Consider the following 121,896-nt stretch of genomic DNA (forward strand, 5'->3'; position numbering starts at 1 on the left):
ATCAGGATTCTATTACTTGTCTGTAATAATTAAATCTTAAAGGGGATTTTTCGTGATATTTCCCAGCAATGTGTGCAACAGCTGTACTTTGAATGGACGGCGCACCCCGAGGCCACGCTGAGCCGAGGAACGGACCCGATCTCTCTCGTATAAGAACCGATTCCATGGAAACTGATGATAATTGTTGTTAATGCTTTTTAATGACACATCCTGCGGTGATTTGTGTCACACATGACATAACAAGGCTGATTCGATTGAAAATCATTTCCAGGTCACTCCCAGTTCCAGGAGGCTTGAGAACATGTCTGCGCAGGTTCTGGAGGTGAGGGTGGAGTGGGGGCGGGGGGGCTTTTAAAAACGAGGCCTCAGAAATGCATCCTGGGAGTTGCGTGACATTGGTTTTGCTGCAGCCTGAAACAGAAAAAAAAGATCTCTCTAATCCTCTAGAGGTTCAGATTAGTAGGACTCCTCTGCCTTTGTGGTTTTCTTTTTAAAGATCTGCCCCCCTGATAGCTCCTGCTTGTGTTTCTAATCCCGTCTGTGGGTCGTTTTCCCCGTGAGCAGGACGAGTGGAGGCATACACGCTCCATTTTATTTTCTCTTTCCAGATCTATTTTTGTGTTGTTTTTGTGTGCCACCTAAGAACAATCCTTCAGTTCTATTTCGGGGTGAGGCCGGGGGGCTTGTTAGAGCGGCTGCGGGCCGTTGCGTAAGTGTTTGATGACCTCTCACTTCTAAATTAAACGTGGATAAACACTCTGCGTCTGTTTGTCAAACCTGAGGCAAATTCACGCAGAGGCTGGATGATTGCATGCAATAAAGTGGGGTCAATGAGTGTGGTCATGTAATCTGGTGCCACTAGGGGTCACTAAGGCTTCACGTGGGGGTCGCGAAGCCTTTTTGATTTAAAGAGGTGCAAGAAAACTTAAAATAATACACAACAGGCCTATCTCTGGTTCTCTTCTGTGAATAAATCTAAATATAAAGTATTGTCTAATAGAACGATGGGCAAGTGTCAGGGTGAAGAAAATACGTCAAAAAAGAAGAATATTAAGTCTGTATAAGTGTTGAAAATGATAAAAATTTCATAATACAGACAGAGAATTGTATAAAAAGTTATTTTACACAAACTTCTTGCACTGTTTTGATTATAATAGGAATTATTTTGGGGTCGTCAGTGTAATAAATGATAGAAAAAGGTTCCCTTAAGGAAAAAAGGATGAGAACCACTCATGTAATCTGCTGAAGGATAAGTGTTGGTGGATTAGACAGACAGTGTGATACCGACATTAACACATTAACTCGGGGATGTAAAGTCTCGCCGCCGTTGGAGAAGGTGTGTTTGCGTTGGCGTCTGCATTGTGCATTGTACACTGTGTGGGCCGCTCAGCTGCAGACCTGTTTTTCCTGGGCAGAAATGTGCTTCCAGCAGGACACTTTGTGTGCACACTCCCATTCACGAGTGTTTGCTTTGCACGAGTTGCCAGAAGAACGCGGCCGTGGAGAAATACCTGGGATGCTCTCCATGCCGGAGCAGCGGAGGGAACACAGTCACATACTTACTCACGCAGTGTTTTCAGGTCACGAAGCAGCAGCGGCAGAAAATGATCGGCCTGCAGATGAACTGTTGGGAGGGGTTTTTTTGTTCAGTCCTTTAGCAGCTGTGCAGCTCCACCGTTCACATGGTGTGTGGTGATGATCGTAGGTAAGACGAGCTTCACGCGGCGCTCTGCTGTGCCCTTGGCCTGTTCTTGCTCGTCTCCTGTAAGTGGCATGTGCGCTTAACGGTGGCCAAACCGCAGCATGTGACAGCCTCCCCCTGTGTAATGTGAGAGGAGTTGTGGCCGGGGTGCCATTTGATTCAGATTGCTGGGTGTTTTAGATGCTCGCATACATAGAAAACAGTCGATAATAAACCTTTATTCACATTGTCTGTGTCTCTGTTTGTCCCCTCCAGAGGTCAAGGGTCAGCACTAAAACAGACCTGGTTCATACAGTTGAGTACAGTAAAGTTAACCTTGTACACTGTTTAAAGGTCCAGTGTGTAACATTCAGGAGGATCTATCATCATAAATGGAATATATTATTTATAGGTATGTTTTCATTAGTGTTTAATCACCTGAATGTAGGAATCTTTGTGTTTTCCTTACCTTAAAATTAGCTTTTATCTACAAATTCCACATTGTTTCTACAGTAGCCCAGAACGGATAAATCAAACACTGGCTCTATACTGCAAAAACTTCCCATCTAGAAACAAGCCACATATTCTTAAATATGATCAAAATGTCTCATATTGAGCCACAAAAGCTGCAATTTTTCGTAAAATTTGCATAAGAATCTACTGAAAGTCTGTAATGGACCTTAAAAAATAGAAAAAATGCGAAACAAACAAACAAAGTTGTGCTTTAAGATAAAAAAAGTGGACAATTATAACACTGTGTGTCACATTTTATCTTTATTTATGCATATTGCACTTGGATATATTGATATTTTGATAATACTGCGATTAATTGTCAACAGAAATCACAAATCAAATCAGTTTAGTTTCACTCCATATTGTGTAATCTCTCTCTGGGGTGGCAGAAATATACAGTGTGCTGATTTTATCACAAATAATCACATACCATAAAACTTTAATTAGAGGCAGGTCTCCTTTACAAGCCTGGTGGGGCTACAGGTTTTGACAAATAAACGCAGGTCTCAATTAAAGGCCTGGTCTGGATTTTATAGAAATTCTTTGGATTTATAAAAACTCTTAAAGCTTGAGCGAGTTTTAAGCTTCTTAGATCGCCTACACAAATATAAATGTTTAAACTTTTTTCTCCACAATTCAATCCTTCTGTTACTGTCACAGAAACCACGAGCACCAAAGTATCAAAGGTCAAATAAATGGTTTGTGATTAATCTGGTATTCAATAGAGGTAATATTCATACTGGTTTGATAATATTTCCCATCTTTTGTTCCAAATAAAAGCAGGTTGAGTTGATTTATGTGAATATTTTCTTGGAAAAATCCCCAAATGAAGATTTTTAAATGCAAACACTTACATTATTGTGGCACATTAGTAAAGAGTTGAATAGAAATAAAATATAATGATAATTTTTAATTGAACGTGTCTAAATTAATGAATTCAACACCAAACAGAATGTAAGTAAAGTCTTTTTTATAAAACACACAGTTACAAAGTGCTTCATAAACAAACAAATATAAACATATATATACACAATCATACATAAAACATATAAATATTAACATATAGATGAATAAACAAGAGGAAAAGAATAAGTTAAACTAAAATAAGTGAATAAAAGTGGAAAAATAAGACTCATTTTCCAGAACAAGGCTTGTCTACTTCCCAGGTCGTCAGATACAAACGCGAGCTGTGTTCAAAGTGAGCTGCAATCTGAAACTTCCCCACTAGATGCCACTAAATCCTATACACTGGCGACATACACACGGTCACATCTTATAAAAGATTACTGGCTAAGCTTAACCACGCCAGCTGACAGGCCAGCATCACCTCCTCATCTCTCTCCCTCTCTCTAACAGCATCCTCCTTTCAGCCTGGCGACCAGCTGCTCCGGAGACTCACGTTTACGAGTGTGTTTCACATTTCTGCAGCTACTGTGGGTCCAACATCTGTACAGGCTGTGTGAGGGTCACACGTCTCCAGCCCAGCCTGAACTTGCAGACTTACAGTACCACCAACACTTCATTTGGCGGGTCCCTACGCAGCGCAATTAGCCGAATTAAAATTGCCGCCCTGGCTCGCTGCCTTCCTTGACTGATTGTTGTAGCAGCAGTCGTCGAGGAGTTTGTTTTCCCGGAGAGGGTGCAGTGGTTTTTAATTTGGGGGTACCACACTGGCATTGTTTTGTTTTTCCTCGGATGGACACGCTGGCAGCCGGCTGGTTGCAGACAGTTCATGGATGTTGTTTCTGTGTGTGTTTCCTCTCTGTAGTTGCCCTACCTGCTGCTGAACGCCACAGGAACAGACCCGAAGACCCGCATGCACCCCGTGTTCTTCGGAGAAAGCATCGAGGTCAACCCCAAACCGGAGCAGGAAATCAAGTAAGAGAACGAGCAGTATCAGCCATTAGGGGTCGCCAAAGCTTCAGGGGGGTCGTAAGGCCTTCTTGATTTTAATGGGTATAAGAAAACTTAATAAATATACGCAGTAGGTCTATATCTCAGTATTTGGGTAATTTTTATGGAGGAATGTAAAGGAAATTGTCTAATAGACGAATGGCCAAGTGTCAGGGACACAAAAACACTGAATTATATAAAAAAAAGAAGATTATAAAGTCTGTATTATTGTTAAAAATGATTAAAAATACATAATATAGACAGAAATTTGTATAAAAAGTTCCCTAAACAGGAAATAATCTGCTCAAAATTCATCCAAATCACTCGTTTTACACAAACTTCCTGCCGTTACTGAGTTCACTGTTTGGGTTCATTATACAGTTTTTGATATAAAATGAAATAAGTATAAAAAATGTAACTTAGTCAGATTAATAAATGATAGAAAAAGGTTGGGAATCACTTCCCTATCTCACTCATCATTATTTCTCTCTTTCTGAATATAAACATTTAAATTTTGTTCATTGTCATCATTGTTATTGGTGATAATTATTAATATATATAAAAAATATAGATATTATTAATATAACTCCCTCCTAAAACACCCATTTTAACTGCAATAACCGCATTATGAAACCATCATTAATACATTTATTATGACTTTGTGTTTTTCATATATTTACATCACGTTCTGCACGTCATCTTTTGTAGTTTTTGTTTGTTTTACTTGTTTTCTTTGTGTATTTTCTTCCTGTTTATCATTAAATAAATACAAATTTAACATTCTAAATATCTAATGTCACCATTTAAATAAATGTGTGGTTGCAAGATATAATTCTGATTTATTGATTTAGATAAAAAACCCTTCTATGTTATTTTGATGAGTTGTGTTGATATAAATAAGGTGGAAAAACTAGTTGAAACAAGTAAATTTTTACGAGTAGCCTAATCACGCTACTAATTATTAAATAATTAAAAACACCTTTGATTGAAGAGGAATTCGCCGAACTTAATGTAGCACATTCGTTGAATCTAAATTAAAAACTATATAATAAAACAATAAAGGCGCAGTGTAGCTGCAATATGGAGCTCATTTGATCAATATTCTTGTCTCCACTGCCACCTAGTGGTCAACTTTAGATGTGTTTTCTAAAAAGATTCTCCTTTCCAGGTGCAACTCGCAGGTCAAGTACGACTCCGACAAGCATTACCGGGACCAGGTCTACTGCGCCCCCGTTCCCACGGCCACCTCCTTCAGCGAGACGGTGGTGGCGGTTCGGGACTGCACCTGGAGGAGCTACAAGTCGCAGGTGTACCTGGAGCCGCGGCAGAAGCCCATCAGCTATCGGAGCACCACCATCATCTACCCGAAGCACGCCAAGAACACTTACCGCACCACGCTCAACTACAACGCCGCGGGCTCCCGCCGCTGGTTCGTCTCCACGGTGCAGCTGGAGTCGAGCGAGGACACTAGTCCCTGTATCATCTACACCGAGGACCTGTAGGGGGAGGAGCTACTCGGTGATTGTGTCCGCGGAGGACGAGGGGAAAAAAAAACCCTGTTCATCTTTACTCGCCATGGAGGGAACTCTGGGAAGCCTTTAGTGATGTTTAGACTTTCTACTGATGCAGTCTTTAAGAAAAAGGGAGTCGGTCCTCTGGCAGTTTAAAGCTCCACTTCAATGGTTCAATGTCTTATTTAATGCAAGAGCTGACAAATTGGTGGCCCCGTTGCTCTGCTTCGGGTCGGACTGTAACCTCGGCGAAGGTTAACAGTCCATGTGTGCGTAGAGAAAACCCTGTCACACCAATGCAAAGCTTTCTCCTGATACGGCTTTATTGCACTTGTTTTCTATGTATATATATATAACAATATATATATATATATATATATATATATATATATCACAGTCCTCTCTGTGGGAATTTCAGTGCTGCATGTGAAAAAAATGGACCAAAGATATAGATTGTACTCTTTGTAGTAACTCCACACGCTGACAGGACCGGACGCTCGCTTTACTGTTCATTTACTGCGTTCAATCACCCAGAACGAAGAACCAAAGAATTAATGAGTCCGATCGAAAGACGGACGACGGCGCAGTAACGAAAGGGATATTTGAATACTTTGAGTTAAGATAAATAAGTTCTTGTTTGGAGGTGCAGAGCAAAACACTCAATTAATGAAGTTTCGGGGGGTAAAAAAAGAACCTTAATTGTTATTTATTAAGAGTTTAGAGAGTCATCAGGACAGTAGGACCACACCATGTACAGCTACAAGATGAACGTGTATGTTTATTATTAGACAATCGGGGGAAGTGTTACTGTAATGAAGTAGTCTACTTCTCTGTGGAAGTCAAACACAAACAGATAAAACTGTTTCCAACCTCACTCTGGACCCTCGGTGGGGCCGGCTATTCGTAAATTCGTAAAAGTTTATGCGTAAAGAAACTCGTTAGTTAGCTTTGAAATGCAGAAAGGAGGCAGCGTTATGTGGGAATTTAATCTGATAATATTAGCATGAAGTTCAGTAATCTGAGACGTTTTCTTCTATCTATCAATCAATCAATCCTCAACTGTGATTGGAGCTCAGAGCAAAAAGGGGTGGGGCTTAGGATAAGTTCCCTAAACACCTAACCCTAGACGTGGGGAACATAGGACCAACCAAACTCTACATAAGAGCTAATTCATGTGCAGCACCTTTAAATTTCAGGACGTGTAATAAACTTTATTGAACTTACGAATATCCGGCGAGCGTTTTCAGATATCAACAAATTATTATTGATCCATTTTTCTGATCCAAAGTAGCTCAAAAACATCAGATTTCCCTGTTGAAGATGTAAAATAGATTTCTTTTTTAATTGAGCGACTTCTTTTTGTGTCTGTCTTATATATAAATATATATATATTTAGATTATTTGAACCATGGCAAATATTGAAACTTCCGACTTTACCTCAAATTTTCTTAGGTATGAGTTTTATTTCATTGCAAAATGTGTATTCCCGACTTTCAGTTTCAGTCTTGAGCTTGCGGTCTTGTTAAGTTTTTGGTTTTTTTATAGTGTGAAATACCCTCCAGGTAATAAAAAGAGGTGGGAGCGACGACGGCACAAAGCTGAGGCGGTGCATCCGTACTGTAAGATGGGTACTGGGGGTTTTTTTAACGAGGGAACAGAAAGTTTATACAAAGAGCAAGAAGTCCGATCTGCTCTTTAAAAAAAGGGAATAATGACAGAAGAGGTGGATGAATTGTTCCTGGTAAGGTGACGGAGAGTTTCGCTACGTGTTGATGGTCTGTGAAATGTCAGAGAAAAAGTCGGCGCAGGGGGGGGAAGTCGAGTTCGATGGTTTTTATGTGAGATACGTTTTTTTGTGTTTCCTAACACTTGATTTTGTTACTGTAAAATATTTTCCTGTTGTATATGTGGCATCGAGGCACTTCATAATTCTTTATATTTTTGTACGTCAATCAGCGTTTCTGTTCTGATCAAAGGAAATAATTTAAAAAGATGTATATCCTAATTGAATAAAAAAAAGAAAAGCAATTCCCAAACCCTAATTCTGTTGTATCGAGTATGTTTGTTGTTTAATTTAAGACTTTTTAAGACCATTATTAAGGTAATTTAAGACTCATTTTACAGCCATACTGGCAACAAAGTACAAAGGATGTGAAGGAAATTTGGTTTTGGTTCAATGTCTGTTTTGTTTTGTAGTTTTTGCTGAATTAGAAATACAATTCCCAAAAAACACACTTTAAAGGTCGAGCGTGTAACATTAATATTCACATATAATTGAATTAGCTTATAATCACCTGAATATAGAAATCGTTGTGTTTTTGTTACCTTATAATGAACCTTTTATACCACCATGTTTCTACAGTAACCCAGAAGAGACAAACTAAACACCGGCTCTAGATAGGGGAGGTTATTGCACGTTTTGTGGCCACCGTAGTTTCTCCTCTGCACTTGGAAGCAGAGGGTGAAGCGAGGAAGTTGCAATCTGCCACTAATGCCACTAAATCCTTCACACTGACTAAAAAAATGTACTTTTGTCCCTTTACAACAACTTTATTGTCCAAAATGTGAAAATTTTAGACAAAATTTGAACGTATGGTGCAATTAACTGCTGCAAAGTCAGGAGCACCACTCTGTCTGTCCTGGTCCCGTGGTCGCGAGACCTTCTTGGTTTTAAAGTGTGCGAGAAAACTTCACTTCTGTGATGAAAAGTACATTTAAAGTAAATTAAATCTAATAGAACAAGTGCCTGAACCTGAATTTGTCTAAAAAATAGCACATTAAGTGTATGATTGTTAAAAATTATAAAAGAAAATACAAAATACAGACAGAGAATTGGATAAAAAGTTCCTAAACAGGAAATAAGCTGTTCAAAGTTCATCCAAATCAAGGAATCAAGGAAATGTGAAGTAAAAGTTTGTAGTTCCTTCATGTAAAACACACAGAAAAAGATCATTAAATTCATAGAATAACATAAAAACTAATTAAAATAAATCAATATTTACAGTTATTTATATGCACATATATATATAAAGAGGAAATATTATAAATCCTGCAGTGAATCTTTGGAATTTGCATCATAAAAAGTAAAATATGTCACTAAAACCACAGTCGACAGTTTACAAAATGATAGAAAAAGTTTTGTTTAAACTCCTGTCATTAAATCCGAAACTAAAAAGGTGTGAAAAAACAATAAAACTTATAAATCACAGGACTGAATATGAACTCTCAGCGGTGAGTTATGGATGTAAAGCAGCACAGAAGGAACAAAAATAAGTCCCCGCAACATAAATCAGGTTTTATCTTGAGTCCTCGGAGACGGTTTTACGCGCCCAAAAACAACCAATCGGCGAGTTGAGTTTACACGAAACCGTTTAACCGTCTCCATTCAGCACGATTCTGCCCAAAGACAGCAAACAGCGAGTCCAAGCAGCTTCCACATCATTACTTATAGGACTTTGTCATTTGTTGTAAATTGAGACTAATTCCAGTTTTAATTTCGTAACACCGACCCCCAACTACCGCCACCTTGAAGAGCTCATGGGAGTTACGTAAGGACGGGATCATAACAGACACAGTTTGACCTTCGTACGAGCTGAGCGACGGTACAGGAGATCACAGTGGCAGCTGAGCAGCACATTTATACAACAGCCACTGCTGAGTAACAGCAGCATTAACACCGCTGATCTATTCTATTTCTGCAGGTTCAATTTAAGGATTTATATTCATTATAAAGGCAATTTAACACCTATTTTATGTCCAAAATGGGTTAAAAAAAGCATGAAGCATATGAAGGGAAATCAGTATTGGCTCCATGTCTCGTTGGTTTTGGAGTTATTCCAGCATGATCAATACTAATATTTCCCCAAAACACATTCAGAATCAGGTTGTTTGCCAAGTAGAGTTCCATATATAAGGTTGCACGACAACAAACACAGTACAAGAGATGAATAAATCATTCTCCAGGACCTTTCCAGGAGTTTTTTTTGGACAATCCAGGACTGCTCTCACTCACAAATATAAGCTGTGGTTTCGGGGAAACTGACGACATTAATTTAGCTCATCACTTACAGTTCAAATCAAGTTTAATTTATAAAATCTTTACAGGAAATTAAACTTCTAGAAAGTTAAATCATTAATGTAACATCCCTGTGTATGTATATCAACAGCAACAAGAAACGTGATCATTGATAGGCTGTTTGTGTGGAGATATTTTAGACAATTGTTCCACTTTGCATCCAGTAACCCTTTTTTTTTTTAAATCCTACTAACAGAGTTTAAAACAAAAAACACACCTATGTGTACATAGACAATCTGAGTGAGGGGCTAAAATACAAACATTTCCAGGATATTTGTTCACTTTAATCAATTTCCAGGTGTTTCCATGACTTGAAAAACAGCCTCCATCGTATTTGAGACATTTTAGAACATTCATATTTTTGGATTCAAGACTTTAAGACATTGATATAATCTTATTTTGTTCAATTTATGAAGAATCTCCTCCAGGATTCAGTGTTTTCATCCTTTAAAAATATGCGTATACTGCCCCCTGGTGGTGCTCGACCTCCATTACTTAATGCACACACAGAAATAAGCGGACTCTGAGACCATGAATGGCAATAAGCTTTTTATTTAAACATTAAGGCAGTGTCTCTTTTTGTTTTTCATCTTTACACTGCTATCCACAAAGCTTGCTGGTGGGCATGTAGAATTTAAACCATGTGAATATTTCTTTTTTTTAATTTTTTTTTTCTCGTAATACCAACCTTGAAGCAAGCCACATAAATATTTACATCTCTTCAGTTTTATATACAATCCTTGCTATTATACAGTGGGTTATAATAAAAAAAAAAAAAAATCATTATGCACAAAATGGTTGAACAATGTACTGTTTATGTCGATCCCCCCCCCCGCGGACAGTGAACACATCAGCGATCAACTTATCTGAACGACTATTTTTGATTTTTTGTGACATGATTGAAAACGATAAACAAAAAAAAAAAAAAGAAAGAAGGATGCATGTTAAAATTCATTTTCAGTATACTTTTAAAAACATTAGTCCGTCATCGGTTTTAGGGAACAGCTGGATATGGCTTTAGTCTGTTTACCGTCACATTCTTTCAATTTCATCAGCGGATAAATGATACGTCCTCGCCCTCCCCCCCTCCCTCGATGACATTACAAACCCCTTCCCGTCAGTCGGACTACAAACATGGTTGAGCTTTCAGCGGGGGGGGGCATGGCGTGCTCGATGACCCGGAGGAGGGAGAGGAGGTAGTCCTATAACAGTCGTGTTGTGTGAGAGTCCGCAGTGACAGAACGAACCAGAGACCGGAGAGAGGTTACCCCCCCCCTCCGCAACTAAACGATGCTCGCCACGTCTGGGGGACAGAATCCGTTCCCCCGGTCGCACGAAGCCACGAGCCGGAAAGACCGGGGGGGGGGGGTGACCTTTAGAAATACTGCAGGAGAACGAGAGAACATGTCAACTAATGTTACATAAAACTAGCAGAGTGCTTCTGAACGCCGTTCCCCTCCACCCGCTACAAACACAGAGGGGGGGGGGTGCAATGAAGTACACTTGTATGTCGAAGGTCTCGTATCGGAGGTCTGACGCGGGCCCGTGGGGGGGGAACTGGTTTGGTGGTCTGGACAGTTAGAAAACTAAGGCTGTGATGGATTCTGAAGAAAAGAAAAATGCACACCGAACTTTTAGTTTGTTTTTTTTTTTAAAAAAGAGGACGTTTTCACTTTGTTTTTTGTTTGTTTTCAGATTTCCCTGCGTGGACAGTTTAAACCCTGTCATTGGGGGAGGGGTTGAAGGGGAGGGGGGGTGCTAAAAGAAAGGAATTGTGCGTCACTTGGTAACTTCAGTACTGTAGAATGTAAAATAAATGGCACTTAACACTAGGAATATCTCATAACTGTACAAAATCTGCCTCCTCTAACGCAGTGAAAGGTCAACAGCTCCTAGACGGGGTTCTAGTGGTCGCCGGCTGAGGCTGAGCCCGCCGTCGTGGACCAAAGGTTGGGGGGGTGGGTCATAGAAAGATGGCTTTTTGTTTTTGTTGTTGTTGTTGTTGTTGTCACCCCTTCGACGTGAGCGAACTCCGAGTGATGCTGAGGAGCTGAAGCAGCTTTGAGGTTTTGGGTCTGCGCCTGCTCGCGGCGGCCGTCGTCGCCCTCGTTCACTGAAACGTGATTGTCGCCGTGAGTGCGGGAAAGAATATCGGCGGCGAGACTAGAACAGATAAAAACTATACCTCCGCGGTGCTGTCTGTTATTCATTTCACTTGCCCTCACCCACCCACCCCCACCCACCCACCCCAGGACACGCAGATCCTTAAAAATGCCATCGTGAACAGACTGACGACTAAGTGCTTAATATCCAAAAACTGTTTCAACAAACACAGACATGGTTAATATAAAAACAGTGAGAAAGTGTCACTTGTTTCACCCCCGCCCCCCAGCCCCCCCAGACACCTGAAGTCAACAGGCCTTCGCCGTTCCTCAGGACCCTCCCTAATATATGACATCAGCAATGAACAGCATGTTTACCCTGTAAACCAATGATATGACCCTCCCCACAACCTCTGCTCCCCACACCCCCAGGACCCCCGGCTCCCCCAAAAAAAAAGATACATCATTGCAGATAATAGACGACAAATGACACCATCAAAAAGTTCACCATCAAAATGTACTAAAGGTCTCAGCTCACGTTCCAAACACAGGACTGGACTGAATTTAAAAAAAAAAAAAAAAAAAGAAAGGAGCGAAAGAAAAAGAACGAACAAGATGTCGACTCTCCTCCCCGTCCCCCTCGCACGTGTTCCTGTAGTGGTAGCAGCTGCACAGGCCGCCTGCACCTGGAGTTCACCGGGAAGAAACGTGAGAGGGTCCTCGCTGTGCTCTCAGGTCACAATCTGTCACTCAGAGCCGCCGCCACCGCCGCCGCCGCCGCCGCCGCCGCCAGGCTCCTGACCGAAACCTCCCTTCCACACAAGTGTCAGCACATTAGAGCGGTGCACCCCCAGAAAGGAGCAGGTCATTGTGTCTATATTGATAAGGCCAGTGAGGAAAAAGTAGTAAAAGGAAAAAAAAAAAAAAAAATGAACGAAAAAGAAGTGATTTGTCCTTTCGAGTAGTCCTGGAGTGAATGCATAACACGGTAAGTGCAAACACACACACACGCACACACACACACACACACACAAACGCACACACACACACACACGGAGCAGCAGCGGGGTTCCAGCTCGTCGCTGCGCGGCATCTCTGGCGTGTGAAACGGAGGATGCGACCCCTTGCTTGACGACCGATGGAGGAAATGCAGAGTGGAATGGTGCAGGTAGGTTCAGCAGGTGTGTGTGTGTGTGTGTGTGTGTGTGTGGCTGCAGCAGCACAGAGTTGGTGGACTGTTAGCTGTTCCTGTGGTTAACGAGGGTTGTGGTGTGTGTGTGTGTGTGGGGGGGGGGTCACTCGCTGTCAGAGAGGGTCTCGTACTGAGACATGAGCAGAGGTTTAGGCTCCTCCTCCCAGGACCGGCCCTGTCCGGGTCCCAAACCCGGGCCCTGGCCCCCCGGCTGGCCGGAGGACGGGGAGGGGGCGGACACCGTCCCGCTGGGGAACCGCATTATCAGCGGGTTACACGGGAAGGGAGTTGGAGTTGAACCTGCGGAGAGACAGAGGAGTTATTATCTGATCCTCCCCCCCCCCTTTAAACTCTGATATCAGCTCTTCCGTCTACATCAGTCTCATGTTTTAACACCTTTTAATTCGTCATCATGAAACTAAAGTAAAAACGTGCATCCTGTTCACTTATAAAACCTCCCGGGAGGAGGGACAAGGTGTTCTGTACCTGTGGAGGAAGGCCGGTCCTCCCAGACGCGGTTGGTAAGAGGAGTCCGTCTGTTGCAGTCTCCCTCGGAGTGGACTGAGGACACAGAGGACGGTCTCTCCCCCCCTGACTGGCCTGGTCCCGGAGATTTGGCCTTCCGTCCGTTAGAGCGCCCGCTGCTCTTTGAGGACTTCCCCCCACCTGCAAACAGAGGAGGCGGAGCTTAAACCTTTGTCCTGACCCAGCAAAAATTAGAATCCTGATTATTTCCCTCAATATTAAAGATCATTTTTATTAAACATGATTCCTCAAGGTTCACTCTCTTTATAGAATCATTTTCCAGGACTTTTCCAGGACATTTTCCAGGAATTCAGGACAGCACTTGCTCACAACCGTACCTTGTGAGAAGAAGTCCTCAGCGCGTCCGTCCACAGTCATACCGGAGACGCCGGAGCCCATCGGGTTAGCGGACTGAGAGCGTTCCTCGGACTGTTCGTCGTAATTGCCCATTAAGGCCTTTCTGATGATGGCCTCCAGGCCTATTGAGTTACCAGGTGTCTCTGGAGCCGGGTGGCTGCGGACATTCACGGGTCCTGTGAGAGGAAGGAGCGTTAGAGGAGGTAGTGCCATAGACTTCACTGCTCATTACGAGGTCCAACGCCTTCTGCAAACCACTGTCCACCAACGTAAAGCAAGCAAGGGTCCAGTAGAGTAGTTAACATGAGATCTTTCACAGGAGCTCAGATCCCACCTAACTCACACTGTGCAGTTTGTTCCTGCTCTACAGTGAAACAACTCATCGGTTACAGCCCATGTTGTTATGCTCAGAGGTCAATGGGTCATGGGACTGATTTATTTAGGGTTCACAGTCTTTTTAAGAAATCATTTTCCAGTTTTTCTTAGACAATACAGGACAACAGTTGCTCACAAAGGGAATCAGCCATAGGTGGTCATCTATGTTAGCCTGCTTTCTGAATTGACTACAGTTTTCCTCTATCTTTGATATAATAATAATAATAATAATAATAATTAAAGCTGCAAGCAGCGTTGGGCGGGACCTCGCACCCGGCGCTCGTCGGGGCGGGCCGCAAACGCGTCACGTGCGTTCGGGGTGCGCCGAGGCCACGCCACGTGCCGTCGTAACAAGCGCGGACCGCAACGCGAATCCGTCACGTAAATCAGCTCCAAATCAGCTCCGTATCGCCACGCAGCGCTTCCTTCCTGTTGCCAGTATGCTGTGCTTTCACTTTATCTGAATCTTGTCACGTAGACAAGTTCAGGGCGGGACTGTAATACGTAGGCTGATGTTATGAGGACGCGTTCAGGGCGAGACTGTTACAGAATATATGAAGTTTATTGGAAATTGGACATTGCACACTGAAGTTATGAGTACCGCTTAATGGAAAATCATCTGAATTCGACAAGGGGTCAGTGGCACGCAGTTTGACGTACAGCCACAAATAGCTCAATTCTTCATGTACACTTTGTTTTTATAAGACTGTCCAATTATGAAGTCGATTTGATAAGTCCCCTATTTATCTTGCAATTTAATAACTGACTTCCAGCGGTTTCCCACTATGCTCCACGAACAATACTCCCTAGGAAATATGGTTTTTAGATGTGGCTAGTGGGAGCGGAGGGGTGTTTGTGTTTCATCACTTTGAAAAAAAAGACCACAGAATTCAAAATGTCCAACTTTGACGAGACACCTGGGACACGCCCTTCAACGTACAGTCATAAATAGCACAACTTGTAATCAGCAAGATTATTCAAGAGTACTGTCAAGTTTTGAAGCAGATCTGATAAAGTCTCAAGGAGTTTGTTTGTTCAAATACAGGACCACGGGCTTCAAAATGGCCACCTTTGACGGCACGCCACGGACACGCCCTTCAACGTACAGTCACCAAATATAATGCGTTCATTCAGCCCCATGTTGTGACTGAACTGCCCAATTTTGAAGAAGATCCAATAGAATCTGTAGGAGGATATCATTCAAATAGAAGCCCTGAAATGCCAAAATGACATCACAGTGTGACATTTGTTCTAAATGGCCAACTTTGAGGGCACGCCACGGACATGCCCTGCAACGTACAGTCAGCACATATAATGCGTTCATTCAGCACCATGTTTTGACTGTACTGACCAATTTTGAAGCAGATTTGATAAATTCCCTAGGAGCAGTTAGTTCTAAAACAAGCCCAAAGAGTCAAAATGACCACAAAATGGCTGCCAAAAGTGCAAATTTTCAATGAAAATAGCCGACTTCCTGTGGGATTTGAGGTATGGGTCCAAGAGGCTTTTTGTACGCCCGGCACATTATACATGCCTATTGAGTTTCGTACATATCGGTGAAACGTGGCGCCGGGGCTGATGTTTTTTTAACCTGTAGGGGGCGCTACAAGCACGAGAAACCCGATTTTTGGTATGTCAGCTTCAGGCACCACTCTACACGTGCTCTGTGAATTTCATATTCATAACTATTACAGTATCCGCACAGTGATTTACCCTGCCACCAGAGTGCCACCTAGTGGCGTGATTTTTCCTTTTAGGGGAGCCTCAGGGAGCCATGGGGAAGCAGCGTACCAAGTTTCATCTTAATCACACATACCGTTGTAGAGCTATAAACTCCTTCATTTTAAAGAGCGCCACCTTGTGGTGATGACCTGAAATTGTGCACGATGCCTAAGGAAGACATGGGGAACTATGGACCCAAGGTTGGTGTAAATCAGACATACCAACGTGGAGAAATACCCCACTTCCTTTTTTGAAGAAAAATCAACAGGAAGTGCTAATTTTATAACTTCCTTATTTTTTAAAATATCACAATTCTTCAAATTACTTTTGTTGTCAGGACGGTCCACAGATGCTATGTGCAAAGTTTCGTGCGAATCGGACAAAGTGTGTAGGATGAACACCAAAAAGTGATTTATGGACATTTTGCGCTCTAAAAAAAAAAAAATCTAGGCGGAAGTGGGCGTGGCCTATATGGGGAGGTTCAGCTCCATTCACCGAACGCGTGGATATAAGGTTTTTGAATGTGAGACAAACTATGCGGGAGTTATTAGCCTTTCAAAATCGGCCGAAATAGCGCCACCTAGTGGCCTACCTACTGGCTGATCTGCATGTGACGCATGGAATCTCTAAGTTTAATGAGGCTTGACAAATCTGCCAAATAAAATTGAGAGTTCGTCAATGCACGGGGCTGAAAAACGCAGTTGAAGTTTACTAGAAATAATAATAATTAAAGCTGCAAGCAGCGTTGGGCGGGACCTCGCACCCGGCGCTCGTCGGGGCGCCGCAAACGCGTCACGTGCGGTCGGGGTGCGCCGAGGCCACGCACGTGCTGTCGTTACCAGCGCGTACCGCAACGCGAATACGTCACGTAAATCTGCTCCAAATCAGCTCCGTATCGCCACGCAGCGCTTCCTTCCTGGTGCCAGTATGCTGTTCTTTCACTTTATCTGAATCTTGTCACGTAGACAAGTTCAGGGCCGGACTGTAATACGTAGGCTGATGTTATGAGGACGTGTTCAGGGCGAGACTGTTACAGAATATATGAAGTTTATTGGAAATTGGACATTGCACACTGAAGTTACGAGTACCGCTTAATGGAAAATCATCAGAATTTGACAAGGGGTCAGTGGCACGCAGTTTGACGTACAGCCACAAATAGCTCAATTCTTCATGTACACTTTGTTTTTATAAGACTGCCCAATTTTGAAGTCGATTTGATAAGTCCCCTATTTATCTCGCAATTTAATAAGTGACTTCCAGCGGTTTCACACTATGCTCCACGAACAATACTCCCTAGGAAATATGGTTTGTAGATGTGGCTAGTGGGAGCGGAGGGGTGTTTGTGGTTCAACACTGAAAAAAAAGACCACAGAATTCAAAATGTGCAACTTTGACAAGACACCAGGGACAGGCCCTTCAACGTACAGTCATAAATAGCACAACTTGTAATCAGCAAGATTATTCAAGAGTACTGTCAAGTTTTGAAGCAGATCTGATAATGTCTCATGGAGTTTGTTTGTTCAAATACAGGACCACGGGCTTCAAAATGGCCAACTTTGACGGCAGGCCACGGACACGCCCTTCAACGTACAGTCAAAAAATTAAATGCGTTCATTCAGCACCATGTTGTGACTGTACTGCCCAATTTTGAAGAAGATCCGTTAGAACGTGTCAGAGGAAATCATTCAAATAGAAGCCCTGAAAGGCCAAAATGACATCACAGTGTGACATTTGTTCTAAATGGCCAACTTTGAGGGCACGCCACGGACACGCCCTTCAACGTACAGTCACAAAATATAATGCGTTCATTCAGCACCATGTTTTGACTGTACTGACCAATTTTGAAGCAGATCTGATAAATTCCCTAGGAGCAGTTAGTTCTAAAACAAGCCCAAAGAGTCAAAATGACCACAAAATGGCCGCCAAAAGTGCAAATTTTAAATGAAAATAGCCGACTTCCTGTGGGATTTGAGGTATGGGTCCAAGAGGCTTTTTGTACGCCCGGCACATTATACATGCCTATTGAGTTTCGTACATGTCGGTGAAACGTGGCGCCGGGGCTGATGTTTTTTATCCTGTAGGGCGCTACAAGCAGGACAAACAGGATTTTTGGTATGTGAGCTTCAGGCACCACTCTACACGTACCCTGTGAATTTCATATTCATAACTATTACAGTGATTTATCATGCCAAAAGAGCACCACCTAGTGGCGTATTTTTTTGTCCTTTTAAGTGAGCCTCAGGGAACCATGGGGAAGCAGCGTACCAAGTTTCATCTTAATCACGCATACCGTTGTAGAGCTATAAACTCCTTCATTTTAAAGAGCGCCACCTTGTGGTGATGACCTGAAATTGTGCACGATGCTTAAGGAAGACATGGGGAACTATGGACCCAAGGTTGGTGTAAATCGGACATACCAATGTGGAGAAATACCCCACTTCCTTTTTTGACGAAAAATCAACAGGAAGTGCTAATTGTATAACTTCCTTATGTTTTATAATATCAAAATTCTTCAAATTACTTTTGTTGTCAGGACGGTCCACAGATGAAACGTGCAAAGTTTCGTGCGCATCGGACAAAGTGTGTAGGAGATTCCCCGGAACAGACATTTATGGACATTTTGCGCTCTAGAAAAAAAAAAATCTAGGCGGAAGTGGGCGTGGCCTATATGGGGAGGTTCAGCTCAGTTCACCGAACGCGTGGATATAAGGTTTTTGAATGTGAGACAAACTATGCGGGAGTTATTAGCATAACGAAATTTGCCTACAAATAGCGCCACCTAGTGGCCTTCCTAGTGGCTGACCTGCATGTGACGCATAGAATCTCCAATTTAAATGAGGCTTGACAAATGTGCCAAATAAAATGCGAATATTTTAATCGTTAAGGGGGTGAAAAATGCGAGCAAAGCCGCTAAAAATAATAATAATAATAATAAACGAAGGAAAAACAATAGAGACCTTCCAGTTCATACTGGCTCGGTCCCTAATAAACATAGGAAAAACAATATGGACCTTCCAGTTCATACTGGCTCGGTCCCTAATAATAATAATAATAATAATCTTTATTTATCCCGCACTTTTCAGCACAAAGGATTAAAAACATTCCAGGTGGCAATAAGGCAAAATAAAATCAGAAATGAAATCACACAGAAATGAGGTAAAAAAGAATAAGAAAAGAATAAGAAGAAAACTACAATAGTAGTTTTAAACAATTAAAAGATACTAAATTAAAAGCATAAAATACCACTAATATATAGTAAAACCAACATCACCATTATAATAGATTAAACATGATGGAAAATGAAATGTTGTGCCAGCATAAATAAAGGATTTTATTTTTTCCAGGATATTTGGTCATTTTAATCCATTTCCAGGTGTTAATGTCCTGGTATCCCAGGAAGCGTGGGAACAAAGTTATATAACAACTCTTATTATAATATATCGTGAACTAAAGCGACAGTTGCAGAGTGTAAACTGTATTTCCTTCCATAAAGCCGCTGTCACAATGCTGCTCCTGCTATTGAGCGTCACTAAAACATCTCCAACAAACAGAAGGTGCGTCACAGGGACTCACTTTAAAGCACTTTAATAATGGATGAGGTTTAAAAAGATTACCTGCAGTTGTAGACGCCGGCATATTGAAGATCTCTGTTCCAGGCTGTCCGGCATCTGAAAGTGGGAACAGGGTTTCTTTTTAAAAGTCTCTTTATTAAATCACACGTGAGGTAAGGAAACTATTCTGAGTCGTGAACTCGGTGGCTGCGCTGAGGTCAGACTTACTGAAATCACCCTCGTTTCCCACCACCGTCATCTTCTTGATCATCTCCTGTTTCTTTGACTTCACAATGGCAGACGTGCTCTCGGTCAACTTGCTGAAGAAAGCCGGAGGCTGGGAGGTGTTGGGAGGAGAACGGGAGCCCATCCTGCAAGAAGGGAAAGGAGAGCCAGGAAGTGATATTAATATATTTAAAATGCATAAATTACTGAGTGTAGGTTGGATGTTTCAATGCAAAATGTGATTATCTGTAGACAATGTGCGGCGCTCCTACAATCTGTACAAGTGTGGGCTCTTAAGAAGAAAGTTCCTTCAATATTAACCCTGAAACTCTTCCCAAGAAATCATTTTCCAGGAGTTTTCTTACAGGACAACACTTAGCTGACAAACGGTTATATCATTTACAGGTAGACGTTGCATTCAAAGCTTTTGATTATTAAGTACAAAGTGTTTGTTGCATGAAGAATTCACGTCGCTGTGCAAGTATTTATTAACCACAAGACATTTTCACAAAGGGCTTTCATGGGAATACTGCTCGTGGCTCGAGTCAAGTTTCAAACTAAATAAACAAAGGGCTAAAATACAGCATGTCTGGAAAGATTGTCTCTAAATTTCCAGGTTTTCCAGGATCCCCTGTAGCTTTTCTTTCTCTGAGTTAACAAACATGAACGTACTGCACCTTTAAGTCAAAATATAACCCTCAAGATATAAAATCTTGAAAAAAAGGTAAAATGCTTCAAAATAATTGAAATTGTAATTTCTTATTATTTAGAATATATGAAATACAAAGTAAACAATTGGTGTACCGTACCTTTAAATCCAATCAATCAATTATTATTTGTAATAAAAATATATCACTTCATACAAGCAAAATCTAACAAAGTGCTTTACAGATTAAAACAGAAAACTAAGAATAAGAAAAGGAAATACCAAATAATAAAACTGAATGAAATGATTGATAATAATAATAAAAACATAAATCGTAGTAAACATAATACGTAAATAAAATCCATTAAAGGTAAATCTTGAGTTTGCGTTTAAAACTCAACATAAAAGAAATGAATTCTGTAGTTTGCTTGTAAAAAGAAAACACAACATACAGTTTTACCTCAAGTACACAAACAATCGCACACTAAACTCGACCAAAACAACAAAACGCTGGTGGCCAGAGTCGTTGCTCGTGGACGCTGAGGCCACAAACAAAATGGTTTCTCTCAATAATGAGCAGTAAGATAAAATAAACTGGTAGCTGGGGGAGGTTTTAAGGTGTTTTAATCTCCATACGAACCCGACAGAGAGCGAGAGAGACGAGTCTTCTGGGGAGGAACCGCTACGCAAAAACCTCTTCTGCCACTCGCAAACAAGAAATCTCATCACAGAAAGTCGTGCTGACAGTCCAGAAATTATTATTAGTCTGAAGTAGAAGTACACATGTTAAACTTTCAACCTTCCCCTTTCAGCAAAGCTTTCTTAACACTCTGGTTTCTTCCCCTCTCTCTCTCTCTCTCTCACACCGACGCTTCCAGTTAAGAGAAACTGAACTCAAAGTTCGCTGCTCCTCTCGCTGTTGTGAAAGCTTTATGTGAAGCCTTAATGCCGTCTGACACACACTCCCAAATCTGTAAACATTATTCTACTAATATTTCAACAGCTGTTTCTGATACTACGCCACTGTGGTTACGGTTTGGTTAGGGTGTGTTCAAGAACATGTCACATATACTCTTTAGATACTCTGCTAAACATCTAAAGTGAAACAGCTGAAATGTCCCTGTAAACTGTCCAGATAAAGTTTTACCAAATAGTCAAATTATAGCTGCTTCTATCAGATTTGCAATTTAATTCTTTCAGTGATCCCACAGGTTAAACTTCTGATGAAGCCAACTGGGGTTTTCATCGACACAAAAGCAAACTAAACTCAGCTGTGAAGACAGAATCTGTCCAAGAAAATGACTAAAAAGGACTAAATAATAGGACAATATGATGTCTTTATATCTGGCTCCATACTTCTCTCTCCTTTCAAACACACTGCTCTCCAGAGTGAAGGCAAGAATCAGTTTCCTCTATAGATGGTCACAGTGACAACCCTGCATCACGGTGGTTTGCCTCCATATCTCTTCATCAAACTGGACGTCATCTACCGCACCACCATCCGCTGTATTCTCCACTCAACTGACCGTCACTGGCGACAGATCATATCTCTACTCAGCATTTCCAACAGTAACCAATTCATCTTCGAACTAATTCATCAGTTTGGACGCTCCTATGGTCCTCCTACCGCCTTCCGCCATCACTGTTTTCAGTCAGCCGCCCACAGTGACTGGAAGCAGCTGTGAATGTCGCTACAACTGCACCCTTATTCCATTTTCCTCCTTTAATAACCCAGTACATACGTTAGTTTCTGATCACTGCACCTTGCTTCTAAACCCACCTCCCTGCAACACAGTGCTTTTATCTCTGTTGTGTACTGACTGTATATATTGTGCGGTTTTAACTGTTTAACTGTATCGTTTCTCACATTAGCTGTATGTATGTTTTACTTTCTACTTAAATAAAAGGTCAAATAAAAAGGGAATTTTATCTAACTGTAAAGGAAGGACTCTCTGTCTGTCTGTACTTTGATTCCAGGAGTACAGGTGTACTGTTGTTGTTTTTTGTTTTAGAAAACATATTTTTCAGTTTCACTTGTAATAAAAATTGCCTTTCATCCTACATTTTGTGATTTTTTTCCCTCTCCCTCTTTTTGCATCATTAAACACTAAACTATAGGAAAGATCATTACACGTGGCAAGCTTGACTGGACCCACTTCAGTTAATACAAGCAATAAAAACATATTCTCTGGCCCTTACCCTTGCTCTCCCTGCTCGTTGGGGTAGGAGGCCCCTCCCTGGACTTCAGGTTCAGAGTTGGCCCCGGCAGGAGACACCGGTTCGATGCCATCGTTTGAAACGCTGACAGGTGATGTCTTAGGCTGAGGTGGAGACCTGCAGAGAATACAAAGGCAGAAACGTTAACAAGCACGTCAATCCGAATCAGTGAGTCATCAGAAATCAGCAGACAGTGCCAGAGCATGTGAGCAGAGCGAGTTACTCTACTTCTCTAAATCCCACATCCAGCTGATCTCTATGATGATCTCGTGAATTATGTGTTAATGCAGGGTGTCGCTTCCTCTGCAACAACACAATTAAAAAGGACAATCTTGTGATGATGTGCAGGGAGTGTCCTCTCTCCCGCTGCCTCTGTGTGACACTTGACAATATAGGACAGCACTTGCTCACAAACTGTAATTTATTGGACACTTTTCGTTGTGCGTGGCTGTTCTGACCACAGCTGATCTGCACAGCGAATTGACTAGTTTCCTACAGTTTTCATCTAATTCCTCTCGTTCAAATCAAGTAGAATTTACTTCATTTACAGAAGACTCAACTTCTAGAAAGTGAAAGGTGAAAAATGAGACTAGGTTTATATTTTTCCAGCATATTTGGTCATTTTAATCAATTTCCAGGTGTTTCTATGACAAAAAAACTAGTCTCTTAAATGTCCAGGTTTTCCAGGACGTGCAGGAACACTGTTAATCATAAAGCTCATACAGGGTTAAAGATAAAACTAAAATACAACGCAGCCTCTTTATACCTTTTTCTGAGCGAGCGGGGTGAACTCTGAGTCGAGTAAGGAGCCATATTTTGAACAAAGTGGCCCCCGAGAGCTCCGCTCACATGCTCTGGACACCCAACACATATAACAGATACTTCTGTTGTTCGATTCCTACCGGTCTCTGTTACGTTCTCCACCAAGGCCCTCCGAATATCGGGGCCCTTGGCCAGACTCCTGTGAGGTTGGCGGGGGCTGGGAGGCACTGGGCGGACGGGTCAGGTCCAGGACAGGAGAGCCGTGGTAGCTTTGCTGCTGCTGCTGAGTCTGCCTGGTGTAGTCTTTAGTTATCACCTCCTGTTTATGTGAAGACATTTCCACGGGCAGAAATAAAAACTCTGTTCAACCACTTATAGTCACATGTGCATGCATTGTTTGTTATTGTGCTGCGGTGGACTTACACTGATGTGCTGCGCCAGGGTGACCACCCTCTGGCTGCCTTTAACACAGGGGGACGGGGGCTGCTGGCCCGGAGACAGTCTCTCCTCAGACGGAGGACGGTACAGACCGTGTGACTCCATCTTCTGTTGAGCTGAGATTCAAATCCAGACACACATGCACACCCACGCACGCACGCACACACAGAAATTACATGCACACACAGATAAAAGTTAGTTTTGTTTTGTTTTTTTTTACTCCGCAGCGACACAATCTCTAAAATGTGCTAATGAAAACATGCGTCATCCAGAAATGTCCGTCCATCCATCCATCGGGACTTAAACATTTCATGTAGCATCTGCATGTGAAAGCTCAAAAGGGCAAGCTTTCCTACAAACATACTAAGTGACAGTGCGTGTGTGTGTGTGTGTGTGAGTGAGAGAGAGAGACAAGCTACTTCAGTTCATTTGCTTATTTATAATGTACTCTTTGCATACAGACGTAGTGAGCATAGCGCTGACCAGAAATGATGCTAAAACTGACTGGTTTTGCTCCAGTGATTCACAAATGAAGAAGTAATTTTATAAACTGCCTTACAGACAAGAAGAAAGCATTTACTGAAGGCTGTGAAAAATAAATGTGTGAAATTCTTGTTGAACCATCGTGGGAGCCTATTTTAAGATGTTTTTTTCCCTTGTGCGCCAAGTCTCACTACTTGTTTTCTTAACAATATTCATCTCAGCAGGAGATGATGTAAGTTGAACACAGGGGGCAGGATTTGACTGTATGGACTCCCAGAGAGGAGGAGTCCCCCAGCGGGACAGGATGCTGTGGTTTTTGTTGTTAGCTAGCAACCACAGCAGAGACTCTGGGGCAACAGCCTACAATAGATAGTGAATGCATGCCGATAGCAAGGTGATAAAGTCTTATTAATAAGTCTTCCTAGAAAAACCCTCGCCTGTCTTTAGAATCATGCTTCCTGTTGACTTCAGTACGTACAGGAGTTTTAAAACTTAAGCATGCAGTTGTCACTTTTGCCGTATAGGCTTGTAATATATATAGATGTGACACATTGGCTCTACAAGCAAGAAAAAAAACCAAACAAAAACAAAACCCCAACAGAACAAAAAATAAAATAAAAAAAATCACATTCCAAATGACGGACAAACTCCCAGAGGCTTGATTGAGAGAGATGTGTTGAGCGTTTGGCATGTGTGGGAAACAAAATAAAAGAAAGGAATCAGCATAAATTACAGTGAGCCATAAATAGGAACATGCAGAGATTTCTTTTTTTTGGGGGGGGGAGGCGGAAGCTGCAGTACCCTCCTCCCCCTCTGGATGGCTGAAGTCTTTTCCACATTCTTCCCCCTTTTCCTGCCCTCCACCTGTGCAACACCGATGCTCTCTGGGACCCCCAGGGAGCAAAGTTTGGTGGTTGGTAAAGCTCTTAATGATGTTTAGTTATCTGGGTTGCTCACTGTCCGAAGCAGTAGGCCCCCAGCACAGCAGTGTGTTTCTAATATATAAGCAGGGAAGTTGAGCCACTGCATGTAGAAAAGTCAGAGTGTTTGAATTACAGGCCATCTTATTTAACATGGGATATATAAAAAGCCTCCCGCGGTGAAATGCCTTTTCAAGCGTCTAAAATATTCTCGTCATGCCTGCTTGCATGTGGTGAAATATTCTGTTTAAAGTGAGCGGCCGAATGGGAGGGAGGAGGGGGTGCCACATTTTAAATTCAAGTCACATCCTCTACAAAAAAAAAAAAGAAAAAGAAAATGAAAATAAGCAGCAAAAAAGGATGTTTTGCCTTAACGTCCCACCAGCTGTAGCGACCTTTCAAATGACACCTTAAAGGACACCTAGGATCTTCTTCATGGAAAGTTATCTTTTATCAATGCTCTATATTTAAGGTTGTAAACCACCTCTTTCTCATTTAATCTCAGCCAGTCAGGTCCAATTAGGACGGGCTAGATGTTTCCAGAGGGCACCCTTGGTGGTCTTTAAGTTTGTAAAGTGAAACTAATAATAAAACTGGAAAAAAATAAAGCAAAAAAGTATAGCATTGAAGGAAAAAAAAATGTAAATGAATTGGGCTGATTTGATAATGCCAACCACCACAGCGTGCAATAGGCCACAGACTGACGGGGGAGGGTCTGGGTGATGAGGGGGGACCCTGGGATCCAGAGCGTCTTACCATCAGTGGCGCTGCTGGCAACAAGCGAGCCCGTCTCTGCCATCCCCGTTTCACAAGAAATTTGACGCATAATAATCGCGTTTATGAAGTTGGCCGCAGTCATGGTGGTCTTACCGAGTGCTCGGAGCTCTTGTTCCTGAATGGACATCGGTTTGTTTTGAGTCTTTTCCCTACTAGGTGTACCGCTTTCTCCGCGGCCGGGGGGGTTATCCGACTGGGGAGGCAGCAGGTGTTGCGGCCGGCCTGAGGCATAGGAACCCGGGTACATTCCTCCTGGGCTGGCGCTGGACAGCTTGGGGTCAGATTTGCCGTGTTGGTCCTGCACGTGCTTGGGCAGACCTCCCCTGTTTTTGCCTCCGTCGCGACTCTGCTCTTTGGCCACACCTGAGTCCATGGAAGTCGGGTAGGCCTCAGGGGGCACACCTGTCCTTTGGAGGTGGCCGGGGTGACCTTGGTAGCGGGCCGGTCCTGAAGGCATGGACCTGGCAGGAAAACAAAAACACACTTAGTCAACAAGACAATCAAAATGTCCTCCTCGCTGTGGGGACTTCGCTCTGGAACAGGGCTGTGCGATACGACGTTATATATTGTGTGAAAAAACATCTCGTATTAAGCTCTATTGTTTATTTTGTTGTGTCACTCTTTATTGCAGTTGTTCCTTTTTTCTATCATTTAGTAAACTGACTCAGTGACATATTTTATGGATGTTTCATATTACATTCAAAATTGTACAATGAACCCAAAGAGGGAGCTCAGTAACGGCAGGAAGTTTGTGTAATATGGGTGATTTGGATGAATTTTGAGCGGATTATTTCCTGTTTAGGGAACTTTTTATACAATTCTCCATCTGTATTATGTATGTAGGTAAGTATTTGCACGTAGAAAAACAATCAAAAATGTAGTATTTGTAATTTAAAAGGTAATAAGAATTAGTTTTCTTTTTATATTAGGGACTTTCCCAGTGACTAATTTCCCTGTCAGTTTAACGGAAATTTAAATTCAAACTATTTGACTAAAAGTGAGAAAACACTAGTAAAAGTAGAAATTCTTACTCATTGTGCGAAACAATATTGTCTGTATTTCAACAGTCATTTGACAACTTTATTAAATCAAAAGATAATTACTAACAGCGCCTGCGGGTTGGGACAGTAAACAATGTCATCATGTTTTGCTGAGGGTGACTAACATTTAGCTTCAAGCCACATGTCCACCATGTGGTTACGCAAACGCTTCGGTCGAGCGGTTATGTGCCAGTTTTTTTTGGACGCAACCTCATTTTCATTTTCTACAAGATCAAAACACAGACAAACCACGCTCGTCTTACAAGCTGCCATCTCCCCTCCCCCCACTGGTTTATATCTGGCCACAGCTGCTGTGTACGATAATAAAATAATGATAGTTTAACAAACTAGTTTTTCTCTACTCCACTAACTACTAATCGTGCAATTCCCTGTTTCTTATAAAATAGTTTTTCAGAAATGTGCTGTTTCGTTACATGTTCCACATCTGGATATGAAATTATCTATATCGGGATGTGAGATTTTGGTCATAAGGCACGGCCTTACTCTTGAAATGATCCCCGTAAAAGCAGAAGTGAAATGCAGTTTACCGAAACACCGATGAGCTGGAGTGTTCGCTGACAGAAAGACTCTTGCCCCCAGTGTTGTGCAGGACGCTCGGCCTCTGCTGCACGTTCTCCTGGGTGCGAGGGGACACTGGGGAGTGCTGGTGGCTGTATGGTTGGGAAGAAGGTCTCACACCGCCGCTGCTGCTACTGCTCGCCAAGCTGTGCTCTGTACCTGAGAGCCACAAACAGATTCATTTCATTTCTGTCCTCGTTTGAGCTGCCAGTGTGTTACTTTTAACTCGGGAGAGATAAAACTGAAAAACACAATCCGCACCTGGTCGCCAGATGGGGGCATGTTCCACAGACCCGCCCTTCTCTCGGTCGCGCTCTCGATCTCGGTCTCTCTCTCTGTCCCGGTCTCTCTCCCGTTCTCTCTCGCGATCTCTCTCCCGATCCCGTTCACGCTCCCTCTCCCGCTCCCGCTCTCGGTCACGCTCCCGCTCTCGGTCTCTCTCGCGGTCCCTCTCCCTCTCTCTGTCACGCTCACGGTCTCTTTCTCGCTCCGAGGATGAAGAAGTGCCTTGCATCTTGTTCATGTGCGAGGAGCCAACTGTTGGAGCAAAGGTACAGACAGGAAACGATTACAAACACAGCACGAGCGCGACATATTCAATCTCTAGGTGCAGTCAGCTTGTGTGAACTGAATTGTACCGGGTGAGATGGGGGAGGTGGTGTAAGGCCTGCCAGGGAAGTTGGTGCTTCCCCCGGGGATGTAGGTGATGCGATCCATTGGGGAGCCAGCTGCCCCTGCAGAGGGAGGGACCAGGACAGGTAAGTGTGGCACCTGAGAAAGATCGATGATCCCTAGGGGACAGAAAGAAGAGGAGTGTAAAGAAAACCCTAATAGCTGGTGCATGTTGTGGTATCGAGGATAAAAAGGTAAATAAAGACTAAGAGTGCGAGATATCATTCAACTCAACTGCAACGGTTTTTAATGTGGTAATGTTATGTTAGAAAACACTGAACATGGTTTGTATCCTTGAAATAAATGCTAATAAAATGAACTGACTACGAGGCAGAAGTATTACCACAAAGTAAAAAAAGAAGTAAATGATTACAAAGCACTAAAATGAGAGGTTACTGTTAGATCTGATTAGATTTTAGCATTTTGAGAAGTCACTTATGAATGATGCAAGATGTGTTCCTGAAAACACTTCTGGTTTGTTGTTGTTTAGTACTTCACATTATATTGAAAACTCACTCACTCCCTCACTTCTCCCCTCACTGACAAAGACCTTTCAGCAACTTCATTTCAACTTCTCTCCATTACTTTGGTTCATTTAAGGACAAATGGATGATAAATGCTGGCGCAGGTTAAATGGATTAAGTGCTACATTATTGTATTGTATCCAGTAGCAAATAATAACCTTAAAAGGTAAATATATATATATATATATGAGTAAACATTAACCTTATAGCAAACAGCTGTTATCTATGTAAAGGTATAGTGGAGTCATGGTGTCTCTCTCCCTCTGCCTGTGTTGTATCGCAGCCTCTCTGTGGTTTGTTTCCATAGCCGGTCTGCTCCGACTGAAACTGCTGTTTTTATCATCTACGTCGGTGAATTAAGGATTTATTTCCACCAAACCAGAGTTGGTGATTGTTGGAAACACTAACAAAGATGGTTTTGGGAGTTTTATTTTTCACTCTGAATGAAGTTAGTTAGTGTTCTTGTCTATGGAGTCTGGTGGAGAGTGACATTACAGCTGTTTCTATCTCTGTATTGTTAGAATAACAATCTAAGCCTGTCAGTGGCAAAAACAAACACTTTTAGTGGATGTACTTTGACGGGCTCAGTCAGCTTAAGCTATGGCGATTGCAGCCGAATACTTTTACGTACAAATCGACAAATTAAAGGTTTATTCTGTCCAAACCAGCACTGGTGGTTGTTGGAAAAACTGGAAAGACAAAGGGGGCTTTATTTTTATTTCTGTCCTGTTCTGGTCTGAGACACTTGCGCTCTAGTGTGACATCAAATGGCAAGTTAATTTGGTATATAGTCTTTAACTTAACTGCTGCTTAACCAGCTGATTGCCCACATCCTGCATGTGACAGACAAAAAAAACACCAAAGATCAGCTCACGATAAAAATCAGATACAAGTAAAAAAAAAAATATACCAACAAATGTATTCAATATATCTTCGGTGGAAACCTTAAATGTAAGACAGAAATCCTTGTGAATGCATAATCCAACTGAGTTGCAGTGTGGTACAATGTTAGGTAGGCCACGAAAAAGCACTGCAAGTCTTCTTGTTTCAGCTTATTGAATGAAATCCAGGCAACGTGAACGCTGCTGCTCTCAGCAACCTCCGTCTGCAGGTACAGCACGCTGCTGGCGAAGTTTACAACTGTTGTGTTGAAAACAGACATCTTAAAAAAAGCCAATGTGAACACAACCTGTGAACACAAAATGTGAGTGTTGTCAAAGTGAGTTAGCCTCACCGCGTGGGGCTGGAGAGTACTGAAGAGGAAGGGGCTGGTCTCGTGGAGCAAGGCCCCTCAGCAGGTCTGAGCGCTGGGCGGCCATGGCGGCGGCTGCAGGCCACTGGTGCATCTGCTGGGAGGTGATGTAGTCGTTGAGCAGCGTCTGGCGGTTCTCCAGGGCCGCGGTGTCGGGAAAGCCACGGATGAGGTAGGGGTAGGGATGAGGGTACGCCGGGTTGGGGGTTAGGTGGCGAGGCAGGTAGTAGGCTGTGTATGGAGAGTAGGAGAAAAAGTCTGTCAGGAGATTTCTGTCATTCATGTCGGGTTAGATAACGAAATGATTACAGGGCACACGTTTGCTCTAACTTTTTTTCTCAGCACTTTGTTGTTTCACCTGTGTTCAGTCTGATAAGCTCTCTGATAAAACACTGCAAACCGGCTAAATAAAAACCAAGAAGTCCAGTCTGAAGGATAATCAGACACTGGTAGTCCATCTGGTATGCACTCTTTTATGTATTTGATTGGTCAGTGGACAGCCGGATCACAATACACTGTGCTGCAGCAAAAAGTTGAGCCAGTTTTTTTTTTATTTGCCAGACTACTCTTTGTCCTTCTGGACACTCACTGCACCAACACAAAGGTCTCAATAATAAGCAAGGCTGCATTTTTTGTTTTTCAAGCAGGGACAACTTAGAGAAAGGCCTTTATGATTATTATTAGAACATGGATTTTTTTTACCTTGCATAACTCAGAGCAAAAAAGCTCTTCCCAAATTCAATTTAGCCGAGATCTAAGTGAAAACACCTGAGAGAGTATGCCTTCAAGAACATCTCAATTACAATAAAGTAGTTTCAGAACACAAAGGACACATTTTCGGATATTTTTTTCTGTACCTGGGTCAATGGGGATGCCACGGGGCAGTGCTGCCGGATCGAAGGCTAAGGGGATTTGACGGTACACGTCTGCAGCTCCCAGACCCTGCAGCAGGCGCTCGTAGGTCTGTTGATCTGGAACACCCGGGAGCGGTGATTTGGTAGCGCTCATTTCCCTGGGGGTCGGTGTGGATTTACGCTCCTGGGTCGGATTCTTACTGGAACCTGGAGTAAAAACAACAAAACAAAAGAAATGAAAATGAGTATGTTGTTTACTCAGATCCCCATTAGTCACAGTAACAACAACAACAGTAGCTACTCTTCCTGGGGTCCACATAATGCATTATACTGAGTCTACAGCAAGAATCAACCTTTTTCTCTGAGAGATACACCCACCATCATGCTGCCTTTGGCTTGCCTCCCTGGACAGAGGGGAGCCACGATGCGAGGGCCCAGGGTAAGGGTTTCTCATTCCGCCTTTGTCATCGTAGCCCACTGGACTGTGATGGGCCTTGCCTCCCTGCTCCGACCCCAGTGTGAGGGGAGAAGAGCGGGCTATGGGGCTCGCCGTACTGACCACAGCGCTGGGACGCCCTTTTGGTGCCTCTTCGTAGCGGCCCCTCTCGGAGCGCATCTCCAGGTGGGAGGGTGCGTTGTGGTAGGAACGCGGCGAACTGGCTATGATGGAGCGGACATCGTGACGTTTCCCTGAACCAGCCGCCTCCTGCTTCATGGGTGTTCCCTGAAGAGAAACGCGACAGGAGTTAATCAGTGAAGTGTAGCTGTGTCTAATCTGGTCTGAAACCCGTCTAACTGTTGAAGAGCGTCCACATGTGTTGTTAGCGTGTGTATACCTGTGCTATGATGCCCTCCTTGCCAGGCTGTCTGAGCTCGTTACTGGGAATGAGGTGGATGGAGCGCCCGGCCTCTTTCACCGTTGGCACCTTCATTGGGTCAGAGAGAGAACCGGGCCCACGGGGCGGAGAGCCCTCTCTCTTCATCTGCTTAGCCTCCCTCCTCAGGTAGCCGTCCTGATGGTCCAGATGGCGAGGTATACCTGAAATCATAAGAATAATAATCTTAATCTTCAAACAGAAAGTGGCAGCATATTCAGGGTTCCCACGGTTTTTAAGAAATTCCAGTTTTATTGACAATCCAGAACAACACATGCTCACAAACGGTCGTATCATTTACCGGTAGTCCCATTATTGACTCATTCTTTATTGATACAGATGGTAAGCGGTTAGGGGACACTCAACGTTTGCTCGCTGTTGCTGTATGCTCATCGCAGATGATGTTTCCGCTGCAGTCTCTGGCAAATTGATTACACTTTCCATTTTGTCTCTAACAATAATAAATGAACTGGAAATCAACACCTAATTAAATCACCTCAAATCCCTTCTGCTCCGTTTCTGGTGTGCTAGACCAGGAATCAGCAAACTATACTTTTAAAAGAGCAATTTTTGGCCAAATATACAAAATAAAAATCTGTCGCAAAACTTATTTGAGTTGAATGGGGGGAATGCTAAATTCTCACCACTGATCATAGTATATAGAGGGAAAAAGCACCAGTTAACACATTTTATAATCACTTTAGGCCTACAATAATGACACTGTAAATTAAAATGTACCTTATCTATTTCCATATCACACAGGCGCAATTTTCTGTTTCGCTTTGTGTCTGAGAAACCAGTTTTGAGGAGTCATACTGCTCAGTTTATCCTACCAACAACCGAGTTTCAAACTAAATACACACCCAGGTTTATGTTGGGGATCTGAATTGGGAGCTGAAATTAAACATTTTCCAGGACAACAAAGATTATTTCAGGATATTCTGTAATTTATAATCACTTTCCAGGTGTTTCCAGTGGAAAACTAGTCTCTAAATTTCCCAGGAACTCTTTTTTTATTGTCATAATTTAGACCGGCGGGAAGCTGAGAAATGAAGAAACAAGACATATCAGCTCATCTGAACAAGCAGCAGTCATCTTGGCAAGATGAAACAAGATGGTTGCCTGACTTTACTGCTATCTGATAGATATGAATATCAAAATGAATGTACTTCTGCCAGCGGGTGACTTCTGGTAAACCGGCACAATCTGTTTCTTTAAAAAGGACAAAAAAACTCTCTCTTTCTGCAGCTCTGCTGAGTGAGCGCTAACAATAGAGAATGAGAGACGACAGATTTCATTAAACTCCGTCTTCTTGCAAGCAGATACATTTAAATTCAGTTCAAAAATTTAATCTGCTGCAAAATCTTCAAGACTTTTCTTAGCTCCCATTGTGCCGATATGAATACTTCAGCTGTGAGGGGTCAAACAATGTCTCCTGGCAGAAGATTTAAAACATACATTTTGAACATAAAATCACAAGCTCGCGTCTTCCTACCTTGTGAGATGGAACCACGGATGTGAGCATCCTTGTAGGGCGTGTGGTGTGGACTGTCTCTGTCATGAGGCATAGCTCGACCAATCAGGCCTGAGGTAGAGGTGGAGGTGGAGAGGGGGGGGAGGAGAAGTGAGATGTAAGATCAATAAGGAATGAGAAGTGAATGCGATTAAACAAGGGCCAGTAGTGCTCCTTTACGAGAGTGACAGAGGGTTAAGTGGGGTTGTCTCTTACCTTCACAGTTGGCGGCAGACAGTGAATCCCTCATAGGAAGTCCTCTAGAGATGCCTCCCTCCATGATGTCATAAGGACGTTTCAGGCCCAGGATTTCCCCAGGCTGCCCGGAGCCTCGGCCCTCGTCTTTAGGGGTCTGAGAAGCCGAGCCTGTTGACACAATACCCCCTCAGTTTAGGGACAGATCTTAGTCTAAATGAACTTAATATTTGGCCGTGGCATAAATGATACTGCGGCCAGGCTGCTGAACTCACGGTCATATGTGAGAATGTGCGCGCCGATACCCTCATAGACCACGTGGCCTTTGGACAGGGCCTCGTCCCGCTCCCTCTCAGCCCGGCTGGCGCTGTCCTCTGTGATCAGACGGGTTATGGTTCCCTTATACAGCACGTCAGCCGGCGTCCCCTGTGGTGGAGACAGAGAGGGTTGAGTCGGTGAACCAGAATTCGTCATTAATTCGTAATTAAAAAGAAATTTTTTCTCAGAAGTCTCTGTGAGTTGTTTTATCTTCATACTATTCTAATGCAGGATGAGGTTGTTCAGCAGAGAGTGAAGCCTCTGAGAATTTAGATTAACATATAGATATAGATTAAAATCAAGAAGGCCTTGTGACCCCCTGTGAAGCTTTGGGAACCCTAGTGTGGGTCCAGGACCCCAGGCTGGGAATCACTGATGTAGCAGATAGAAAGCAAATAAAAATCCTCATTTTGATACGCTCATCTTCGCCCCCGTTATGCATTACAAGATCAAGACAACACTTTCAAATTAAAAGCCATGTGGTGTTTCAGTGGACAGAAACACTGAGCTGATCTTCAGGAAAAGTCTGATCACGACTTATATACGACAGATAACTGGCAAGAGATGGCCATTTAAAACCCTCCTTTCTGTATAAACTAGACAGTTTTCAGAACCACCTTTACATCCCAAATGCCAAATTAAACTGAATCAAGCTTTATTCTTAGGAAACCAATTTTAACTTCTCAGGAAGCGCCAGACTACGTAGCTGTACAGTACTTCGCCCAGCACTAGATTACACTCAATAGCCAGTTCTGCTATATAATCTAAATAGCCTTCATTAGGGATAAGCACTATCATGAAACCTGACAGTGGATAAGATAAAAAAAAAAACAGTGTTATAAAAACAGTTATTTAATTATTGCTCAATAGAATAATAACTAATGTTAGAAATAATAAAAGTAGAGTAGAAAACAGCTTAGAAGGCCTGTTAATGAGACACCATTACGGCACAGATAGTGCGAGCGACTGGGAATACAATTTCTTTTTCTTTTTCAGGATTGCTGAATTGGACGTAATTGGAGCAGCAGCGAGCTGTTTGATTTGACTGTAGTGCACATTGTAGATTGTGTTACACGCTGAATGTGTATTCTGTCTCTCGGATTGCTTGCGCCCCCAGAAAGAGCGCTTGTAACAATGGTGACAGATGATGGGGAACCAAATAAATAACAAACAAACACACACAAAACTGTATAAATACACAATCCCCGGATGAAGCGGAGGTGCGACAGCCTGACAACGGGCAGCTTTGTTAAAACCTTGAGTCACATCACTCATATGCAGAGTGTGAGTAATATTTCTACTTGTGAGTGGGGGTGGACAGCTGAGTAGGAGACATGGATCACATTTCTGGGCCGCCAGTTGCAGCGTTTCTAAGAAGACTTTGATGGAGGTTGGGGGTTGTAAGGATCAGATGGCACTGACCGAAGCATCTACTCCTTAAGAAAGTCGGTGCTTTTACACACACACACACGCACACGCACACGCGCAGCTCAACAAACAAAGTAGCTGTCCCTCCACAACGCAGCTCATTATTCTTTATCGCTTTGACCTTTTCCTCAGTAATCTACCACAGTGGATAACAGCCCCCTCAATACTTGTTTTCTCTCGTACGCCAGTTGGATGTGATATTACAGCGGGGATATCAATGACCGCCTTTAGCCAGAGTCTAGAGTAAATAGATAAATGACAGAGGGAACAGACGCGGTACAGTGTGTACCTGTTGCTAAGGCGACAGGGCCGCTCAGAGCTGTGATTATGTCACAGCAGCGGGGGGAAATCCAGCAGCCACAGCACTTGGCTCGCCTCATGACGTCTAAGCAGCGCCGTCTTTCATTATTAAGTACGCAAATCAAAGTGATAGGCCGGCACAATATGGTAAAAAAATTCAAACTATTGAGACCAGTTTTCAAAGATATTGCGATCACTTTTGCTCAAAATCATGATTATGTGATTTTTTTTTAGGTCATGTACAAAACAAAAGTGTTTTCTTACATTTAGAGAACAAGAGTTATTAAAAAACTGCCATCTTATGAAATTTGGATATTGTACATGGCGGTATTTTGATAATATTTCGATTCATTGTGCAGCCCTATAACAGGAAGGCTACTAGTAGTGGCTTTAAACAATATCAGGATTCCCACTCTATTTAACAAATCATTTTCCAGGACCTTTCCAGGACATTTTCCAGGAGTTTTTCTTATCAATACAGGGCATCTCTTGTTTACAAACGGTCATGTAAGATGTGGTTTTCGGGCAAATTTACTGCTTACTTAACAGTTCAAGTCAAGTAGAGTTTATTTTACTTTACAGAAAATTAATCTTCCAGAAAGTTAAAGTGTTAACACATCTGTGCATGTATTTATGAACCACAGCAACCAGATATGTGATCATTAATAGACTGTTTTCATGGACATGAGAGATTTTTTGCTCGCAGCTCTGGAAAAAAAAATAGACGAGACGCTGAAAAGATCGCTGCAGTTCAGTTCTACTTTGCATCTGGTAGACCTGCTTTGAAGTGTCAAGCGGTTGATCCGACCAAGAGTCGTGTTTCAAACTACAAATACACACCCAGGTTTACATAATCTGAGCAAGGGGCTAAAACTGACACAGATCATTTCCAGGTTATTTAGTCATTTTAATGAATTTCCAGGTGTTTACGTAGTGTGTTTCTTATAGCCTACATTAGCAACAACTTCATGAGCTTCTTTAATGATAAAATTATTACTATTAGAGACTAAATTAATCACCGCCTGCCCTCAACAGGTACTGATGTCTCTTCAAACACAGTAATCTTAACAGCAGTAAACCAAGATATATATTTAAACTGCTTTTCTTTAATTCACTTTCAATTATTTCTTCATCAAAGCCATCAACCAGCCTCTTAGACCCCATCTGAGCTAGGCTGCATAAAGAAGTCTCACTCTTAGCACTTCATTACTAGATATGATCAGTCTGTCTTTATTATCAGGCTATGTACCACAGTCCTTTAAAAGTAGCTGTAATTAAACCTCTTTAACCAGGGGATTTAGCCAACTATAGACCTATTTCTAACCTCCCTCTTTCTCACTAAGGTTCTTGAGAAAGTAGTTGCCAAACGGTTGTGTGACTTTCTACATAACAGCAGCTTATTTGAGGATTTAGAGTACATCACAGCAGAGAGACAGCACTGGTGAAAGTCACTCACCACCTTTAAATTGCATCAGATAATGGTTTGGGCTGTCTGTATAACGGTCACATAAGCTGCTACTATCCTGACCCTTAACACAGTTTAACACTGCGTCAGTTTCAGTTCACCATTGACAGCACATGAACCAGAGTGTGCGGCTCCTGTACAGTGACGAGAGGGGAAACACTGCACCAAACATGATCTAACTCATGATAAGTCTCTAGACATAGATAACAGCTAATTTAAGGCGGCTCATTTCTAAAGTGACTTATTTAAACCAACTTCCGAGGTTGTTCGGAGGTTCTCTAAATAAAAAAAAGGGGAAGAGGACTGTTTGCCGGTCTTGTCTGTCGTAATGCACGACTCAAACTTGAACACTGTCAGCAGAATATTCACACTGCCGCACCCAACACAGAGATAAACACAATGCACAAATGAGAGGTTTGTCTACCCTCAGAGTAGAAAACACTGTAGTATCTGTGGATAACACCAGTTTTAACTCATCAAACTAGCAGCCTGAGAGTGTTTTAGAGGGCTCACCTGAGTAATGGAGCCCCCTCTGTAAGAGACTGAGGAATCTGGATGCATTCTGGTCCCTGGGATGCCCTTAGTGATGCTGCCTCCCTGAACAGCTGGAATAGACGCTGTAAAGATAGTGAGAAAGAAAAGCAGTATTAGTAGATACACAATGTAAACATCTTGTTTGGGGGATAAAAGTTTGCAAAAAGTCCTGTGAGGTGGAAAAAGGTTGGGAAAATGACGCTAAAAACATCGCTGCACCTCCGTTCCACGTCTGGTAAACCTGCTTTGAAGTGTCGGACGCGCAGGCTATCCAGGTTTTCCAGGACACGAGGGAACCCTGACAGTATTATTTATAACTCTAGTGTTCAGTCTAAACGCTGTATCTACTGATGTAAGAGCGAATGCACAGCTTTATTAAGTTAAAAAGGAAAAACTAAAGCGTCGAGGCACCACTGGCAGTAATTACAGCTTTGAATCTCCTTTGAGTTTCTGCATCTACCAGCTTTGCACACATGGATTTGGGCCGTTTCTCCCATTCCTCACATCCTCTCAGCCTCTGTCAGATTAGACGAGCTTCAGTGAACTCATCTCCCCACCGATTTTCAATTCAGATTTAAGTCTAGCCCGGGCCACTCAAGTACACTCAGAGACTTATCCCGAAGTGACTCCAGTGTGGTCCGTGCTGCGTGCCTCAGGTCACTGTCATGCTGAGGAGGTAAATCTTTTCAGCATGACACAACATGTGGAAAAACTCATGATTTGACTTAGTTATTCCAGGGTGTACGGCTTTCTTGATTGACGTCAAAAAACGCGGTTTCAAATAGTTCTGTGACGCAACACAAATTCTTCACCCACCTCACAGGACGAGGAAGAAAGCAAGAAGCAAAACAGCAGTAGAAGTTTACTGTATGTGAAACTTAAGTAAGGAGGGGAAAAGGTGAGCCACCCACCACGTCCGGCAGCGCTTTCATGAGGCTGCCCCTGGGTTGACAGGTTGTCAGCTTGGGAGGAGGAGCTGCGAGGGGACAGCTGTTCCTGCTTCACCACGGGGTAAGATCCTGCCGTAGAGCGCACACAGTTTGGGGAAATGTAAGAGATGAACAGAGACATGGTATGGGCTTGATAGAAGTGGAGAAAGGCACAACAATTTTACTCACCCTTCCAAGACAAGCCCATCTGTGTGGGGGGCATCTTCCCATGGTCCAACCCGTGAGCAGGGCTGTGCAACTGCACTGGGGTACCCTGAAGAAACGTATAGACACATTCATTGCTCATGTGTAAAAGAACAGATTTTAGTTTTTCTATCCACGTCTTAATATTTTATGCAGAGAAGATGAGTGCTTAAGTTATAGCTATATATATATATATATATATATATATATAGATATATATATATATATAGATTTATATCATACTTTATTATATATATATAAATAATACAACTTCAAATTCTATGATTCCCATGTTCTTAATGTAATGAAATATGACCTAAATATATTGCACTGAACTCATTGAATGTTGTTATGTAATATTTCCTTACATTATGTACATTATATTAATATTACACCCAGGGGAAAAGCCCTAACTAGGAACATGGATGTTTAAAGATCCCCCGGCAGAATTAGAGTGGATAGGGATTGTAAAGGTTGACTTTCTCTTTGAAACTTTGGATAAATCTGCTAATAACTGGATGAAACTATTATACCTTAATACAGCAGGGGTTTAAATGAGGATAGTTTCCTACTTGTGCATATCCTCAACAATCTTTCCCCACTTTTTTTTTTCATTCTTTTTTCCTTCCTTCCATCTGTTCAACCCCATAAAATGGTGAACTGTGGGAAATGCATATCGATAGATGTAAGGATTAGTTGCATGTAGTATAGGTTTGAACTGAGGCCAATGTGAACTGTGTGGAAGCGGATGGACAGACATGACCTTGATCCCTTGTTCGCTACTCTGTCGTCTGTCGTGCCCTTCCCCATGACATCTGTTCGGACTGCCCTTATATTCTGTTTGCTCTTTTTTTGGATCATCACTATTTAGACATGAAACTAAAATTTGATGTATACTGGCTCTGTGTACCCTTAATGCTTTGCAATCTTCCAACCAATAAAAACAAAGTTTCATGAACTCTGAGGGCCAACTCTGACTATGTAGAAGCTCTAGTGTTTCATTGGTGTGGCACTCTACCTGTGTGATGGAGCCTCCTGGCTTGGTGGAGGAAATGAGTGGCGGTGGCTCCGGCATTGTGAGGGGCCTCACTGCTGCTAGCCTACCACTGTCCTGTGGCAGGCCGGAGAGAGAGGGGTGGCCTGCTTGCTGGAACGCTGGAAGGCAGGAGAGATTATGAGATTTTACCTATTTTAAAAGAAGCATTTTAGTATCACAAAGTCGAGTTCTTAATGAGAAGAGGACTTACAGCTGAAGTGGAGCAGGTGCTGGTCGTGACTGATCTTGGTCATGTCTCGCGGGGACATGGGGTAGGGGGAGAGGACTTGCCGACCCAAGTTGGAGGTCCTGAGGTCATCTGGGCCCAGCGCCTGCTTCTTGGCTTCACCGTGCGGAGAGAAAGCTCGGGACTTTTCTGCAACAACAACACCACACAAACAGAGTCAGGACCAAAAGCCCGGCACTCAGCCAGACCTCCAACTAATCCAAGAAGCTGTTCCCTCAGCCGCCGCTGTTATCACTGTCGTCCACAAGCACACAGACCCCCCAACCTCACGCCACTACCCAAACCGGGGTGATATCACCACTGAATTAACACGCCAACATACACAACAAACCACTGCTAATATTTATTGTAAAGTACAGACAGTATAAGCCAGCAGAGGAGGTGATTACCCTGCATTGGGGTTAAGTTGTAATTAAAAAAAAGGGAATGGTGTGGGGGGCAAGGGGTGAACCTACTTAATCCCTGCAGGAGGGTCAGTAACCACCTCTCGTTGCCTTCCAGCTCTGAAGGGACACAAGCACACCACAGATCATCGCATCCTCACAGAATTTTCCTCTCACACAAAAACATGCACTAACTACATAAACACTTTTGTATACGCCGTCTGGCCTCTGTGTCAGCCGCTGTATAAAGGAGATTTTTAAGCCCCTCTGAAAAAGTAAAAAAAAAGTGGCTGCAGTACTTTAGAGCAGTGGTTCCCAACCTGGGGGTCGGGACCTCTACTAGAGGTCGGCAAAGCTTCACGGGAGGGTGGCCTTCTTGGGGTATATTAAAAAAAAAAGAAGCCTGTAGCTCAGCATTTTCATTCATTTCTGTGAAATTAAATTTTTATCTCTAAAGATTATTATTTAAGATTTAACCTTTTGAAGACATATACAGACAGGAAATTGTATTAAAAAAAGATCCCTGAAATTATCAAGAGAGCTCATCTCTGATGTAATAATGACAGGAAATAAACTACTCAATCTACTCGTTTTACACAAACTTCCTGCAGTTATTGTGTTCACCATTTGGGTTAATTGTCCAGTTTTTCTGTACTCTTGCTGTTCTGCATTGAGTAGAACATGAAATATCCATAAAATATATGTCACTCAGTCAGGGGTCCCTTAAGGAATAGGGTTGGGAACCACTGCTTTAGCCGCTGTGTCCAGATCCTGCCTTTGTGTGGACTGTTGGTAAAAGTCTTACACACACTGTGCTCTCAGAGATTCACATTCCACAAGCTCACAGTAAGTGCACTGAACTAGACTATATTCCCTTCTGGGTCAGTAGCAATACCAGATCATTTATCAGTTCCCTCTCCACGAGTGTCCCAGAAACACTTGAACACCCTAAGCACTAGAGAACACAGACTTCAAGGTTAGAGCACGTAGCAAGGACCAACTAAGTAAAACTAGAACAAATGCTGCTAAAAACTGCGTAAATGTGCAGCACTTTCATTAACCTCCATTTTCTTGTTATCATTTCGTTATTCCCCAATTTGCAGGGCTAATCTCGTTCCCATAAATCCTAGACGTTTTAAAATTGACAACTAAAGGAGTGTACCATGTTATACATACTGTACATAGAGCCAGCAGAATACTAGAGATCATACAAAAAGGAAAATGATGGCAAATGATGAGGGGGGGAAAAAGACAGAAGGGGGGATTAATATGAGACAAATACTGGATATTGTGACTTTAGCAGCTCACAAAACATCCTAATCTACTCCAAATACTATCTGATGGTGAAGTATTGATGCCGTGTATCAGTCCTCGACTCTATAAGCAACAAAAGGTAGTTTTTTGTCGTGATGGAGGTGTGCGTACCATCCTTGTCGCTGGTGGAGGGGCTGCGCGGGCGAATGCGAGGGCTGCTGCTATGAAGAGCCTCCCTGTCTCTCTCTGCCTGCAGGTTGTAAGGCTGCTGTTTGCCCGGCTGGCCTGAGAGTTGCTGCTGCTGCTGTTTGACCTCCTGAGAGGACTCCCCGTGAGCCATGGTGATCTGCTGCTGGTACAGTGCCAGGGCGTGGGGGGGCAGCACTGCCTTGCCGCCCCCACTCCGCTGACTGCCATGCATGGAGGCTTCTGGCATCTACGCACACAGAGGATGAGAAGTAAAAAAAAAAAAAAAAAAAGGTTATAATCACACCACACACATAACACAAGCCCACTCCTACCTGGTGTTTGACATATGGTTAGCCACATACAGTATCTGATAAACATGATAGCTAATAAGCAGCTCTAATTTCTTGGAAAGCTAAAGTTTCCCTAATGCTTAGGATCTAATTTCTTCTCCACAAAGCAATCTGTCCCATCATCCTCCATCTGGCCAGCTAATCTTATACAAATATGACTTTACAATTTCACCTGCTATACTGTTATCTCTGTAAGCAGAGATACACGGGTAGTATTGATACCACTGCAATGGAAGGGTGTTTGTGTAAGAGCTGGGGGAAATCAGTTTTACTAAACGCTACCTGGATCAAAGCTAGAACAGCTGAGATGCTCTTCACCTCGCTTGTGTGATGTACGAGGAAGAAAACACACAATGAGAAAGTTCAGCTAGCGACTCACAATAGGTGGAATGGCAGCAGCCCTCTGTTTGAGCTGTTTCAGGTCCATGGGCTTCTGCAGGGGGGAGGATATGACCCCGTCGGGAGTGTAGTTCAGTAGGCTGGGCCGTGGAGAAGTTATTCTACGAACACACAGAGACAGAAATAAGTTAGAGCCTTCTCTCTCAATCACAAACATTAAAGCCCCCCCTCCGCTCAACAATGATTCTTGTTCCTACAGAGTGATGGTTCAATGATGTCAGTGCAGTTTGCTTTAGAAAGATGTTTTCACATTCATCTGCTGAAGTGGAAAGTTTCTCTGAGCTCACAGGAAAACTGATTTTTTGCATAAGAAGTCAAAAATTATTATTATTAATATCTTCATTTATCGGCTATAATTTACAGGTCCAGTGTGTAACATTGAGGAGGATCAACTGGTGGAAAAGTACAGGTATATTTTTATTAGTGTATAACCACCTGAATATAAGAATTGTCATGTTTTTGTTACTTTAGAATGAGACTGTTTTATCTGCGACACCACAGGCGCTTCCATCAAGTCTGCCATGTTTCTACAGTAGCCCAGAAGGGACAAATCAATGCATTTTGTACGTGTTACACAGCCACCGTAGTTTCTCCTTTGTGCTTGCAAGAGGAGGTTGAAACAAGAAAGTTGCTATCTGCAACTACATAGCTAGATGCCACTAAATCCTACATACTGGTCTTTTAATTTGTGGAATAATACATAAAAATATACATTTGCCATAATTATTGTGCATCCGTACTTTACAGTGAAGTAGGAGGAAAACTTAAATTAACATTTGCATATTCGTAGATTAGGAACACTTAATGGAGATAGAAGGGGTAGATGTCTTTTTAAGGATTCAAATGTGGAAAGGAATACTTTTTAAAAGGAACATTTATAGTGTATATGTCTTAATACATATCTGGAGGGGATCTTTTAAAAAAAAAAAAAAACTAGGAAAAAAAGAGACGTCTTACTCCCCCAAGAGACACAAGCTCAATTACAAATCCTCACTCACTAAACAAAGTATTTAAGTATTCAAATGATGAGGAACAGCAGGAATACATTATGTGTGTGTGTGTGTGTGTGTGTGTGTGTGTGTGTGTGCGCATGTTGACAGAGCCTGAAACTGTGGAAATAAATTGCAAGTAACAATCCATATCCATGTCTCGCACATCTGTCGAAAGCACACAACATACTCTGAATCACAGACAGACACACACTTTGATACACAACAACACACAAGTGTGTACACATGCACGCACACACACACACACACACACACACACACACACTCGCTCGCTCCCTTTGTTTGCTTTGGCAGAGAGGGCAGCGTTTCCCTTGGCTCTGCCAGTACATGTAGTCTGCTGTCATGGAAAAAATTGAACAAATACCGTGCAAACAGGACTAATCACTCCTCCCACGCACTTTGACACCCATTTCTTGTGGCCTCATTCACACACACACACACACACACACACATACACACACACACACACACCATATATATATATATATATATATATAAAAATGTGCAGTAAAAATGTACTCTCATTCATACAAAGTACAAATAAAATCTCTGGTTGATAGAAAAGAGCAACCTGTGGTGTACACATTAGTGGGTGGCCAAATATGGCCTCACTGCTGTACAGTGTAGCTAGGCAACTAATAACACTTCAAAACCCTCGCTGCTGTATTTTCTGATGTCTGCTGTGGTAAGACCAGAGAAGTAGGACACCTAGTAAAACCACCGGTCCAAAACCAGAAGCCTTTTGACACCATGATCTCAAGCAGGCCCAACGATGTCATCAGTGAGACATAAACAGGAAACACATAGTATGGAGACAGTTCTTACCTGCTCTTATCTGTGTTGTCTGTCTCCTCCACTTCGTCAGCGCTGCAAGTGGCACTAGAGTCGCTGTCCCCATGGGAGCCAGTTTTGGCCCCGTGGTCCTTCTTGGAGCTCTTGACGGAGATTTTCACTTCCTCCGTCTCTGCTGTCGGAGGCTTTTTATCTGCGGCGTCGCTGGGCGGCGATGGATGCTCCTTGCTGGGCTCCCCTGTCTCAGTCTTTATCTCCTGCTTGATGCCTGAGTCCGCATCTTCCTTGACAGGAGGTTTCTCGTCCCCTGCCTGGCCCATGTCGGACCCGGACGCCTCCTTGTCCCCGGAGTTGGAGCTGGCCTTTGACCTGCCCGAGCTTTCCTCCTTAGCCTTGCTGTCCTCTGATGAGTGTGGCGAGGGCAGGCTCTCTGTGTCAGAGCTGTTGTTGGCTCCACCTGGCAGGACAAAAGGAAACGTAGATCAGAAGACAAGACCGGGCTTATACTGTAAATCATGTTATATCTCCTTGTCCTCTTTTCTTCCATCTTTTCCCCATCTCTGTCCGCTAAACCAGATTCTTCACAGTGCCAGTCTTCTGCCTAATCAGGTTTCACTGTACAATAAGGAGGAACACAAAACCAATTGGGATGATGGACGAAATCCCCCGGGGCTTCGGGCTCCATTGTGGAAGTACAGTCCACATAGTATACTTCTATCAACAAACTACAGCAGGATTTTCAGGATACTTTTAGGTTTGTCATTGCAGAACACGAGTTTCACTGTTATTTTACATTATATACACTCAGTGGCCACTTTATTAGGCACACCTGTACAATCTAATGCAATCAAATACAACAGCTCTGCCACATATTCTACATTTAACACCGTCAAAGAGGTATTAATTCAACTGTGTGTGTGTATTATTGAAGTCGTAGCTAGCAGTGGTATTTCTAACCCCAACTACAAATATAAGAGGTTAAGAATTAACCTTGCACAGCAGCTAGACTTGAGAGAACATGCCAGAATTCATCTTGCCAGACTTCAAGCTATGCACCTGTGTCCAACCACCATTGGTTCAGACCAATCAGCATCCTACGAGGAACTACTGGCAGCTGCGGCAGGAGCTACGGGCGTGGTTTAACGCTAGGTGTGTGTGAGAACTGACTGTTTGCTTGAAAAACAACAATGGCGGGTGCTAAAGGGGTTAGCGTAGATGCTGCTAGCATCAGTTACATCAGGAGTGGAGAGTATTTCTGAGAGCAAAGAGCAAACTGAGGTATTTTCTCCATGGAAAAGATGTTTTTGCACTTCTTCCAACTGGTTTCAGTAAGAGCTTGATTATGGTTCATTGATCTGATTTGTTGAAGTCTGCCTGAGGCGGTGATGGTTCTGCCAAGCATTTGTTGAAAGTTCCTGCCCTTTTCCAAAGATTTTCCAACGACGAATTACCAAATGGCACCAACTGGTGCAGTTAGGTTTGTTAAGAGTATTATAAAACACTCAATATAACACAGCACCGTACACCAACACAGACATAGAGCTGAATTAACAGCTCTCCGAAACTCAAAACAAAAACCATGATAAGCTTCATAAAGGTAGAAATGTCCAAAAAACTGATCCACAGTAAAAGATTGATTATGCTATAAAATAAATGTTTTGGCTATTAGCATAATGTATGAAGCTCCTGGGTTTGGCGTACCTTCTCCATCTTCAGGGGCCTCCTCTTCATTGCCACTAGCTCCTGATACCTCCATCTCCTCCTCCTCTGCTGGATACTGGGCACTGGTCTCCTCATTCTGCAGGGTTTTGCCCCTACGACGGGCCTTTCGCTCCTTCTCCTGGGTCAAAACAAACGCACACTAAATAAAAAGCGCTCGGTGAACAAAGAATGAAAGAATAGACTTTTACTTTGTCAGCACAACGTGAAGCAAATATGTCTCGCTAACCTTCGCGCTGCTTACCGATTTCATTTTATGCTGCTGCAGAATCTCATCCAGTTTCTGCCTCTTCTTGTAGTTGAAGTAGAAGTTCTTGCACTGTGACACGGTTTTGGATCCCACCATCTTGGCGATGGCGGACCAATTCCTACCATACTGGAGAAGGCCTGGAATTAACAGATGGACAGGCAGAGGGATTAGGACAGGAACAAAGACAGACCGACATGGGTGACATGTGGCCTCGAACGACTGCGTCTCGGGCTCCATATCAAATGGTATTCTCTCTGCAGCTGTGCAAAGTGCACTTGTTGTAAAGATTGCACATTTATTGATTATTTTGGTTTATATACTGAGAACAGTATCTCCAACCACAATCTCTTTAAGTGCACAGTATGGAAGTCTCTCTGTGGTAAATCAATAGCCATAAATGTAAGTTTCTATACAGCTGACAGCCTGAGAGCGTAGTTCACAGTCCTGGTGCTATGTGCTTCCTAGGTAGAGACACGGAGTTAAAGAATAAGAGGAAGAGGAGCGGTGTGTGTGGCTGATCGTCAGTCATACCAATGACATCACTAACTCTCTCCATTGGGGTCGCTCCGTGTCATATTCTGACTGACTTTGATGTGACCCATTTCCAAGAAACCCTGGTCCTTTACCCAGTCAACCACATGATTGTGCCTTACACAAGAGTCTACAGGCACCCGCTGGGCCAGAGCTGTGATAGATCAACCTGTCATGTAACACACACACGCGCACGACCGCTCGGTGCATGTGTGCTAAAAGAAGAGATGTAGAGAGCAGTCGGTGTGCAAGTGGAAGTGAGTGAGAAAGACAGATAGCGTAGAATTTGCTCCAGTGTCGTCCCCCGCCCCCCCACCCTCCCGCCCCAGAAGTCTGCTGTTAGCTAAAGGCAGCTCATTAACAGTGTGTGTTGTAAGAGGCTTAGCTTACACCACCCACTTGTTTCCTGTGCCAGCCTGACAGGTCCTGGCAACAGGACAGCCTCTCAAAGGGTTGTCAGGGGGGTGGTGTTTTTAACGGGCAAAGAGCCAACACCTCCTGGGATAACCTTGGACATGGGTTCAGAGGTCTCTGCATCTCATCGCTTAATGGAGGCAGTAGGACAACAGGCAGAAGTCTGAGCCAAAGGAGAGGAAAGGACAGCTGTTTACAGCCCCGTCATTTCAGCTCATATTAATCAGACAGACTGACTGTGATACCAACGCTTTATAGAATGAAAGCTGCAATAAAAGCTGGGCTAATAGATGTTTGCAAGTTTAACTTCTGGGACTTTATTCAAAAGTATTTATTAATGTGCACAGGGATACTCTTAATCAAGATATGAAGATGCATAAAACACAAACGTCACTGCAAATATGATAAAGTATCCAGAAAACTGCCTGCACGGCAACTCTTCTCAAGTTCAATTCATGCATTGCAAAGCTGTATCCTTTATATTTATCTCTGCACAGACATAGGTGAAACTCACACTTAACAACTGATACGTACATTTATTAACAAAACTTAACCAAAATAGCCACAAAACATTTGCATCACCCAGCAAACGTGAGAAGACGTGTAATATTCACTGTCACACTGACAATTTATTAATGCCAGTATAAAAAGGAACAAGCAAAGGTGATCTTCAAGTCTGAGCTGCCGGTGTCTAAAAGCTGCTGCGCACCTACAACCTGTCAAGTGTTCAAGTGGAAGAGGTTTTTCAGCTGAAATATTCATCGCTGCCACTAAAGGCATTGCTAGGAAAGCTTCTCCGAGGAAGAAAAGAGCGGTCGGCCTGACTCGCTCCGAGAGGACTGAGACACGTGACCGACACCTATTAACCTTTTACAGCCGCCTCACAAGAGGGGAGGAGGGGGAGGAGGAGGGGGGAGGGCTGCCCTACAAGTCAGACACCCTCCAACCTGCCAGAGTACACACAAACTTACACGTGCTCACACAAACAAAGACACGAATAGTGGCACAATATCACACACATTTAATCAAGTAGGAGAGACACTTTGCTGCATCGAGTGGACCTGAAGCAACAACAATGCAATTAATTCACTTAAAGTCAAAGGTCACTTCAGCTAGCTACAGTTTTTCCTCCATATGCAAGCGCACAAACACAATCCCAAGCAGCTCTGGTTGACTAAAGGCCTTAGTTGCTGGAGCAACACACATGGAGCAAACATCCAATCAGCAGCAGCAATACTGAAGCAGGTGGTAGCCTCACACCCAATCAGGACACTGTATTCCCATTAGCTCCTCCCAGAGAAAGTCCAATCAACACCTGGTGCAGTCAGAAAGTGGTTGTTCCTGTCTGTCACATGCCTGTCAGTCCAGCCGTCGTCTCGTGGCCCTGCGCTGGATAACGCTATCAGACGGTCTGATCTCTGGAGGGCCCGCCGGGAAGCTCTTCAGGGCTGGGCCTTCCGATCCAGAGCAGAGGAGATGAAAACAGCTCAGTCTCGGCGCTCTTCCTGCCAGCTGGCTTGATACTTGAGCCGGTGTCAGGTTGACATGCTCCAAAACAGCACATGCTCCCTGGCCTCTCCCCTCCTTTTCCTCTCACTCTGTCCTCCCTGCGCTCTGGGTAAGTGTTCTTCTCTGCCGTGTCTCTCCCCAATGGCGGTCGTCTGGGAAGACTTCCACAGGAAAGTGGGACTGTGGGGCGGTGCTATGTGCTCTGCCTCGCTCTCCCCTCATCTGATCTCTCCTCTATCTCTCTTTTTTTTCCCTCCCTCCCTCTCTCCGTCGGTCCGTCCCTCCCCCTACCTCAGTCTGCCAGCAGGCACCGCGGCGCACGCACACGCACACACACACACACACACACACGCATGAGTGAGTACACACTCACTCGAACCCTCTCTCTCTCTCGCTCTCTCTCTCTCTGTCTCTCTTGTTAATACTCTAGCACACAGACGCAAACACACACTCAGGCAGTCCAAGAGTAAACAGAGAGCAGAGAAAGAGAGCAGAGAGAGAGCAGAGAGAGAGAGAGCAGAGAGAGAGAGAGAGCGCGCAAGCAGCCTGGAGAGAGAGGAAAGAGATAGAGAGAGAGCAAAGCCACTGAGCCAAAGAGACAATGGAGAAAGGGAAAGGATACAGAAGTGGAGAGTAAGCAAAGAGACAAGGGGGGGAGGGACGGGGAGGAGGGGGAGAGAGAGGGGAGTTGATGTTGATACCATGAGAAAGCATAAAGGCTTTCACATTTTTCCTGACTGACCTGCTTTTCATCTTGAATGTGACCTCTCTCCAGTCTATAACAACACAGAGTGAGGGGGAGAGGCAAAGTGAGTGGGGGAAAGAGGCACTTGCCAAATCTTCCACGGCTCTTGCCAATCTGGGCCGTTGCCATCTCCCATCCGAGAGAGAAAGAGAGAGAGACAGAACGAGAGATGGAGACGGAGCAACAGTGGAGGAGAAAGACAGGGGGAAAAAAAGAAAAGAATAATATGGCATTCTCTACCTGCTGCTCCTTTAAATGGGTTCTTCCAGCAAGCAGAGCAGGGGCCATTATCCAGCTGCCTGCCTGCCTGCACCCAAGCAAAGCCTGCCAGATTAGTGCACTTACATAAACGCCAGCCAAGAAGGGAGTACATGCAAACACACACAGCTTGGACCAAGAGCGCACAGACACAACCTTTGCTACACTTATCTTGCGCGCACACACACACACACACACACAGGCAGAGCTGGTGGGTTTAAGAGGGAGGCTTTATAAAGATTGGCCGGCCCTTGTTCGAGGCAGCAGTCTTTATGAGCAGTGAAGACAAGATGATCTATCTCCGAGTGTGGCCATGCCATCCTCGAAGGCAACGCTCGCTGGCGCTGCCAATGCTGGAATGCCGATGTCCTGCCAGGCACTATAAATGCTATTATTTAGATCTGTTTAGCTCGAGGGGATAAACACATTAGCATTGGGAGACCTAAGCCTCTTTAAAACATATACATGTCAAGCACCTGCAAGGGAGAGCACCTTGACAAGCATCTACAATGCTATGAGGAAACGGAGAGGGGAAGGGTATGATCTTGGAGTGCGAGTTCTTGGAAGGGGAATCCCTTTTGGCAGGTGTGGGGGTGGTTGTTAGAACTGATGAAAAACGGCAACAACAGCTCCTCCTCTTCGGCCCTTCGGCTGGGGCTCTGTGGTTGTGGTTACATAAGCCCTTCATAGAAGCCCTGCTCCCACCGAGCTGCCAAGCTAATCCTCTGGGATGGAGAGCCCCACTAATTCCACTGCAGGAGAATGGAACTGAAGACATTAACCAGGATTACTACACAGAACCGTGTTCCAGCCAGGCTAGCGCCAGTTATCGCAAAATAACCCCTTAACACACAAATGCATACACAAACCCCAAAATGCACACACACACACACACACACACACACACACACACACACACACACACGGCACGAGACGGATGCCATAAGTCCTCAAGACCAAATGCGGTTTTAATATCACGTTCAAACTGCTGATAGCTGCTTGCAAGCAGCCCTTCATCTACTGTTGATTGCAAAGGAGGACAGGTTAGATTAGTCAGAAGCAGAACTGAGAATCTCACAAAGCAAGATGACACATCATCTACAAATGGCCACAAAGCAGCCGCTTTGCAGTGAAATTGTGTTGAGTCATGTACAGAAAACAGCACTTGACATAACAAAGACGGTGCTTAGCCTCCTAAGACCAACATTTTAAAAAAACATCTATAAAAAGATGCATGCGGATACACAGCTCAGACAGACTCTTTGTGATTTAAGGAGTCAGAGGTGAAGACATTTATGAGCATTACTTCCTGCAGCACCCATCGCCAAATACAATAACAGATGAGAATCAGACCTGTCCGTCAGTGGGGAATCCCTATCCAACAAAACATTAGAAACCACACAGGGCGAGCGCCTCATTACAGCAGTAACTGAGACTCATGGACAGCACGCAGCAAACACCGTCAAACACACTCACACAGGGCGCTGGCGCTAGGAAAATGGGCAGAATGTCAGTGACCTCTGTGAATCAGCCATAGGCTTCTGGGTAATCTTCAGTCAGAGACAATAAACAGGCTGAGTTAATGACTGCTGCATTTGCAGGGGCTGGCTGATAAGAGGCAGACTTTACAGCCCGACTGATAAAGAGACAGGCTGCCTTGACCCAGAGAGACGCGGGGGGGGAGGGGGCTCCAAAGAGCAACAGACCCAGTTGAGGCAGACTGACACATACACGCATAGACACAACCTAGCAGCACGTGGCGATAGCTGCCTGACTAACAGGAAGTTGCAGCCACATCACTTGTCTATGCTTTCAAAAAAAAAAAAAACAGTGCTTGAGCGGCTACCGGTGCACTTTCTTTTGGCACTTCTGTTATAACGCACGGTAATTGCAATGAAGTTACACTTCACGGGGAGAAGAAAGTTTGACTCTGTATTACCTTTTTTGGCAGTTTCCATCTCTTCTTCAGTCCAGCGAGAGCTCTCATTCATCTCCAGATTGGCTGTTACACACACAAAAAAAAAGAGAAGCACCAAGTTAGAGAAGGCGGGAGGAGTGTGTGTGTGTGTGGTGGGGGGGGGGGGAGTGGGCAGTTGTCACAAAGTCAGTTGGGGAGTGACTGACAAGAGGAAAGGAAGCAGAGAGAAATTAGAGAAGAAAAAAAAAAAGAATATACGGGTGGGGGGCAGGGTAGCTTGTGCTGCTTGCCAGTGAGGCACTGCAGCGTGGGTCGCTAGAGACTGTTTGTTTTAGATGGAGGAAGCAGGAAATCCAAGGAGAGAAGTCAGTTAATGATTATAGACATAACAACTGGCTTCTTTCCCTGCGCAGGCCATAAGCCAGGTCGACCCTGGCCCTGCCTGGCATACGGCGGAGCGGGAGCCTGTGCTTGTGTGTCCTCTGCGTGGACCCGCGAAGGACACACTGTGCTGGCTAGCACCGGACCAACCGTGGCGGACGGGGCGGCGGCAGGGGTGGGGGAGCTGCTGATGAGAGCCCCTACAGCCCGAATCACCTGGGGATTCCCTGTGACTAAACCTGTGCTGCAGGAGCGACTGCAGCATACACACACACAACTGCTGATACATCAAAATTCCCTGATAGCCTGCAGCACAGTGTGTGCACGGCTGACTTACCATCTGCGAGGAAACAAAGAGCTAAGCGGTGGGACACTGCTGACACACTGGGTATTTTGTCCTTAAATAATACTTCTGTCTTTTGCCAACGGATGGGATTTAAACTACATATCTCTCACGCAGCCACTATTTTTCTCTGTTTTGATTCTTTATGAGTGGCAATCTCTAAACAAAAGTTTAACTGAATGTGAACGAAGACAAAAGGAACAACAGTGCACTCTTGTGGTGTGGCACAGGAGGCCACAACTAGACCAAAGGCGACAGAGTCAATCCTACATGATGGTAGGGAAATACTATATCAATTAATTGATCCTGACAAGTGCAAAGCATTTTGTCCTACACTGCTGGTTTTAGAAGTGTCCTTATTATGATGAATATGAAATATAGTGTAATCTGATGTCAGTGTGCTATATACACAGTAGGCCAATATATCAGAGTCCTGCATTAGAAAGGTAAGCACAACCAAAGAGCTAACAGAAAAGCTAAAGAAAACACTGAATTTGTCAAGAAAGAAACCTTTTAAGTCGGTCAGATTGTTAGAAATTAAATAAAATTATATAATACAGACAGAGAATTGAATAAAAAGTTTCTAAAAATATCAAGAAAACTCATCTCTGATTAATATTCACAGGAAATAAAATCTCATTTATACAAACTTCCTTCAGATAGTGTGTTCATTTGTGTTTCTAAGGTGTTCTGCATTGAATATAATATGAATTATAAATACAGTATGTGATTTAGATAGGGGTCGGCAGTTTAGTCAGTGATAGAAAAGGGGAAAAGAGGAAAACACCATTAAAAAGAGAAGAGCCAACTGGTGCTAATTTGGTGCAGTGCAGCTGAGACTGACCGAGCTCATTGTTGAGTGGCGGTGTGGTGGTCTCCTCCACTTCACTGGTCATAGAGCGGGTGATGCGGCCCTTGCGGTGGCCCTGGCTGTTGGCTGTTCGGCGACCCTTGAAAGCCACAGTGGGCTCTTTGTCCTCTGCATCTTCTCCAGAGGTGTCATCCCTGTGTTTGAGAAATGTCAACACAGTCAGCACGAGACATGTAATGGGTCACCGAGTCAAAGCACGATACAGAGGCAGCGTTGTAGGACACGTAATAATCCTTTAGACAACAGAGATGTGCTGTTTTTATTGTGTTTTATTGCCAAACACGTGAACTTTCTCAATCAAACTGTATTTCACTGCTGAACATCAGACTGAACGCAAAAAGCACCTGATACAAGCAAGAACTGAAGATGGCACAGATCATCAGCAGAACATGTTGATGATCGTATTTAGACCAAAATCAGGCGTTTCTGCAATTAGCCAAGGGTTGTCACCACCGCTCCCACTCTTCATTAACTCTCTAGCTCATTCAACCACCACTGCACTCTTTCTCGCTTTTCCTGAAAATGGCCTCAAACCGAAGGGAGCTTCTTGGTGTCACTATTTTGCAGTACGGACTGGAAGCCTGGGTACACACACTAAACCAAGCAAGAACACAGCTAATAGGATATTATAGTTTTGGTTTGATATAATTCCTGAACTGTTGTAGGCTGACGTAAATGTACACAATATTCATTTAAATCCAAAAGTTGACACCTGAACCTCAGTCATTGTTTCATTTCAACCCAATGTGCTGAAGTACAGAGCAACAAACAAGTGTATAGAGATCTCACTAGTGAAATAATAGGGATAGAATCTTTTCTGAGAAGACAATATGGGCCATGCTGCTATTGAGTCAGTCCCAAAAAATGAATTCAAACTTGCATCCATCACCATCACGTCCCTCAAGCTGCTTGGCTTCTACACTGCCACAAACCTGGACACAGACTTGACCGTCTGCATGAAGACAGACGACTGGACAATGCTGCAGACTGAAACACACACTTGGAAGACCGAATGTGCACGTGTATACAGACACTTCTCTTTTTCCTTCTTTTTTCACCAAGATAATTTATCGAGTGTCAGCACAATGGCATGCCAGGAGACAGCCACTGAGTTTGAACCCGCTGCACCTCCATTCATCTTCCCACAGCTCCATTAATCTTGCTGAGGGGAGTTGGTTGCACCCTAAATATAGGCGAGCCAGCTGTGCCAGGGACAGGCGGGCAGCAGGGTGTGCTGGGAGTCACGGAGTCCCCTGGCCTGGCAGAGACAGTACGCAATGCTTCATCATCATCTTCCAGTCGGACACAACTGCTAATAAATATGACCCGCTATTACTTGAAACCACTGTAGTGTACAGCCTCAGCTGACATCACAATATAATGCATGAATACAGACACAGACTGCTGTATTCGTCTATTAATTTTCCGGCACCAGAAAGCAGTGATATTCCATCTGTTGTTTTGCATCCTTTGCTGGCACTGTGCCTGAAAACACCTCCTCCTCCTCGTCCTCCACCACTGCTGCATCCACCCACCAACACACCCGCCCACACACACACCCGCCCACACACACACACACACACACACTCCTGACACTGACAGTTCAAACTGACAGCTAAGTTAATCGTGCAGCCTATTTTTCCCCACATACACCCAGACTAACAAAATAAGCACAGAATTTAAAAAATGACACTTGGCATGCTATGGGGAAGGGGAGAAGCATAAACAGGAAAACAGCTGTTTTAATAGGGAGAACGAATGGACTCTTGAATTTGCCGTAGGTGGAAAGTCTGGCTGGAGGTAAGGGAGTAAGAGCTCAAGGGTTACAGAATGATAGGATTTCCAGATCCGCTCCACGCAGCCAAAACCTACTCAGTTTTCTGAAGCCTGACCTGGAACTATTCTAAAATTGTGTGTTGGAGAAATGGGGAAAAGTGAGAAGATCGTTGCAGCTGTGCAGGTCCAGGTGGAAATGTTTTTCACCCGGCTGCATCTTTTCCTCTCTGTCAGTAAAGTCAGGTCATCCTCGCAGCACACACAGCTCAGAAATCAGATGACTCACGACTGGAAGGTTTAGTTAAGTATTAAAAGAAGCGACTCACTTCATTCCATCTTCCTTGTCTTCAGCTTCATTTTTTTCTTCATCCCGCTCCCCCTCCTTCTCTTTCTCCTCCTTCTCCTTGTCCTCCTGGCTGCCCCGGTGCACTTGTTGCTGCTGCTGCTGCTGCTGCTGCTGCTGGCCGTGCTGCGACGAGGGAGACAGAAACAAAAATGCACTCCGTGTTACAAAGATAATTGCAGGTAGCAGACCAATTCATAGGGGGTGTTACGGGTCTGAAACGGAGACCAAAAACCGCCACACAAACGTCAACGGTTTCCAGTCGCGGTTCCTTCTTCCCGTGTCACGGTACTAGCTGTGTTTTGTAAATATACACAAACATACTGCCGAGCACGGAACAGAAAATCGAGACCATGAGTTTGACCTCAAACAGACACAGCGTATCGTGCCAAAGGTCTGTGATTAGTGTCAAACTGTGTGCGGACGTTGACGGGGTCGGGGTCGTCTGTGGAAAGACAGTACCAGCTATATTGAGCTTTACTGACCCGATCCGATCCCTTATACTTCAGCTGGTTTAACTCAGAGGTTTCTTGCATGGTGCAACCATTGTCAGCGTTCTCCGCTGCATCTTTCCTGTACTTCAAGTGTGCAACACACGCCTGTATTATCTAAGGAAATACAACTATCAGATCTGGACTCGGTATAGAGAGATACTCAATATTAAATGACTCAGATTAGGGGCCAAAAAAAACTTGATCAGGACATCCCTAACGATGAAGGCATCGTCTGAATGTGTTGATTAGAGGCGTTAAATCAGCCTCTCACTACAGATTCAGACCAAAGTAGTAACTAATGATACAAAAGTGTTTATCTGAGTGTGGGTAAGCAGCCATACTGAGTTCAGAAATGGTCTAGTAGCCCAATTGGTGGGTAACAGTTTAACCTAGAATCCCTGTACTCCAGACAGTTACAGTGGATAACTACAGCTAGATTTTAAATGATGACTCCCACCCTTTTCACACAGCGGTGAATTTCAGCTTCTTCCTTCAGGACAGAGGTTTATAGTCCCAAAATGTACAACAAAGAGATATAAAAATAGCTTTTCTTCATTCAGATCAAGTTTTTCTATTTTGTATCTGCATTTTTACCTTAATTATTCATAGTGGTTATTTATTTTGGTATATTATTAAGCTCTCTTTGTAAGAGCCTGGAGCACTTTTATATTTTATCTTTATCATGCTTGTATTATGTTTGTCTATTGTCTGAGTTTTTATATTTTTCTCAAGAGGAATGCCTCGTCTTTTACTGCCAAACAAATCCATCTTTGGGTACAACTAAAGTAACCTTGAACCTTTAGAAAATAACGCTACACAATTTGAGCATATGACCAAAATAATTGAGCTCCGATAAGATGTGCATTCTTCATGTGTGTACGTTAATCAGGAATTAGTTCAGAGTCGACGGAGCTTCACTGACATTTGTGTGTTTGTTTATTTTTATTTGGTTTACTTAGTTTGAAGTTTATTTATTCAAGGAGAGACAATGCACACTCATTAACATGGAGGACTTAATTCCATTATGTAAATGCACCAGATTTAGCCACATAGGCTCATTTTCATCTGCAGTCACTGGCAGGTTGATGACATGTCAGAAAAACATACAAAATCACATAAGCAAAGATTATTCATTGATTTTTATGTGAAGTTAAATTAAAGTGAATCTATTTAATAGGGTTCTTGATATTCCAAATTTTAGCTCATTTAATTAAAGCTGATTTCTCCCCACCCCAAAACAAACAAACAAACAAACAAACAAACAAGATATGCATTGAACTGTGGCTCAAAAATTGAGAACCATGGATTTGGAGAACTGTTCCACTCCATCAGACTTACTGGCAAACAGCCTGACCTCTCCTGTGACCTGTATACACTTCAATGTGTGGACAAAGAACAATTACCCAAGCATAGAAGTTAAATTACTACAGACTAAAGAAAGCAGATGGGTAAAGGTTGGTAACAGTTCTAAATAATACTGCATTATACCTTCCAAACTGATGGTGTAAAAAGACTCACAGTATGTAAAGTAGGTAAAAGAGACTTTCAGTTTCAGCAGACTCCTATAATAATTCTCTATAGCTACAGACCCGCAATCTAATCGCTCTCATCTAACCACGGACATCTTCTGCTTGTTTGCAAACAGTGAGTGAGGAGGCACTTCCTGTGGCAGATCTGTTATCTGACACATTATTCAAACATAAATGCACTTTGGGCAGACAGCTGCAGACGGTATCATGTCTAACTCAGGGGTTTTTTTTAAGATGAGACAGAAGTTGCACTATGGTGTTTGCAAGAGGAAAGAGATCAAATAATTCCTATCTTTGACATTTCTAAAAAGGACTTGGTATCAGTTGTTTAAAATATAGGATGGATACTAACCTACGAAAAAAATCCTATTCGTTTTCTACATATGCAAAACAAAACAGGATACGAAAGTTCCAAAATATCCTCTTTAAGCACCCAGAACCGCTTCCTTACCAATTTCCTGCCTGTCTGGGCTTTTAGGGTTAGAGTTCAGATTAGTACGGACGTGCAGTCTGACCAAAAACCATAAACACAGCTCATAACTGACAAAGCAAAAATACTTTTACTGATAAGAACTTTTTCTCTATTTGATCATATTTGCAGTTGCTGCCTTTGGGCTAATGCTCATCCACAGAACGTAAACCTTTAGCTGATCTCTTTACGACATATAAACAGACGGGTTACATGTGGCTCCTGGCAAAGGGAACATAAAAAGGGCGCAGAGAAAGAGAGTGTGAGCAGAGCAAGATAGCAAGGGAGGAGATTTAAATGCACCTTTCATTTACAGGAGCTACCTTTTTCTCCATTTTCACAATATCACTAATGTCCTCTCCCTCCCTGTGAAATGAACTCAATTTAAAAGGCCATAACTCAGGAGGACTTAATGATCTCCCTGGCTCAGACACATCATCAGACATCTGTTAGTGCTGCATCCAGGCGCAGCCCTACAGAAAGTGTATTTAAAGAGGACAACAGAGTGGCCACTCCACTACACCACTGTGGGGGGGGAAAAACGGACTCAGCAAGGCTGGAAACACATTAACATTTGCATTAAGCTATTACTTACACTCACCATCTCTCCGCCACCCAAACATAATCTCTATTAGCATTTGCAGTCATTGTGACATATAGCACTGCACTTTCTGTTCCTCCTCTGGAGCTACCTCCCTCTGTGACTGTGAGCTATTAGCGCTAGCTGCTACTCAGCCCCCCAGGTAATGAGCAGAGGTTTCTTCAGGAGGGATGAGGAGACACTGCGCTCGTACCCACAGGAAAAGGTCGCCAGTAAATTAATGTGCCATTTCCTTAGCGCCTGCCACCGTGAGGTTTAACAGCCAGCACCTGATGTGAGGCGAAGTAATAACTGGGAGCTCATTAGCAATAGGAATGTTAAAAAAAACAAAAAAACAACTCAGTATGGAAACAGTGCTGACGGGATGAGGTTGAGCAAATTGTGGCAATTTATCAGAACAGCTGTGTGACCTTTGACGTTTCTCTACATGATGGGGGGGGTTCTCTGGCGCAGACTACCTCACTGGTCTGCAAAGACACCCCTGTAGCTCCAGAGCAAGTAGCGAGATTAAGGCTCACACAGGACACGTGTTAGAGGACCAGTGAGTAGGATTCAGTGGCATGTCATGGTGAAACTGCAGATTAGGAGAAACATCAGTGGCTGTGAAACTGAAGAAAAACACGAGAGGCTGTATCCAGATCCAGTAGCTATGTTAACATGGAGCCTAATATTCAGATTATAATCTGTTTAAAAGCCCAACAGGATAAAAATGCTCCATATAAACACCTCAATCAGAATAAACAGGCCCAAAACGATCAATCGGTTGCAGAGGGCAGGGTTTCAGAAAGACATTTTCTTTACAATCAAGGTGGCCGTCATTAAATGGATACTCTGTGTTAGCTCGCTTTCGTGGCACGCTTGGCTATTCTCGCCACAGTCGATTTCACAGCACCCACTTAGACATGAAATAGTAGGGTAAACACAGGCAAACACTCATTAGGCTCAACATGCCCCCTTACTCTGTCACCTGAACATTATTGGATGCCTAGCCTATTCAAGTCCACCAAAAAATGTGAATGAACTTAAAAACTTTGAAGACCGCCTAAAATCCCCAAACAACAACAGTGGATCCGACCACACCAACTTCCTGTTTTACAAAAGTCACCCAGCTGTTCCGATTAAATGCATCAGATCTTGTAAACGGGAGACCATATTAGATCCCATCCCATGTAAACAGCCGTCCCTAAATCTCTAATCACAATGATTAGACAAGTGTTTGTTTTGTCCGTTGTGGGATACCGCAGAAACATGGCGGCCTCTGCTGATCAAAACAGCTCAGTCAACTCAAGGTAACTAAAACAGGTGATTATACACGAATGAAAACAAACTTATGAATAGATCCTCTTGAACACTGGACTCGTTTCGCAATACAACGCCCCATTTTCAATAGCTTAAATCCTTCTTCGTGCTGTTGTTGCGCGCCACATACCTCGCGTTTATCTGCTCCACATTGAAAAACTTCTTCTCTTCGTTCCACCTGGATATAATCAGCCTTTCTTAAGTAGCATCCATTGTACACGTGACAAACAGGGGAAGGTTGGTAGCGGTTGTTCCTGTCAAACTTGTCTGACGGTGGAGAGGAGCCCGGAGTGTAATGACTGAGATAGAAACACTGTTTTCAGTTTCTGTCATTAGATAAGTAAGCTAAGTGACAGGCAGCTGTTTGTCTAGTAATAAGAAAAGGAGATTTCACTCTCTGCGTCTGCATGTGCAGGTTTTTCTTAAAAAGAGACAGCGGTGTCCTTCAGACTGTCGGCCCGTTGCGTGATTGGGCTTTGATGTAAAGTAAAACATCTTTTTGAACCTTGAAAAGGTGACAATACCTGGCTTCTTCCTCGGCGTCTGTAGTTCCTCCGCACTATGTTCTTATAGTTTTCATTCTTTTTGGTCAGGTAGTAAAAGAGCACACACTCTGCCACCGTCTGAAACATGAAAGTAATGTCATTTTTTTTTTTCCAACAATCATTTCCTGAGAAGACTGTATCACTCGGAAAATGACAGAAAAGGGAATGAAGAAAATACCTTTCTCTCCAGAAAAGACGCAATCAGACCAAAGTTTTTGGGGTGCTGGATGAACCTGTGGGAGCAGAACAAACACACTCTTACAACCTCCTACTTAAATGTTTCAAAATCACTGACATTTGCTGAAGTGGATCACAGAATAACACAAAGAGAATGACTGAGGAGGTGACGTCTGTGCTGACACAGACAGAGAAAATGTACTACTGAGTAAAAACAGAAGATCTCAGAAGATACGCTAAATCTCTCCCTAAGTAGTAAATATGATATTAAACAATCACTAGTGATCAAATGTCTTACTGTATCTTCTGGATGAGTTATTAGAAGAAACTGAAGCTCTTCCTTTTGCATGTGGGTAGACTTTAAAGTCACTGATTTTACTGTGTGGGTTTGATTAGATTTTGGCAGCTTGAAGCACCGCCTCTCGATTCTCACGAAAGGGGAAGATTCACTTCCTTACCAACAACTTATGGACCCTTTATCGGTCACACATATTTCACAGGAAGTAAAGAATTGCTTCACTTTGGTGCTTAAAAAGAGGCTCTTAAGTGCTTTATGCGAACAGAGAACAGAGCTGGAAGCTGATATGGGATTCGATCCAAATAAACAATGTACAGAGTTAAAATGTGTGTAATTTTGGCCAAAGAAAACCCAATCCAGCTGCTAGGAAATAAGGATGAAAAGGAGATATTTGTCTATTCAAAGGAGGACAAATGATGTCTCTCACCACGGCTGTGTTTAGCTTACTTCTCTCTGAAAGTGTCTTTCTCCTGGTCGCTCCACATGTTCATGACCTGCCGGTCCTTGTACACCTTCATGGGGTCATCCATCAATCCGTTCATGTTGATGAACTTGATGCGCTGCTGCTCAGCGTCAAACAGCATCGGAGGGATGACCGCCAGCTGTCGCATTTGCTTCTCTGTGTTCTGCCACCACACACACACACACACACACACACACACACACACAAACCAACATCCTGGAGTGAGTGGGTTGGTCTCGAGAGGGAAACCATCTGACACTGTGGGGCTTAAATTGACACGCACTATACGAAACCTATTGTGGTAATGCTGTTTTGAAGTGTGGAAGAGTTCAGCAGACAGGAGAGGAAGTGTAAGGTTGTGTTGTTGTCTCAGCGGCCTGAGGCTTCTTCCATGTCAAATTTAACTCTTCTAAAACAGACATATCTGCCGTCAGTCTCTAATTTGAAGGCTAACAAAGAAGAAATCTTAAAAATTAGATAATGTCTGAGGTTAGGAGAAGGGGAGGAGAGTGATGAAGAAAGCGCTGTGCTATCTTGAGGAGGCAGGAAGACAGAAAGAGTTTCTCGAGATGAGACAAGACAACCCAATCGGACACAGCGCTCAGCTTAATGGGACCTGGCTGACATGAAAGGAACGGGTCTAATGTGTGACTAGTGGATATCACTGAAATGTCTACTTGGAGCACGGTCCTCCTCAACGCCGAGAGCGGCGCCTCGCATTGCACAAGGCCGAGCAAATCTACGATAAGCAACATTTATCTGTGAGGTCGGTCAGCCTGTTTGCATTCAGTATGCATACTGCAGCAGAAAGTACGGCTGAATTTATATTTTTAATTTTTTTTTTTACCATGTAAGCCGAATCAGGCAACAACATTTGGTTTTAAGTGTGAACCTTGTCAGCACAACGAGCATGAATTTGGCCGGTTTGTCTTACATACATTAATACTTTTGGTTGTGCTGAGTGAAACCATGCCGACGCTGATTTGCATTCCCATTACCATTGCCGCAGACAACCCCTCTCTCTCCCCTTTTCTGTCCATCTTCAGCTGTCTCTATCGATTAAAGGCAATCAACTGCTGTCTGTACATGTGTTCAGCTCTCAGTACTTTTGCAGCTTCTAACGGAATCTCTGTGGTTTGAAGTTTCTCTCCCACGTCCCTGATTGTACTGTCAGATATCTGCTTTATTTCACGGCTTCATCTTTGCTTTTAGTTGTATAAGAGTCGAAGTTACTGCTTCCAGGTTTTACTTCATATTAATAGCTTAAAAAGTTTAAATAACAAACCGGAGCAGAGCTTACTTTTCTTAATTAATCTCATTCAATCTTGAGTTCTCACGTCAATCGAGGCTCTCTCGTTCTGTTAAGTCACACCTTCAAGCGGGTAGCCCTGTCCTAACAGAGAGCGCTGAGCTGGTGCGCCGAGTTAAACCGAGTCGAGCCAAGCTAGCACATGTGTGTGGAAAAGCGCTATCTAAGGGTCAATGCAAGCCAATTTTATTTACATAATTTGACTCCGAGGGCTTTCTTAGACAAGACTAACACCGAAATATTTCCCCAAAATCTGCCGGCTATTACATGGTTGTGATCTTGTTGCCCATGCTGACATTTTACATCCTCTGCCTCATATTTGTCATAGAACTGTTATACAGCGGACAGGTACAGGAACAATAATTACTGCTGCACCAACATCTATGTGTCAACTGCGCATGTTATAAATGAAGGGAAAAGAAACCAGGGGGGGATTTAAAAAAAAGGAGAGAGACAGGCAGTAAAAACCGCCAGAAAGTTTTGGGAGCGTTTCAATTGAAAGCAGCTGTGCCTCTGTGCTCGCCGCTAGGCTGTGGTGGCCTTAAAGGGCTAGTATTTAGCTTTGGCAAGACCTGGTAACTTAACTGCCACAGATATTCCAGTGGCATACCATACCATCTGTATAGCAGCTGTATTATATGCCAATATTGGGTGCCATATGCCTCTGAAACATAACTATGTCGCAGTGATTTAAGAAGGCTTGAGTCACATTCCTGCAGGCTGTTTTTATGATGCCGTTCCTAGTATCTTTATTACCATGTGCTGCAAGTGAAATATTCATAAATATTATTATGTATACGTTATATATGTTATATGCATGAGGAAGGCAAAAGTTTTATACCTGACCTATATAATTTCTCTTATGTACTCTTGCTCTTAAAAACATGCTTTACAGTAGAATTAAAAACACACATAAATGCATGTCTGAATTTATCGAAAGCATAACCCCTCAAGATGTAACATCTCGTATACGTATATTTGCATGTCATAAATAAATTGAGTGAGCATTGGTTTTTTAAAATGTAAAAGCTCATCCACCACCGCAGAGACTCTGGCTTTCACTCCTGTGTGAGACAGATGTTGTTTGGCGGCCGTAGCAATTTGAACTTCAGCAGTGCGATAATGTGACGACGGGTGCTGCAGGAGAGCGACATGTCTTTAACAGAAGAGCTTACCTCGTGCTCCGATATCCCGTCGATGATCTCGGAGACCTCATGCTCACTGCGAGCTGCAGACGAGGCCAGCCCTCCTCCTCGCTGCCCAACGCGGCTACAAAAGGAAAAAGAACACAAGACGTGTCAATCAAAACTACCCACATATTACTGTAACTGTGCCACCTGCACTGCACAATGAAACAAACCCACAGTAATTCTCTACAGGAACAGCAGGCGACAAATCAAAGTCAGTTCCAGAAATGAACAGGAGTGCTTTTTTCACTGCACAATCCCAGAAGAGGGAGAAGAAAACCCCTGTGATCTTACCTCTGCATGCGCTCCTGCAGCTCTCTTTGCTTGCGGATCTCTGGGAACTGTTTCTCGTAGTACTCCCGCACCTTGCTCTCCTTGGCTCGGCGCCGCGGGTTGTTTTCGATGCGCTCCACCTTCTTCTCCCAGGCTTCCATCAGCTGGTCATAGCGCTGGCAAAATTTCTGTTCCTGGAGCGTCACAGAAAGACGAGTCAGATTTTATTCATATAGGCCAAAATACAAAATCACACTGTGCCTCAGAGCGCTTTACAACATTCAACACCCTCGGTCTTTAGACTAGTCTCTGATTCAGGAAGGAAAAACATGGAAGAAACCTCAGGGAGAGCCACAGAGAAGGAAACCCTCTCCCAGGACAGATAGACATGCAGTAGATCAGTGGTTCCCAACCTGGGGTTCAGGACCCCCTCTTGGGGTTATCAAAGCTCCACAGTGGGGGGAATGAGGCCGTCTAGATTTTAAGGGGTGTAAGAAGACTTTACAAATATACACAGTAGACCTATATCTCAGCATTTTGTCTATTCAAATCGTTATTCTTTTAAGTTTAGATTATTATTTTAAGATCTAAACTTTGAAGACTTTTGAACACAAGCTGTATTCACAGAGCCTTCACTCTCTAATAAACAGCCTCGTCCTGCATTAATAAAGTTCAAACAACCAGAGAGCTAATAGATTCAGAGTTTTCTTCTCATTCTTCTGTCAGAAAAGAAGCCTATTAAGTATGTATGAAATAATCTGCTCAAAATTCATCCAAATCGCTCGTTTTACACGACCTTCCTGCCGTTATTGTGTTCACTGTTTGAGTTCATTGTGCAGTTTATCAGCTGTTCTCTGCTGTTACTGTTATACACTGAATACAATATGAAATACATATTAAATATGTCTGAGTCAGATACTCATTGATAGAAAAAGGGGGTCCCTTAAGGAAACAGGCTGGAAACCACTGCAATAGATGTCAAGTGAACAGAACAAAATCACATTACATACAATGTGATACATGAACACGATAAAATGTAATTGAAGGACGTAGATCCAAAAGGACATTTAACAAGACAAAGAAAAGATTCTCAATCCACTTAAACATCAACACTCTCTCTCCACTTTGATCTTGAGACACAAAACTAATGGACCATTAAGTCAGAGGAAGTATAATTACAGAAGATTTAACAGCTAAAACAAGACTTCCCTTAATGTGCAGAGTGATATTTTAGGCTGCCTCAACACTGAAAGATCCTTTTTCCAGTAATCTTCTTTAGCTCTCTCTCTTTCTTTCTGCCGTGTCCCTCCGTCACCTCTATGTGCTCAGAGGGGGAGGGGGGGGGAAGCAATACGTTGGTATTGTACAGGGGAAGTCTGGCCTTGAGCCACGGCTCTGGCACTGTTTTCCCAGCCTCCTCACAGGCAGGCTGTAAAGCGGGCCGTTAAACCTGGTGCAGACACGGCCCTCGGTGGGCTCGTAAAGCACAAGGTGATGTCTCCCCACGCTCTGCCCACGAGGACCTACCTCCTCCCCACTTGAGACAGGGACAGAGCGGACTCTCGGGCTTTGATACAGGTGCTGCATTTGAACTGCTCTTTTTGGCCTCGCGTAAACTCGCGGTGCGTAATAAAAGCAGAGCTGCGAGACCGTCGTTTACTGGCACCGTCTCCAAACTTGGAAGCAGTTATAAAAATGTTTTTTAAAAAAAGCTATTTATATTTATTTATATGATTATTCCCATCATATTTCCTACTTGTGGATAGATGCAGATTTCATTGTAAAACTGCAGACTTGATTTGCAATAACGATTTTCTGTCAAGCCGGTTGATTTTCAAGATGTCTGCCTGGCTCTAGCATCAGAGCTCACCCCATTGAACCCTGCTTTATTTATAGTCATGCTCTTTGGCTCAGTCTCGCTCAATCACTGGCAGGCAAGAGCGCAGACTAACCCTGTACAATGCTCATTATAAGTGCTTGGCTGACACTGAATTCAACAGAAGAATATAAGAAAATAAAGGTTTTTTTCTTTCAGATGACAGTGCGAGAGAATTTTTTTTCTTTTTTCTTTTTCAAAAGCAGTTTGACAAGAGATCACGCTCTGTTCCCTCTTCGGCTGGCCTAAAATGGCCACTCACTTCAAGGAGCAGCTGGCCCAGTTTCACACCAGTCATCCGTCATGGGTCCCAGCAGAGAGTCAGAAACGTTGAGTACTCTACTTACCCACTGCTTACGAGCATGATTTCTCCTCTTGAAGTACAAGATGAGCTTCTTCCTCATCGCCTGGTTTCTAAGAGGGATGAAGAAAGGGAGGGATGGAGAAAACAGAGGGGATAGAATAAAACACTCAATTCAGACAGGGCTTTGGCTTTCATTACATTTGTCACGTAATAAATCAGAGTATATGATCTCCAGATCCTCGGGTTACACATTTTCTTTCTTCTGTGCTTTCTCTGCCTCACTTCTTTAGCCAACAAACAAACAAAAGCCACACAAACAGACACAAACAATGGCTGTCCTTGTATGGCACCGCTCGATAAACTCAAACTAGCTTCTGGGTGGAAAGGACAGCGAGGTGAGCCAAACTTATAAAACTTGTCTGCTCTGGGAACAGCCAGCCACAGTGCTTCAAATAAAGGTCAGGGCCAGTAATCTCCTTAGGCAGCCACTCAGTTTGTCTCTTTCTTTGCTGTGAGACAGAATTTTATTCCTGACACTTAATCTGTCAGTTGTAAGGTCACGTTCCCCCCCGCTGATTAATGTAATCTTATTTTACATTAGTCACTTTAGCTGAGCCGCCAGGGTCCTACGGGTCACAAGCAAGGACAGAAGACAAGGACCACTGGTGGTGTATGGAGTTTTGTGAAAGCTGGAAGACGGGGATGGTAACATTTAGGGGTCTGGAGGGATGGCGCTATTCTTCATTTCCCCAGCATGTTAGCTGCAATAACAAACCCCAGTTAAATCTAAACAGCCTTAACCCCCAACCTACATAAACACTCCCACACAAACAAACACACATTGAGCCAAGCCGTTGCAACAGGAAAGACAAATACTGCCAAATCCAGCTGGATGCTGCCGATAGTGAGGTACGTAAAATCATCATAATGCGAATATTTTGACAAATACTGCGTGTAAGAATCATCATTTTTCTTTTAAAATGTAAACTGTGTGTTACTTTTTTGACAAAAACAGGGTTTGTAGGTCAGGTTAAATGTTTGACATACATTGTATAGAGAGGCTGGGTTAATGTGTTTCATCTGTTTTATTGTTAGTATTTCATTTTTACTGATTTATAAATAAAGTTTATTATCATTATTATGATTTATAATTTACATCCGTGGCTTTACGTTCTTTTAGTAGTGAGGTCTTTTACTCATCCATAACTACAGTCCATTCTGTTGGCCTTATTACAAACAAATATAAAGTAACAATCACTTAAGATGTACAGTATTTTTCACACTTTTTGATGGCGTGTCTCAAGGAAAAAGGTTCCATAACAACAATTTTAACTATTTCTATCTATTCAAGGACTGTTGGAGACTCTTTACTCAGCCACTTCCTGGTTATTGCTGTTTTGCTATCTGCTCATAATATTTGTAGTAAATATCTGTCCTGCTTTTGGAGCCGAGTTGGCAAATTTTCCCAGATACATAACACTAAAATTAAAATCAAGCCCAGGATTGATCATTGATCTGATCTCTGTTACCATTTACCTGGCAACAAGAAATATTAGGACACATTCTGTGTTGCTTTGTGACCTTTTTATTTTATTTATTTTATTTAAAAAAAACATAAAATGGATTTCCAGGTGAGTTACAAATGTCATTTTCACTAATAAATCTATTTAAATTATGCGTGAAATGTGACAGTACCAAACAAACATGTTTTCTTCTACAGTGCTTCATTATAATGCTTTTTATTCTCATTTTACCTTACAGCTCTTGCGATTTGCATACTGCACCATATTGCAATTTCGATAATATTTTTCGATTAATTGTGCTGCCCTCAACAGGACTGATAGATGAAGCCCTTTAAAGACAGAGATGGCATTGTCCTTTGGACACCAGATGGCAAACAGAGATTAGCAGCCTTGAACCCCTTCGAAAGGTTTTCTTTGTCCTTCTCTAAGCCTGTGCCATTTCTGAGATATCGGAGAACACTGTAATTTAGCGTAATACCTCCAAAACATGATGGCTCAAAGATTCATTATACGCACACTTGTTAGATGTTCTCCAGTGGAGGAAAAGCTTTTTAAGGCTTCAAAGTTAGATTTTGTCTTCATAGCAGTCTGCATATGCACAGCATATTGACAAATGTATCATCGGCTGTGTGTGCAGGAGATGAACTGGGATCGGGGGGCTGCAAAGAGATACTGGTACTCATCTATCCCAGCGGGAATGAGAGCCAACGCTATCAAACCGGTTAGCAAAACAAAGAAGTCAATTGTGCTGGGTCAAAGCAACACAGCGGTATTTAATAACACACACACGGAGGGAGAGAGAGAGAGAGAGAGAGAGAGAGAGAGAGAGAGAGAGAGAGAGGAGAGTTCGTCAGTTAATTCCTTTGAGGCACTAATGCTGATCAAACGGTGCAGGGATCAAAAGGAGTGAAGACAGAGCAGTGTGTGGCTCAGAGGTCAGACACATCTTGTGGTATGCCAATGTGCCCAAACCCACAGTGCCAATGGTGGAGCTATTATAACCCTCCTACAGCCCTTTGATGTGCCTCAATGAATTATGGTCCTTAAAAGATTACAGATGCACATAAAGGCTTACTGATAAGACACGGCAGGGCCACGTAAAGTTGTGTACTCTCTGCTGCCCCTTGATGATATCCACTAACTGATGAAATCGTCATGATTTATTAATCATTCACCTAACGCGACCCCGGGACGCTGAGGAAGGCTGTTAATATTTCATGTCAGAATATCAGAGGCAAAAAAATGAAATCAATAGTGACTTTCAGTGGTAATAGCTCCCTTTCTTTTGCACCTTTAGTTTGAGCACAAATGATCTGAAGCTTTTAGCAGCTTTACATCTGTCTATGGTAAACATATTTTGACCTAAATCCTGCTTCAGATGTGGCAAGAATATAAAAATCTGCCTGTCTTGTTAGCTCAGTAGTTTTGGAAGCTAACAGACAGCAGCTGATCACAATACCAGGTTTTCACTACATGTTATTATCGTGGCCAAAACAAGGTTCCCACTCTCTTTAAGAAATCATTTTCCAGGAGTTTTCCTTGACAGTACAGGACAGCACCTGCTCACAACGGTGGTCAGCGCTCACAGGACTTTGCATTAGCTCACTTTCATGGCACTTGGCTGTTCTCACCACAGATTATTTTTCTGCTGCAGCCTCAGCGGAGCATAAATAACAGTTCCAATCAAGTAGAATTAAATTCATTTGACAGAAACTTCATCTTCTAACCTTTTAACCATTTAAAGGGAGAGGTAACGTGGTCATTGCAAGTACAATTAACAATCATGTTAATTTGATCAATAATAGGCTGTATGTATGCAGATGTAGTGTGCACAGGTTTACATAATCTAAGTGAGCATGAAATACTATTAAAATGTTGCAGGACAACATGAGTAATTTTGAGGATATTTGGGCATTTTAATGAAGTTCCAGGTGTTTCCATGACTGGAAAACTAAATTCCCAGATTTTCAACGATACATGGGAACCCTGCGGAAGAATTCATAACAACATTATCGCAATTAAACAATAAAATACTGCTATCAGTCAAATTCTTTAACCTTTATTGTGTGTGTTGTCTCTTTTGGCAAATGAACTACACTCAACTGTAGGACCAGTGTATAGGAGTTAGTAGCATCCAGCAGTATAGTTATTGACTGAAAGGGAAATGACGGCGGAAGCACAAAGCGGGAATGTAGAGAAATGGACATCTTTAAGAAGCTTTAATAACATATTCAAGGTCCTCACAATTTTTTGGAAGTTTCAATCAAAACTATATTTTTATACTCAATTCAAAAGTATCAAATTCAAAACACGAAGGCACACAATTAACACTGCTCTTACATAATACAGAAACTTTAGTAATGGATTAAACACAGAGAGTTGTGACATTTTACAGACTAATCTGCCAGCTGATTTCACTGCCACCATTACTGCACTCAAACTGAATTATTATTCTACTCTCTGGAGCTGCCCCCGTTGCACACGTTTATTCCAGTAAGTTTACATAATGACAATTTCACATCCCCCTCTGAAATGCCACTCGTTGCAGTCTGCCAAGCGGGAAGGGGGAGTTGAGGTGTGGGGGTGGAGACAAGTGGCGAGTCTCTCTCGTGGAGGCAATTTACAACCACTAAAGGGAATTGATAGCTGCTAAGGTCACCAAGTTTCAATTTCCACTGGTAGCAGCAGTGAAATGACAAATTAAAAAAACATCTGCTTACATAATACTACAGGAATTCTCGTCACTGCATGAATGAACCATTTATATTCAGACGTATTGAATTTGTACACAAACAAATACAAATCAATAACAGGTCAGCTTTCTCCCTGTAGTACAAGGCGTCGCAACCTTTTCGGGCCAGTTGCCCTTTGATTCCAACACCCTCATCAACCCACAGTTTCAGTTTGCTTTACTCTTGAAATGCGTTATTTACAATTGATGATAGATTTCATTTCAACCAATCCTACGTGAGCTCCCGTATCCATGGTTAAACTCTTTCTTCAATGGCTGGATATAAAACATCTATTAATGTACAAGTGTAGTTGTGTGCAGTGACAGACTCACATTTTGATGTTCTCATGGTACTGCTTGGTATCAGAAGGCTGATTGTACAGAGGCTGGAAAGTGAGAAGAAAAAACAGATCAAACAATCGGTCATATTTTCAGTTGTGCAACACATTGTAAATAAAACACACAAAGGCCAAATGACGGGAGTTCATCTCGTCAATATGATTCTGACCCCGCAACAAATAAATGTAGGAGTTCAATGTTTTCTGAATTGTTCATCAAATAACATGAATCACTGAAAGCTGACTGACCTGATCAAACTCAGTGTGTAGCTCCTTCAAATGTCACTTCATTTTCTGTATTTATTTTGTCTTTATTGCTTTTTATTGAATGATAGCTAATTGGGTTTCACTTTAAAAAGGGCTGAGCCAAAACTGTTCGAGTCGAGTGGATCAGGAGATTCAGGTTTCATCAAACTTCTCTGTTTTAATCTGTTTTATTGCTGTTTTATTGAAACATGACAGAATGAACAGAGGTACTATCTATGATAGAAATAGCCTGCGGTCATTGGAAAAGGAAGCGTTGAGTTTTGGATTAATAGAGCAGCGCAAACATTAAAGACGATGCACCTGGCGGGTGCTGTTGCCCCAAGAGGAAAGGTAGCGATAGGAGCAATGTTGACCCAGCTTGGATTTAAGGCTGCTCCTGGCTAATGTCCTGTCTGGAACAAATGGGACTCAGGCTGGCCAAATAGCAGTAAATTAGAGACTGTAGTGCCCACATCTTTACAGAGACCTGCTCCATTAAGCACTCGATAGGCGGACCGTGTTCAAGGGCAGACAGAGCGCAGGGGACTCTGTTTACATTGACGATGCTTGGTGCTCAAACGCTGTCAAAGTGGATGGACACTGCCGTTTACATTCAGTTCATGCACTGCATTATTTCCTGGACTGTATAATATGTGTGTATAAATAACTGTATAGACTGTTTATTTTATTTATGTTATTCTAAGTTTAATTATCTTTTGTGTGAAGCATGAAGGGACAGCTAACTTGTCGTAGCACAACCTTGGGTTGTATGATAAATAAAATGTGCTTGATCCTTAAATTCAATCCAAAGAACTCAAAATGAACTTCCTCCACCACAGAGGAGAACCTGTTTTGTGTAGCGCTGTGCGTGGGCTCAATAGGTAATTCGTTTAACAGAACCAGGTGATCAAATGTCTGTGTGAGTGCGAGTAAGATGGATGGACAGATACTTGAACAGATAGAGTATGAGCGAGTAGAAAGGTAGTCAGCAAAAGTGCCTATATTAAAAATATAGTGGAGTAAAAAAGGCATCAGCTGGGTTGACTTTCTATTCTCAGTGGGTTTATATATAACTCTCAATATCAATATGTTCAATACAGCTTAATGGAGCTTTAAATACAGTAATCAAATATTTCCACTTCATTACTTTGCGCCCCTGCTAATAACAGGGGACATATTGTGATTCAGACCTCCTCCTCGTCTCTCTGAAGCATCTGTTATCCCCCTAACCTGACTGTCAATATAATGGTCCCACATGTCAATAACACACAAAGACATGAGAGCAGGAAAAAGAAAAATACAGGCACACAAATAAAAGACATAAAATCCAAATCTTTACTCACCAGTTCTACTCTGGGTCCCAGTCCCTCCAGTATCCTGTGAGCCTCCTCTGCCTTTTTCTGGTAAAAAGGGAACACAAACAAAAAGTAGTACATTAGCCGGCCGCCTGCACCTCTGCCATCACCACGGCAACGCAGCGAGCACGCTCACTTGGTCGCTGGGGCTACACCACCACTCGCTGGCTAGCTGGATGTATGGATGGATGGATGGATGGATGGATGGATGGAGAGCTGGATGCATTGACTATTATTAGAGCTTTTAACTCAAGCTGGGCCACAGCTCCTTCCCTCTCTCCTCTCCCAGAAAAAAAAAAAAAAAAAGATTACTCACCTCCCCCTGAGCAGAGAGAGAGGTAGAGAGAAAGAAGCAGGCAGGCAGGAAAGCAAGTGGGAGTGGAATAGAAATTGAGTGGGAGAAAAAGAGCAAAAACTGGTGAAAGGAGGAGGAGGAAGAGGAGGTGGGCTAAAGGGCTTTGGTGCTTATCTCATAAGAGACAACTGATGAAAGACAGAAAAGATCTCACCTCCAGCTTACTACCTACAACAATAAGCCTTAAAACGAAAAAAAAAAAAAAAAGAAATCCTGGCAGCGACAATAAAGCAACAGAGGAGAGGTGTTGGGGCATGAAGCTGGGCAAAAAAAAAACCTCCCATCTGTGCCTCTGGATGACCTCTCTGCAGCTCCTTCATACATTTATATTTAGCTCTAGCAGACAAATGTGTGAGCAGTGTCCCAGACAACCCCCCCCCCCCCTCTCAAAATGTTCGCTCCACTCTTTTTCCTCATTCCGCTCTGTACACTCTTTCTCTCTCTCTCTCTCTCTCTCCGCTTCATCGATCAAACAGACCCTCCTTGGTGACACACTGCATGCTCTGTTGCTTTCCATCTCACTTCATTTCCTTCGGTGGCCCCGCGCGGTGAGACCGACACATTCGCAGACAGGAGGGGCGGCGGCGAGGGGAGGGTTGGATGTGGGAGAAGTTTTCAGAGCTGATAACAGAGACAGAACCTGCCTCTCTCTGTGTGTGTGTGTGTGTGTGTGTGCGTACACATCAACCTTTATTCCTCACCACCCACCCATGTCATGCTGCTTCCTTGTCCCTTTCATTCCGTCTTCGCTGTGGAGGTGTTTGGGATCTACTCCTAAGTTTACATGAAACTCACGCTAACAGACTCGGATGTGAGAGAACCCCAGAGGAGCTCACGCACACACGGCTTGAACCTGACTCAACACCTGCTTCCAACTGGGTCACCTGTGAGCGAAGCCAAATGACACGGCTCCAGTTTTAAAAGTGGCCCTGTGTGTTTCCTACCCAACTGGGGGGGGGTCCTTGAGTGAGTTGTCCCCGGCAAAAAGGGAAGAACAGATTATAATTATTTTTTGTTTTTAAATCGGACACGCTGCGTTAGCTCGCTTTTGTTGCATACTTAGCCAAGTAGACCTTTTTCACAGCACTCATTTTGACATGTAACAGTAGGGTGAACACAGGTGTTACCCAATGGTACCAATTAAAAGCTTCGTTCCATTTAGTGTCGACTCTGTTTGACCTGAAGGGAACGTGACCTCAATTTGGTATCACCTGTGTTTACCCAACTATTTCATGTCAAAATGGCTGCTGTGAAAAAGGTCTATCGACTACAGCTTCCCTCTAACTGTAACATTAATTTGACCTCAGCACAGGCTAAAATACAATTTAAAATTTTCCAGGGTAAAATAGATAATTTCAAGGATATTTGGTCATTTTAATCAATTTCCAGGTGTGACTAGAACATTTGTTTCTACATTTCCAGGTTTTCCAGGACGTGTGGGAACAGAAATAGTCCTTGTAGTAACAGTAATCATTTATTGGACTTTACAGTGATGCTAATTTGATCACTGATCAACTGTGAAGACTTTAATATCTTCAAATCTAAAAATTACCCAAGAGGGGGATCCCTTAGGACAAAATCTTCTCCAATTAGGTGTCCTTTGATCTAATGTGCGTGTATTGTGACATCAAAGTGTTTGGGAACCACGGCTCTAAGACATTAGAGCATAAGGAAGCGCTGTTCATTTACATTTATATACTACAAATATCCTTCAAATGCAAATACAGGAACATGCTGCTACTATTCTTCCTTCGTTGGATTTGCATTGATCTGCATTTTTCCTCGTTCCTGTTGCTTCCTCACCAGCAAGTAGGTTTAACGGGTTGCAGAGTATCGCCTCAGAGAGCTCGCTCACTACAGAAGCAGTTAATGAACAGCAATTAATAAAACCAGCCTGTCGTCCTCGGGGCGGGGGGGGTAGAGAGGGTCAGACATTTCTCTTCATTTCCTGCAAATGTGAAGACAAGACTGCAAGCTATGGCCCTCCAAACACGTGGAATATTCACAGTTAATACTAGAAATTACAAATTTAGCAACGGATGAGCTACAAAAGGAAGCTGTGGAGAGTGTTTGCTTTTCTCCAAAAGTGTGGATAATTACACAGAGAGAGCTGCTGGTCTTGTAACTGCCATCTCGATCCATCTCAACCACACACACACACAACCTCATCACAAGACCCGGGCAGAGAGGCTGGCTCCATTAATTCAATTATGCCCCCCCGTGGTAACACGCAGGACTGCTACTCTGGCAGTGTTAGAAGCTGTAAATCTTAGCTACTGTACTGCTGTTGCACATGCTGCCTGCAGTCACCAACACATGTTCCCAGACTTTAACATGAGAAAACTCACTGCACTACAAATGCTCCAGTTCCTCCAATGAAGGCAATGCACTGTAAAAAAGGAATCTTAAGTATAAAAGCCTCATTTCTGGGAAATTAGTCTTATTGTTTTGTCTAAAAAGAATAATTATAAGCATGTTTTGCATTAGAAATTAAGACAAGGTGAGATATATTTTTTTCTGAAAACCAGATTATATAAGATATAACTGATATAGCTGATATTGAGCTCGATTTAACAAGTAACAACAATGGTTTGCATAATATCCCAGCAGAAGAAACAGATTGTTTTCCAGTAAGACCACTTGCACAACTTCTCAGTTTAAGAGAAAGTCATCATGTCCCAGTGTTGGAAATGAAGCAGCTGTTTAGTTTTTCATTGTTTCAACAATAACAATGCTTCTGGTGCCTTCAGTTAATACAAAGTCACCTATTTTTATTATGCCGTTTGAAGAAATTGTGTCTTATTGTACATTTTCTGCTAATTATTCATCTCAAATTCAGCTCAATGAAGTGCCCAAAATACTTCATCTTTATGTTATAACTGAGTTTTCATTGCGTCTAATAAGCACAACTTGCTTTTATTCTAGTTTTAAGGCCCATTACAGTCTTTCAGTGGCTACATTTTTATGCTAGCCAAATAAAATTGGCTCAATAAAAGAACATTTTCTGATATTTAAGAATATTCGGCTGGTTTCTAGAAGGGCTGTTATTGAAGAATGCAGGAGAGGAAACAAGAGAAGAACCGTCTTATACAGCATAGACATGAGGACCTATAGGATAACGCAGTCTCAGTTGGGGCTGTCTTCTCTTGTGTTTGTGTCCATGACAGCTATATCCCAAATATGAGAAGAGTGAACTTGAGTTGAGCCATCCCCGGGGTTTGACAATGGGCTGTAACTCTGTCTGTGAAAGCTGCTGACACGGAGCCCAGAGGGGACAGATGACACTGTAGTGACACCACTTCAAAAAAATAAAAATAAAAAGGCATGTGGAGTAATTATAGCCTTTAACACGCAAACACACCAATACATATTTACATTCTGGGGGTGGAAGAAAATATCGATACGTTATGTTTTGCGAGACTCAAACCGCTGTAGATTTTTAATTAAGAGTTAAGATGCTAAGATTTGTAGCAGTGGTTGTCTTTTATTATTTACTACTTCAGAAATTAAAGACTGGCATACATACAACAAAATGTGGATCTAAGAGGATCTAAAAATATATATTAAACACTTAAAATGTTTCATTTATTTAATGTTTACCTACAGAATCCTGCAGGGACTTGCTATGATGTTGGATGTTGCAAGAAATGGGATAAATACACATGCAGACCCCACTGTTCTCTTTGTGTACTCACATTTTAGGAAGTTTGTGTAAAGAACACACCACCATATGCATAAAATGTAACACATATATATATATATATATATAGAAACGTAACCCTTGTATCGTGATTGCCAGATTACTGCCAATACACAGCCCTGATTCAATCTGTACATATATGCTCACAATTATAGACACACCACAGGTTTGACATCACATTACTTTTCATGTAACAGTATCGCCCTTTAACACGTAACCACTTCATGCGCCTTATTGGATAGTTATCTGATACAGAAAGACAATCTTAATTGCATTCAGGAAAGGATTGAAGCCAGATGTTGCAAAGGTGTGAATGCATCTGTCTCTCAGGGATACGTAATCTGTTCTCTCCTCCAAAGCGCAACGACGAGACAAAGCGAACTGCATTTACAGGGTCATCATGTCATTATGGCGGCGGAAATTAGCTTCTGTTCTTCCTCTCATATATACACATATATAGCAACAGGAAGAAATGGCAGCGTTTTAAACAAATACGGACAGGTGAGAGGTCACAGTAGCTTTTATCAGATCAGAACAGTGACTGAATTACCTGTGTGGGTGAGAGAGCAGAGATCTGTATGAGGCTCACTTTGCTAAATTTAATGAAAATGCAGCTAAACTCAGGTAACTTGCCATTTATGCAACGTAACAATACAGTAACTGCTCTCTCTTTTCATATCTTGTCTATTTTTTGTGTGCACAAGTTCTTTCTTCTTCCGGTGTTTTTAAGGGGTTGGCAAACAACTTGTGGTGCATTACCACCAACCCTCTGTGGTGGAGCAGGCCTTTGTCGTGATTTGCATGCAGCCAGGGAAAACCAAGAATGATGCAATCAGACTTGTGATCTGGCTAATAGAGACGCATACATGTGGCTAAGTGTTAACGGATGGGAGTTAAATGCGACCAATTATGCTCAGTTTCAGAGTAGCTTTGCATGATTCAGTTCTAAAAAGATGCTTATTTATCTTACATTGGCCCTTCAGCTCACCGTCTGTCTGAAACAAGCGGTTATATCTCATCTTTTTTAGTTCCACCCCCCTCACTTTTTGTTTTGATTGGCCAACTTCCGGGAGCCTGCGGAGGGGGCAGCAACCGGTGCTGATTGGTAGCCATCCTCCTGCTGTTAGCTTGGACAACAGTGATATGTTGCACTGAATCTGATGAAGTTACCGTCTATCAAACCACAAATGAGACGGGAATAAAATGAGGCCTCACTAAAAACACAATTCACTGATTTTTGTGAAACTGGATCATATTCTAACTTTCCCTCACAACTGGAAAAGCACCTCAGTAGTCCTGAGCAAAGCAGCAGATAGAGAAATCAGTGGCGAGCAGACGTTTGGAAACCTGCGATTTTGCTCACAGGGATTACTTTTACACAAGTTTACCTCATTTGAAACTTTGGCCATGTTTAATAAGAAGGATCCAACATTTTACCGTTATATGTATATATATCACAGGAAAAGATAAGGCAAAGCATAATAGGTCAGCTTTGAATCATTTTATCAGAGACACTTACAGTAAAAGCAAAGTGTCATCGATTAGGAAATCCAAACAACAAGAGACGTTATAGTGACTAAAAAGAAAAAACACTAAAAGAAAGAACACAGATATGAGTGGATGAGTATATGCTGTTGTGTCACTGTGTCACAATGGGCTTAGAGTGTGTGAAACTACAAAACAGGGTTCAGTGTAGAGACAAAGAGAGAGGTTAGGAGGGAAGGCAGTAGGCTAGAGTACATCCTGCCAGTCAGTGGGAAGTGGAAAGTGTGACAGAGGTCAGGCTACATTGTGGAGTAAGCTGTGAGTCATTCCTTTAACTTCAAGCCTTTTCAGATGAGTCTTGAGCAACCCGCAACGTCCTGCTGTTGCATTGGAAGTGCTGTGATTTAGTGGTGCTTGCTGACGGTGAGGCTGAAAGTCATGAAGGACACTTCCTGATGTTCACCTTAAAAGGGCCTCTCAGGGTGGTTTCTGTGGTTATCTGAGGACATCTGTGCAGGTTAGGAGTGCCACAAAAACAGCCCCAAAGCTTTTTGGGTTTAGTCTCTTGCTCATTGACACTTGAGCAGGGTGAACGCTCATTTGCCAACATTCTCTCTCTAACTGCACTTCACCGCTGTACCATTCTATGAAAAGGATTTGCCCTGAATGTGTCGGAGAAGCTGTTCAAAACATTCGAGAGCATTTTCCTCCGAACTGTGAAGTTTTAAAATGACTGGTAGTTTCCCCATAGGGAGGGCTCGTTCAGAGAGGCTGAATGGTGGTGTGATACAGTGTGAGAGGACTTCTCTGCTTTAAGTGCCTATTCCAGTAAAAAGGGAAACTAGTGTGTTTCACCACTAGGGGGACTGAGAGCACTGAGAATCACTCAGTATTTTCTGCACAGAGCACTGATGCATATAATGAGTGCTGTGACTAACTTAACACTTCCAAAGAACCTTATATGATCTCCCAGCTACTGGTTTTTTCTTTCCTTTAAAGACATATCAAGCTGCTTTACTTGCATAGGTGAAAATAGACTTGTTTCAGCATGTGTCACCTTATAGTGTGTCCTTAAAGTGTGTGCTTGTGTTTGTACGCCTGTGATTCATCATGCCTGCTATGTTGACCTTTAGTAGCTCATTCTGTTAGGCAAGAGTTGTGCCTGGCCTGACAGTAAAGAGTGGGAGGGCTCAGGTAGGAGATAAATACTTTATGGCACCCTCTGCTTTTGTTGAGGGTTTTTTGAGGATTACATCCAACAAGGTAAATGAAAATGACAGATTTCCAAGAAAAAATGTTCTCCGCAGACAGACATCTGTCTCTTCACATAGCCAGTATTACACATACTACAAGAGTAATCTTTTTGTCTATGAGATGTAATGAAAAGCAGAGTGGAAGACACAATGGGGCTCTACTCATGCTCAAATTAGGGACTCTCTGTGGTTTGTTTAGAGGTGTACCTGCTGGGTGATCCAGTTTCCCTTACAGGCGCTGTCTGCATTTCCAACACAAGCTGCCCAATCCCCGACAATAGAACCAAATAACCTTAACCAGGCAACAGCAATACTCAAGAGGATGTAGCTGCCTGGCTGAGTTCAGTTTGTTATCTTGCATCAGCCCTGTGAAACAACACTGAACCACGAGAGGAAAGCACCCAGCTCTCGCACTCACTTGTGGTGATGAAAAAGCACATGTGATCAGGTGAAACCAAACTCCAATCCAAGCGTCTGATCTCTGTGTGTGTGTGTGTGTGTGTGTGTGTGTGTGTGTGTGTGTGTGTGTGTGTGTGTGTGTGTGTGTGTGTGTGTGTGTACATTCTACTGACCCTGTTTTCATCGTAGATGATCTGCACCAGGCTGCGGTGCTTGGCCTCGCTGGGTGGCGGTGAGATGGGCCGCTCAGGCTCATGGGGCTTTGCAGCCTCCTCCTCCAGCTGTTGCTGTAACACACACACACAAACAAAGATGATGGTTAGCACTTAGCAAATCCAAAATGGGCTGTGATCTTCCAGGAAGACCTGTGGCTCACCAGTTCCTGTGGCGAGGTTAGAGAGTGTGTGTCAGATAAAGCGTCCCTCCCCCCCAGCTCTACAGCAGGGACCAGACTAACTGTCCCATTAGCTGTAATAGCTATTAACTCCCCAGGGCCTAGTTAATCAAAGACTTACTACAACAGCCTGTAAACAAAGCTGAGGCCTGCTGTGTGGCTGGAACATCCAATGAGAGAGAGAGAGACAGACAAAAGAAAACAAAACAAAGAGGCAAATGTGGGAAATGAACACCAGACAAATACAGCAGAGTTCCTCTGAGTTAGCACACACTGGCATGCAGCCAACTACTGTACTCCAGAAACCTGACATTTAGGAAGTGCTATCTGCTGGGAACTTTAAGAATCTGGGGACTGAGAGCGAACGCTGTAAAGGAACTAAACGTGGCTGTTTGATGCCCATCACTCTTTATGTTTCACTGCCAATCACGCAGAGTTCAGTCAGTGCTTCCCTGTCCGTGTACGCACAGAAAGAGAGAGAGGAATCGCCTCTTCTGACATTCAGAAAGAAGCTAAATAGGATACAGAAAATAACCTTACACTTAAAACACGTCTTGCCTCTCTGGCAGGTTGGATAACATCAGAAACTGAAGTGTAAATGCAACCGAGGAGCATTAGAGGGTTACCGCTATCAGCCTGCGCGTTCTATCCAGATGTTGACAAGGTTTAAATGGATCAGTCGGGATCATTAATCCTCCCACTCCTAACTACTCAGTAAGCAGCATATGGAAGTTCTTCAGCCTGTTATGATGGCAGGCGATAATGAGACAAAAATTATTCAAACAATTAAATTATTTAAACATTGAATTTTTCTAGTGCGACACAGAAAACAGTCCTAAAAGGAGGCTGCTGTATGTAGCAGTTAGCATATGTATGGCTTATTATATAGCTGTGTCTAGTTTCAGTCTTCTTCCATACAGCATGATGTTCATTTAGTAACTGATGGTCCCATTTAGAGTAAAACAGACTATAAAGCAGGGTATGCTTTAGGGCGGGGCTACCTTGTGATTGACAGCTCATTCTCAGTGAGTCCGTCCAGCTCAACGCACCAAACTCAGATCAAACTGTCAAACAGTGCTGATCAGATATGGATCCAGATTCTGTTACTATATTGACAATTCCTCTCCTCAAATCGTCTCAAGTCGAAACTGCACAGCCAATGAGAGCAGCTCAACTCGCAGTACGTCACCTCCGCTGGCTCCGACAGTCTTTATGACAACCATAACGAGGTTTCAATCTTTCAAACTAAAAGTACGACAGCTCGTTGCAGAGTAAATTACAAGTAACAGCGATATTACATCATATCTGGATTTCATCTGGATATAAAAAGAAAATGGAGATCGGTATTTGAAATTGAAGCAATTTATCATTCTGGTTAAAAACCTTTTATTTGAAGGGCCGTTTATTTTCCTTCCTTTAGTCAATTATTTTATAAAGAGTGAGACCAAAGGTTAGACGTTTGAGTAAAAGCTGTGAAAAACAATTTGGCAGCCGATTTCCACTCATATTTAACAATTAACTGGACTTCTTAAGCTCCCGCGAAAAAGAGAAACCCATCTACATTTTAACTTCATGTTACTATCACAGAAATATTCTATTTTAAATCACTTCAAACACTACATGTCATGATAATTATCCCAAAGTACCAGCAAAATAAGTCCCTGCTCAAAACCTTGTTAGACATTAGAAAACTAAAACTTCAATCTTTGACATCATAATTTGGCTGAATGTGTGGATACAGTCTGTATAATGTGCAGGATATAAGCTGGAGACAGAGTGTATTCAGCTGTAACTAGCTGTCTGGAGGCCGAGGCCAAGTGTCGCTGAGTGTCGTGCGTAAGGCTGATCTACAGTTAAGTCAGCCCCCCCAAGACTGCCCTCCTACGCCTCCTGCTCATCTCCCGTCAGGGGCTTCAGAGACAGGACAGGCGGCCTCCAGAGGATCCACATGAGAGTGGAGCACGATGGATCATCATGTGCCATGATAGCCCTGGATAAGCATCTGGTAAGGGAAACACAGACATTCCCATAGAGACCTCCCCCTTTCGCTTTCCAAACCCACCACAGAGTAAAACAAAATAAACCAGCCGTCCTGGGCTTGGCTGACATGACACAGGCTGGCGGTAACCTGAGCCCTAACCCTTCCCCCACCAACCCCCCACCCATCCACTAACTCTGCCAGAACTCTTTAAATAAAGTTTTACCGCCCCGCTTAATTAGTCCAGATGTTTTAATGCTTCAAGAGAGCCGGACTATAAAAAAATATCCATAAAAACACTGTGTGTGTATTGAGGGAGGGCGAGGGGGGAGAGGTTGTGATTTATGCTTGTAAGCAGCAGAGCTCAGCCTCTCAATCATTCACAAGTTTAAACACTAACATTGGAATCCGATCCAGTTTTATTTTGGTTCCTATTCCTTTTTCAAACACTATAGAAACATTAAAAATAGCACCCGAAATCTCTCATTCACTCACCGCTCCACTGTCTTTATAAGTGGTCCATTATCTGAAAGAATTACGATGCAATATTTCAACCATATGATGCACTTGTGTGTGTCTGACTAGGTGATCAAAAACGGGCAGATTCAAGCCTTTTCTATTAATAAGAAGCAATCTATAATCTGGCAACCACAGATTTCATCAGGTGAAAGGTTGTTGTTGGCACATTTTTGCAGCTGTAGCTAATCCATGTTGACTTGGATAAAAAAAAGAAAAGAAAACAAACTCATTTGTCTCATTAGTTTGTTATTTAGAGGCCGTTTTTGACCACAGCTGGGTACTCATTAGTCACTGAGAAGAGTCTTAGTCGACGCACTTTCCATTAGTCGGATAGCTGCAGAAGAAAAACAAACAACCGGGACGAAAGTTAAAGAGGATTGCTGCATCACAGATCTTTTCTCTTGTAACACAGGAAGACTCTTACCGGTGAACTGCTGCATATGCTAACTGTACTAGCTGCTGCCACTAGCCAGTTAGCGGCCCTGCTAGCTGTCTGTACCCGGACTGGGAGCTTGAAGGACAGGGGGAGTTTAAACACTACTAGTGTAGGAGCAGAAGGGGCTCTCTCTGTCCCAGGACTCTGACTCTGGGGATGAAGACAGGGCGGGTTGAGGCAGCCACAGGAGAGGCATGAAACAGAGGAAGAGGAGCGAGTTTCTAGCCAGCTAATCTGTGACGTTACACTGCGTTTTACTGCATTTAACATGCAGCTGTTAATCCAACTCATCATAATCAATAACTCTCAATAGGAACCTGCAGGATCCTAATCTGTGAAACCAGCGGAGCGATGTCAAGGGTGTAATTTAGCGGTCAAGAGTCATATCATTAGTCTTAATGCCGTCACGAGACCAACAGCTGTAGCGGTCATCAATAAACTGACCTAATGTTATGTTTGAACGATGATAATTAATACGCAGTACGTAGCGACATGCATGTTGGCGGAGGGATTGGAGTTGAAAGGAGCTCGACCGTACAGCTTCTCTACTAAACATGGCAGGCGGCCAAAAGGGAGACTGTGTGGCAGGGATGTGAGTGGTTTAGCAGTCACAAAACCTCCACCATAATCCTCCTCCTCCCCCAGGGAAGCTGTTATTTATAGCCTTATATATTTTTAACCTACTTTTCTCCTAAATAAAAAGCCAGAGAGAAGAGAGAAAAGGGGAATGCAGCTGCCTGGAGGAGTGCGTGTACAGAATTGTGGCACATTGAGCAAGAAAACAGCTACAGAAAACTTGAATGCAGCGATTACAACACAGCAAAGTCTGTTTAAGACTTTTATTGCGCCGATGCCAACTGAAGCCTGGCAGGGAAAGTCACATTGGAAAACCACACATGAACATTTTCAAAACGAGCCAAACACCGCCACTAAGAAAATTCAGCGAGCATGCCAGCACTGGCAGAGACTTAGACATCTACAAGCATGACGAATAAACTCTTAAAAAGGTGCCTCATAGTGCTTTTAGGCAAGCCTGCCCGGTCCAAGTATGTGCAGTATGCACATGAATGACATCACCAAGTGGTGTCAACTCAACTTTCCTCGCTGGCATGCATCATCTCTTCTTACAGCCTGTGCAGAAAATAATGGTAAACAACCTCTTCCATCTCTACAAACACTGCTAGAAAGGTGGGTCATACACAAGCTGCAGTACTAAGGCCACATCAAATGCAAAAACCCATCCTTGGTGGAGCAGAGTGAATGAAAGAATGTAAACAAGAGGTAGGTACAGATCATTATGTGTCTCCTTTTCAGTAGCTAAACAAATATGTATTTCTAGTTTGTAGTTGTTGTAGCTTTTTTCTGCTGCATACGTTCCCACCCATGCATGCATCTAGTGCTTTGGAGGTGGTATGAAATCTTCGGCAGAAGTATAAATCAATTCCAAAGCCGGAGGCATCTACAGGAAGACTAGCGGAACATCTCTACGGAGTAACATAAATCCACCTCAAAATCAACGAGCTAAGCAGGAAACCCTGAGATAGCATCAGTCTGCAATCTCTAATCACAAAGGAAGCCAATACAACCCCTAACTTATGACCACATCCATGTGTGCAGACCTGTTTCTTGCGAAGCTTGCAGATCTGCTGCTCCACCATGGTGATCTCCCTGTCCACGCGGTCCATGTTCTGGATCAGCTCCTCCTTGGAGTAGCGAGCCGGCACCAGATCCAAGTCCGGGTCCATGTGGACCGGGCTCACGGGGGAGATGGGCTCCAGTTTCCCCATGGAGCTTCCACGGTCCTGCAGAGGCACAGCAGAGAGAGAAGAGTGACACAGTTAGACGTGTGTAATATCATTAGAACCCAACTGATTGGGATTTTTGAGGCCAAGTTCATCAATTTCCGAGATGACAGAATAAAAATAGAGCAATTATACACCGATATGGCGATGCAAAGGTACTCAGAAGGCTGCTTTGTTACACAAATAACTTAAATTTAACACTGTATAACATGTTAAATACTTTAACTCATAGGCTACACTGTCAACCAATGCTAGAAATGAACAAGAGAAAATAAATACATATCAGTACTGGATGTTCAGTGTCAGTCAATTACTGACAATTTAAATAAAGAATAAATAAATAGATAAACATCAGTATTGTAAAAACTACAAGCATGTTTTCAGCATTAAATAACCAAATATCTACATATATTTATTGGATAACACACCGATACCGATATATTAACATTGGCCGATAATAGTGGTCGGGCTTTGAATATCAGTATTTTCAATTTTACGCTCAAAAAAGTAGAACAGTTAATTTAATTAAAATCTGAAGGGAGAAGGAAGAATGAGGACAAAGAGGAATTTCATGTGGTAAGTCGACACAATGTTTGGATGAATTAATTACAGCTGGCAGGTCAGAGTAAAGTATCTGACATCCAACCGAGCGTAAAGACCTTCGTGATGTGGCCTGACCGTTTCAGAGGGAGCGAACTCGCACATTCCCCCCCTGTCTTCCTCTGATTGCAAGGTCTGCAGGTTACTCTGCAAGAAATCATCCAAACAGTCTGCGTGTCCTTCGGGAAGGTAACACACGGCAGTAATTAAGTCCTCTGGGTAATGAAAGCCAGTGTAGTGTCTCAGTGTCACTAGACCACACTAATGAATATGAGGTCACAGCCTCCTTCGCCGGGATTATACACAAGAGCACTGGCAACTGGCTCTGCTTAAGAGACTGAGTTTGAAATGTGAAATACTTGGTTTTTAGGATGTGTGTGCGTTTGTGGGGGGCTGGAATCTGAAGGGTGGTACATGAGTGTAGATGAAATTCAGGAGGTAATTAATAGTTATGTCTTCTGGCAGAAAAATGGAAATGGTGTGCATCTGTCAGTCAAACAATACACAGTGAGGCTCATCAACTGAGCAGCCGTACTGACGAGAGAGCAGAGAGACGCTGTTCATCAAACCGGTGATCTTCAGGGTATATTACAGTACTCCTATGTTAGGGTATTTACGCTCTGAGTACACACTCTCACTATAAACCCATCTTCAGTACAGTGTGGCACCGCCCCTGGTCCAAATTTAGCTCATATTTTAGTAGAAATTCCAGAAAAACTGCAAAAAAAATGTGATGTTTCCACCCAATATTAGTGAATATTAATCCAGATAAACGGTTGGCGGTGCCAATTCTACAGTCTGGTTCCTTTAAACTCGAGGTTCCCAACGTTTTTTCACCATTATATCCCCCCTTTGAAATACTTTTCCAGCCCAGAACCTCCTGACCAGCGCAATACATTTTTGCTATATTGAAAGAGCTATTTAAACACAGCGCTGCGTCGTCTGTGATTTATTGAACAACAATCTTGGCAGGGTTGCGGCTCGTTGAGGTAAATCCCATTCTATTCATATTCTTCCTGATACCGACGGTATTTTTTGGCCCCGTTTCGCTTTCTTTTTCACTTCTTTCTCCGTGCTTCCAGCTGCATTGCTGCTACGTTTCAACCACAAAATCCATTTTCTTGATTTTTGTCTGTCATCCAATATTGAAACTGGCTTCCTGCTAACAGGGAACATCAGCGCCTTTCTTCTTCCTCTATGAGCTTTTATGGCAGTTGACAGTTTACAGCAGTTAACAATTGCATTGAAAGAAGAATATTGAATATTAAATGTTTATTGAACTTACACTTAGATTTTTTATTGAATCGGCAGTATTTGAATGGACGTTTAAATCACACGCTTCATGTACATCATGATTAATTCACCAAGTCTGGTGAATATTATTATTATAAGAACCAATAATTACCTGCTTCTCATGGCCAATACCGATAAGATAACTGATAATTTCACAGTTCATTACCTGTAGATTTTACACTCCTGAAGGTGAAGATGTAGGGAGATGGATATTTTAATTACTTTTTCTAGTCGATTAAAAAAAAAAAACTTACTTTAATAGAACATAAAGCCTCTCAATGTTTTGCATAACGATTCAAAATAAATGATTATTAATATCCAACGATAATTCATCAGCTCTAATTAAATTATGCCGATGCCGGGAAGTTTATACTATAATTCATATTATTATCACCTATTATCGTTCATAGCGTTTCATTTTAAACTGGAATTCTTCAGCCTGTCGGATTCGTTAAATCTCCTGCCGTCTCCGAGACAGTCTGATGAGGACTCTGGTGTCCTGGTCCACATACACCTCTGAAAAAGCCCACATAAATACGCTTGTTTTCTTTTCACAGGCTGGTAGATCATGCTTTGAGCCAATTCTCAGTAATCCGTCCACATGCAAGGCAAGAGTGGAAGTGAAGTTGCCATTACATGTGCCTGTTTATGTAACAACAACACGCAAAATGGTAACAGAGGGCCCACTTGTTCTGCATGGGGCAGGATTTCTCTCCTTAGTGACTGTATGTGTGCATGTATGTGAGCATTCTAGGGTTTATAGCCCTAAATGACGTGTGATTGAGCTTGGGCTTTTGTTCTGGGCTATTTTTAAACGTCTGAAATGAAGGTTATGTAAGTGGGCTGATCTGGACTAGGGAGGCAGCATTATAGCCCCGTAGACCTGCTGTGATTGAAAATGTCAGTGCCAGAGGATGTTGAGGGGATGTCCTAGATGATGAAGCCCCAGTTTGCCAAAGCCGGTTAATCACGAAAAGAAAAAAGAAATCCACCATGCAACAGCTCCTAGGATGGTTTGACTTTGTGTCCAACAACATCCGTGGGTTGCAGATAACACCCTGCTGACCTGTGTTACAGCTCAGCATGCCGGAAATCTCTCTCAAGGGACAAAATCATGATGACGTAAAAAACAGATATCATTACACAACATCTCATCATTGAATGGTTTTGGGAGGGGCGTCGTGTTCAACAGTATTATTTGTATATGAAGCTTTAATTCCTTTCTTTGTTCTGCTGCAGACTCAAGGACAGTATGTGCGAATGTTTACAGAGTGTTTAACCACGGGGGGGATTTGATGTTATGACAAATATGATATATTTCAAGTGGAAAACAGTCCAAGTTTCCAAGTCAAGTCAGGTTTTCCCTCCGGTCTTTTGTCCTCTGAACTCGTCGACAGTACGGCAGCACATCAGCAGCTACTACACCTGTGACATAGTGTGAAAAGGTCAAGCTAAGCCCTCGGCCCGGCGCAGCTTACAGCTTATATGCCCTCCACAACCCCGGTTACATTTAGAACCATACCACTGCGTGATGTCTCCGGCTGTGCGTGTATCGGGTTGTTATTTTTTTTAAAAACTACCTCTGGGTGTTGAAGCGTGTCTGTGTCAGTGTGCTCTGTTTAGTAAGCAACAGCCTGTGCGACTGAGTCACGTAGTCTTAAGTGTATGCATTCCAGACAACGGTTGAATAAAGCCGTAGACATCCTGTTTTCATGCTAGTGTGTGCTCTAAGTTCACAATAGCCCCTCTCCTTTGGACATCCAGCGCTCCCCCTCTCTCTCTCTCTTCCTCTCTCTCCCTCTCTTGTGTAGCGTTAACATGAGCAGGTGCAAAAAAGCTACTGCAACCGAGGTGACTGCGGTGACATTTCCTTAGGTTTTAAAGCTGAATCTCATTGTAAAGGTCTCTATAGTCAAAACACGGCTGAGATTTAAAAGCAAAAATCTTTAAAATGCAAGACACTTTTGTTGCTGTCTATGTCAATTCTACGTCATTGCCTTGAAAGGTTACTAAACGTGGACCTCAATGGGTGTCGTCATGTAACTATAGATTATTTTCCCAGACTTGTAATCACTGTAACAATAATTAAGTGAGTGAGCAAAGAGGAGAAAGCAAGTGGGTCAGATGAAAATAGTATTTAAAATGTTCCCAAAAAAAATAAATTATATACTATTTTCTTTATATTATGGTTTATTTACATCTACTATAAGTGGCAGTAATGATGTGAATGAATGTGGCTGCTGTTCAAAAACCAAAGCACTACGTTCTGGATGCAGACACTCAGTCTTGTTCGAGCCAATGATGTGTTGACTACTGGGCATGTGTTGTCTCTGATTACTGAACATCCTGAGCCAATAAGGTCACCGGCCCAGATACAGAGTCATATTGTGACTACACTGAACCTCCCGAGTTTCACTTTCACCGTTTGCCTTCTTTATATCATAATGCTCCCCCCACATGCGTGCACTTCCCATTTAGGAGTGAACTGAGAAAATGTTTAGTATTGTGCAAAACTTCGGTCAGCTAAATGATGATTAATAAGAGGTCTGGTTTCCCCAACCAGGAAAGAACTGGACTCTCTGATATTTGTGCATTATATCTCAGAGTTAAAACTAGGGCTGGATTCCGAACAACGATACTTATATGGCACCGACCGAATTGTGTCCATGTCTTCAACTCTAATGGAGTAAAACTCCTCAGCACCAGTGCGCCCACGCAGCACGCAGCAGGCTGTTAAGGTGACACATCGTAGGTGTGCAGGACAAACACTCTGTTTATGGACAGAGACTTTCCACTCGAGCTGAGGGAGACGGGTCACGCTGCCCTCCGTCATGCTTCCCTCCATCGCCCATTACCCTTCTCCGCTGCAATCATAATCTGAAGTCATTCTGAGACTCTGTAGGGTTTATAACCTGGCCCTGCAGTTGCTCCTGCACTGCTCGGTGTACAACACAAAGCGTAGTGATTCAACGGTGAGTCGACCCTTCAGCTTTATATAGCAACACCGATTTATCTGTGATCAGCCAATAATTACCTGGAAGCCCAGTATGGATGTAACGATGCACAATTTGGGTCTACAATATGATTTTCTCACTATTTTGTTTGTGTGAGCTTGAAGTCAAATTATGACTGAGATTCTTCTTTTTTATCATCACACATTTTTTTTATCAGATTATAGAATCCTTTATTATTTCATAGGTAGGGTATAAACTGCAAAACAATTAAGGCTACACGATATAGTAAAAGCATCATATTATTATTATTTTGACATATAATTCACAATTAGTGTGAGAATGATCCTTTTTTTTGTATTACAAATTACATTTTCATTAAAAAAAAACTATTAAAATCATGATGATGTGAAGTTTTTTGGGTGTATATACTAAACAAACATGTTTTATTAAATCTGGACATCAAGATTTGTTGGCCAGGGTATCTCTGCAGCACCTACAGTACTTCATTTGCATTCACAATTGCTGCTTCGCCATATTGTGATTTCCATAATATCTCGATTAATTGTGCAGCCCTAAAAGCAAAAATCTATTTTTCTTAGTAAAGGTTAAACTCCGATCTTTGCACCTTGATACCAAGATTCATTTTTCATCTCACCGGTTTGAATCTTCACATATTTGTATGGCAGTTTCTTTACATTCCTTCAGCCCAGTCTGTTTATTGGTCTGGTGCTAGTCCCGAAGGGGGGTCAGCTAACTCGTGTTGACCCGTTCAGGTAGAACACCAAACAGTGGATTGACCAGCATCACTGTTTTTGGTCTGAATGGGGTAGTCAGCTTTGTCACATGTGGATTTCCACAGCTGTATAAATACCACCAATAAGCACTGCTCTCTCTTTGGGCCATATAAGGCAAGTTTGACATGCATGGAAAATGTTTGAGAGCACCCGTTTAAAAAAGGATCTCATATATTCCCTTTTTTTTTTTTTTTTTTTTAAAATCAGGATGACTGCACAATGGCGTACTGTAACAAAAACTTGCTTTTGTCCCTCTGATTTACTGTCCATGTGAGTCATCACACAAGCATCGGCTTTGTCTGATTCTATTGGCCTACTCCCTCTTCTCCTGTTGGTCTTTGTCCCTTGCTCCTCTCTTTCCCGTTTGCACTTTATCTGAGCCTCCCCTACACTTGCCCTTTGCCTCGTTTTCAGTTGTATCCGCGCTCATATCCCCCACTATCATTCTGTGCACTTGTTCCATGCAATGATTGCATCTGACATGACTTATATAATGGCTTTAGTTTGCAGGCCTCTGTGCTCTGAGGGGAATTGCTGGCATTCCTGAATATTTCCCTGCTAGCTTAAGAGTCAATGTTTTTTTTCCTGTACCCTCTGTTATTGGTGTATCTATTTACCATTCCTTGGCTGTCTGCCTCCCCTGGCGCTCTGTGTAATGTCAGGAACACCTCCCCATCAGCAGCTCTACACTGCAAGCAAGTCGTATTGATGTGCAGTTCACACAGTTTCATCCTCACTCTTTTGAAATCTAGGTCAGAGCTCTATTATTTATTAATTGCTGTTTCACAACTGCCTTAGTCTTCCCACTGCTGCTCGCACAGCTCCATCTCCTACAATTCAGAATCTCCTTCTACCACTTCTGCTGTGTGTCTAATAATATCCTTTGTGCCTCTGAAGGAGGGCTGGCAGGATTAATCACAAGACAAAAGATTTCAAGAATAAAAAGGCGTAATGAAAGAGAGAAAGTGGTCACTGAATATTCATTAGGAATTTCTAAAAAACATCAAAAACACTGCGATACATTTAGCCCTCCATTAGCACAATAGCTAAACATTCAATGTTTATGTAATCTGCTTGTTGACCATCCTGCTGTGTATCATGTTCTGTATTCTATAGTGACTACTGACCTTTGCCATATCCTCAGCCCCTCCCAGAGGCAATTGTGGCCGGTGGGACGAAGGCCTCATCAGAGAGTCTGATCCCATCTCTAAGCGAGGCCGTTTTATCTCTGCATACTCCACCTCTGATTGGCTGCTGGGCTCTTGCAGGTAGATGTGGTCATAGCGGATATGCTGCTCTTGTCCTCTGCAACAGAAACAATACAAACGTGGCAGATGAGAGGAAAGCACTGAAAGCTCCTGATAAACCTCATATAGACAGTAAGCTGCAGGCAGCAGTTCCTAATGTGATAACAAACCTTGTTCAGTTATGACAGTTTCTGATGTAAGTATTTTCCTGATATATTGGTGTCTTGCATCAGGTTTTCAGCCACACTGGCACTGTAAACGACTCTCTAAGAGCTTCTCACATTCGTGGAAGTCGGAGGACAAACGTCCATCAGTTTTGGGACTTATTTTTTAGGATGACTGTAGAAATATTGACCCATTGAGCCCCAGCTGCACTTTGAAATGAATGCTAAAATAGCAAGAAGGCTAATGTTAGATCCATTAGTTAACTTGCGTGTTAAGGGACAAACTGTAGACATGTGAACATACCAAAGTTAGCATGGAAGGAGAGTACAGTGGTATTTAGCTCTAAGCACAGCTGAGGCCAAAAAAGTACAAAATAAGCAAGAATTTTAATTATACTCCGAGTACGTGACAGCACGCTAGGGTCAGGTATACTTTAGTGTACCACCGATTTATTGTGACCATGAGGACTGTCCACACAGCCTCTACACTGCAGGGGAACACGTCCTCCAAGTGGACTCTAGAAAATGGTATAAAACAGAACTACTACACGGTTGTTATCCACAGCTAGAGATGTTCCAATACCATTTCTTATTTTTCAACAAAGCCAGTCTAGGTGCTACAATTGTTGTCTCAAGTTAAACCCTTCAGAGTAAGGTGGGTTGTGACTTCACTATCATGGCTGACCCCCAAATTCCAAACAGAAGGAGAGAGGGACAAGTCCCAATAAAGAACTAATGGACGATAAGGACCATGTTGTTAAGTCTGATGATAATCTTTTGCCTGAAACACTAGACCAGACGTTCATAGTCAGACCCCCACACACACACACACACACACACACACACACACACACACACACACACACACACACACACACACACACACACACACACACACACACACACACACACACACACACACACACACACACACACACACACACACACATTCTAGTAAAAGCTGAAGCAAATGGAAAGCGACATAATCAACTAGGTCAATGGACAAAAGCAAAAATAATAATTATGTGTGTCACGTTAAACTGATACTGAGATGTGAAGACACCAGTAGCGTTGAGACAATATTCACAGTGAGAGACGCGGCATCGCTCAATGCTAGCTTTGTTTAAAACACGATGGCCTAATCAAATCCCATTTACACTAGGCTACATTTAACCACACAAAGACACATTTGTAGGGAAAGCACAAGATGACAGTTACAGCTTTAGATCATGCTGACCCAAATCTTTACCGTTGTGTTTCAAGGCCCACACACAAACGCCAGCTGGCTTGATTTGGTTCAAACTAAATCATTATAAAAGTAATCACTGAAGACCATTTTTTCTGCAAAATGGGAGCATGCAATGGGTCACTCGGTACTGGAAAGTGGAAAGAAAGGGAAGCAGGAAAATTGGAAATGGTGACTCACTGTAACACTAGCAACTAATGGTTTCAAATATAGCAGCGTATGGTGGAGCGGCTCTTGTGTGGGGTTTTGCTAGGCAGTCAATGGCCACACACACAAAGCCCCCCCAAAAAAAGTGCTTTGTTTAGACTTGCAGTACGAGCAATGGCACTCCCTAAACTGTACCCCAAAACTAGAACTGATCTGGAATCTGGCCGGGAATGCTAACAATTACACTAACAGTCAGCCAGTGGAGGAGGAGGGGGGAAGCACCATACTGTAATGTGATCTGCTCATGAAACCGCATAAACTGAGGTGGTGGGGGTGGGGGAGGGCGATAGCCAGCAACGAGCAAAAGCGCGTGTAGTCAAATGACAGCTTCCGAACGTTAACGGCTAGCTAAATAGATCTGGGAAATTTTTATTAGCCCACTTGTAAATGGCTCTCTGTTCTTTTCTGAGGGGGAACGGTTCTCTCAAGTCTCGCCCCCGGAGGCAGATGCCAGAATGTCAGTGACTTCGCTGCCAGTGTCAAAATGGAAGTGGCTTCTGAAGAGAAGAGGGAAAACACAACCATAATTGCTGGTGCAGGCCCACAATGGCCTAGTGTGTGGTTTCTTTATGTGCCAAAGAGCACGGAGCCTCGTCTCTGGCTGGAAGGGTGCTGGTGGGGTAATGATCGAGACCATCCCCGGACTACAGGAGAGATTTATATGGGGAGATGTGCATCATTTATGTAATATGTAGGGATAAATCTGCGTGTTTAAAAAGGTGTCATGGGCTGCTGAAGGGAGCAATGGATTGTGCATGCTTATCTGTGTGATTGCCTAAATTGTACCTTGACAAAAAAATAAAATAAAAAAAATAACGGCGGGGGGGCAAAATTAATACCCAGATGGTGTGTGACTACCCCCGCCTGAACACATTTTTCTCACTCATTCAGTCGCACACTTCCTCATCTCCATAGAGGTTTGGCACTTACATAATCACATCATCAAGCTCTAACCCACTCCCCCCTCCTCTTCCCTTCCCCTCTCTCTCCCAGTTTCTTTCTCCCTGTCCCTCTTGTGAGCGTGCAGAATAATCTGATCCCTGGGGAGGATTTGTCTGGAGGATGAGAGAAAGATGTGTGTGTAGAGGTGGGGGTAGCGGGGAGGAAGAGGAGAGGAACAGGGGAGGGGGGGGGCACAACACAAGCACAACATCCCCACAAGAGCTCCATTACTTTCTAACGAACTGGGCCCCCGTTACGACGAGAACAGAGATTGTGTGTGCAGATAGCAGTCTGTTCTTGTGAAAGCACTACGGCGTTTGAGCGGCTGCCAATCTCCTCGTTGCTCCCCAGCTGTGCACCGCGCAGGGGACGGCTAACAGAGGAGCCACGCTAACTGCACCACAGCTGGGATGAATGAAACTGACGACGTGCACAGACGAAGGAGAGGAGGGACGATGGGCGGAGTCTGAAAACTTGCAAAAATGTGCTCAAGGACTCAACTTTTCCACTCAACCTCATTACTACCAGCCAAACAACAACAGACAGGGATATTAACATACGCTAAAGGCTGGATACTGACATAAATAAACAGTATTTTGTAAGAATCTGATATGTTATGGAGAGTGGAAGGGTAACTTTGGGATCTACAAGGGATTGTACTGTAGACAGAGGTGGGAAAAGCGATTCTTGTATGCATCATAATTGGCTTTCAAACTCCTTTTTCAAACTTAAATGGTTTCCTTTTGACATAACTATTACAAATTAAAAAATAAAGATTACAGAAACCAACAACATGTAAATAACTGACAAATAGGGCTGTGGTGATACAATAAGTATCACAATACAGGGGTCACGATTCAATATTCTGCAATGTATTGATTTAAAATACATTTGTATTTATCACAGCAATCCTGGTTTTTGCTTCCCACAATTAAATGAACCTGATCGTCTACATTATTGACGTTTAAAATGCTCTGCTCATAGAAAACTCTCAGTCGAGCGCTCCCTAAACTAACAGCCAGCCACTTCAGGTGATCGAGATGTTTTAGTTGAGCTGTCATATTACTGCACACCTAGAGGCTTTTATTCCTGGAAAAAAACCTGCTGCATTAAGCTACTGCTGACAACTGCTGCAGCTTCACATTAAAAGCATTTAACTGGAGAAACACGCAGTTTTTTTTGGACAGCGGATCAGTTTGAAATATGTCTCGCAGTAATGGAACAAGAAGGAGCAGCCACAGTGAGCTGTTAGAGGAAGAGCCGCAGGCCGCACGCCGCACACCTCCAACCTCTCGGCCAGGTAACTAAAGCTACCGTCACTGTCGCAGTTCACTGACTCGTGCCGAGTGAAGCATTAAATCCGATCACAGTTGCCGTCGTGCAGCTCTAGTGGGCGTGGGACGAAATCTTTAGGCCATGATCATCCTAATAATCCTACTAGTTGCTTAAAAATCTTAAAATGGCACAAAAACAAACTGTACTTTACTTAACAAGTATTTTTTATTGCATTGCACCTCCGATAAGCATCTCCCTTTGCAGGAAATACAAAGGCTTCAGCTGTGGTGACAGGCTGTAAACATGTGGGTTTAATCCCCTCGTTCACAATAAAATCAATAAATCAATATAAGACTAGACAGCTAGACAGGTTTTACTCATGTTAAAATCTTCACAATTATCCAGATAATGAAAATTCACCATGATATACTGAGCAATAGCGTATAAAATGCCATCTCTACCATCTAGCGGTTGAGCGTTTAAACACAAAAATCAAACAATTTGAGAATCCATAAAACATCACGAAACAAAATCACAAAGTGTTTTGATATTTTTTTTACACCACTAGTCAGTAAATATGTAAATAAACTTCAATTACCGGAATCATTTTTAAAAAGTGTTACTAAAAATCACACTTATGGTAACATGACATAATAATCAAGTACAGATCACACCTCTTTGAACCATTTGTGTGAATATTTGCCACTGATACACATACTAAAAGGTCTGAACAGAAGCCTTAAAATACCACTTTTGACAGTTCACATAAATAAATGACGAGAATAATCACGGCCGTTGGTACAAACTCGTTTTCGCATTATTGCACCAGATTTGTTTGCACCCTACTCTCTGTTCCGGCCAGAAAAGAAACCCTGTTAAGTGGTTTCTCTGTCTTGTTATGCTCACTATAAAATGTACTCTCAAGTAGCCTGGGTGATCTCAGACAGATGGGAAGAGGCGGAGTGGCTGAGATATTGCCTGGAGTAAAAAGAGGAGGATGAAACAAACAACTAGCACAGTGGCTCACCAGTGATTATACTATAGTGGTTTTCTGACCTGTAATTAGGGTAAATCTGGAGCATTAACCAAATGGCACATTTTCACCTTGTCCTCAGTCTGAGACAATTAAAGAGGAGACGGATGATACCGATCGTGCTGAGAAAGACGCAATGTCACCCCTTTACAGGAAAGCGCAGTTTCTGAGGCCATGTTGGTGCTCGCATTCTCAGTCAGAGCATGAACAACCAGGAGCTCGCCACAAATGGAGACACGGTGTGCACAATTACTGAGACTTGTGAAAAGACAAGTATCTGAGAGGAGAATAGATTGAAGGATTGCCAAGGCCAGAATTACACTATTGAGAGTCGTGAATGAGCGCATAGAATCAGGGCTTCAGATGCGTTTCTAAGCCCTCTGAATGCCTGATATATTCCAACTGAAAGACTACCCACCCACAGACGCCTGCCACCACGACCAGCGGTTTATTTCACAGTCTCCACAAAGAAACGTGGGCTAACTGCTAGTCTCCCCTTTTGATATGATGGTTATTTTTTTTTTTTAATCTACTGAAAAACAACCTCAGTGCCCCATTGTAGAAATTGCACAAGGCATCTGTCCTGCAGAAACCGGCTTTACGTACACTGAGAGAGACTGCCAAAGCACCGGTGATTGAATGAAGGGTGTCAGCAAATCAGGAGCTGGTGGGTAGGAGTTGAACAGTGTGGTGTTTATTTCTGTATCAACCCATGACCCGGTGTTCCCACACTGCGGGCTAAGCTATGCTAACTATTAAAACAGGGCCAACACACAGCTCTGTGCTTTACATTGAAGCCCATAATCCCGTCCGATTGAATTAAAGACGCCAACAACACATGCAAAGGCCACACACTGGTACAGAGTCATTCTACCATCTGCCGACAGCTAAAAAGCTACTCCAATTGTTTGACATATTTACGTAAGACGGCTCCCACTCCGCGCACGTCATGTAACAAATATCTGCCAGCCGATTTCCAGTAAACTTATTGCTCATGTTTTAACATATGTGAGAAAATCAACTGAGGAGAAGAAAATATTCTAGATTTATCCTCTTATCCTCTGTGCATCATGCAAAATTCATGGCACGCACATAAATTATTCATAAGTACTCATCAAGGCTCATCCTCCAAAAAAGCATTGGCTATATAAATAATAAACAACTCTGATAGGTACAAGACCTGAGCCTCCAGAGAGAAAGTGCTATACATACAATGCTTTGCCTGACTTACAGTTGGCCTATTGAAGATGGCAAAAACTCTACAAGCTTCAATGCCCCGCAGAGCCGTTTAACACAACATTACAGAGGAATGGCTTGCGGATGCCAATTACATAAGGATTACATTGGGGGAGGGTTAACAGGCAGAGGCTTTAGTAGAGTAATACTGCATAAAAATGCAGCCTGCATGACGCTTTTCATCGAGCATGCCTCAGTCGCAGAGACTCAACAAGGACAAATACATTAAAAAGGGGCAGTACCACCATTTTCATCTGAATGTTATATAATTCTTACATTGACTGACAGTGAAAGCCACAGTAGGCAAGGACAGAGGCAACCTCGTCAATCAGGTGATGCAGAGGCTAATAAGTGGAGTTTTCCAGAAACCATACTAGTGTAGAACTGAACTAGAATATTTTAGATATCTTATATAGATATAGACATAGAAAATACACCATCTAGAACAGGAAGTTATTAACTTTGAGTTAGGTGAAAAGCAAAGAAAAAAGGAATACACAATACCGATAACATAACAGATAATTTCACAGTTTTGTATTTTAAAAAGAAGTTTATAAGCTGTAGTTTACGCACACTGGAAGGTAAGAAAGGCTAAGATGTAGTGAGTAAGGATGATGAGTTATTATCATCATCAACTGATGATTTATCGGAATAACACAAGATCTACATTTCCAATTATTGGCTGATAATTTATCTGGCGCAATAATTACTGTATCCATCCCTAAAAAGTGGGGGGGGGGGATCAATGCTGGATATGAGCACAAAGGTTTAACTGCACTGTTAACGTTTGTTAATTTGATTTAGAGAAGTCACACATATCTACAAAATGTCAAGAATAACGTCAATACTTTGTGGTCCTTGAGGCAACATCATACTACAATCAAATCCATAAAAGATAGAGAAGATGTCTTTAATAAGCCACAGATTAACTTTCTTTCTAAAAATGGGCGGTAATGTAATGCAGTACTTAGTATGTGAAAATATCTCATCTACAATCCCCAGCAGAGGACGATGCTGAATAAATTGATTCAGTTAAAAAGGTATATGTTCACGTAGTTATTTCATGTAACTTCTTTTTCCTTTTACACACCCTGCTACTATATTTACACTGTAAATAATACAGCATAAATAAATGATACAGCTAAAGGGCACCCAGAATTTAATCACACTGCCATCTGAAACAATGAAAAGACCATACGAGCACAGACATTACGAGCACGGTGCACCTACCTTTCATTCCCAGGCTGAAACTCTGAGAGTAAGGAAGGCCGACGGCGATGCGGCTGGGACAGGTGGGAGCTGTAGTCCCTGGCATGGTGAGAGTGGTAGTCAACCAGTCCCGATTCCTGGAACACAAGCAACAACAAGTTGTCACAGTATGGAACAAAATACAGTATCCTTTCTCCTTGAGAATGATGCAAAGACCCCAAAAATAATATATTTATTTCCATTCCCATCCCCTGCCTTGTTTCTGCTTTTCTCTCCATCCCTCATGTCTCCCTCTCCTTCCATTTGTTTCTCACACAACTGGAGTAACACATGCAGCTACTGTAAACTTGCGCCTCTGCCAATCAGGGACTGTAGGACACAGCCCGTCAACCCTCATCTCCTCCTGAATGTGATGATAAGAGGGAGTGGTAGGATTAACCACAGGTGCAGCTGTGGGGATCCTGGGGGGGGAGCCTCGGATTCTCCCGCCATACAAGAACAAAAAAACAGAAAGCCTCACAAACACTGGAGGAAACGGAATGAACTTCTACATCAACTAGAGGCCTCTTCTTTGAAGCACAGACAGCTTTGTCCGTGATACGCAGGAGAACATAATCTTGATAATTAGGGGATGTGTGTGGATACAATGGGGAGGCCTTAACGTGACTCCACGACGACAACATGAACTTTCAACTCAAACATCTAATGAGGGAACAGTTCTGTGTGCACAACATGGTAACCTGGGAACATTTCTGATGGAAAAACACCAGTCAGGGCCCCTGAGGTCAGGCCCTCTCCAGTGGTTCAGAGTAATACCCTGTTTACTAAATATCCACCCAGCAGGCAGAGGCAGAGCTACAAAGAAAAGTTGACGCACTACAGGTGGCGCCATTTAATGCATCGCGTGCCGGAGCTCCTCTTACCGTGTGTGCCCGTTGCAGCTGCAGTGGTAGACTGGCAGGGTTTGGCAGGTGCCGTGTGTCCACAGTCCTCCGGCCCGACGGCACAGACTGGGGATGAGAGGACATGCTGGCACAGCCGCTTCCTCTACAGACAGGAAGTGGGTGTGGCTCCGGAGCAGATGCCGTGCATTATCGGCTGTTTCTCTTAGCCAGCAACCTGCAGAGAGAACAACAAAAGAAACAGATGAGCCGTGAGACATTTCAAACACCTTCATACCTGCAAAAAAACACAATGCATGAAACATTACGCAACGTGCGTGACTGTTGCTCGGAAACAATTGGATCTTTTCTGGCGAGCGGCCTCCAGAGTAGCTGGAGATGAAAAGTGTGTATCTCTGTCTTCTCCGGATATCAGAATGTCATCACCTCCCTAGCACAGCTGCTCCCCACCCCCCCCAGTCTTTTGCTCCTTGTAAAAGGAGTGAGAGTCCCTGCACCTGCTAGACCGAACCCCTCCTTTGCCGCTTAGTGAATGGCCCAGTGTCCTCGCACTGAGAACACACAGACAGACACCAGCCAAGTCAAGCAGTTCGCCCGTAAACCAAAAATACTCAGGAGTTTAATGGGGGCTTTAGAGGCAACATAAATAACTCAATGAAGCATAGACATGTAGGCCTTGAGAGTCGGGGCACTAGACTTTAACTCCAGATGACGTTATGCAAACTAGAGCGGTCTCTCATCTACGAGGCGTGTGTCATATTGACCAGAAAAGACTGAATGAGTAAAACGCTGTAGCGCGCCCCCACATGCTGTAAAAGCTACGGGAAGAGGTGTTTACTCTGCACAGAGGTAGAGAGTGAAAACAAAGAGGCAAGATGAATAATATTATTATTACAGACAAACATAACTGTATGGAGACAATGCTGAAATATGAAAATAACTTCATAAACCATCAATGGGAATGTATTTGAAGACTTCTTAAATGCAATGTCAGTACAACATTCAGCTCTTTCCAGCTTGTTACTGCACTCTTCTCAGACACTAAACGCCTGTGATAGTAGTAGTGGGTGGACTAGTACTCATGACGTGTCCCTGTGACTCCTGCCAACAAAGAAATTAGGACTCCTGCCATTTCTATGGGCCTCCGACTAATGACGCCTCTCTCTCTCTCTCTCACACACTCTCTCTCTCTCTCTGTCTCATAGCTCATGTCCTGGCGCTGTGCGAGGCTACACAACAAGCGGCACGGTGGCAGAAACACGGGCTCTCAACATGGCACAGATCGAAGTCTTGACAAGACAGCAAAGTGCTCTGGGTGAACTGCAGTTTTGAAAGGGAAAGTCACCGCCACTGAGACGACCTCACACGCATTTAATTTATACATGATGGTAATGAGATTTGAAACTGGAATGAAAAGAAATGATTACTTAATAACCACAACAACAAGGAATGTTAAGGAAATATAACACTTACAATTGAATTAATAGTGTATCCACTGCAAGCTTGTGTTCTTTATTGATCTAAGATTTGTTTATTTTAGGTGCTTCTGTATTTTGATGTGAACACACAATCCTCACCCGAGCCGGATGCTAGGTAGGACTTAATATGTATATTCTAATAAATGAAATTAATCATGTTTAACGGCTGTGGATTAGTGATACCGTAACAGTACAGCTGTCTGCTAGGGGTTAACTTTAGTCTTTTTATTAGTCGGACAGTCGCAGAAAAACTTGACCACAGCGGCTCCAACCAGGACTCTGACTCTGGGGATGAAGACACAGGGGTTCAGGCAGCGACAGGAGAGGAATGAAACGGAGGAAGACGAGCGGGTTTGCAGCAACTGTTAATGTTATCCATCGTATGGTTAAGTACGCCACTATTTGTTTTTGTGAAGTTGGAAGTTATTTATTCCGTGTACTGAACAAGACTTGTGTCTCACTCTTATTTTAACACTAAAATGTAGGAATTTTCTTTTAAAACTAAAATAATAACACTTGGTCGGACTCGCATTCATTGGCCGTCTATAAACTGTAATATTAGCCCATTAGCACTTATGCCAGGTCAGCTATCTCCACTGGTGGCCTGGTTCCTCCATAGTGGTCCCTTGAAACCTGGACAGGGCTTGAGTAATGACCTCTGCAACCAGCTAACAAGCACTTTTTATAACACCATGAACCTGAGACCAGATAACACCACAAAGGTGCCTACATCGCTGGCATAGTTCGAGAGTCAGTGTGCCAGCCTCCATTGTCCCACTCCAGTTTTGACTCTTTTTTTTTGCAGTACAAAGAGTGGCACTATCTACCCTTCCTTCCTGCTCGACTGTCACAAACACAAAGTGTCACTTGATTTCAGTTACGCAAAAGGGCTCTATTACAAACAGCTGAACATGGCTCTGGCTTTAAGGAACAGAGGAGCTCTGTAAACGTAGGGCTCAAGAGAGGCCATGAGATAGGAAAACGCTGCAGAAATTCTCACACCGGCTACAGACTTTGCCTTTGTGTCGAGTAGTCTAAACTGTGGCTTCAAATATTTTCAAGAAACTGGTGCACACTCATCTTTTGGTCAGACAGACCTGGATAAACAAACCACGCAAAGGGAAGTGCTAAAGTCCCTGAGCACACCTCACTGCTGGCGAAATACTACATGAGGGAAACTCGCGATGTTGACAAAGAATGCAAATATGCGCAACAAAAAAGGGCCCGAAAAAAAGAGGCCGGCGAGACAAAGGAAGGGTGAGATAAGCCATCCCTCCTTGGAAGCCTCCCTTTGATGGCCGTCCAGTCCAGAGAGATTCCCCTGAGAAGGACGAAAACAAGTCTGAAGGCAGTCACAAGATCTGCAGAGGACAAAAAAAAACCTGAATCAAGATGAGAGGGCCAACACAATGAGAGAGCTTTGACATAAACTCTGAGGCGAATGGGGCCTTCCAGACGAGAGGCTAAACACATGCACTGGCACCGCTACAGACACCCACAGGCAAGTTGATGGCTCGCTGCCAACACTGCGAATGAACTCAGTCACCTCACTCTCTCTCACTCTAGCGTGCTTTTCCTTCTCCCCGCTCTTTTGCTTTCGTCTTCAGCACAGAGCAGAGTGGGCCTCAGCCTTCAGCGGTGCAAGCCAATATTTCATCCTCTTACCCCCTCCCTCCTTCCCTCCACCAACCCCCGTACCCTCCCACCCTCCCTCTCCATTTTAGGAATGGGCTGTGGAAATACTAGCACAGAGCACACACACAGACGGCTTCCAGCCTGCCAAGGAGAGCAGGAGGCTGACTTCAAACAACAGTCTAATACTACTGACATAAACAGTTAATCAAATCTCTTAGCCTTGTCTGACTTTGGTAGCTCGACACTCGGGCTCTTAACGGGAGTACGAGGCATTCGGCAGCTTGTAACATATTTTTTGATAAGAGCTTGGACCTCGATAGACTCGGGCTCTGTTACTTATATGCCCATTGAAAATAATATGCCAGTATTTATACTTAAAGGTTACTGAGCTGTCAGGAACGGACTTGTGCAATTATGACAGCCAGGAGAGACGTTCATTCAAATGCATGTGGCTGTTGTAAAAAAGGCAGATGAGTGAACTGTAGTGGGCATGAGTCTTGGTCTGGGAACCACATCAGAAGTCTATAAAGCAGTGCCCCTAGAGAGCTGAGCTCAGGGGAGGAAAGGGGGAGGTGGGGGGCTGCTAGGACTCTCAGCCTAGGAATGTGGCACCCTGTCAGGTCTCATAAGGATTTATCTCCCTGGAGCCTCATTACCGAAGGGCCCTGGACAAGGAGGGCTCTCGCTCGCTTAGCCTCTCACTCACTCACCCCTCTGCCTCGATACCGTTGCACATGAACGTGAACGCCGATTTTCAAAACGAGCCTCATCTTTGCTCACAGCACGGGGGCCATAAGACGCACACAGAAAGTCAAACTAGGTGCTGGGGCAAGTACTGTACAACTAAATCTTGAAGAACTTCTGCGACTGGCCGAAATCTGGTAAAATACACAAGTTGTTTTAACCTTCACTGTTGCACCCTGGCTTCAACACTCATCTGCGGTTGTTGGTTGCTCTGCTCCCACCCTTCGCCCCCCCCCCCTTTCCCATCCACCCAAATTTAACATGGAAACAAAGCTCTCGCAATTAATCCGCTGAAGCTTCAGTATTGGGGCCCCAAGAGGTTTTTTAAGGTCAGGGCGCAGAAACAAGGTCAATCTGTGTGGTAAGCATAGTTCCTTACAGCGAAAACCCCTTAAGCCTTTACCGTGTGACCTCACCCATATTTTGTTTTATCAGCTATGGAGACTGCGATTACCCAGGGTACCATGCAAAGCCTGTTACTGATTTTTTCTTAAGAGACCCAGGAATATTTTCCTGACTGCTTTCCGTGTAATAAAAATCTCTCTCTCTCTCTCTCTCTCTCACTCTCCCCCCCACCCCGTGTGTGTCGACAACAGTTTAATCCAAACACAGCAAAGTAAAGAGGAGGAAGTTGCAGCACAACAGGCAGTAAAAAAAAATGGGAAGGTGATTGCAAACACCTTTAAATTAACGGTTGGACAAGAGCAAGTAAAACCACTCATAGATCTGCCAAACCCTAGTACAACGCCCTTTACACTGCCAACACATTGCTGACAGGGCAGAATGCCCGTTTCCTAGTAGACGTGGTCCTACTGACTATTAAAGTGGACCACAACACAAGATCAATGTAGTGCCAGGGCCGTAATGTAAGATATTATATACTGTGGGTACACTTTTAACCTTAAATATAGCAGTACAGCTGCAACAATTAATCCATTAATCGATTACTCAATGGAAAGAACATTAGTTGGCGGATATTTTCAGTAATCTTTCAAGCAAAAATGTCAAATATTTGCTGGTTCCAGGTTAAATGTTAGGATTTGCTGCTTTTACTTCATAATTTATGATATAAACAAATGTCTTTGGGTTTAGGATTGTCGGTTGGACCAAAAGAAGCAATTTGAAGACGTCTTTTTGGGCTCTGGGAAACTACGATGAGAATTGTTCACAAATTTTCATTAAAATAATCGAGAGGTTGATCAATACTGAAAATAGTAGTTGTAGAGCTACATGATATGTAAAAAAAAATAACAATTTTGCTCATTTTTGCATCACAATTTTCATTTTTGCTGAAAAAATCCCAACGATGTGACATTTGTTGGGGTCTGTACCATGTTTTCTTACATCATGAGAAGTGAGAACAATATTTATAGACCAGGGCATCTCTGCAGCACTACAGTACTTCTGCCATATTGCAATTACGATAATATTCCTACTAATTGTGCAGCCCTACATGGCAGACAAGCTGAATACAGATTTAATACATATCAAAAAACCCATTACTGAGCAAACAGACAGCCAAGAGAATGAGTTACTAACAGGGAAGTAAAACCAAATGTTAGCTAACAGAGAGAAGGCTGTAAAAGGCAGCAGGTGATATAATTGTTGCCTGTGTGCAAGCTTGATATATAGTGCAGATTTTGGCAGGCGGGCAGGCAGAGCTAGAGCACTGCTATAAGCACCAAACAGTGAAAGAACATCCCGACACCCTGAGCTGATCTAACATCCACTCAACTTTCAGACAGGAAGTCAGCGGTCACAACACACAGTCAGCAACTGAAGGGACTGTGAGAAAAGTGTGAACACCCAGTCAACTTTGGCACAGCTGTAATTTGTCTGACGGAAAGAGTTACAATCATCTCCCCCAAAACCACAGCCTGTCACACCTTTCATTATGACTCTGACTGAACGGCGCACTTACCATCATGTTAACGACAGTGTGATTCGCCCCAAAACAAATGGCTGCAGCTGCCAGCGAGGATTTAAAAAAAAAAAAAAAAAAAAAGTCATTATGAAACTGGAAATGTGTTGAAATGTAAACAAAGGCAGCCCAGAGACCTTTAACATGGATTATTTTTAGCGTTTATCAAATATATATATATGGAGATATAGATATATATATATATATAGAGAGATATAGATATATATATATATAGATGGGGCTTTCGCAGTGAAGGAATTTCCCCTGCAGTGGTTTAGAGGAAACTCAACAGCACTGTATGTGATATTATCGACATTTTTGGTGTTTTTGCTAATTACTTTTGTAAGGGGTACAACCGGACTACCTTTAATCTCAGTATCTACTTGTAGTAAATCACTTTCAGCTGAAAAAAAGTCATCAGTTATTCAACATATTGGGCTGAAAGTCGCTAGCTAACAGGGTCACTGCTTAAACTGAAACACTAGCGAGCCGCGGGACGTAAACGGGGATAATCAGCGGACGAGTCTGCGTTCTGTTTCCAGTCAGCAGTTTTTCCAGAGCGAGTGACGTTGAGGCTACCTAACTTCCTACTGTACGATGTTGTCATTCTCAGGTGTGAATTTAGTGATAGAGTCACACTGCATCTCAGGCAGCCAGTACCGCGACAGCCCTGTGTATAAACGGTCACTAAACGTGGACCAAAGGGGGCTTAATAAATTTAAAGCAGTGGCTCGATAATTTAGCATCAAAAGAAACATATTATCGAACATCTACAATGTGATTTCTACACTTAAAAGATTCCATATAGTAAAGTTCTATTACTGGGAAGTGAAGTGTGAAGGATGTGACAGATACACATTAACAACAGCTTATGTTGCTCAGATCATTTTTAGGTTGTAGCTAAAACGATGTGAGCATCAGTTCGACAACCATTAAAAACTGAAGTGCTTCTTCCTCCTCAGCCAAAAAAAAAAAAAAAAGGCAAATACAGATCTCAACTGAGACTCTTTGCACCTTAAAAAAAAAGGGGAATTTGAAAGAAGCCATCCATCATAACCAGATCTGACACTTGATGTTTTCAGTTTCACAACAACAGTAAGGCAGACAACGAAATGTACTGCAGCGTTAGCCACTAGCACTTTGCTGGCGCAACCGAGCTCTGCAGCCACTTCAGGGCTGCCCTGTGAACGGCGATGATTCAAATCACCGGTCGGGAAGCCCTCGAATCACCTCTCATTTCGTCAGTGGAGTCACTGTACTGTTCTGAGCTGCATCAGTGTGCACAGAGCAAGGCAGGATAGCGGCACGGCAGCCTATAAACCTTTACAAATCCAGTCTAGACTTAAAAATGACCTGTCTAAAAACCTAACTGAAACAGAGAGCAGCGTAACGCAGAGCCTGTGCGACTGCTGCTGAATGCTAGAGAGTTTATAACTTGGATGACCAGGACACACACTTCATTTCTTTTTGTGGAAATGTGATATTTTCTCACAACACGGATGATGGATGGTGTGTTACAGGAAAACGTGAGACTGGACATGTAAGCTGTGGTAGGAGGTTAGTGTGGAGCGGCTGCAGGTGGAGGCTATTCCTACAACCATAGGTCAGGTGTACTGAGTTAAAAGAAACATCAGTACTAACGTGGAGCACACTTTATTCTTTTGATTTTCTCTGCGGCAAGAAAAATATATCAAAAAGGTTATTTTAAAAAGGAAGTATTAACCACGTTTTGTCTATTGTTATAAAAAAAACCAGAAAGGAGCAATAAAACTGGCTACATATGATCCACGAGGCAGAAATCACATGGCACACTTCTATTCTTCAGCAGATTACATCCATCATTAGCAGCGTCTCAACACACGGACTGTAAAAGAGAGGAGACGGGAGGAGGAGGAGGAGGAGGAGAGAGGGACGAACGGGGGCCAGCGATTGGCCGGCCTGTGCCTCCAGATGTGATCATCCAGCTGTATCCAGGCTGGACAGCAGAGCAGCTATTGGATTTCCTGCCTGTTCCCCTGCTGCCGGGCTGCCTCAGCGACACTGTGTGAAATTACATAAGGCTGTCCCCTCCCCCTAATATATCACTTTATTCTGACTACACACAACATTACTTTCATTTTCTACTAGATCAAAATACTGCCAAACCAAACTGGTTTTAACGAGAAGCCATCTTTCTTTTTATTCTATATTCCTATTTTCAATTAACGCATTAACTGCCGTAAACTGTTAACTGCCATAAAACCTCTGGAAAACTAAATTGTGAGTGCAACTAACTGAATTAAGTGATGATTGTAATCATTTGAGATGAAGCATTTAAGTGTTGGTGCTGATGGTGCAGCTCTGAATTGGACACTCACTATAAAAAGGCAATTTTTTATTTCTTCCAATAATGTTTTGCGCTAGTCAGGGGGTTTTTAATTTTAAAAAAAGTCTGAGAACCACTGCTTTAAAAAACTAATCAACAGCCCTTAAGTTGCCCCTTCCTGTGGGGGTGGTTTAAGACTAAATTACCCTGAATTGATTACTCCCAAGACTTTAAACAAAAAAGTAACACGAATGACGAATAATCAAACATTGATTGAGGTTGAATGATCGCTGTGAATCACTGTTAATTATTAATGGCCCCCAAAACTACTCTCCACAGATCCTCTTGGACGGCGCTGCTGCAGCAAACACCCCTCTCAGCCCCGCAGGACACAGTGTGACAGCATCACTCTGATGTACGAGGTCTCAACTTACAAATCCCTCTTTATTCTCCGTCGGCTCTGTTCTTTAAGCCCACCTGACATTCAGCTCTCTCCGTGCCGAGGAGCAGGAAATAAAAACTGAGGAGTGCACTTGTCTGCTGGGCTGACCTACTTCCTCACTGCTACTTAATTATTCAAGAGCTTTGAAATGTTCTTCTGTATTGGCCGCATGCAACCCGAGCGCCTCTGTTTGCCCCTCATGACAGCAGCCTCACAGAACTTCCATTTATGCATGAGAGGGTTCGAGAGAGAGAGAGAGAGAGAGAGAGAGAGAGAGAGAGAGAGAGAGAGAGAGAGAGAGAGAGAGAGTGTGTGTGTGTGTGTGTGTGTGTGTGTGAGTGTGTGTGTGTGTGTGTGTGTGTGTGTGTGTGTGTGGCCAAACACTAATGCCCATGCATGCTGGTGTTATTTACACAGACAACATACCAAACAAAACATCCCAACCTAGATTTGATACACGAGGTTTTGAATTATGGACAGATAAAACACTCAAACATTACAAAACACGAGAGTAGACGTCACAACCAGCAGCTTCCTGTTTTGATGCGCTCAGACGGCGAAATTGCCCCGTCATGGACCCGGCGCACATGTCGAGACATGGAGTTCAACCCTCCCACACGAGCACACGCTATAACCTGTAATTACACTCCACTTAGGCCTTCATACCTTTCACCGTTTGCTTGTCACTCGTATTTCGACTGGAAGATCATCAACCCTGAGGTGTGTGTGTGCCCTTGGCTGCCCTTCCCAACGTGCTTTTCCAGAATGTGGAAAACAAACTATGCTGTAACACAAAATTCCTAGTGCAAACGTTCAGGCCAATCAGAGAGATAAATATAACACTACCCACAGCTGTAGCCTACACACAAACAAGAGTAATGTCCTGTCATCTGTGTTGCGTAACAGAGTCAAGTGAATAACTTTACCACAGAGCCATTTCTAATCTCTGCTAATCCGCTGTCTGCCTCTCTTTTAGTACGTTTAAATATGGGTGACTGGTTTTAATAGCAACTCCATCTCATAGCCATCAGAAGAGAAAGCCTTGAATCCTGAATAATAAATGACTTCCACACAAAACACTGACATGCATTCAGAAAGGGATATTATCTAAATAATGGTCTTCCAGCACAATAAAGGCTGCAAGCAACCATTTTGGTTGTCCTTTTTTTTTTATATGAAATCAATTATTTTCTTGGTTTGATCAGTGAAACGAAGAAGTAAATGAAGCAGCTTAACCTTTTCTTATCATAATCTCGCCCCCGTGTTGTTTACATTCCACCATGTTGGATTTAGTACCCATACCATACATCATTGGACAGCTTCGAATCTCGTCTATTTATTGATCAAAAACGCTTTTGGGATACAATCACAACAGCAGGCACAATCGGCGCCGCAGAATAGCAAGCGAACGATCATAAAATTGAGCCAACTCACCCAAGAAGACTCATTGTAATCCTGGAATAACAATAATAATAATAATAATAATAATAATAATAATAATAATCATCTAACAAAAACAGTCCAATATATCCACTCCACTAAGATTTATTGTGCATCTACATGAGCACATAGATAAATGCCCATGAACAGCTGTCTATACATCTATATATCTTTTAAATGAGACCAAAACCATGCATATACTGCAAATGGTTGAAGAACAGCTTTTAATTTACTTTGGGTAAACGTTTTTAGGCATTTTTAGGTAATTTTACATACATGGTAAGAGGTTAAAAGTTAACGTTTAATCTTGATCTTGCGCCTTAAAAAAGGTGCAGTTTAAGTTGATCTCCAAAGACCCCGACTAACTACATATAGCACCTTTCAAAAATCCGGTTTACAAAGTGCAAAACATCAGAATTAAACATTAAGTACCATCAGTAAGAATATATATAACAAACAATAAACACTGTGAAAGATAGCGATAAATCCACAGTGAATTAGAGGTTAGAAAAAAGAACCACAGGAAGACTATAAAAGTGCATTTTAAGAAGAGACTTAAAGGAAATGATGGCAAACGCTCCGTCGCCACTGTTGAAGACGAAACCGCTCCAGAAACTCACGGGGGGGGGGGGGAAAGTTTTAGCGGCGTGAACTGACCTCAGCTCGACTCAAGCCAGACGGTGGCGCTGTGACTGGATAAAGTGTTGGTTGAGATTATATCCAGCTACACAAAAACAAACCTGAAAAGCTGGCAGTTAGATCGGATGCTCATAGAGTTGTTGCTATGGAGACAATACACCGTCTCGTTGCACTGGTGTGTGAACTGGCAGGTTTTCAGAGAAGCAGCAGACCGATTCTTTGGAAGTAGTTGCAAGTTTCAACTCGTCCTTAAGCTTTACAACAGGAAGAAAGGTGGATTTAAGTCAGCTAACAGTATTTGCTATAGAATAACTCTGATTAAGTAACTGGCAAGCTGTTTGGTCAAATTCCACTAAACCACATCAATAAAAAGGGGAAATGATGAAAGAGGGAATCCTTGTCTTACTCAGAACAACATATCACCTCTAAATGAGAGCACAGGTCCGTTTTTGTTGTTTAAAAAAGGTCCAGTGTGTAAGATTTAGTGGCATCTGGCGGTGTAACTGCAGATCGCAAGTCCCTCGCTTCACAACGCCCACGACAAACTACGGTGGCCACCAAACATGCAAGAAAAGCAAAAGGTTCGTCCCTTCTAGGCTACTGTACAAACATAGCAGTTCAACATGGCAACTTCCAGTGCCTGTAGATAAAAACATCTCAAGGTAACAAAAATATAACGATTCTTATTTTCAGGCGATGATACACTAATGAAAACATACTTATAAATATTATATTGTATTTCTACCAACAGATCCTCCTAAATGTTACACACTGGACCCTTAATTGTGCCTCTTTTTGTTGTATAATGCCTCTAAATCACAATTTGGGTGCTCACGTTGTACAATAAAACATAAATCTTGACAAAAAAAAAAGGTGTATATGGACTTTCTCTCATTCATATTGGTCATGATAGGAGGAGGAGGCCCGCGTTCTGTTGCCACAGCTCGAACAACCTCCATATTTTCATCAATCCACATTACACATTACACTGGCACTATCAGAGGCTCCTATAGCACAGGCGCAGTAAGGGGAAAAAGGCACATTTTTGAGGTATCTACTGTCTCCGCTTCAACTGTGCAAGAGCCTGACATCGGACAACTCAAATTTGGCCAAATACGGTATATATGTAGCCTATAACATATAATTTGTTTGTGTAATAGTACATTTTGCTAAAGAATTTAACTTAATCTTAGCAGAATTTGAACCATACTAACGGAAAACTACCTGACGTCTAAAAAAAAAAAAAAAAAAAAGAAGGGAAAGAAAAGCCAAATGAGAACCTAATCTGAACTCATTACGGTAATTCAGGCTAGATAACAAAAAAAAAAAAACAGTAGCAGGTCCACACGGTTATTGCCACATGAACTGGCACAGCTTCAGGTAAAATAATACTGTAACTGCAGCTTGATAACAGGGCTGGCAGGTCATCCAAACAGACAGAAAATGAAAACAGTGGCAGTCTAAATATTGATTAAAACAGCAAGGCCACACATAAAAAACCTCACAGATAACCATACTATAGCCTAAACTTCCACTAATGGAATACATAATATGTTAAAGTTTTGGAGCAGCTGGTGTTTCTTCAGATAAACATAACAAATGAGGAAAGATTTCAGCACTAGAAGATAATTAGATGTCCTCGAAGAACATCCAAAATGTTCTCTACTGTTTTAATGACACCTCAGCTTTCTTTAATAATTAAAAAAAAAGATAAAGCACTTGACAGTTAACAGGTGAAGCACGGAGTTAAAGCAGCCTTCACTCAGCTTTGTAATTACCAGAGAGCAACGGCTTTGTCTCGGGTTTGCTGAGAATCGACACGGCGGAGTACGACACAGATTTCACAGAGAAATAAACTCACTCATTACAGTTTTAATCGTATTGGTTTGTTGAGTTCAAGGATCAATTTTATTTCACTTAAGTGAGTAACTGCATTGGATTTTATGCAGGAAAAGTGTAGCAATCAGTGATCTGACTGATTCGCTGATTTTAATTACCGCAAACATCATAAATTCCTGAAGGGGCAGATAAATCCTCTAGGCCTTTTGAGCTCTATAAAAGTGACAGACGCAGAATCAGTCTGACCTTCAGACCCTGTTAACCCCTGGGCCAGCAATATACCCCCAACACACCCATCCCCCCCCCTCTCCGTTTGATGACTGCATCCTCTCGACTGCAACCCAAACACTAAAACCTGGGAGTGCATTATATATGAGGACAAAATCATGAGGCTAATGGCTACTTTCAGGATCTGCAAAGGGTCCAATATGAGACAGGGCTCCTTCCTCTAAACACACAACCTTGGTTTTTCCATTTAGCAATCCCAGAAAAAGCTCCAACTGCTCAACTTCAGACCCACTGGAACCGAGGTGGCACTGTGTCCACTTCAATGACACTCTGATTGTGAGTAATTCGAGGCAGTGCAACAGACCAGCTGTGCCCGATCATAATATTCTACCACACTGAGTCAAGGATAACATTCTCCACACACGAAATCTACCAGGTGCAGTCCCGCTAGTGAGCGAGAAATGCTAAGACAGCTGCTGTTACTCATTCAGTGAGAGGGAAGCTGGGTGGGAGGAGGGAATGCGCCTGGGAGGCAGTTTCACGGTGACTGCCTCATATTTCCCTCTTTGATTTCAGCGTGTTAACTTCAGGGTTCATAAAGTGCACCGCGGCATACCAGGAGGTTGTGTCATCTCCCCTGTTATCATTGTTTCACGTATTGTAATTAGAGTAAATGTGAATGGAAGATCAATCCGTGGTGTGAAATGCTCACTGGTGAAACGGATTTGCTTAAAGCTCGACCGCTGAACGGCTGAGAAGTTGCAGACGCAAGCGCGACTTTCTGGTCGTCTGCACGGGCTAGCGGCTCCCATCGAGGTTACATTAAGCTGATAAAATAGCAGACAAACACTAAAGAAATTTGCCTAATGTTTTACATACAGGAATGCACACTCATCAGGGGTGCGAGAGGTGACAAAGATGGAGGAGGCGCGCCTTCCCAGGGAATATTATCTTTCACTTATCAGCTTTAAAATCAGGATTTACAGTTGATTTTTAGCATGAGGGTAAAAGAGAAAGGCTCACCCTAGAATGAAGACAACCTTACTGCTATAAAAGCAGTTTAAAGGGGGGGGGGACATCCGTTCAGGAGTGCAGAGCCAGAGCTGTTTCCACTTTACAATAAGGATCAAACACTGACAAAACAAATGGAAAACCCTACCTATGTTATATTTCGGTAGAGAAGGAGAGTGGGTGTAAAATGAATGTGGGTTTTCACAGATTTCACAACTAAAAGAAGAGAAGATTCACTTCAATTCAGCTTCTGTCTCTTTCAGTGAGCCCCATTCTCAAGCAACATGATTAGGTAGAAGTTACTGTAGCTACATCATGTACGTCCACTTTAGTTAGGTTAACGTCTATGACTGTGTTAGCCTTACTATTATCTGAGCATAAAGAAAATCAACCCATCAGGGGCTAACGTTGAGTCGGCACTGTGGCAGACAAGCTCAACTAATGTACTCATCCCCAAAAAGGTAACATTACTGATGTTATGCAAAGGAGATTATGAACAACACGCACACTAGCTAATGTTTTTCTTGTCCATGGAAATAAGGTTACATCCAAATTGTAACAGCTAGCGTTCGCTAAATAAAACCACCTCAAGTCCAAAAGCTTGACATACCATCATATAAGCCAATGAAGTTAATCATTAAGCTACTGTAAGAGAGTCTTACATTAACCGGCCATGTGCAGACATAAAAAGGTTCATTTTAAGGCAAGAAAAACACAACAATTCCTATATTCAGGTGATTATACACTAATGAAAACAGCAATATTATATCCCATCTCTGCCATTAGAGCCTCCTAAATGTTACACACTGGACCTTTAACCAGGTAACACACACACACAAACATTAAAAACACACAGTAACAGCTCAGAGAGTCGTACACCAACAGAAAACAACAGGAGGAAACAGGTCTAGCTGAGGAAGCGACTCCAGTTGAGTGAGCCTCCAAACCCTTCACTAAATTTTTAAAAGCTAATTGGGATCAGCCCATCGTGCCAGTACCAACAGCACTGGGTACACCAACGAATCAGATGTTCCAGCTTGAGCCACATTCTGGCAGGTTGTGGTTTTATTACTTGCTGATAATAGTAAATAATCAATACTGAAGAGTCCCCGTTTATGGCATTAAAGCCTCTGAAGGACACACTTTAATGGAAACCTTTTGGGATTTACAATGACGCAACGTGCCCTTTCTTCCCACAAGAATTCAGTGTGAGGATTCATCTTTCACAGACAATAAAACGAGCGAGAACTCTCCCCTTTCCAGTTTCATAACTGTGTTGTGTTTCATAATACGGAGCAGAAATTGAACTAGCAGTGAGACGGTCTCCCTGCGGCACCACACTGAGCACGGGATTATCTTTGCCCCCATTACCCTTTTGGAAAAAGGGAGAGATATCTCCTCACTCTCGTTTAACTCTTTACAATCCACGCCGCTAAGCTGACACTGTACTGTGATTGAGTCAGCAGCGTCACAGCACTATGGATTATTAGCAGACCGACCGTCTCCGGCGACGATCACACAGCGTAAAACCAGAAAACTTCATGTTGAAGTACCAGCTAAACTGGGTCCTTACCACAAATTAAACAAACCGCCCCGTCTCTTTTTTTCCAATCATACATTTCCTTGTTTGATATCTTCTTGTCACTTATGCAGTCGGTGCCCGGACAACAGTAAATAATGAATTTAATGAATAAATTCTTAAACCAGAGTCCGCACACTTCACAGATTAAATAAAACGTCTGTACATGGACATGGATCCTTATCATTACCTCCGTTTAAATAATTCAAAGCAAGTTGTCTTTTACAAGGGACGCGAATTACCCCACATTGGAAATAATAAAAGCTCAGTATACATCAACAAACAGGCCAAGGACAACAACATATGGGCAAACATCCATTCTGGGAAAGGCATGCATTCACACTTCTCATAAAAAGGGACAATAATAAACTACAAGAATGCTTGTTGGGGAGTGTGCCATCAAAACATCTGTCATACTGATGTTGGTACCTAACTCCTGGTGATGTTGTAGTCTTCCATGAGTCCTACTGAGCAACCTTTTTTTTGTAAAGAGCTACTACCAGTGTTGGTTCAATGGCGACCCAGAACTTATCACCACCTACTACAAATAAATCTTTTTTGTGTTATTATAAGTATGAAATGACATTGTGAAAAGGGGTCGCTCATCTAATGGCTGCCTGCTCAGCACCAAACAGCAGACTAGCTGGTGAACCTGGATATTAGCAGCTAAAGAGGCAGATATTTCCCTCAGGTCCCTCGGCTAAAAGAGAGTGAACATTGGACTTAATATTTGCCACATGGCCAGAAACACGTCTCCAAAGCAATGATAATGTTGCCCTGTAACCAGATGGTAGTATAAGCAACTATCTTTTTATTTACGAGGTAGAAATGGAATACAATATTCGCATGTATGTTTTTCATTAGTGTATATTCACCTGAAAATAACTTGCGAGCTGGTTTTATCTACCATCTTCTATGGAGGCCCCCATGTTTAACAGCCAGATGCCACTAAATCATACAGACTGGTCCTTTAAAAAGGTGATGCATCACTGTCTTCACAGTTTGTTTCTATGACAGAGTATTAGGGCCATACTAAGAGGAAAAATGAATAAAATTTTGTAAATTACGAGTCTTAATAATACGAGAATGTACAAAAGAAGCAAGTTTTTCCAAGTCCGTGTGGTTCTTTCTTTGAAGTAGACACAGTCGTTTGTACAATCGTTTCAAAGTCCTGATACTAATAATAATTTCATGCTGATGAGCCAAAAGATTAAGTATTTCCTTATTTGTGAAACCGATACCAAAGTATAACTTCACAAGACACAACATTCCTCATTTTAACGCAGCGGGAAGAGTTCTCTTTCTCGTAAGAGTTCTCGTAATGTTACGACTTTATTCTCGTAATACTATGATTTTATTCAAGTAATATTACGACCAGGAAAAAATAATTCTTCTTAGTCTGGCCCTAATACCCCGTCGTATGTTTCCACTAACACCAAGCGGCTCAAATTATTGAACACAGTAGTACTTCTGTTTTTTCCCATGCACACCTCTCATATGCCGAATTCCCAAAAGGTAAAGATACTTGAGCAGCTAGTCGACCATGAACAATGAACCTGCCGTGCAGGCACAATACAGGTGCTTCTGGCCGTGGTGCTTTTCTTCTTTTGCCAGTTCAGCCAACATAAAAACACTAATATGCATTTCACACTCCGAGGGAGTCGCTTATGTTCCTGACTAAGGCTTCAGGAATTTGTAACCGTTCCACAATAAGAGGCTTATGATAGTTGGCCAGTGGAAGGCTTTAATTGTGTAGCGGCAACAGGAAGTGTTAAGGTTTCTCACAGCGTTTTATTTTAGTGTTTTATAGCAGAGGTGGAACCAAAGACCACCTCCGCTAAACATCATAAAATGTGAAACACTTATATGAAATAAAACATTAACCTTGTGGGGGGAAACGAGCACAGGTGCCATTTCAAATAAATGTTATATATTTAATGAGCTAGGTCATCAACTGCTAAAGTGGATCAACAGATGTGATGTGACAAGATCATGGCATACCGCTTCCTGGGGGAAACCCTGGGTTACATAATCAGAAAAGGACCAGATACAACAACATAGTACTTACAACTGAGGGTATCTACCTCTGCAGACAGTTTCTGGTTGCAGGTTTGGAGACATGTTACAGCCACGCAAAACATAAGTGAACAAACCCCCTTAAACAACAAATCAGAAACAGCTGTTCCCAGAGCACAGTGCATGAGTATATTGGGTTTGTTTGATTGATAATGAAGATAATGGGCGCCACTGGGCCAAGATGAGGAGGAAAATGAGTTTAACCCCACAGATTACAGGATCCAGCCATACATATACTGACAATATCTTCTACATCACAAAATTCCTCCACAAAAAGAAATATTTAAACAAAAAGAGCACTGATCAAGTAGTATTAAAAATGCTTCACAGATCCTTTGAATAATGTCTGTAACACATTGCCCCAAGTCACTTCAACTTAAAAGATGTTGTATAAGTCAAGGTTGTATGGATATAAAACTCCACAGTGCTGTTTCTCAATAGAAACCTTGAAGAAGCACTATTCAAAGTATTTGTTTTCATAAAGCCTGGGTGATGTTGGTGCAATGCCTGATGTAGTTTAATACACGTGTATATTCATTAAAAGGCACTTAAAACCACGTTTGGTGGAGTCAAAATTTACATTCAGTCACCTTCAGTTACAAAAGGCATTGCTTCTTCTTTGTGTATTAAGTATTATTTTATAGTTTGTGCACACGCATTTACAGAAACATATGAAAGAGAATAAAAAGAAATGTGTGTGTGTGATGTGATTTCTGAAATACACTCAATAAAATTACTGGTAAAAACTGAAATGTCCTCAAACTGCTATGTAACAGCTCCGAAGTAGAATACATCAGATTGCTTATCGTGGAAGTGGTTGCAGAGATTGAGCAGCTGACAAAAAGAAATAATAACACACATCCGCTTCTTTTCAAAACAACACACGGGGACTTTGTTTACGTTAAAGATCCCCTGATTTGGGGCAATGTTTTGTCCCCTGACACGTCAAAAAAAAAAAAAAAAAAAAAGGTCTATGAAGATGCCAACATGTATATCAAGAAGCCCCCCTACTCTTAAAAACCTGACATTACATTAAACCCAGTTTTTAAATGTGACACAATTTTAACAATTATACTGTTATTACAGCAACTTGTCAATCACCGACAACGGACCATTAACGCCCAACGCCGCCCATCGATGTGTCATCAAGCTGGTTGAGCAACTACGGTCAACAAATCAGAGCACCAGTATATACGCAGGTATACAGAGGACACCTACTAACACCTCCCTCCGGTGCGTATGTGGTTTGTTTTCCTTGGATAGCAAAAAGGCATGACATGGCTGTGTAATTACTCAGATTGTTAAGATTATATTATACCCGTACTGTGTATTTATAGCCATTATTGCCTTGCGTTGATATTTCCTTGTGCACTGTCTACACAGTGCCACCGCCTCCTGCTGTGACCTGTGCAATGTTCAATCACATCCGTCTATAAAAAGCTGTTTTCCTATTAAAGCTTTTTTTTTTTTTTCCTAGTCTTACTTAATGTGTATTTCTCTCTAATCCATTGTGTTGTATCTGGAGCTGCTGTAGCGAGTGAATCTCCGCCCAGTGTGGGATCAATAAAGTCTATCTTATCTTAATTTTCATGAGTGGAAAGAGTAAAAGTAAGAAAGGAAAATGCATAATTATGTAGTCGTCTCACCCCCGTCTGTGGGCTAGTATTGATTCTTCTGTGGCTAATGCTAATTTCATAATGATCCTCACTGCCTGAAGCCACGCAGCACAAGTTAAGTGTCAATGTGCAAACAACTACTGGCCTATTTCTGGTAAATATGCAAAAGTAGTGTTACATGTCACTGCTTATAACACAAGGCATTTATCCTTTGCTGGACGGGCTGCTTTAAAAAGGACAAACTGTGGCATAAATTAAGAGTAGAGCCACTTCTCCGGGCACCACTACACCGCTGCTGATCACCTGTAAATACAGATTAGGAGGAATAAAAATATATTATTCACTTAAAATAAAGTAGAATAAATGAGCAGTAGTTAAACTGTGGGTGTGTCTAGGTCACTCAGGTTGTGGCATGTTAATACACACATACACTCCTAGGATTATTTTTAATTTTGAGACCTTTAATCCAATTTAAATTGGTTAAAATAAATGCTCCTTATATTATTAAATGTTTTACATTGGAGGAGGAAGTGTGTGTGTCTTCCTTCCTCAACTTCCAGATGGTGGTCAATGAGACTGTGCTTGGTCAGGATGTGTCTCTGATTTCAATTTAACCATCAAATATTAACAGTTATAAAAGCAAACGCAAAAAAAATAAATAAAACAAGTATATTACTCTGATTAATGTGCAATATTCTGCTTTATTCTGTCACTAATAATGTGTTTTTTAAGGATTAGCCTCTCAACATTAAGATTATTATTCGGTCTCATATACTGTAACATACATATACTTCTATCTTCTATATATTGTATTATAATGTACAGACTTTTTAAACATAGTTTCTATATATATATACATTTTGATGTTAGATGTTGTAATAAAATACATATTTCTAAGGTTTTTATCATTATTATTTCCATTTATCTTATATTATATTTCCAAGAGTGCATGTGTGTGTGTGTGTGTGTGTGTTTTATTTATTGGTATTACTTTATTTATATATTCATTCATCTTTTTACGTTTTCATTATCTCCTGTACAGATAATTACAGAAAGAAGAAATTAATTAAAGACGAATATCTAAACAATAATTACATTAGATCCAATTAAAATGTTGAAAAAGGAGACCAGGTTGTGTAAACAGAGGGATTTTTATGAATTTTAAGCAGATTATTTACAGTTTATGAGCCTTTTTAAAACAACTCTGTCTGTTTTTTATCCTTTTTTCCTGTTTTGGGATCAATAAAGTATCCTGATCCTGATACATGGGGGGGGGGGCACTGTAACCCAAGTGTCACATTCACAAACAAACAAACAACTCCAACATGAAAAACAACACGCTTTTGTGCCTCTTAACAGCAAACAGATATTAAAGAAAAACAACAACAACCATTGTTTACAACACACAAGCGGAGCTAACGAGGCTAGCCACATCCCCACATTAATATCCGTTGAGATACACACACCGGAAAGTTGTCGGTGTTTATTAACGGGGTGGTGTAAGTCCCGGTGTGCGAGGAGCAACGTGTTTCACGTTGTAAACACCGACGAGGGAGTTAAACTACCGAACTAACGGCTCTGACAGCTAGCTCGGGCTAGCTCGACGTAGCCTAGCCTCGGCTTAGCTTAGCTAGCACCGTTTCAGGTCTCTCCGCTAGCCTAGCCTAGCCACTGTAGCACGTGTTCCTGATTTATAATATAATTAAGTAGCCAGGCAGCTACGAGTGCGGCGGGCGACGTTAGCAACCAGCTACTTTATAAAACAATTAAATTACATTTAAAAACAACAACATTACAGCCTCCCCCGTAGCTAGCTAGCGTAGCTACAACCGTAACGTATAGCCTCGAAAAGGTCAATACTGCTGTGTATGTTCTCCCCCCCTCCTCCTCCTCCTCCTCCTCTTCCTCCAACCACCTCCTCCTCCTCCGCTCCCCAACAACAGCACAGACGGACCGACGGACAACCAGCCATGCTATGCGGGCTAACTAACCTTAGCGGCGGGGCAGCGGAGAGCATTCGTCGGTGTGGTCGTTCAGAAAGCTCCCGATCAAAGAGCAGCGCCACACGGAGAGAAAAATCCTCCACACTCGGTCCCGATGTCGCTTTTAAAGATCTCCCCCTCCTCGGTTCGGAGTCCCGCCGCCGATCCCTGGTTTAATCCAAATGAAAGAGTGGGTGTTTGGGGTTTTTTTTTTGTGTTTTTTTTCCTCCCTTCTTCCAAGCTATGTCGTGCCCGTTCCTGCACAACACAAGTGGTCTGAAGCGCTGCTCCCTAAAGCCGCTGCTGCCGCTGCCGCTGAGCCTCTCTCTCCCCATTGGTCCGGAGCCTCTCTCGCCCCTCCTACGCTTTTATGTTATTCTATTATTATTTATTTATTTTATTCCCAGGCTCCCACAACAAATACAGTAATGTAGTGGTAAAAGTCATCAAAATAAAAATAATTTTTTTTAAAAACATATTATTAAGCACTTCTGCACATAACTTGTGTTTTATTTTTATTAAAATAATTAAATATGTATTTAAAATTAATTAGATTAAAAATAAAATTGACTTATTATACAGTAGCCACAGTTTTGCACTGTTTACACACACACACACACATATACATATATATATATAAACATGTTTCTTTATGGATTTATGTCAGTTTATGTATGCTATGTCAACCTTTTATAATCATTAAGGAAACTAAGTGACATATTTTATGGATATTTCAAAGCGAAATGACAGTTTGAACCATATATTAACGTATAACATATATTTCCAAGAGTGCGTGGGTGTGTGTATTTTATTTATTGGTATTAGTTTATTTATATATTCATTCATCCTTTTATGTTTTCATTATCTCCTGTACAGATATTTATGGGAAGAAGAAATTAATTAAAGACGAATAACTAAACAATGATTATGTAAGATCCAATTAAAATATTGAAAAAAGAGATCAGGTTGTGTAAAACGAGTGATTTTTTTATGAATTTTAAGTAGATTATTTCCTGTTCAGGAAACTTTTTTATACAATTCTCTGTCTGTATTATATATTTTTTATCCTTTTTAACAATCATACATACATCTCTCTCTCTCTCTATGCTATTAGATAGTGTAATATAATACAAATTTTTATCATTATTAATTCTGT

The 121,896-nt window shown here is 42.6% G+C and overlaps 2 protein-coding genes and 2 long non-coding RNA genes across 7 annotated transcripts in view; 3 read left to right on the forward strand and 1 right to left on the reverse strand.

Annotated features, from left to right (window-relative positions):
• rflna (refilin A) overlaps positions 1–7,640 on the forward strand; it is a 10,969-nt gene extending 3,329 nt beyond the window's left edge. The window contains exons 3-4 of the mRNA XM_051423047.1: positions 3,963–4,072; positions 5,256–7,640. Coding sequence (XP_051279007.1) covers positions 3,963–4,072; positions 5,256–5,589 — 444 coding nt within the window. The 3' untranslated portion in view covers positions 5,590–7,640. The remainder of the gene's footprint in view (positions 1–3,962; positions 4,073–5,255) is intronic.
• Positions 7,641–12,221: 4,581 nt separating this feature from the next.
• Positions 12,222–121,051, reverse strand: ncor2 (nuclear receptor corepressor 2). 4 transcript variants are annotated; one of them, XM_051423326.1, is made up of 47 exons: positions 120,750–121,051; positions 99,827–100,022; positions 98,925–99,040; positions 91,472–91,649; positions 84,521–84,703; positions 79,748–79,861; positions 72,371–72,427; positions 70,777–70,829; positions 66,233–66,299; positions 64,031–64,203; positions 63,725–63,818; positions 61,225–61,403; positions 60,481–60,535; positions 60,282–60,380; positions 55,349–55,491; positions 53,220–53,380; positions 51,673–51,735; positions 46,271–46,413; positions 46,009–46,144; positions 44,341–44,764; positions 42,486–42,606; positions 41,739–42,003; positions 40,386–40,433; positions 39,895–40,059; positions 39,666–39,802; positions 38,633–38,717; positions 38,426–38,533; positions 37,494–37,597; positions 33,745–33,895; positions 33,491–33,640; positions 33,257–33,346; positions 31,723–31,925; positions 31,265–31,610; positions 30,890–31,093; positions 30,015–30,263; positions 28,223–28,375; positions 27,846–28,121; positions 27,554–27,743; positions 25,945–26,426; positions 23,771–23,901; positions 23,488–23,666; positions 22,568–22,702; positions 19,726–19,868; positions 19,561–19,614; positions 13,831–14,025; positions 13,454–13,633; positions 12,222–13,267 (listed from the first exon to the last, which is right to left on the reverse strand). In XM_051423326.1, exons 2-47 carry the CDS (start codon positions 99,929–99,931, stop codon positions 13,071–13,073), a joined length of 7,284 nt encoding a protein of 2,427 aa, XP_051279286.1. In that variant the 5' UTR covers positions 99,932–100,022; positions 120,750–121,051; the 3' UTR covers positions 12,222–13,070. The 4 variants fall into 4 exon arrangements, with proteins under 4 accessions (XP_051279286.1, XP_051279285.1, XP_051279288.1 ...); XM_051423325.1 differs by having other exon boundaries at positions 46,009–46,168; XM_051423328.1 differs by lacking the exon at positions 40,386–40,433 and having other exon boundaries at positions 46,009–46,147.
• LOC127376423 (uncharacterized) lies at positions 48,579–53,028 on the forward strand. Its single transcript, XR_007887511.1, has 2 exons — positions 48,579–48,839; positions 52,065–53,028. It is a non-coding gene; the product is annotated as an uncharacterized LOC127376423 (long non-coding RNA).
• Positions 101,090–101,587, forward strand: LOC127376424 (uncharacterized). The gene is made up of 3 exons (XR_007887512.1): positions 101,090–101,193; positions 101,346–101,398; positions 101,516–101,587. It is a non-coding gene; the product is annotated as an uncharacterized LOC127376424 (long non-coding RNA).
• Positions 121,052–121,896: the final 845 nt, after the last annotated feature.

Source organism: Dicentrarchus labrax, unplaced genomic scaffold (genome assembly GCF_905237075.1).
Source record: "Dicentrarchus labrax unplaced genomic scaffold, dlabrax2021, whole genome shotgun sequence".
Classification (NCBI taxonomy): Eukaryota; Metazoa; Chordata; class Actinopteri; family Moronidae; genus Dicentrarchus; species Dicentrarchus labrax.

What these genes read in the sequence shown, in the direction of transcription:
- ncor2 (XM_051423325.1), bottom strand. Translation starts at nt 99,931, where the DNA reads ATGTCCTCTCATCCCCAGTCTGTGCCGTCGGGCCGGAGGACTGTGGAC. An exon ending in CTGCTGCCATTCCACCTATT is followed by an intron (nt 42,004 to 42,485) that starts GTGAGTCGCTAG and finishes CTGTGTGCGTAG; the next exon opens with ATGCCAGAAGCCTCCATGCA. An exon ending in GGACCGGCCTTCCTCCACAG is followed by an intron (nt 13,268 to 13,453) that starts GTACAGAACACC and finishes GTCTCTCCGCAG; the next exon opens with GTTCAACTCCAACTCCCTTC.